The sequence below is a fragment of the Mirounga angustirostris genome, unplaced genomic scaffold (assembly GCF_029215605.1).
Source record: "Mirounga angustirostris isolate CCGP_5_RB_7025 unplaced genomic scaffold, mMirAng1.0.hap1 SCAF_14, whole genome shotgun sequence".
Classification (NCBI taxonomy): domain Eukaryota; kingdom Metazoa; phylum Chordata; class Mammalia; order Carnivora; family Phocidae; genus Mirounga; species Mirounga angustirostris.
Window position 1 is genome coordinate 73,826,160 of NW_026991722.1, and position 114,406 is coordinate 73,940,565.

A 114,406-nucleotide genomic window follows, 5' to 3' on the forward strand; every position below is an offset into this window, starting at 1 on the left:
TCCATATCAGCTGTTCCACGGCCCCGAATGGGACCCCAGTCGGGACATTTCGCACAAAGATTTCACAACACAAGATTTGGTGAATGAAAGGGAGCAGGCAGGATGCTATGCAGCAGAGAGAATCAGAATGACCCCAGGGTATTAAAAAGGAGGATGGCCTTTGTGCTAGCATGAATAAAATCCAAGAGAATGGAAGAGGGTGCAATGTTGGGAATGGGGGAAGAATGCGGGGAAGAGAGATGAAGATTAGCAAAAGCAGCTCATGTTACGGGTGCTTATTGTAAACCTGGCTTGCTTAATCCTTCAGCAACCCAGTGGGGTGGGTGTGATTTTTTTTTTTTTTAAGATTTTATTTATTTGAGAGAGAGAGCACAAGCAGGGGGGGAAAGCAAGCTCCCCGTTGAGCAGGGAGCCTGCTGTGGGACTCGATCCCAGGACCCTGGGATCATGACCTGAGCTGAAGGCAGACGCTTAAGTGACTGAGCCACCCAGGCGTCCCAGGGTGGGTGTGATTTTTATCCACGTTTTCTAGATGAGGACTTTCGGGCCCAGAAAGGTTGTCACTCGCCCAAGGCAGTCAGGACCCAGATGGTGAGGAGTTTGGATTTTATTCTAAATGCAACAGGAAGCCACTGGAAGTTTGAGCAGGGGAAGGACACAACGTGTCATACGTGTCTTTAATAAGGTCACTCCAGCTCTGTGAAGAATTGATAGCAAGAAGTGGAACTTGGAGAATATGGTGTGCCCTCCAGGCGGTGGCAGTGGGGGTGGGGTATGGACCTGTGATTATTCTGGAGGGATCGCTGACAGGCTTCACCGACAGATTAAAGGTGGGATGTGAAGGGACGGAAGAACCCGGGGGGACGTCTAAAGAATCCGCTTGAGCAATTGGGAGGCTGGCAACGCCAGGTAGCGAGATGCAGAACATTCGGGGATGAACAGACTCCGGGCAGGGGCAATTGAAAGTTAAAGAAATGGTGGTTAGAAGCAGAGAGACTTGAGGGCGCCTGGGTGGCTCAGTTGGTTAAGCGACTGCCTTCGGCTCAGGTCATGATCCTGGAGTCCCGGGATCGAGTCCCGCATCGGGCTCCCTGCTCGGCAGGGAGTCTGCTTCTCCCTCTCCCACTCCCCGTTTGTGTTCCCTCTCTCACTGTGTCTTTCTCTGTCAAATAAATAAATAAATAAAATCTTAAAAAAAAAAAAAAAAAGCAGAGAGACTTGAGGAAGAGAAACTGGTGCTTAGAGAGAAGTGAGTCAATTGGAAAAGGAGAAAATGGCGAGGCAGAAGAGATAAGGAGAAAAAGCCCCAGCGGGGAGAGGGGGAGGTGTCGGCCTCCTGTGGAGCCTGCTCTTCTTCCCTGAGGGTTCTGCCCCTTTGCCCAGCGAACTCTGCTTATCCCTCGGGCTCCTGGCTCAGGCACCACCTACCACGGGGACGTTCCCAGCGCCTCCCAGGACCGGTTCCTGGCACGCCTTCGTGACCTCATGGCACCCCGTGCTGACCCCCATCATTCAGTATCAAGACAGATTTTGTGGCACTGCGGTGTTCCCTGAGCAGAGTTCGAATTTGGCTTGTAGCACATGCTTCTTGATCAAAGACCGGAGGAAAGAAGGTGTAGTTGGGCAACCCCCAGGCAGGTGTGGGAGAAGAGGCACGGAACGCGAGCAGCTTACGCATATCCCGGTGGAGGTCATTCGGTGGCACTGATGGGTGGGCTGGGGACTCGGGATGCCAGACAGGTGAGGGGGCAGGTGGGAAGGACTGCTACCTCCTGCTCATGCAGGCCCCACTCCCCCCACAAGTCTGTAATGGAACCCAGCCAGCGCTGCTTGGTCTCGTCCCCCAGGAAAGAAAATCAGTCAGACTAGATCAGGAGATTAGATTGTTTGCTGCACCATACCCATTAAAGGCAGGAAAGTCGACTCTTATCTTAGAAAGCTCTTCCCTCTTTAAACAATAAGGGTTTTCTAGCTAATGATTCTGTGAAACAGAAAATCTGATCAATAAGAACTCCCCAGTCCTCAGATTTCTTACTAACTATGACTTTGTAGCTTTTGACAAAGCCTTCAGGAGGCTTTAAATGACCAACACCAAAGGCACATACGCACTTCTGTAAACGGTACTAAGAAGCACATTTACTATTAACAAATGAAACCCATATGGTGTCTGGGACTTGCTTCAGAACAATGGGGGCGGGGGTGAGGTACATACGAAATAAAACTGGCCCCGAGTTGGTAGTTGTTAACGTGGATGATGAGTAAGTGGGGGCTCCTTGTACTATCCCCTCTACTTCTGTGTATACTGGAGATTTTCTGAAATAAAAAGGTAAAAGGCACACTTACTGAAATTTAGGACAAGTGCAATCACACCATCCTACACAAGGCTAAATTCAGATCTTGACATATAAAAAAGAAGGTAAACTGTGTCCTAGAGAATAACCATATTCACATCTAAGATGAAAGGCTTTTAAATGCCAGTAAGAGATTGTTCTTATATCTACAACCTAAGTTACTAGAGTTGATGTTTTATATTAAACATGGAATCCCAGGGGTCAACCTTTTAACACTGGTCAACATCTATGCCAGCTTGACCTCTCCACCTGCTAGTTGCCCCTTCCCCTCTCCTGAATTCTTCTCACAGGTCCCTACACCCCACCTCTCTGACGCAGACGTGAGGAAGGGGCAGCTGGGCTGCTGGGATGGTATGGGCTGAGGGCTCTTTCAGCAGGTTACCTGTGCACCTGCCATGCGCCCGTTCCATGCTGGGCATGGCAGTGACCATCAGCACCAGATCCTTGTCCTGACGGGCCTCGGTACCTGGCGGGGAAGACAGATGACAATGACAAACACGACAGTCGTCCTGAGCAAACACAGGGTGCCCTGAGGCCTGACTCCATGCGTGTGTGTGCATCTCTGCATTGGGGGTGGGGTGGGGGGACATGAGGGCTGGTTTCTGAAGAACTGAGGTCCAAAGATTGGGACTGGAAGAAAGAATGGGAGCGAGCCGGGAGATGGCGAGAGGCTTGGGCAGAGGAAAGAGGACTTGGAAAAGCCCTAAGAGTGACATGGCACATAAAACACGGTTCGTTCAGAGAACAGGAAAGAGCAAAAATGAGGTTGGGAAGGCAAGCAGGGGCCAGATGGGCAACAGAGGGCGGCGGGGGGTTGACGGGGGAGAAATAGATCCTAGGACTTGGCCCTCATCTGGAAGGCCCTGGACGGACTGAGCACAAGAGTGACATGGCTGGACCTGGGCTTTTCCAAGCTCCCAGTGACTGTGACAGACACCACAAGACAGAGTGAGGGGGACACTGTTATGTGAACTGGTTGAGAAATAATGGCGACTTAGATTTGAAGACAGCACTGGTGATGGAGAGAAGTGAATCACGTATTTGGAAGAGATCTGGAAGACGAACTTGACCAGAGTTGGTGTTGGGAGAGGTGGCGGAGGGGAGGAGGACTGGTCAAGGATAATCCTCGCATTACGTTGGGTGGAGACGCCATTTACAACGTAAAACAAAACAAAAACAAAAACGACACTTTAGCCTTTTCTGATCCACATGGCCTTGATACTTTGGAAAGTACTTTGATTTCTTTCTCTAGGAAATGGGAATAGCCACACTGCCAGATTGAGAACTATCCAGGGGCGTCCATGTCCCTGAGGAGCCCGAAGCCTGATGTGGAGGGACAGTCTCCAGCGCCCTGGTCTTGCTCCCTCTGCTCTATCTCCCCCCTCCCAGTCTATCCAAACTCAACCCTCTTCTCTGAATTATGTCCCGAGCATCTTTTAAGATTCCATACATAACATGGAGCTGGGTTCGAAAACTTCAGAAGAGCAAAGCAGACATCTGTTGCTCAGTGGAAATCAAGCTTCTTCAGCCCAGAGGAGTCCGTGAATCACTTGCTTCTTTCTAGGGCCTCCTGTTTTTAGGACCCAAAATCTTGCTTTGTGTCATGGAGACTTTGTTTGGGGGAGGCATCGGGTTTGATCAGACAAGAGCCTGTCTATCAACCCACGGCATTTCAGTCCGAGATCTGGATCTGGGCAGTTGTTTGGTGAAACAAGCCAGCAGGGGCCAGGCTGCCTGCAGGAGGTAGCATGACTCAGCTCACTGTGTCCCCTCTCAAGCACCAGGAGCTGAGGTGGGGGAGATGGGGGGTGGTGGGTGCAGGAATAATGTATGGAAAAGAGAGAAGCTTCTAAATTGAACAGAAATCATCAAAATCTTCTCAGATCAACAAAGGGCATCTTGGCTGGTCAACTTGCCTGCCTTTTCCTACGGTTTTGGGTCCCCGGTTGGCAGGGAGACCCTGGCCTCCTGGGGCCATCACCTCGACTTAGAACACTTTCAGCACTGGGGTCAGTGTTAGCCATACTGACGAGAACCTACACTTTCTAAGTACAGTGTCTCATGGGTTACCGAGCCCACTGACAGGAGGATTTTATGTGAACCTCACAACCACCCTGTTCAAGTGTGCAGGGCAGGTGCGATCTGCCCGGGTTCCAGATGAGGACATGGCAGTTTGTACAAGCACCACGGAACTCTGTCCACCTGGGAAAGGCCTGGAGCACCAGGCCCTGGTGAATTCACAGTGAGAATCGGTGATTTGGGGCTTTTGACATGGGTCCTTCCATCAGCCTCTCTTCAAGACCCCCTACTCACCTGGGGCCTCTCTCCCCCAAGCCTTCACCCCAGGCTGAACCTACCGCCCAAGGTTGGAATGAGTAAGCCAGTCTGAGCATCACTTTGTTCCGATCTCCCAGTATCATCATTTCCACAGTCCAACAGGATAGCATTTAAGACCACACATCACAGGCTTTTCAAAAAAATACAGCTTTTTATTGTCTCGGATGCAAATATAGTTTTAAAACTGCATTGTAGTGTTGAATACAGCTGGTGGAAACGTGCTTCTCGACAGCAGAGCATGAAGGGTGGTGTTCTGGGTGGTGCAGGCCTGAGGGAGCCTCCGAGTAACAAGGCTCTTCTCGGGTTTTGCTGTTCGGACCACGAGGGGAAACTGCCTCCTAACGGAGCCCTGACGCAATCACCAAAGCTCACAACAGAAAAAACGAACCATTTATACGATGAACTGGAAGCTGGCAAAGGAAAAGAACGCCGTGGTAGCTCAGCCGTGATGTTACAAAATAAGTAGATGAACGAGGTTCCCTTTCGCGGGCCGTCTGAGAAGATTCGGGTAGAGAAACGGCAGGGCGTTGTCGGGGAGAGGCTGTGTTCAAGCTCCCTTGTGAGAAACACAGCCTAGGAATTGTGTGTCCCTGGGCTGAGCCCTTCATACCCTTCAACTGCAGGACAAACTCTACGGAAATGTATCCGTTTCTCCCAAGCCCTCCACGATCTCAAGCCTGGGGAGGAGCACACCTCTGTTTAGAAACCCAGAAGAGAATTCTTCAAATTAGTGACGCCCAGGGTTGACTGTGAAACCAAAAGTTTGACTGGGAGATGGAGGTGAATTCTGCTACATATTTGGGAAGGAATTTCACAAAAATAAAATTCCATTAAGTAAACAAACACAGGCGGGCTTGTGCAAGCACGTGCACATGCGTGCGCGTGCACACACACACACACACACACAGAATCAAAGCCAACACTTAACACGAAAAGTTCCCTTTTCTTTCTCAAAGGCTGATTTTCGCAAATCCCAACAAGGAGACAGCCCCCTGCGTGATGAGCCAGGAAAGCCAAGTCCTCAGAAGGAAAACAAAACGGGGCAGTTGCTGGAGGTACACAGTAGGTCCTAAGGCTTCTCCCTGCTCTCGCCGTCCCTCCGATCCCAGAGGGTCAAGGCCAAGGAGACTACTGAAAGTTACAAACAGGTGTTGAGCTTCCAAGCTCTTCCACCCTCCAACCCCCTCCTCCCCTTGTGCATGTGCAGACATGGTGAAAATCCTCAACATACACCGTATCAGGACTCGGCCGCGGCTGCCATGTTGCTCACACCAGGGCATCCCAGCTCTCTCCTCCAGTGAGCCCATGACTGAGGGAACACTTGGCAAAGCCAAGTTCCCACGAGCGGTGGGTGGGTTTCGTCACTGGCGAAGTGCGTAACAGGAAGCAGGCCATCTCTAGGGAAAGGCAACTTTCCACCAGAGAGAGAGGAGCGAGCGGACCAGCTTATCCACGGCGTGGGGGGTCCTGGGCATGGGGCAGGGAGCACTGAGGACAGCCCGGCGCCACGCCGTGTGCTTCAGCTAGACCGTGCCAGCTTGTAATCCTGCCAACAATGCACCTGCTCCTCGTTCCTCTCGTTCTCAGGTCCCTTGCCACCACACCCCTTCACCTGGGTAGAGACAAAGGGGGTTGATACCACCCTGGGGGGCCATGCTTGCTCAGTCTAAGTTTATATTTCTATCGGCCAGAGCAGGAAAACCTCCTGGCCCGTCAGGTCACAAGGGCAGGAAGCGGATGAAGCTGGGTGCCCAAGGACACATGGGCGACAACTGACCACCCCTCCTCCTGCAGAGGCTCCAGGAACAGGGTGGCGCTGGGGGTTCCCTGCCCCCCAGTCCTTCCTCCTGACAAGGGCTAGTGACGTCCGCTAGCACCTCATTAACTCTAACTTCTGATGCTGGGACGGCTGCTCTCGTGTGAGAAACTCTGGCTGGACAGCAGCGGGGGTGCTCGGGCTGGAGCCCCCCTGGGGGTGACTGCAGGTGTAACCCGCCTGAGATGGGAGGGGCGGGCCCGCCAACTTTTAGAAAGCCCCTTGGTGGCACCTGCCCTGTCCCTGCGTTTCCCACTCATCGTGAAAGAGCAGGCACAGTGTGAAGAGGGCTGATGGCACAGAAAGATTTCACAGAAATGCTTTTCAAAGATTTATGTGTCAGGCTTTTTTTTTTTTTCCTTTTCAGATTGATTTTTTTATTCTCCAAAGTGTCAGCATTTTAAAGCTTCTTTTATGGGAGCAGAGGCAGGAGCAGGGGTGAAAATGAGTGTAAACAAAGCACAGCCCTGTGGGCAGCATACCCTGCAGCCCTCTGGCAGGGTGGTCTCGCTGCCCCTGCGCCCCCACTGGGCCCCTCTGTCTGGCCAGATTCATCGGGCAAGATTCCAAAATAAGAAATTATTCTGGGACAAGAAATAGTCATGTCTGTGGTAAGAGATACAGCTTTGTGGCCCAACAGCCGTGGTAATTGTGAGCACCAAGAGAAATGGATTTAAGTAAATGTCTCAAAACAAAAACATGCATCTAGTTAACAGTCTGCTAGGACAGACACACACACACACACACACACAACCCTTCAAAGTCTCATGTGACCCAACAGCCTTAAATATTTAACAAAACAGAATCATGAACATTAATTCAGCAAAAGGAAGAGGAGAGGTAGGCCGAAGAAGCAAGAGGCCAATTTTATATCCCACAGAGTTAAAAAAAAAAAAAAAGAAAGAAAAAGACTCCCAGCACCGGGTGGGGAGAAGGCTGCTCATTTAGGAGAAGTCTTGGTGGGCCAAGCATTACGGCCATTCACGCGGTTTACAAAGGCACAGGAACTGGGGAAGGGACGGAGCTCATGACCCTCCACAAGCCCTCGTAGCTGGGGATGTCTCGTGTTTCTCCTTTTGACCCTAGTGAGTTCTTACCATGGTGGTCTTCCCCTTCTGAAGGGCAAATTCCGGTGTTTATCCTGGGGTGAAGGATGAGCTCTCTTACCACTTCCCAGTGGACATTAAGGATCAGCCCAGCCTTGTCTTGTGCTTGCCCCTCAGGGGAGTGATCTGGGAGGCTTGTAAACACGTTTTCTGGAGAGGCTGAGGGACGCCGCCAAGCTGCTCTTGTGCGGGGCTGAAGCACAGACAAGGGAGTAGGTGATGGTCGGTGACCTGCAGCGGAGATGGTGGCACGGCCGGCGGCAGGGAGACGTCACCCCTGCCATCCTCCATCAACGGAGGCCGAGGCAGGGCTGGCTGCCCCCTGAGCACCTTCAGCAGGCCTCCAGGAACCCACGGGAGCCTCCAAATGGGTCCAAGCTGCAGGAGGTTGCCCTCAGCAGCCCCCACTCAGAGCCTACCCAGCATTCCCGGCCTTGCCTAGCACTGCCCAGGCTCCATCTCTGGCAGGGAGGACAGAGATTGACTGGAAAGTCCACTGAGCCTCTGAACTTCACAGCAGGACGTTAAAAGCACATTCTTTCAACGAGGAGGTACCCTTGGCTGGGCTTCCTGAGCGTTAGAGAGAGCACCCGCCCTTCCATCTGCAGCTCCTCTTGCACATACAAGAGGATGGGCCCGGACACCCCGAATGCAATTCCACCTTCAGAAGCAGGCCGCTGCCCCCAGATATCCCTCCGCCTGGATCAAATATGAGTGTAACTCTTCACTGTATGATCTGGGAGATGCCCGGAGACTGAGGCTGGCTGCCTCAGAGGGCTGCCCGTCAACATTCAATCTCTTCCTCCAAACACAACACAGGACAGACTTTGGGTGTGGTGACATCTTTGGTCCGAGAACTGTTATGGTTTGGGGCTCCTGGCTGAACCATCCAGACAAGGCGACAGACCCATGGCAGCACCGTGGAGTCTGGCCTCTCAAATGCTGCGCTCTCAGGGCTGCGAGCATGCACCCTAGGCTGCGGCTTGGAGGAAGGTGCAGAACAAGGGCCATGCAGTGAGGTGGCGCCCAGTGAGGCCCCGCCTGAGTCCCCGCCATGGTTCTCAAGCCACCGACGACGGAGCGAGGCCGCCCGCGGCGCCACCCGAGGGGTCTCCGAGCCAGAGCAGCAGCTTCGCTTTGCTTGTGCGAACCTTCTCGCGCCGCGAGCATACACACCCACCGCTTCCGCACGCGGGTTCCGGGGTTCCCTGGCGGCCTGTGCGGTGGGAGCAGCTGTCCAAACCTACTTACGAGGTCAGAGTGTGAGGGAGGAAGGGAGGTGCCTTCCACCTGCCCCACGGGCGAGTCAGAGCGGCGCCATCCGAGTGCCCAGGGGTGACAGGAGCGAGCATCCAGAAGTCTGAGGACAGAACTGAAGAGGAACCCTTATGCCTCCCAGCTCCCAGGCGCAGGCCGTGCCCCTTTGTCCCCTCTACTCCCTGCTCAGGCACCAGGGGCCCGGCAGACCACCAGCAGGACGGGACTTTGTCTGGGTTGCCTGAGGGCAGGGGAGGTCACGACTGAGGTCAGTGAGTAAGAGTTCACAGCAAGGGGTTCCCAAAGACGGGCTACTGCTTTCGGCAGGCCCAGAACCTGCTTCAGCCCTGAGCGCAGTGTTGAGTGGCCCAGTGGGCCGGCGGAGCTGGAGGGGGCCCTGAGCTCTGCGTCAGGAGAGGCATGGGCCGCAGCCCCTCTCTGCGGGCAGGGAAGAGCCTCCGTGGCATCTTGCGCGGCCACGCGCCCGCCAGGCGCTGCTACGAGTCTCCCGGTCTCCTGCCGATGGCAGTGACGGCCTGTGCCGCCTGCTCCGGCAGCTGGGACGGGTCTGTCAGGACGGACGTGGTGGTGCTCAGCTGCCGGAGGCTGTGCAGCGCCGCTGGAAGGAAGGGGCGGGTTAGCCCAGGGACATGGGCCACGCGGCGCTTCGGGTGGCACCGCGGGCGGCACATGCGCTCGTGCGCACAAACCGTGCGCTAATTCTCATGTCCCCGAAGGAGCAGAGGCCCTGAGCGCCACCGAGGGACAGACGCCAGCAAAGCCCCTCTGCCCCTAGGACAACTGCAAATCCTGTCTCCTCTCCTGCAGACAAGCAGGGAACCCCCAGCTCCTCCTGTCTGTCCACCTCTATAACCTCAGTATAAGGGCACAGCCCTGTTAGTTCTAAGAATTAAATCAGAAAACATCTGAAAGCACAGGGCCTGGTGAACAGTAGGTGCTCAATAAACGCAAGGTGGACCTGAGCACACGGACGTGCGGGGATGACAGGAAGCAAAGGACAGGCGCTAGGGGCCATGCCCCTGTCCGGCAGCCGGCATCTCTGGCCGGGGCCCCCTGCTGACGCAGCTGCTCGTGGGGGCGCCTGGATCTGCCGTGGCACCGTCTGCAAAGGCCCTCCTGTCCCCGGGACTATCCTCAAGGGTGTGGCGAGCCCCCGTGATGCCGCGGCCCCTGCGTAGCCCCCGACTCACTTGGCCTGAGGACGGGCAGGGAGCAGTGCTGGTCCAGCCAGGACAGCGCCGTCCGGTGCAGCTCTTCCAGGCTGCTGGTGGACACCATCCCCTTGAAGGACTCAAACAGCGGCTTGATAATGATACTGAACTGCACGGCACGTGGGTTAAAGAAAAGATAAGCAAGGAGGAGGCCGGCGGACACGTAACCGGGGGTGAGGAGAATAAAGTCCAGCTACGGGCTTGCCCGTGACCAACTCCCCCTGGGACGACAAGTAACCATGTACGGTTGATGAGGGAGTGTGATCTAGATAAGATGCACCCTCACATTCCCCTGAAATCTTTCCATCTGACTCTAACTGAGAAACAGGTTAATGAGCACTGAGCAGGCCGGAGGCAAGGACACAGACGTTTCCTCGGTGTGGAACAGGTCCGAGCACCCTGACATGAAAGCCAGCGGTCTGTGGATACAAGAAGAAGCGGTCTGTGGTCTGCAAGAAGAGCAGAGGCACACAGCAGACCGCAAAGCAGAAGCTGTCTAGAGATGGAGGAGGTCTGTCTTTTGTGATAAACACACGCGCCGGCTCTTAGTCACATTCTGTGTGGGTCTCCCAAACCATCCTAGGCAAGCAAATATGCAAAAGCATGAGGTCCATTTTCTCCCTGATCTGAGCCACGGTTGTACCCATGGCCCCCCGAGCTGAGGCTGATGATGAAGAATGTGCCATTTTACCAAAGAGGTCCTGGCTCAGCCCAGCTGCCACCTCCATCAATGATAAGGGCCAGAGCCAGGCTGAGTAAGCCGGGCAAAGCAGAGGCAACAGAGCTGGCGTCTGGTCTGTCATCTGTCTCTTCAAAACCAGACATTAGAGTGCCAACAGATAAAATCCTCTGCTCCTAAACGGCTGTCTCTTGTCTGTCAGCAAGAAGGTGAAGACACATGGCCAACTTACCATGTGTGTAGATTGTCTGAGGCAGAGAGGTGGCCGAAAGGGGACTGACAAGGCAGGGGCTGTCCCCCAGAGGGGCCCTGCTGACAGCTGGAAGGCTGAGCGCAGGTGGGCCTTGGCCCCAGAGGCGGAGCCCAGCACGCAGATGTACGTGCCTCATAACAGCATCAAAGACCACGTGGCCCAAACGCAGACAACAACCTGCAGGGACCTGGTTTCAAATCCCAACTCTGCCACTTAGTGATTTATGAGCCCCGGTTCCCCATCTATCTCACGGGGCAGTACTCACCCCTCCCCGGAGATGGCCACCAGGATGTGTCGGATTAGATCCTACCTCCTTCCTACAGCATTGCCTCGGCAGGTGGCTCTGGCACCTTGCGATAAAGCATCTTTATTTCCCAAGCACGGAGAGCGCAAAGCTGATCGTTCTGCCTCCCCAGGAAGTCCCAAGCCTGGATGGTCACCAACAACAGCCCCCCTTCCCACCACGGGCCAGGCCAGGCCCCTGGACCGAGGCAGAAACCAGCACTGCCTGCTGGATGAACTCAACAGCAACCATTTGTTGGGGGTGGGAGAAGCAAAGAAAACCCAAAGATACAATCCAGAACTTCCAATTCTGTAGGGTCCGGCTCTTCACATACTCATCAAACATGTCCCTCATGTGATCGAATTGGTGCCGGGTGACGGGCACTCCCGTGGCAGGAAGCAGTTGCTGGCAGGAGCTGCAACGACAGGAAGAATCAGAGGAAGCTCAGAGCGGCCGGCGATGAAGCTGGACCCTGGGGCGCCAAGTGGGCAGGGCCAGCCGCCGCTGGTCACCGCAGGCCCAAGAGGAGAGGCCTCAGGAGGAGGAGGATGACAAAAGCCCAAAGGACCCTCCTGCCTCTGGGACATGCACTTGGGAGGATGAGGCACCAGCCCCGGGCCCCACCCCCCAGGCTCACATGATGGTGGCGTTGAGCTCCTCGATCTCCTCCCGCAGCCGCCGGGCTTCCTCCTGCATCTGGCCCCGCTCCTGCTGCAGCTTGGTGATGTACTCCACGGTCTTCTGCAGCGTGATGGCGTGGCTGGTCTGGGAGAGGGGCGGCAGGGTCAAACCACGGCAGCCACGGCAACCCTGCCTGGCTAGCTGGCGCCGAGGCCAACGCAGGGGCTCCCCACCCACCCGACACCACTCACCAGCTTGGAATTATTAGAGATCAAACTGTTGAGGGTGTCAAAGCCCATCTTGATGTTGAAGCGCCTTTTCTGCTCAGCTGAAATATGCTTCATCTGCCGGTTCTGTTGGGGAATCGAGCGGTCGCTGTGACACAGGGTGGACCAGAGGGCCACCACCCCTCCCTCCCAACCTGCGGCTCAGGGGCTAGAGAGTAAGTGGAAGGAGGGGCAACAGGAGCCGTGAGGGGGCAGGACAGGGGTACTAGAAAACCCTGCCTGCTGAATGGAGGCCCTCGGCAGGGGCTGTGACCACTGCTGATCAGCCTTTCCCAGTCACCCTCGGCCCACTCCTCCGCTGACCCAGTTCTTCCAGCCGCCACCTCCCTCGTGCTACAGGGTTCAGGCTGGTTCTGGGGCTCAGGGCCGGCTAGTAGGTGGGGGGATGGGAGGAGCCGGCCTTATCTCCAGATTAAGTAGCAAACGTCCAGGTTCCTGATGCTACCCTAGCCTGCTGGAGCACCAGGCGGGTCTGTGCTGCTCCTTTCCTGTGTGTCCTTAGTAAGGGACACAGCTGCCCCATCGGTCCCTTGATATTCTCCTCCTTGCCCTCCCCCCATCCCTCCAAGGAAATCAAGACCCAAGAGAGACCTGTGATACCTTTAAAGCAGCCACATTTTTGGGGTCTGCAGATTTCCCTGAGCAGTTGTTCTGGGGAGACTGGGGGCTGGGGCTCTGCTCTGAAGCACATGGAGAGGCCTGCCCTGAGTTTGGGCAATCTCGACCTGAGGAGAACAGAGACTCCTCTTAGGACATGGCTGGCTGCAGCAGCTGAAACAGTGCTCACCCAGGAAGAGAAGCCCCACAAGTCCCAAACCCTGGAGACCCATCCGGAACCTCCCACAGCAACCCCAGAGCAAACACTGGAGAAATCCTTGCCAACATCCCAAGGAGGGCTCTGTTAGGTGTGGACACGGCCTGATGAAGGCTGGCTGGACGTGGGGTAGGAACACGGCCTGAGCTTGGCCAGCCACAGGTCTTGGGGACACGGAGAGTTTTGACAGGAGGCCTGACTGCTAACCCAGCTTACTAACAAGCCACCTGGGGGCCACCTGTGGTTTCCGCAGCCTCTGTGAGGCTCTAGTTCTTACCCTGTGTGTCAAGTACACGTATCTGTTTATTTTTGTTCTTTCAACTCTACATATACATTTTCCTGTATTTTCAATCTCGCCCGCTCCCACGCCAGCCATGCCCTGGTCACTGGCATCTCTCAGGAGGCCCCCGGAACCCCTGGGGCTGCCCCACCTGCCTGCCTGGAGAGCCTCAGTGCATGCTTTCTGTGGCGCTGCCCACCGCCCCGCCCTGCTGCTCAGTTTCCCCAGGCAGCTCCGACACCCAGTGCTCGGCGCCTCAGCGGACAGGGAAACACTAGGCTACCTGAGCCCGAACTTACACCACCGTAGGGGCCTGACTTGTAACTAGTCTTCATCCTTAGCTTTCCAGACTGGAGGCCCTTATTCGTCCAGGCTCCTTGGACAAGTCCCTCTACTGTCTGATCTCTGTAGGCAGAGACCTTTCCTCCTCGGGTCTTCCTGACTGCTCAGGGAAGACAACCGTTCATCATAGAGCTCCAGGAGCAACCATGCCCAGGTTTTACTTGAGATAAGGCACCTTTGGTCTCCCTCCCCGATGAGGCATCTGAAAGGAGGAAGCCTGGGTTCTGGTTCTACCCCCACCGCCAGGGGCACACACAACCTTGGGCAAATCCTTTATCCCTGGCTTCATGGCTCTTCACTGGGCAAAATCAGTTCTCCCCCAACAGTCCTGCCAATGCAAGGCCCACGGTGTGGAAATGGGCTCAACAATGTGAGGTGCTTGAAAACTAAGGGATGACCACAGTGATGTGGAGACAAGCCTGGGTGGTTTCCGTTTTCTGGAAAGCGTTGACAGCCTCAATCCCTTGTCTGGATCAGAACTGGCAACTCAGAGCCAGGCCTTTCTGAAGGAGGTCAGAGTGGTGTTCCCCGAGTGCATTAGTTGCCTGCCCCGCACACGCTTGCCACTTTCCTGCTACTGTGGATGATCCGGCCCTACACTGAGCACGTCCCAGCGTGGGCCACTAGGCTTCTAAGACCTCACTGCACATCCCATAAGTCCAGCCCCAATCCCGGGGAACCCCACGGGCAGTCTCCCTGACCCAGGTGTGGGCATGCTCATTTCACTCACGAAGTCCCAACCATTCGGACTGGAGCGCACACTCACTGGAACCCGTGGCAGGGACCTGCTCGCCCTTCACCAGGGAGTCTTGCACAGCGCTTGGAGAGAAGAGCCGAGAGACAGGGGCCGGCTGGCTGCTCGTGGTGCGGCCAAGGTCTGTCACCAGGATGCCACTGTGGAACTCCGTGACTCCAGGAGCCTGAGGTGACACAGGAGACAGAGATCACCCCCGACCACAGTCATGTCAGGTGAGGACCACCAAGAGCAGGGCCATGCTGGGGTGATAAGGACACGAGGGTCTGCCTAGGGCACCCTCACCCGGGCAATGGCAGCAGGCGTGAGGACCACACCGGACTGCGACACGGTAGAAGCCAACATCCCTTCTCTCTTCAGAGGGCCTGATGTCATGATCACTGCTTGTGGTTGTCCTGAAAAGGCAGCTGCCAGAACAAGAAGGTGAGGGTGAGGCCCGGAGTCATGGGGGTCTGCTTCTGACACTACTGTTGCTGAGCCCAGGCACTGTGGGGCTCCCCAGGAGCAGCGCAGACCCCTCTCCTACTGCTCAGACATCGCCTTCCTCACCGCAGGGCACGGAGAGACAAAATCACCGGGGTACCTGACATTTGTTTTGCAACTTCTTGAAGGGGACAGATTATAGACCCAGGAAAGAGATCACCTGAACCATGCTTTTTCAAACTGGGTTGAGACTAACTTGAAAAGAAGACCACAGAGTAGACAACAGACTAGATCACACACATGTGGTAGATCGGAACCCTTTTGTTTCACGAGTGTGGGTGTGTCGCAAGTTTGCAAGCCTTGGGGACAGGGAAATATCCCTCGGGAAGGGGAGCTCAGACTCTGGCTTCCCTCCACCTGACTCACCTGGGGCAATGCAAGCATTCTTCAATACCACGGACACAGACTCTGGTTTGGGAGCAGGCACTATTTTGGGGGGCTGCTTGGGCCTCCCCCCAGTCAAAGAGACAGGTTTCGGGTGCACAAAAGTTAAACAGGGTTGGGGAGGTCCGGCAGTTGGCGGCCGGGTGACTGGAGGCAGCGCCAGGCCACAGGGGGACACTGAGGGCGTGGGATGGTGGGTTGTGATGACAAGGCCCTGGCTCTGGCTGAAGGTGGTGGCAGACGCGTCATGGGTGAGGGTGGCAGAGGCCGTGTGTGTGATGACGGAGGGCGACTTGCTGGCTCCAGCAAACTTCGGCGGTAGGAAGGTAGGTGGAGCCGAGGGGCTCAAGGCAGGGGCAGGGGGTGGTGGGGCTAGAGGCAGGGCAGGGGAAGCAGGTGCTGGGGCAGGGCTGGGAGACAGCAAGGGCATGGTGAACACAGGGAGGAAAGGCTGAGGGACATTCAGTGGTGGTGCAGGAGGACCGAAGTCTGTGGGCTGGATAAAGGGGTCTCCAGGCCGGGGAGCCCGTTCACAGCCCTGCCTATCCGTGGGGTCCAGGGTGGTGGCTGCAGGAGCTGCTATGAGGCCATCAGGGAGGCTCACGGTGGGGAGAGCGGTGGATGACAGGATGCTCTCCTAAGAAAGGAAGGACAAATGCTGGATCACACAACTTGCTGTCACTTCCTGGTACGACACACCAAAGTCCAACAACGTACGCTGGCCGCCTGAGCAGAACCTTCAGACAGAGGGACGAGGCGATGGCTCCCGCCCCCACTCCCGCTAATCTGGGGGGAATGGAGCTGTGTCTCTCCAGGCGTCCGCAGGGGTCCTGTTTCCACTAGGGACTAAATGGCAACACAGAGCTCAGACAAAGTGACTGTCTGCACACAGTTGGCTCTAGGCCTGGGAAGATCTCGTCTCTAGAGTCCAGCAGGGGTCCCCCCAAAGTCCCGGCCATCTTCCATTACACAGCACAGGCAGCCTGAAGCACAGCTGCTCAGAGGGCTTCCTCAGGACAGTTGCACGTATCAACTTCCAGGGGTCACCTCTTCCTAAAAGGGAAACACTCTAAGGAATCAGTTGCCAAGACCTCAGTCTCTATAGAAGAAATTCTTCCCAGAGCCAGATGGAAGATGGGGCCAGGTTTCTGGTGTCTGACTAGATATGGGTACCAGCCTGAGAGCCCCTAAGGGCAAAGAGCCGGGCCTCACCCAGCTCTGCAGCCCCAGCAGCTGAAAACCAACTTGTGCTAATTGTTACGTAAAAAGTAAAAGAAATACATGGAACTTTTTTTTAGTGATCCGTGTTTTCCTTTGCTGATCCTCTCTCAACTGGTTAGAACAGAGCTCGCCGCACACAGGTTACACGGAGCCTCAGGCAGGAGCACGGGCTTACCGACAGCTCCCACCTCTTGGAGATCTATGGCTCCTTTCAAGGAGGGCTAGAATAACGTCTTTATGCATTGTATGTGTGTTCAGCACTAGATCTAGCAAGCCCTAGCACTTTGCTTATGACTGCACAGTTATTCATTGGCCTAGCCCTGGCCACCTCTCCCCAGCTCCCTCTACCTGAGCAGGTGGACTGTTGGGATCTGGTGCAGGTGCTGAGACAGCAGCAGGCAGCATGGAACCAAAAATGGAGCGGCTGGAAGAGAAGAGGTCTGAAAGACAACATCGGGCGCTTCTGAGCAAGGTGTGCCCATCATATCCTTGAATTAAGATCCAAATAAATCGGGCACTGAACCCCATCTTACCCAGAAGAATGCCATGGCCAGAGAGCGTTCCCCCCTGAAGTAACTCTGCAGAAAGAGGCCCTCTGATTGGAACCGCTCATGCTGGCAACTAGTGTGGGGTCTGAAATACTCCCAGGCCTGGCGTTTGGCGGCTCTTACGAGCCCAGTTCTAACTGCAGGACACTGCGGGGAGGTGGCTGTGTTGCCAGCGCCCTCTGCTGCCTACAGGGAGAACTGCTTACGGTCCTGGGCAAACCTGAGGCTCTGAGACTGCAGGAGTGAGAGAACCCTGTGGCAGAGAAGCTTCCCAGATCTTGCAACTACTACCAGAAAAAAAAAAAAAAAGGTAGTTCTGGAAAAATTCTAAGTCCTCCCCCTTGCCCATTCTAACTCTAATGAAGGGAAGCACCAGTGTGCTTTAACCTGGGCAAAGGGAGATAGATCCAGGCAGCCATGCTCGCTCCCTGCCCCATGTCCTCACCCTGGAAGGGTTCAAAAGTGTCCATGAAGTCCAGGTTGGGCTGCAGAGGAATCAGCCCCGGCTGGATCATGTCTGCATTTCCCAGATGTGCTGTAAGAATCAGAAAGGAGACAGAGGAATCATTCTGTCTTCTCAAACAATGTTGCAGAAACACATAAAAGACCTGGAATGGATTCTCCTGGTCCTGTTCACATTCTAGATTCTTCCAAGGAGAAGTGCAGGCGGCTGGCTGGAATTTCTACCTTCTTGTGGGTTTGTGGCTATTCTCCACCCTCAGAAGGCAGGAAAGAAAGAAAGAGAGTTTTTATAAGAAAGGTGAAGTATCGGGGCGCCTGGGTGGCTCAGTCGGTTAAGCATCTGCCTTCAGCTCAGGTCATGATCCCGGGGTCCTGGGATCGAGCCCCGCATCGGGCTCCCCGCTCCGCGGGAAGCCTGCTTCTCCCTCTCCCACTCCCCCTGCTTGTGTTCCCTCTCTCGCTGTGTCAAATAAATAAATAAATAAATCTAAAAAAAAAAAGAAAAGAAAAGAAAGGTGAAGTATCAGGAAACAGACACTCCCAGGATGCTGAGATCCCCAGTTCTGTTAGTCTGTGGGCTCTTCCCTGAGGTGTTAACGGGATGCCTGAATGCGGCCAGGTAAAAGGTCATGCCCAGGAATGCTTCTAATTTTCTTCCCAGTCAAAGGCCCCATCACTTGGGGACAGTACCAGAAATGTGAAATTGATTCAGACCAAATCCCCAGTCTTCTCTCAGGGGCACCATGGGCCTGACAGCTGTCCAGGAAGGTCCATTTGCAGTCCCCACCCACTCAGTGCATGTGGCCCTCAGATGCCAGCGAGGTTGGCCAGTCCTGCCCTGGGGGGCCAGGTTGGGGAGGCGCTGGCAGAGAAGGAAACCTGTGTGTTCAAAGTCAAGGATCTAGAGGTGGGTTACCTATTTCCCGGGGGTTGGGCCAGGCCACTGGCTGGTGTGAGGAAAGTGTTGAGAAGAGGGTGTCGCTGAATTCCGACATGAGCATGTCTGTGTCCAGCAGTGGGTCCTCCTCCATGGGGACTGGGGTCTTCCATCCATCCCCACGTTTGTGCCAATAAAGCATGTCATCATCCTACCGCCAACAGAGGGGGGAGGCAAAATCAGAGGGGCACTAGTGAACTCAGAATTCCCAATCACATCATGCCAGGGAAGTATGTTACCCTACTGTATAGAGCTGCAAGGGCTGTTGTAAAAGAAGAGGGGAGTGAGTGGAGCAGGGAGAACTGGCCTGTTTCCTTAGTCTGCATGTCCTCCGTGTGAGGAGGGGGGGTGGCCCCTCCTGGAGCTGCAGGAAGGCAGGTGCGGCAGGCTTCACTGTCGGGCCACCCACGTCATTGTTGTTTCTTGTCAAAGGAGGGTTCCCGTGAGGGTCCTCCCAGCCCCTGAGCTCACTCACCTGGGCCAGGCTGGAAAGGTCCTCATCCTTGTGCTGCTGTAGCTGTGGAGAAAAAGGGGACACAAAGTGTCAGCCAGGGTCCTGGCAGGGGATGAGGCTCCTCCTGGAAGCATCTAGGCCTCTTCTCCCTGGAAAGCGTGGGAGGGATCCTGCTCTCTGCCATTCCCAGGCCCATGCTGGGCACAGAAGAGATTCTCAACCAGTGTTTGTAGAATAACTAGCAGCAGGAGAAACTGAGACCACAAAAAACACGGCCAAAGCAGGCCCATCACCTGGGCTGGGCTGGAACACTGGGTTCCACGGGGGCAGCGATGGACCCACAGCCTCGGGGGCCGGTGTCTGAACACAGACTTAGATCCTCCCTCCCCTGTGGGGCTTCCCGAACATGCTGTTCTTGGAGCCCAAGCCAGATACCCTTTTCTTGAAGTAGGTTCTCCACTTGTGATACTCCCGGATCACGATCTCAATGCGGCTCTTCCAGTACTTCCCTTCTGTGGTGATGGCCTGTGAAGAGAATGCGGGTCAGAATCAAAAAAGGGCAATCTAGTTTGACGGGTAGAACTCGACCTGAAAATAAAGATGCGTCTGACACTGGCAGTCAGCTCGGGCAATCCAGCTCAGAGGACCCTCCCACATGCATACAGCTTCATTCACAAAGTGCGTCCCACCTCTTCTGTGCTACAACTAGCCTCCACCCTAGAGATGGGCTTTTACTTCGTGACCTCAGATAACCAAGTGTGACTTTGGTGGCATGAGTCCCAAGGGTCTGGATTGGACACGGGTCAGAGAGTGCTCGGGCAGGGAAGAGGGAGAGGGTCCTCCACCCAGGCACTGAAAAAGCCCTACAGAGAGCCAGGGGTAGCACTAAATGCCCTTATCCAGAAGACTCTGCCACATTTTCAAAGGGTGAAAACAAATGGCCAATCACAGAAGTTTTAGGTGGAAAGTGACTTCCAAGAGTAGCTACTTCAACCTTTCCATCACGCAGAGAAGAACTCTGGTGACGGAAGAAGTCACGCCCTCCTCAGAGAGCCTGCCTCACTTTCAGGTTCCTTTTTGTTTATGGCTGGAGGATACAAAAGCCAGTCCCAGATATCATAAGGCCCATATAATTTCACCTACAAATACTGCATTGTGTATCTGACAGTAAAGAATCTCCACAGTGAACAATACAGTCTTATCACCAGACCCACAAAATGGTATTCCTTAATATTGTCCAATACCAGATCACATCCCACCACTCAAAAGGGTCTTTCACTGGGCTACTTTCTATTTGTTCCCCCTTTTATCCCAACAGTGAGGCATGCTTGGATAACATTAAAACAATGCAGAAGGGTATAAGGGTATCCACCTCACTCTAATCCCCTCCCCAGAGGTAGCCACCAATAAAGGATTTCTGTATATCGTTCTAGACTCCTCCTACACACACACAATCACACAGATACACACTTTAAAAAAAATTAACATAAAGTTACTGAAATACTGTTGCGCAACTTGCTTTTTTTTCCTCAGTTACTATTTCTTCAGCATCTTTCCATCTCATCATATAAAGATCTTGAGGTCATTCTTTAACCATTAAAGATATCTGCCTTGTAAGGAGCCCAGATCCCTCCCTACTGACTTCCAGAAAAATGCCAATGTTAAGGGAAAGTGGAAAGTAAGTCCCAATGGGAGAACCTCTCAGTGCTCGGGTCAGCCCAGCCTGAGAAGAGGGGAGCCTCTGTGGGCTGTCACAACCTCATCTTTGAGAGGTCACATGGTCCTCCCTACCCCACCCCCGCTGCTGCGGAATCCAACCCCTGCTCCCGGCCTTGGGAGAGTCGCTTCCTCCTGATGAGGGCAGATCCTTTCCAGCTACTGATGGTCACGAGCCAAGTACCTCTGGCCTGCGATGCTCATCTACTTCAACAGAGCCATCTAGTGGAGTGACAAAGTGGCACACGGGATTCTTGCGCTTCTCCAAATCTGGGCAGAGAAAGGATGAGACGTATCACTATGACCAAGACCCCTGAAAGAGTCCCTGCCCCCTCTGTCCACATCCCCCTCAGGGTGGGACCCTCCCAAGTGTTCTTCTCCTTCCCTTGAAAATGAGATTTCAGAGAATAAAGGAAAAGAATCTGTCAATAACTCATGGGTAAGAAAGGGAGTCTGGCTTATCAAAAGAAATGCCAGCCTAACCCAAGCATGCCCCAAGCACGCTGATCTCCTGCAAAGGTCACCAGATCTACCGGCATAAAGCCAGCTAGAGAATGAACAAGGCCTGGATCTGTATCTTCTTTGACCTGCTGAAAATGGGAACTGTTCCCTGACTCTTCAAATATCACCTCTCTGCTACAACCTCCTTGACTCCCCTGGAAAGAACTAAGCCCTCCCTCCTCTGCCTTTACAACGCTGGGCCCAAGCGTCTAACCTAATAGTGAGCACATTATGCTGTGAACCCTGGGCGAACACATCTGTCTCCTGCATATTATAGGCAACTACACGACACAGACCATGTGACTGGCCCCCTGTGCCTGACACCTGAGAAGTATCCAGCTCATTAGGATCTGGCTTGGTTTTCCTATTGCTGGACTGCCCAAGAGAGGCTTCCCTTTGAGGCATAATGTTTGAAAAGTGGGCTCTGGGCCCCAAGGTGCAGAGGCCTCCAGGTGGTAGAACCTGGAGGTCCTGCCCACCACAAGGCCTCAGGGCCCCTGCAGGCCCCTCCTACCGGAAGCCTGTGTACCACTCACACTGCATGTACCACGCCCGCCAGATGGCATTATTGAGCCGGATCTTGTCTCTCCACTGGAGCTTCAGGCCCTTGAAATTCTTCCACTTTGGAGACACCAACTTCCCACTGAAAGGTAAGACAAAGAAGGGAAACTTAGTGGTTTCTCTGAAAATGAAATGAAATCGAAAAGTGTCAGCCACTCACTCCAGGCCTGAAAATTCTGGATTAATCCATCACAAGCCAAAGGCTAGGCTTGACAGAAGGCACGAGTCACTTTGGGATTTCTTCCTAGTGATTGGCAGCAGGGAGGGGGGAGGTGGCGGTGGGGGTGGTGGCAGAGTCAGCACACGGAGGGGACAGGACTGGCCACGCATTGGTAGGTGTTGGCACATGGGTTCACTGTCTTAGTCTGTCGACGTTCACCTGTCTTTTAAATTTTCCATAATTAAAAGTTAAAAATCTTTTGATTTTTCAATGTATCAGATCATCACATTGTATACCTTACTTCAACTTACGCAATGTTGTATGTCAATTACAACCCAACAAAGTGAGGGGCAGGGAGGGAGGAAAGAAAGAAATCTGCTGGCAAATAAACGAAAGCCAAGCTCCTTTACCCTGGGCCACCTTCTTTGCCACCAGCCCCCAAGAGGCATTTACAACGCGGGCACACCAACGTCCCACTGGCCTCCGAGCCTGCGTGACCCTCTCCTGCCGCCAGACCTGTGCACACATGGTCCTCACTCTTCATGGACCTCCTTCTGCCCCCTGCTCCAACACCGTGTCCTCCGTGCTGGCACTGGCCTCCCACAGGCTGCTGATGACTCCTTCAGGGTTCCCTGAGCACCATTCAAACTCAAAGGTGGCACTCAGCCGGCCTCCACGGAGCAGCGTCCGCACCCAGAGCCGCACGCAGTACCCTGCGGCTTGCCAAGGGGAAGGCCCGTTAGGTGTCATCACCCTAAACACCTAGCACAGGCCACGGCACACAGCAGGGCCTGGGAATAATTCTCCGGATGAGTTAAGGAGCCCTCGGACCCCAGCTACCAGCCGGCGAGGAGCTCTCCCCAGTGGCACGGCCTTCTCAGAGTCCAGTTTGCCAAGTGCTGTGTCAGAAGCCACCTCTGGGCGGCTGACACAGGGTTCCCTTTTTCAGAAGGCTGGAGATGGACAAGGCATGATCTGTAGTCCACACTCTAGGGGGCTCTGGTGGTTCTACCTGGTTGTGAGCCACAGCCCTGCCTCTCCCGCGAAGCCACTCAGAGACCTCGTGAGGAAGAGCAACTGTTCTCCAAAGACTAGCACCCAAGCAGTAAACCCTACCTGAACCCGAGAACCTGGCTTAAAAAGCAAAGCCCCTGGCTGGGCACCTGGCAAGACCTCGTGCCTCTCACACCTATCCCAGCGAGCCAGGCTTTGGATCACATAGGCCAGAAGGCTGTGACCCCCAGAGAGAAAATGTCACAGCACGCCCTCGTAGAATCTGAGGGACAGACAGACAGCAGCAGTCTCAGCTCAAAGGGCTGGACGTTTCCAACCTGTCCGTCACCTTCCTTGCTGTCTCTGCCCAGTCCAAAGGTACTCCTAACCTACCTCCAAGCAGTCCGCTTTCACTCAGGCTCAGCAGCCAATGGCTAGGCCTCGAGCCCTGGCTTTTGCAGTCAGGTAGCTTGTCTGACATCCAGTTTCCTGGGTAAACTCAGGATAATACCATCTCCTCCTGAGTGTTTTAATAAGGACTAAATGAGAGACAGTGTGTATGTATGTACATACACATATACACCTAGACACATATAACTGGTAAACCCTACAGCAAAATATAAATTTAAGGTATTCATAACCATCTCAATTATCTGGACTTAAGTTATTACTGAAAGGCCTGAATTTTAACACCTCCTGACTTGCAAAGTCCTTTCTTTTGTGTTTGCCACTGTCATGTGGCCCTTCCTCCTCCAGGGGAGGAAAAAGCTGACACCCACGGTCCCACCCACGGTCCCACCCTCGATACACCAGTGAACAAAGGCCGCGGCAGAGGGCAGCCCTGTCTAAGTGCTTTGAAGGCAGGGACTGGGTCTCATCCACACATTCGACAAGGGACGGGCGCTACAAGGGAGGAAAGAACAGATGGGGCACACGAGGGTCACAAAGAAGAGCCCAGGGCTGTGGGAGTGCAGAGGTGCGTAACCAACCCAGTCTCAGTAGTCAGGGGAGGCTTTCTGGAGGAGGTGCCATCTCAGCTACCGCCTGGAGGATGAGGAAATGGGCTCAACCCTGAGCCAGGGAGGGGCCCCTGCTGCTCTTCTGCCTGCCTGTGGGGGCCCTGAGGTGAGCAACCACACGCCTGGTCAAGAGCCCCTGCATGAGGCCGGGGGGAGGCGTGCGGCTGCAGAGCAGGGCGCACGGCAGAGTAGATTAGGTCCCACAACCTGGCAAAACCAACCCTCTTTCCCCTCCTCTGTAAGACCTTCCAGCAACTTGGTATCTAGCTGGGCAGGTGGTTCCAGGAAACAAAACAAAACAAAACAGAAAACTGTCCCTGTTTTTCTATTTCCTTAAAGGGAAAAAAGACACTCTCTGTAATTGACAGTTTCCTCATGCTGAAGCCAGGATTCAAAGGCCACCCTTCTGTGAGGAGTCCTGCCGGGGTGTCTGCCGCCTCCACAGATGGCTGTGGAGGACGGACGCAGAAGGGCTGCCATGTGAATGAGGACTCCAGGGAAGAAAACCACCTCTGATGTCCTGCAATGTTCTGTTAAGAACTAACCACTGCGCTTACCTACAGACCGAACCTCAGCCCCGCTTTGAGAAAAAGTGGCGGACGCGAGCATCTTCTCAAAGGCGTCAGATCATGCGGGCAACTTCAATTACTCACAATGAAGAGGTGGGAAGATGCAAAGAGAGCTCAAACCCTGTGGGCTAGAAGCCAAATTGGACAGGGGGGCAGTCTGGGGTTCTGCTCGCCTTCCTCCTCGCTTGCTGGAATGGTTCACTTTTCCTTGATGTTTGTGTCAAATTTGGTCAAACCTCAGTACAAATATGTAGGGGTTCAGAATATACAACTGGTATCACATCCCTGTCCCAGATTTCTGTAATATCTCAACAGTCAACAGGTGGTGCTCAACCAACACAAGGAGGTGAGTCCAAAACCAAAACCTAAGACACCCACAGAAGCACAGACAGTAAAAGAGCAACTAGGATGTTTTTTATGGTGACTGACCACCCTTTGCCCACAGAAATTTCAAGACAAGATCTGAAGAAGCAGCATGCACAGTTCTATATATAAGGTACTACAGAGAAAAAAGGAATCCACAGACACGTTTTTAGAAAAATGTGGGGATAAATTTTTTTTTTTTTTTTAAGATTTATTTATTTGACAGAGAGACAGTGAGAGAGGGAACACAAGCAGGGGGAGTGGGAGAGGGGGAGGCAGGCTTCCCGCTGAGCAGGGAGCCCGATGTGGGGCTCGATCCCAGGACCCTGGGACCATGACCTGAGCTGAAGGCAGACACTTAATGACTGAGCCACCCAGGCGCCCCCAAAGGGGGTTATTTTTTATGACAATAGAAAGGGTGCTTGTTATAAAATGTTTAGAAAAAATTTTATTTTTTTTTTAAAGATTTTATTTATTTATTTGACAGAGAGAGACACAGCGAGAGAGGGAGCACAAGCAGGCGGAGTGGGAGAGGGAGAAGCAGGCTTCCCGCTGAGCAGGGAGCCCAATGCAGGGCTCGATCCCAGGACCCTGGGATCATGACCTGAACCGAAAGCAAATGCTCAACCAACTGGGCCACCCAGGCGCCCCCAAAGGGGGTTATTTTTTATGACAATAGAAAGGGTGCTTATTATAAAATGTTTAGAAAAAATTTTATTATTTTTTTTAAGATTTTATTTATTTATTTGACAGAGAGAGACACAGCGAGAGCAGGAACACAAGCAGGGGGAGTGGGAGAGGGAGAAGCAGGCCTCCCACGGAGCAGGGAGCCTGACGCAGGGCTCGATCCCAGGACCCCGGGATCATGACCTGAGCTGAAGGCAGACGCTTAACGACTGAGCCGCCCAGGCGCCCCTGTCCTGTTGTAATTTAAGTATATTAACACATTTAATCTTTACAACAATCTTAAGACATAGGCAACAGCATTTTTGTAAAAGATTTTATTATTGAGAATGAGAGAGCACATGAGCAGGGATTGGGGGAGAGGGGCAGAGGGAGCGGGAGAAGCAGGGTCTCCACTGAACAGGGAGCCCGATGTGGGGCTCGATCCCAGGACCCTGTGATCATGGCCTGAGCCGAAGGCAGATGCTTCACGGACTGAGCCACCCAGGTGCCCCACCACATTCCTTCTTTAAAGCTTAACCAGAGGGGTGCCTGGGTGGCTCAGTCAGTTAAGCATCTGCCTTTGGCTCAGGTCATGATCTGAGGGTCCTGGAATCGAGCCCCGCGTTGGGCTCTCTGCTCAGCAGGGAACCTGCTTCTCCTCCCTCTGCCTGCTTCTTCGCCTACTGGTGCTCTCTCTGTCAAATAAATAAAATCTAAAAAAAAAAAAAAGCATAACCAGAAACACATTACAAAGATTTTTAAGACCGCTGGCTTCCCCTCAATAATCAAAGCCCTCCTTTGGCCTCACCTCCCAAAACTGCCCTCCTACATGCCCCATGGGCTTTCCTGTCAGAACAATGACCCCAGTTTCTCCCCAAGCGACAGGAAGGCCAAGGTCTAGGGCTGACTCATGCCAGCACAATGCCAGGCACATGGGAGGCACCTTTAAGTACAGAGCTACTAAGTGAGTGTTAACCTTTTCCATAATGAAAAATCTTCACACTGTCCTGCCATGGACATTCTCCTAGAAGACAGGCTCACAACCTGAAACAGGAAATTCAGAGTACAAAAAAGGTCTATCAAAACTGTTGGTTGAGCAGCAGACTCTTGGTTTTGGCTCAAGTCACGATCTCAGGGTCATGGACCAAGCCTTGCATTGGGCTCTGCATTCAGTGGGGAGTCTGCTTGAGATTCTCTCTCTCCCCCTCTACCCCTCCCCCCTCCAAAATAAAGAAAGAAATCCTTAAAAAAAGACTGTGTTGGATAGACTAGCAAACTCTGAATTCTTCAGAGGTCTGGCAAGAGACTGCTTTGGAATGGAAATTAAAAGCGCAAGCTTTGCACAGAGAGGAGCTGAAATTAAGAAGAACAGGGGTGGGCGGGACCAAGAGGAGATTTTTGGATTCTGTCCATCCCACGTAGGATTAGCTCCTAACTCCTAGTCGGACCATTCTCTCCAAAAGAAAGCAGGCAGAGGCTCAAGGATCTGTCACTACAGGCCCCAGAAGAGTGGTGGGCCCATTCATTTGTTCACTGAACCATACTTGCTTGTTATGGGGCAGTATTTCTTCACCATTCCTCGAAATGCTTCCTGGATGCCCACTAGCAAGACCTCCCCTAGCTTTATTCCCACCCAGCTGGGTAGAGTGGGTATGTTAGCAGTGAGTGTAGGAGGAGGAACTGGAGTGGGTGGTCCAGGCCCTTCCCTGCCTCTCCTCTTGGGAGCAAGCTGCCATTCCCCTTGCTCTGCTCCTATAGAGCGGGGGGGGGGGGGGGGGGGCGGCGGCAGCGGCGGGCTGTCCTAGTCCAGGACTGTCTACACCACCTGGAAAGGCAGCCTGTGGTTCACCTGTAAGCCATACCCTCAGGCTCATCAACAATAAAGGTAATATTCTGGCTACCACCTATTGACTCTTTTTTATTGTGGTTAAGTACATATAACATAAAATTTACCATTTCAACCATTTTAAAGCATACGATTCAGTGGCTTTAAGCAATCTGCAATGCTCCGTGCCCATCGCTGTTACCTAGCTTCAGAACAGTTTTCATCATCCCAAAAGGAAGCCCTGAACCCACGGAGCAGTCACTCCCCGTTTCCTCCTCCCCCTGCCCTGACAACCACTAATCCACTTTGTCTCTCTGGGTTTGTTTCTTCTGGACACTTCATATAAACAGAATGATAAACTACGTGGCCATTTGTGTGTGGCTTCTTTCACGAAGCACACTAGTTTCAAGGGTCATCCATGTTGTAACCTGGGCCAGTCCTTCATTGCTTTCCATGGCTGAATCCTATCCCGCTGGAGGGACAGACCACATTCGTTTCTTCTTTCACCTGCCGATGGACATTGGTTGTTTCACCTTTTGGCTGCCGTGAATAGTGCTGCTGTGGACCAAGTCCTCCGTGTCCTTTTCCCAACAGTTCAGCGCTCCGGCAGGGAGAGGTCTGATCAGTAAGCTGACACTGGGGACACAACCATGGGCAAAACCAACTTTGCTGGGGGGCCAGCGGACAACTGTCAACATTTTCGACGCACACCCCTTTGACTCCCAATCCCACTGGGAGGCACTTCGCCCCGAGCACACGTGCAGAAGGACACGCGTGAAAGACATCAAGCAGCCGCACTGACGTGGCAGCAAAAGGCTGGAAAGAACTTACACGCCCATCAAAGGCAACTGGCTTGAAAACTGTGCTGTACCCACACAGAGGGACACTATGGGGCAGCATACATTTCACGTGCTGAGACGCAGGCAAGAGCTACAAGCTGCATGTAGCGAGAAGGAAACTAAGGGGCAAGATGAAGAGCACGGCCGCCGTGTGTATTTATAACAGGGAGCTGCGCACACAAGACACACAGGCTGGGCCGGGGGTGGGGGAGGAGACAGCCGGTCAGTCAAGCTCAGAAAGATACATGAGAGGGCGCAGGGTGGCTCAGTCGTTGAGCGTCTGCCTTCAGCTCAGGTCATGATCCCAAGGTCCTGGGATCGAGCCCCGCATCGGGCTCCCTGATCAGCGGGAGGCCTGCTTCTCCCTCTCCCACTCCCCCTGCTTGTGTTCCTGCTCTCACTATCTCTCTCTCTGTCAAATAAATAAAATCTTCAAAAAAAAAAAAAAGAAGAAAGAAAGATACATGAGAAACACGCAACAGGGAAACAGGGATTTCCCTTTAGAGAGCTAAACTGGAGAATTAAGGGGGTTAGTTGGAGACTTAGTTTTCACTGTTTACTGTTTTATACTGCTGAAACATAATACAAGAATGTTTTTTTTTTTTCAAAATAAATAAGGCAAAAAGACCAGGTACCATCTAAGACCTTATAATAAATAGGGCTTTGGGTTAATTGGGGAAGGCAATTAATCACATAAGCAGATACAAAATTTATGTGCAAGTCAATTTTGTGAACTAGACCCAAATATGAGGATAATGCTTATTAAGTGATTTCTTTAATAAGTGAGTGGATTAATAATGCTCAGACTGGTCTCTCTTCCAGGATTCTCTTTTTCTTCAAAAGAGCGGTCTCTATGGGCTTTCCTGGGATCTGGGCCTGGTTCCACAGGCTGCTAGGAGCCAAAACTAACAGGCTCCAGACGGACAAAGGTTCACTGAGGAGCCAAGACGTGGGGAGCAGGCACAGCGAGAGGCATGGCAGAAGGAGGGCGGTGTGTTTAACGGAATTGCCTGAGCTGTGGGCCTCCGCCCTGGGCCTCCTGCCCAAGCAGAGCCTCCTCCCAGAGGAAACTCATGAGGTTGTCAGGTCCTGCTCCCATGCCTAAACCCGCAATCCATCCTCCTCGTGGGTCGCTTGGTGTTTACTTTACTTTTTTATATTCAAAGAAAGTCCTGTTGGAGAAGCAGATTCTGAGGGCAATGACAGCAAGGCAGGAACATGGCCTCCTGAGGTCCTCGTCCCTGGTCTGCCCTATGACAAGGTGAGCGAGTGTGTGTTGTGTGCATGTGTGTTGTGGATGTGGTGTGTGGGTGCATGTGTGACTGAGAGCACACTGGGTACATGCGTGTGTTAGTGTGGCCTGTCTAGGTGTGCATCTGTCCTCATGTGTGAGCACGTTTATGAGGGCCTATGTTTGTTTTGTGTAAAGAGCAGGGAGTAATCATTTCTTTTTTTTTTTTTTTTTAAGATTTTATTTATTTATTTTAGAGAGAGAGAGAAAAGAGAGCACGAGCAGAGGGGAAGGGCAGAGGGAGAGGGAGAAGCAAAGGAGCCAGACACGAGGCTCGATCCCAGGATCCTGGAATCATGACCTGAGCCGAAGGCAGATGCTTAACCGACTGAGCCACCCAGGTGCCCAGGGAGTAATCATTTCTATAACCTTCAAAAATTAAAGCAACTTGAAGGAGTTGAAACCAGGCAAAATCAGAGTAGCTGCAGTGGTGACCTCCCCTTCACCCTGTCTGTGAACTCTGGTGACCTGTGTCCTTGCTGGGAGCACTCTCTCCTGTGTTCTGGCTTTCCACGAGGGGACAGACACTGCCATGCTTGTACCACTTCCAAGCCAACAGGTAAAGGAGAGTGGTTTCCATTTCTGGACAAGTGACATGAACTGTCCAAGCCCCATCTTCTATAAAATGGTGATATGTCCACCCCACCGGGAGAATTACAGGTGAGGTATAAAAGGACAGAGGGAGTACCAGCCGATGCTAGGGCACGCTGCTGAATAGCAGTCAGTTCTGGGGCATGTTGCTGAGTTTTAAAGCTTGGAGTTTCTGGTCAGATTCTAGCCATAACTGGACTTCCAGGCAGGAGCAGGGATGCTGGGCAGGGCACCATATAAAGCCAGATTCATGTTTATTTGCCAGGAAAATAAACTTGAATCCAGAACCCAGGGTGTTCAGACTCCTTTGGACTGGGTACGGGACTAGACTTCAAACAAGAAAAGGCGGTATGTCACTTCAGTTTGCATCATTTGTTAATAAATTTTAATACTTAAAAAAAAATATGTGCATTAGCCATGTGTCTCTTTTACTGTATGAGCTGTCTGCGCCCCTTTGTCTTTTAGAAAACTTTTTGTTTTGAAATAATTATAGACTCACGGGAAGTTGCAAAAAATAGCACAAAGAGTCCCCAGCCTTCCCCAGGGCTGCATCCTCCGTAGCTGCGAGCACAATCTCCCCACTAGGAAACGACTCTGACATGTTATCGTTAACTAGACTACAGATCTCACTCAGTTTTCACCATCCATTAAAATGTTTGCTGTTTTTCTCTTGCTATTTTATGTTGGTAATGCCATAATATTAATTTGTGATGTTTCTGCAAATGTTTCCCTTAAGTTTTGGAGTTTTAATTCTTTATATAGCGTATCTTCGAATAAGCAGAGTATACATTTGTGCAGTCATATCTACCAGTCTCCCTCTATCATTTCTTTTATTACTTCGCTGCCCGCCCGTCTACCCCATGAGATTGTTTCCATTAATCTCTTTTTTAGCGTTTTTAGTCTTATTGATTTTAAATTATACACGCACACTGAAAGAAAATTCAAACAACACAAAATAGTACAAACAAAAGCAAAGTCCCCAGCAATTACACTGTCTAAAAATAACCATTATTTGAATTTTGGTGATAATATTATGTAGTGAAGAAATGAAATAACCTTATCCAAAGAGAGTCTGGCCTCTGCCCTCTGCTCCTGGGAGGACCTCTATGCCCCTGGAATGTCCTGCCTGACAGGAGTGTCTTTGTTTGCCTAGGGGCTTTGGTCTTAGGAGAATCTCACAATCTGATTCACTAGAGGGGCTTTGGACTACATGGTATCAGTTCCAATCTCCAGAGGAACTGGTAACTAAAGGTATCAGCCAGATCTCTAGGAGGGGCTGGGGACCAGAAGGTGGCCACACAGGCAGTATGTGATCGAGCCCCATAAAAACTGAACACCAAAGACTCAGGTGAGCTTCCCTGGTTGGCAAAGCTCCGCGTGCATCGTCACACGCTGTGGTGGGAAGGAGGTAACTCCACCAGAAGCACTGCATTTGAAGGCCTCTTCAACTCTGCCCTAGGCACCCCTTCCCTTGGCTGATTCAGTTAGAAGCTTTTCCCTGTAATAATCCCGTAATGAAGAATATAAGTTTCCAGTGAGTTCCGTGAGTCCTTCTAGAGAATTGTTCAACTCGAAGTTGGTTTCGGGAATTCCTCTAATTTATAAACTGGTGTTAGAAGTGAGGACGGTCTTGTGGACTATTCTCCCTAACTTTGTAGTTGGCCCTTAAGTCCTTGTAATATACATATATATACTTATATATATGAATAAACAAAATACTTAAATATGTTGGATCATAATTCTGTTTTATAACCCATTTTCATTTACATGTTATAGGTATCTTATTATGCCAATAAGTATAGTTTTATGTATTTTTTTAAAGATTTTATTTATTTATGGGGCACCTGGGTGGCTCAGTCATTAGACGTCTGCCTTCAGCTCAGGCATGATCCTGGGGTCCTGGGATCGAGCCCTGTGTCGGGCTCCCTGCTCCATGAGAAGCCTGCTTCTCCCTCTCCCACTCAACCTGCTTGTGTTCCCTCTCTTGTTGTGTCTTTCTCTGTCAAATAAATAAATTAAAAAAAAAAAAGATTTTATTTATTTATTTGACAGAGAGACAGAGAGAGAGAGAGAGAGCACACAAGCAGAAGGAGTGGCAGACAGAGAGGAAAAGGAGGCTCCCTGATGAGCAGGGAGCCTGATGTGGGGCTTGATCCCAGGACCCCAGGATCATGACCGGAGCCGAAGGCCGATGCTTAACTGATTGAGCAACCCAGGCGCCCCAGTTTTATATTATTTTTATTGGCTGTATATATTTATCACAATCTACTTAACTGTTTCTCCATAAACACATTCATTTATGCTAAAGGACACGTTGTTTCTGTTTTTCACTATTATAAACAATGCTGTGATGAACATCCTGCTACTTACATTTTTGTGCAATTACATGACTTTCTGGGAGATAAGTTCCTAGAAATAGAAACTGAATCGGAGGGTATGTGTATATTTATAATTTTGTTACAAAGAATCAAAGTTTATACTAATTTACACTTCCAACAGCAGTGATTAGTGCCTATTTCCCCAAACCAGTACTTACATTAGTTATTATTAATGTTTGTGAAGCCGACAAGCAAAAAATCAGTTGATTTTTTTGGTTCCTACTTTTATCTTTTTATGTTTATTAGCTGTTGGAATTTGTATGTTAATTATCCGCATATCTTCTTGTTTTGTGTTGTGTGAGAGTTCTTAATGTGGTGGGAATGACTGCAACACATAATGACAGTTATTGGGCCTGTCTTGACCATCCACCTCTGCCTTGCCCATTTATGGAGTGCTTTTGTTTTGGTTTTAGCTCTACTCTACTTTTTGTATGTATTGTGGGCTTTTGTTGTTATTTTTAGTAGAAACTTTTCATTAATGTAGTCAAAATTTTAAAGTCTTTTCTTTAATGTTTCTATTTTTTTGGCCATACTTAAAAAGGCTTTTTCTATGCCAAGACTGGGAAAACTGGACCTTCTTCCAGTGTTCTCACAGCTCCACATTTTATAGTCAAGTCTTGGCGCCAATGGAATTCATTTTGCTTAATGAGTGTTAATGGGATCCTGCTTTAGTCAATGGTTCCTACTTAATTACTAAATAATCCAACTTTCCCCTGTTGGGATTAAAATACCATCTTTATCATACACTATGTGTCCATATATATATTTGGGACTATTCCTGAACATCCTATTTCTTTTTTTTTTTTAAGATTTTATTTATTTATTTGAGAGAGAGAATGAGAGAGAGAGCATGAGAGGGGGGAGGGACAGAGGGAGAAGCAGACTCCCTGCTGAGCAGGGAGCCTGATGCGGGACTCGGTCCTGGAACTCCAGGATCATGACCTGAGACGGAGGCAGACGCTTAACAACTGAGCCACCCAGGCGCCCTCCCATCATTTTTTTTTAAAATCTTAGAATCCTTGCCTAGTTACTCTTCCCTGTTCCAACTTTACAATCACATTGTCAAATCTCAAAAGACAACTATTCTGGTATTTTGATTAGAGTGGCACTTAATAAATTAATGTGGGCAGGGATGACCATTCCATTCGGGTCATCTCCATTCCTAGATCAGTGTACATTTCTCCACTTATTCAAGCCACTTACCCTACTTAAAATATCAGAGGAATCTGAAGCTGTCTAGTATTCTATAATTTACTTCATCTATGTCCTTCACATTTTTCACCATATACTTCTTTAAAAAAAAAAAAGATTTTATTTATTTGAGAGACAGAGAGCATAAGCAGGGGGGAAGGGCAGAGGGAAAGGGAGAAGCAGGCTCCCCACTGAGCAGGGAGCCTGATGTGAGGCTTGATTCCAGGACCCTGGGATCATGAACTGAGCAGAAGGCAGAAGCCACCCAGGTGTCCCTAATCATATACTTCTATTAATGTTTTAAAATAATGTAAAAAGAAAATTTAGAAAGCTAAACCAGCAAAATCAGTTACACACCCAAACACAAACACTGTCTACATTTTACAGTATTCAACTTAGCACACCCCTGCCCCCCAGTAGCTAGTATGGTAACCGCCACCCTTATCCTGTTCAAAGTGGTCAAGCCACAGACATTCTGACACAAGTTAGAAGCTTCTATCGAATCAGTACTAGGAGTAACTACCCTCAAAAAATCCAGCCGTTCCCTAGCACTTTTTTTTTTAAAGGTTTATTTATTTATTTGACACAGAGAGAGAGAGAGAGCAAAGCCGGGGGAGAAGCAGAGGGAGAGGGAGAAGCAGACTCCCCACTGAGCAGGAAGCCTGATTCAGGGCTTGATCCCAGGACCCTGAGATCATGACCTGAGCTGAAGGCAGATGCTTCACCGACTGAGCCCCCCAGGTGCCTCTTCCCTAGCACTTTTATCCACCTACGCAAAAAGGTAATTAGTAGGTTCAAATATTCACCAAGGTTAAGATTTTTATGTAAAGGATGAAAAACTCCACCCATTACAGACATCTGGCTTAAAGAGGGAGTAAATTAACAAAGGTCTCCTGCCAGAGTACACAAGTGCAGTCAGGACTCTAGAAACTGTCTACCAGAGAGGTAATAGAAATAGATCAGCAGATGTTTCTGAGTTCCTATGAAGACTGGCAAGAAACAAATTTGTTATTATTACCATTTTTAGTCATTTTCAAGGCAATGCCAGCTACCCAACCCACTTAAAAGGCAGAGAAATCTGAAGCTGTCTGATGCATTTCAAAGGATAAGGTAACACTCTCCAGGTAGCCAAGACCTATAAATAGGTTTAAAAACATTGGCTCCTTTTCTTTTTCTTTTTTTTTTAAAGATTTTATTTATTTATTTGACAGAGAGAGACACAGCGAGAGAGAGAACACAAGCAGGGGGAGTGGGAGAGGCAGAAACAGGCTTCCTGCGGAACAGGGAGCTCGACGCGGGGCTCGATCCCAGGACCCTGGGACCATGACCTGAGCCGAAGGCAGACGGTTAACGAATGAGCCACCCAGGCGCCCCTGATTAGCTCCTTTTCTAAAAGTCAGCTTTGACAATTAAAGAAAACCCATGAAATCTGTTCTCCACTGAATCTGAAACCCCAAACCTTGACTTTGACAGTAACAAGGGTCACAGTGACAGTAGGGTAAGTAGGTATGGGTACATCTATCAAATCCTAACTTTTCTGGGGGTAGCAGCCAGAGCTAGTAGGTTAAGTCTATGCAGCAGCTACCACAATGCCCTGTGTAAAATGGTGCTTAACGAAACAAATGAGTCGATGCTAAGAATGAGAACGCTTTCAGGTTGCATGTGGGCTCTACAGCATGAATACTGTAGCCAGGTTAATTTGGCAGAGACACCACTTTCTTCATGACACTAGCCTGATTCACTTAACATTGTTCTAGCTGCTAGTGAGACAGCAGCAAACAAAACAACCTCCCTAGCCCAGTGGAGCTTGCATTTATGGGGAAAGACAGAGAACCGAGTATGTGCTATGTCGGGAGCACTCAGCGGTATGGAGCAAAAGCAAGGTGGAGAGGGAGCTGGGAGGCGCTATTTCTGCAGGGTGAGGTGTGAAAGTGGAAGGTGGGTGGTGCGGACACCGACAGATCCTGGCTTCTGCCGCTACACTATCAAATCAGTCACCGTCAGACCTCACCTGACAGCTGCCCACAACATCTGCCCCTACCCCAGCCCATGCCCTCGCCCACTGGGCAGCCTGTCCTATGCCGGGCTGCTCTCCCCTTCGTCAGCTTTTCCTCCGCCTTCCCTCAATCCAGGGGCTTATCCTGAACCCTACTCGCACGCCAGGATGACCTCAACAACTGTGTCTGCTCACACCTCTCCCCTGCTGAAACTCCTGCAGGGGTTCTCACAGCTTATGAGGTAGGACAGAGTCCCTACATACTCACTCATTAAGGTAGAGTCCCCCAGCTGACACACCTAGCATAAACAAGCACCTCACTCACCCAGCTAACTCCGTCCCCGCGCAGATATCAGCTTCCCGCAGGAGCCCTCCTGGACCACTCTCAGGGTAAATTATTAGCTAAGTCCTCTCCCAACACCCTGGACCCACCACAGTCTGCCATTACCTACTGGTGTGTATGCTGACGGTCTCTACAACCAGACTGCACTTTCCATGACGGAGTAACCGTGTCTATTCCATTCACCAATACCTGTCTCGTCCCAGCACAGCGCCACCACGCAATAGGCCCTTGAGTATGTGCTGTGTGACCTCCAGAGTGAAAACACCAGTGTGTACCCACAGCCCACAGAGCCCCACTGCAGACTAGGACAGCCGCTGGCCTTGCCCCACTTGTTCTGCACTCTGCACTCCTCTGGGCTCCGTACCGGGCCCCCTCTGCAAGGAGTCCTCTGTTTCAGTCTACACTCTGCTCTCCTTGGTGGGAACTCTAGGCGCTCGTGCAGATGCGTTACTGTCCATTTGTTCTTGGTTTGTGGGTCCCCCCATTCTACCTCCCTTCTCCCCCGGCCATTTAAAATCAGGTAACACAGCTATGTAAATTAACAATTATAGCCTTTGGGGCGCCTGGGTGGCTCAGTCGTTAAGTGTCTGCCTTCGGCTCAGGTCATGATCCCAGGATCCTGGGATCGAGCCCCCCGTTGGGCTCGCTGCTCAGCAGGAAGCCTGCTTCTCCCTCTCCCACTCCCCCTGCTTGTGTTCCCACTCTCGCTGTGTCTCTCTCTGTCAAATAAATAAAATCTTTAAAAAAAAAAAAAAAAAAAACAATTATAGCCTTTTCTGGGTCTGCTTCATTTTAGAGACCTCACCTAGATGAGAAGGAACAGTATGTTACAAATTGAACAAAACTAAACCAGGAGTTGGGACCCAGCACTGCTGTCAGTTCTGATGCTAAACACCAGTGTGACTTTAAGTGGGATACCATCTCTGTCCAACTCAGTTCTCCTGGCCTCAGTTTCCCTTTTTGTGATGAGAGAGAACTGAATTAGCTTATGCCAACTTCCTGGCAGTTCTATGAGTCTAGAACTGTACCCCTCCTCAGAAAGGGAGATGCTGCCCCTGAAGAGTATAAATGAGAGGTACCCAGGGCAGGGATGTACTGGGGAAACACCAGCTACTGCTAGGCAAAAGAAAGAGTAGAAGGATCTGTAACACCCCCACAACCACACACCTCCGCCGTATCTCTGAGGAGGATTTTAAAAAGTACAAACATGGGGGGTGGGGGAATGGGTGAACTAGGTGGTGGGGAGTGAAGAGCGCACTTGTTGTGATGAGCACTGGGTGTTGTACGAAGGGATGAATCACTCTACTGTACCCCTGACACTGGTATCATGCTGCATGTTAAATGGAATTTAAATAAAAACTTAAAAAAAATAAAAAATAAAAAATAAAAAGCACGGACAAACAACACAAGAAACACCAGGTGTTGGTGAGGATGTGGAATAAAAGGAAGCCTGGTGCACGGCTGGCGGGACCGTAACCTGGCGCAGCGACTGCGCAAGACAGTATAGACATTCTTCAAAAAGTTACAGATAGGGCGCCTGGGTGGCTCAGTCGGTTGGGCGACTGCCTTCGGCTCAGGTCATGATCCCGGAGTCCTGGGATCGAGTCCCACGTCGGGCTCCCGGCTCGGCGGGGAGCCTGCTTCTCCCTCTGACCCTATCCCCTCTCATGCTGTTTCTCTCTCTCTCTCAAATAAATAAATAAATAAATAAATAAATAAATAAATAAATAAAATCTTTTTAAAAAATAATTAATTAATTAATTAAAAAAAAAAAAGTTACGGATAGAACCGCCCTAAGACCCAGCATCACACTACTGGGTATTTACCCAAAGATAATACAAGAACACTAATTCAAAAAGATACATTTACCCCATGTTTACAGCAGCATTATTTACAATAGCCAAGATATGGAAGCAGCCCGAGTGTCCGCTGATACATGAATGGATAAAGATGTGGAATATATATACAATGGACTATTATTCAGCTATAGGAAAGAATGAAATCTTGCCATTTGCAATGACAGGGATGGAGCTAGAGAGTAGAACGCTAAGTGAAATAAGTTGGTTAGAAAGACAGATACCGTATGATTTCACGCACATGTGGAATTCAAAAAACAAAGCAAACAAGCAACAGGAAATGAGAGAGAGAGAGAGAGAGAAAACCAAGAAACAGACTCTTAACTATAGAGAACAAACTGATGGTCACCAGAGGGGAGGGCTGGGCAGATGGGGGAACTAGGTGATGGGGATGAAGGAGCGCACTTGTCCCAATGAGCACTGGGTGATGTATGGAGGTGTTGAATCACTGTATCATACACCTGAAAGTAATACAACACTGTTAACTATACTGGAATTAAAATAAAAACTTAATTAAAAAAAATAAACACCACAAACAAAATAACTTTGCATGGCCCTCCTCACATAATAGAAATTTCCAAAATGAAATGTTTTACCTTTGCCTGCTAAAGACAATCTCCCTTCCATCTGCTACTGAGAATCAGCTGTCACCCTAAATCTCTCCCTCTTCTTATTCCCCTCCCATGCATGCATTTTCATCAACTTGTCAGGCACCCAAGTAAGAAGTCTGGGGTGGGGAGGAGAGCTGGGGCTCACTCACTGAAACGAAGGCAAGCGAGATAATCTCAGGCTAGTGTCTATTTCAGAAACACTGTAAATCTCTGCACCGCCCCAGCTGCACTACGCAGCCCTTCTGCTGACCATCTCCTGAGACGTGTGTACATATTTCGTCTTTACTGGCACTAAAAATACCTACATTTTTGTCTTCATGATAGGCTCATTTTCACTCGGGTCTTTCTGTCAAAAGCAACAATTTGTTATTCATGAAATCAAACTTGAGGGACACCTGGGTGGCTCAGTTGGTTAAATATCTGCCTTTGGCTCAGGTCATGATCCCAGGGTCCTGGGATCGAGTCCTGCATCAGGCTGCTTAATCAGCAGGGAGCCTGCTTCTCCCTCTGCCTGCCGCTCCCCCTGCTTGTGCTCTCTCTCTGACAAATAAATAAAATCTTTAAAAAAAAAAGAAATCAAACTTGAAAATAGTGGTAAGAAGATGAGGTTTCAGTTCATTAGCAAATCCCAGTTTTAACCTCAGAACTTTATACAGTATGAAACCTACTCCATGGGCATTTCCCATCTTAACTACTGTTGCAAATGCTTAAAAAAAAAGTGTGTCTTTATAGCTCCATGGAAGGATAAACACACCTTAGTTATGACAGTGCTATAAAAATCAAGGTCAGGGTAAACTTATCTCTCTTTCATTTACCCCTGCTTCAAGGCCTCCTGGGAAAACAGACAAAAATAAAATGAACATATCTAAGGCACAAATTATTTAACAAACTACACAGCAGGAAAAAAGTCAAAAGAAAAAGTGATGGACATTTATTTTCTCAAAACCAAAGTCCTTGATATGCTGATTTTTTTCTTCCCCTTCATATTCACAAACGAAGCCAACAAATGAGCCAGGCAGGAGGGGCTTGTGGTATGAAAGACTGAACCAAATGGCAAGGAGATTTTGTTTTCTCATCCTGCAGGGCTCTGGGAACCGGTGTGCGTTTGGGAAGAGAAGAAGGAAAAGAGTAGGGAGAGAAGTCCCAATGAACGAAACTTGAAATTGATTTTTTAACTGTAAAATTTCAGGGTCTTCATATAATTGCAAGAGCCCAATCCACATCCCTGGTATAAGGAAGATGAATAACCTCTGATTCTTCTTAAGTCAAAATCCCAGATTTTACTGAGGAAATCCCATCCTGTCCACTGTGCCACAGTGATAAATGCATGTCACAAAAAGTCATCTACCAAGAGAATCTCAGGCCAGGCCACTCTCTTCAGGTGGAAACCCAGTGTGGCTCCCACTATGGGCTGACGCTCAAGAACAAGAGCAGCCCTTCTTTCATTATCACCTGTTACCTGCCACTGGCCACAGGAGTGGGGAGAGAGACTGTGTCCCCACCTTCCTGCCCGCTGCACAGCCTTGGGTAAACATCTGGCCTTTCTGAACTTCACTTTCTTGGGGCGGAGGGAGGAACCAACCTACTTTACAGAGCTATGGTAAGAATTTTTTTTTTTTTAAAGATTTTATTTATTTATTTGAGAGACAGAGAGTGAGAGAGAGTGCACGAGAGGGGGTAGGGTCAGAGGGAGAAGCAGACTCCCCACTGAGCAGGGAGTCTGATGCGGGACTCAATCCCGGGACTCCAGGATCATGACCTGAGCCCAAGGCAGTCGCCCAACTAACAGAGCCACCCAGGCGCCCTATGGTAAGAATTAAATGAAGTAAGGTATTTAGATGGACTGACCGTCTAGAACACAAGCGGTAGCCAATACAATGGATTCATGACTTCAGCTGACGTTCCCTATGACGTTGAGAGCTGCTCTGACTCTGTGTGCTGTGATTAAAGCACAATTAAAGGCTTCTTGGCCACAGCAGCCAAGCCTCCCAGCAACTGGACTCAGGCACACAGAGAGAGCATGACTGTTAGGGTGGGTGATGAGCAAAGGTCTTGAGAGTGGGAGGGAACTGCCATTTAGAGATTAGATACGCAGTTCTTCAACGAAACACAATCGAATCCCACCAGTGCCCTCGCACAGACACAACGTCTTTATTAGCATCGGTTCACTCTCCGCCCCAAAGGAGTGTCTACATGGTAGCAAGGTCTAATAGCCCTTCAACAAGAACTGCAGTTGGGGGCCTCCACGGCCTCCCATTACTGGCACATACACCCCCAGCAGCTCCTTCAGCAAGGAAGTACCCCCTGGGGGCTGATGACTCGCCTTCAACATCAGCTCTGGGGCACACTTCACAACAGTGTCCCTTACCAGGCACCACTCAGGCTAGAGAGCGGAATGATGTTCTGAGCACTGCAGTGCTCCAGGAGAAAGTGGGCAGCCTGTGGATCTGTATATTTGGTGGTGTAGCTGAATGGTAAGCCTGTTTCAGCTCAAAGTCCACAATTCTATAGGTCTACAAGAATAAAGAAGAAAGGTACCGAGTGAGAAACAACTACCCTAGAATGTGGAGAAGCCGGCTTTAAGGCTGGTGGCACAATTAAAGAGGCGGTGGCCAAGGAGTTCTAATTCCTCAGTTATTTATACGGTACAGATAAATGTGTCTTTTGATCAAAAAGAACCTGCGATTCCATCTTCCTTTCACGACCAGGAAGCAGATGCATGTGGCAGAGGTCATCTGCAAGCCAGGAGAGGTAACATCCCAGCAACATGTACCAAGAACCTGCGATGTGACAGGCTCTGCACTGAGAACTGGGTGACAGTGACGTCAGCACGTCACAAGCTAATGGGAAAGACAGCTTCAAGGGAGCTAAGGCACGTGTGCAGTGTATGGAAACCCACAAAAGAGCGTTCAATGTCGTAAGCGGGTCCAGAACGTCTTCCTCAGGTAGGATGCCTGAGCTGAAGCCCGCAAGGATGGGCAGGAATGAACCAGGGAAAGAGGATGTAGAGAAAAGGGTTGCAAGCAGGAGGAATAAAGAGGTCTTCCCCAAAATATTAGCAGTTTGGCTTCTGGTCCCCTCTCTTCTCCATCCTTCGCTTTGATGGGTGAAGAAGAAGTGAAGGTAAGAACACTGATTGTCTGCAGCCTTCAGGATCCAAGTCTCCCCCTTGCCAGTGGGATGGGGTTTGGCACAGCAGTGAAGTCCCTGGATAAAGTCAGTTTGTCTGTATCTACATTGAGGATCAGTGCAATTTCCTAAATCTGTCATGCAAAAAAGATGACAGAATGGGAGAAAGAGCTAGGCTGTCACACCCGTTTCTGAAGTAAAGCAGGAGGAGAAAGGGGGGAGAAAAGAGAGAGGAAGAGGAAGGGGAGAGGAGGGTTGAGAAAAGGGAAGTTTGGGAAAGATATGTCTTCTACTATTGATGGTTTTACTTTAAAAAGTGAAAAATCTCTCCTAAACCAAAAATCAATAAGCAAGGTAGAAGGTAAGTACCAAATGGAGGGAGAGATCGTGAAAAAACGTTACTAAGTAGTTTTACAAAATCAGTTAAGCTCCCCAACTACTTACTAATTGCAGAGAGAAAAACATATCTTTACAATGAAAAGACCTGGAAGTTATCCTAACCAAATGATCAATTTAGCATCATTAACAGTGGGACAACCTGACATTATGTACCTTTGATGTGACTATCTGTGAAGCACACCCAGTCGTTGGGCATCTGCCTTCGGCTCAGGTCATGATCCCGGGGTCCTGGGATTGAGCCCTGCATCGGGCTCTCCCCTCAACGGGAAGCCTGCTTCTCCCTCTCCCTCTCCCCCTGCTTGTGTTCCCTCTCTCGCGGTCTGTCAAATAAATAAAATCTTTAAAAAAAAAAAAAAATCCTGAACCTAAATGTAATCAAGCCTTTTAGGCCCAACATGGTTTACAGGAAACACAGGGGACAGAGGAACACGTTAATTAACCACCACAACAAGAAAACAAATACAGAATGTGGGACATTCTTCAATACAACTGGACCCATCACTTCAAAAAGTCAATGCCAGGGGGAAAAGGTGGAAGGATTATTCACTTTGGCATGAAAATGACATAATGGTCATGAAAGGGAATATCTTTATTTTTAGGAATACAAGGTCATGATGTCTCCCATTTTTTCTCTGAACCATATGAAAGTAAGAGACACAGGTATGTAAGCAAGTATGGCCGAAGTTAACAAACGTCTACTGCAGGTGGTAGCTATGAAGGGGACGGCTGCACCATTGTTTCAAATTTTCTCTAAGATTTTTTATAATACAAATGTTGGAGGAAAAAAACTGGAAAAAGAAAAACCTGGGGCACCTGGGTGGCTCAGTTAAGCATCTGCCTTCGGCTCAGGTCATGATCCCGGACTCCAGGATCGAGCCCCATATCCGGCTCCCTGCTCAGTGGGGAGTCTGCTTCTCCCTCTGCCCACCCCCACCCCCCACTCATGCTCTCTCTCACTCTCTCTCTCAAATAAATTCTTTAAAAAACAAAAAGAGCAAAAGAGAAGAACTAAAAGGAAATTCACAAATATAAAATAAATGGTCAAATTCAGGGAACAATACATCCACTAGAGATCAAAAAAATGAAAATTTAAATACCCAAGATACTATGTTTTGCCTAGCGGATTAATGATTTTTAAAAGCACAGTAATAATGGTACATGATTTTTTAAAAATGTACAGTCATTTTGGAAAACAATTTGGCAGTTTCTTATGATGTGAAACATCTCCTTACCTATGACCCAGCATTTACACAAGAGAAATGAAAACATGTCCACATCAAGACTTGTACATTAACAGTCATAGCAGCTTCATTCATAATGAAGCTGAAAACAATAAAACGAAAACAAGCCAAATGTCTATCAACAGGGGAATGGATAAAACAAACTGGTATATCCAAGGAATAGAATATTAACTATTGATCATATAGCAACACAGATGAATCTTAAAAACATGCTGAGCAAAAGAAATCAAGCAAAAAGAGTACATACCGTATGATTCCATTTATACAAAACACAAGGAAAGACCAATCTAATCTACAGTGAGAGAGCAGATGGGGGACGGGTGAATGCCTGGAAAGAGTACAAAGGAACCTTCCGGGCTGCTGGAAATGTTCTGTATCTTGGCTATAGTGGTTACACATGTGTATACATTTGTCAAAACTATTGAAATGTACATTTAAAAGGGTGAATTTTATTGTTTCCATGTTAAACCCCAACAGAGCTGAATTAAATTTTCAAATTACAGTAATGCACCCAGAGTTGGGGAGAATGTGGGAGAATAGGGTCTCTTATACACTGCTATTGGGAATACGGACTGGTGCAACTTTTCTTTTTTTTTTTTTTTTTGCTAACAGCTTTATTGGAATGTAATTCACATACCACACAATTCACGCATTTAAAGTGTACAATTCAATGGTTTTTAGTCTAATCACAGAGTTGTGCAACTATCACCACAGTCAATTTTACCACATTCCCATTACCTCAAAAAGACATGCCATACCCCTCAGTCATCACCTCCCAATCCTAAGCAACTACTAATCTACTTTCTATCTCTACATGTGTGTCCACTCTGGACATTTCATATTAGTGGAATCATGTAATATGTGGTTTTGTGACTGGTTTCAACTTAGCATAATGTTTTCAAGGTTCATTCATGTGATAGCGAATATTTAGTTCCCTTTTATGGCTGAACAATATTCCATTATATGGATGCAACACATTTTGTTTATTTACTTATTCGTTGATGGGCATTTGGGTTGTTTCCACCTTTGGGCTATTTTGAATAATGCTGCTATGAACATTTGTGCACAAGTTTTGTCCACACATATGCTTTCATTTCTCTTGCGTAGACACCCAGGAATGCCAACTCCTGGGGCAAATGGTACGTCTATGTTTATTTTTATTTTTATTTTTTTTTAAAGATTTTATTTATTTATTTGACAGAGAGAGACACAGTGAGAGAGGGAACACAAGCAGGGGGAGCGGGAGAGGGAGAAGCAGGACCCCGCCGAGCAGGGATCCCAATGCGGGGCTCCATCCCAGGACCACAACCTGAGCCGAAGGCAGATGCTTAATGACTGAGCTACCCAGGCGCCCCAGGTACATCTGTATTTAACTTTTTGAAGAGCTACTAGAGTGGTTTCCACAGTGGCTGCACCATTTTACATTCCTACCAGCAGTGCAGAGTTCCAGTCTCTCCACATCCTCGCCAGCACTTGTCACAACCTAGTGGATGTAAAGCAATATTTCTGTGGTCTTGATTTTCATTTCCCTAATGATTAATGGTGTTGAACATTTTTTCATGTGTTTATTGGTCATCCATATATCTTTGAAGAAATACGATTCAAGTCCTTTGCCTACTGTTTAATTAGGTTGTCTTTTTATTTCTGAGTTGTACTTTTTTATATATTCTATATAACATATCCATTATTAGATTCATGATTTGCAAATATTTTCTCCCATTCTGGGGGTTTCTAAGTGGTACAACTTTTAAAATCAAGTCTGCCAACATATATCAAAGATTTCAGTGTGAATACTCTTTTATCTTATAGAGTTACTTCTAAGAATTTATCCTAAAAGAATAATTAAATAAGTGGAATGAGGAGAGCTAATAATGAAAACATTCCACGCAATACTATTTAAACTGGATCTCAATCCTTTCCTCATACATAAATAAAAATTAACTCCAAATGGATCGCTGTCCTGCATGTAAGACTCAAAACTATAAAACTTCTTGAAGAAAATATAGGAAAACTTTAGAGACCTTGGGTTTGGGGTTTCTTAAATAGGACACAAAAAGCATGAACTACAAAAAAAAAAATAGATATACTGGACTTCATCAAAATTTAAAACTTTTGCTCTTCAAAAGATGACTGAAAATGATAGTGCAGGTCTATTTTTATCTACAAAGGTACAGAAAAAAAATAAAAAGGACGTAGTGACAAAATAACAGGGTATATACTCCACAAAGAGTGTTTCAGAGGATTCTGCTCTTTTCTTCCTGTCTTTCTGAAATGTCTGAGTTCTCCATTTGACAATGACTACCCATTTCTATATAATGAGGAGAGTTGGAGAGGAACCTCCACAAAACTATTTCCATTTTGAAAAAGGGAAAAAGTGAATTTCCATCTCATAATTAATAGAAAGTAATATTCACAGTTTACCATGTTGATCTGGAATTTTGTGGGGGGTTTTTTTGGCCACATTTCAAAAATAAGAATACATTGTAATATTCTTAAGAGTGTATTATCTTTGCCCTTTTTTTGCAGATAATTTTATCATATACACAAGTTAACATATCAACAAATTTCAGTGATATAAATGGATAATAATGGCTTAAGATTATTCTGTAAAAGAAGTTTATATGTACAGCATTATCTCACAACTCTCTCTGGCTTAGTTATACAGAAGTAAAAATAATTCAAGATAGATAATAAAAGTCTGTGCACTTGACTCAGAGGAGAGTCTCTAAACCCTCACTAAGTTAATTACTCTAATTTTACACTCACTTTAACAAGTTATGCAAACCAACAGAATACGGAAGCACTAGACCGACAGGGAGGGGAAGTGGCAAACTCACTGCACAAGTGGCAGCCAAGAGCCTGGAGGAGACAGTCATTAGAGATACGAAAACCCACGCACAAGAGAGCCTGAGACGGGTGAGCAGAGAAGCAAATATACATACCTTTATGGTGCAAAGATATCAAGAAATGCCACAATAAATAATATTCAGAAATAGGTGGCTAGTTAATCAAGTTATATCAATACATTCAAGAAAGCAGTGAAGATTATGATGTATTTGAGAGAGATTTCCACTTTTCATTAAAAATGTCTAATTTCAGGGGCCTGGGTGGCTGAGTCATTAAGTGTCTGCCTTCGGCTCAGGTCATGATCCCAGGGTCCTGGGATCGAGCCCCGCATCGGGCTCCCTGCTCGGCGGGATGCCTGCTTCTCCCTCTCCCACTCCCCCTGCTTGTGTTCCCTCTCTCGCTATGTCTCTCTGTCACATAAATAAATAAATCTTAAAAAAAATGGTTAATTTTATTAAAGAGATGATTAACAAAATGAGCCATGGAGATCTGGGAGGAAGGAAGCTCTCTATTCATTAAGAGAGGGGCAAATAACTAAGGTATTTTTGTAAATGTATTTTAACAGCTACCCAATTTTAATGTCACTCAAAGGACTGAACTAAAGACATAATTTAGATACACTGGCAGATTCTTCTATGCTCCTCAGATCTCACCATGTAGGTGGTTCCCAAGTCCAGCTCTGAGTAAGAACTAACCCTGTGGACAAGATCACTTTTGTGTGTGTGGGTGGGGGGGCAGCAAAGCAAGGTTTATTGAGCAACAGCTTAAGTGATAGTACAAAGCTCCGGAGGAGGAGGGGACCCAAGAGGGCTGCCACAAGATCACTTTCTATTACTACCCTTCCATCATTTGGATAGCTACCAGTTCATATGCAGAAAAACTAAGTTCCTGACTTGGTAAGGAAATGGAGTCTGATCTTCTCACTGCTTATGTGAGCTACCTCCACCCCCACGTGAGTTCCTGCTGTCTGCACCCGTGAGGCTGGCATTTCCACAAAGACAGCTGGATGTGACTAATCTGACCACACAAATATGAAACTAAAGGAGGGGTGGAAGCCAGTGCCACTTAAGTCAGCAGCAGAAAGAACCCAAACGCTGAGTTCCTGCTCCCCCAGGCTGGAGGGACTGTGTTTGGGACTCCAACCAGAGGAATTATTCGCTCTTCAGATTAACTTTGTAGCTCGAAGCATCATATGCATGATAGGGGCAGATGCCAGGCGAAAAGGTCAGCATGAAGTCAGCCAGGCCACAGGACAGCAGGTGGGGAACCTGGCCAGAGAAGGTGGTCTCCCGTATGAGGCAGGAGAGTGCCAAGTGAGGCTGAGGCCACAGGCAAGCAGCCCGATTCCTGGAGGCTCTATGCCAGGAGGCCAGGATAGCTGTGACCCAGCTGGGGTCCAGGAGTGGCCTGAGATGGCCACTGACCAGGAGGCAGCTGTCTATTCTGGAATGGTTAACAAGCCCAAGATACTACTGAGCCAAGAGGGCAAAGGAAAGCAGGTTCTTCCCTCTGGACTGGGCAGCCCTCCTCCCACCTCCCCACAGGAACGCCTCCCCCCAGGAACGTGGCCGAGGTGGGAGAAAAGCAGCCACTGAACTGATTCAAACTGAACCAACTGGTGCTTTACTCAAAACAATGATGGCTTTGTCAGGAGACTGCAACAGGCCAATAAGAGCCGGTTGAAGAACCTCCCCTCCCCTCCTGATTTCTGCCCCCTAGTCCCCATGACTTTAAGATATCACACAAAAAAGAGGGGGGAAAAGTACACATTTAAACCAACATCAGCCAACCCATGTGATGCAAGAGAGGCAGGCCAGCTGCCATTCAGAGATGACACATCACTGGAGCCGGCTGTTTTGCTGCCATGGATCTCCTACCCAGGAGCTGGAACTCCCAGGACATATTTGAGTCTCACTTACTGATATATTTCCAGTGATCCCAGCCAACAGAGAACGAAGGGCTGAAACATCAAGTTTTTCTACAGTGCTGCTGGGTCAATGTTCCAGTCAATTTGGGAGGGCAGCATACCCCAGACCTCAATTAGAGCTGGCAAGCTGGGGTGGCTGCCCCTAGCTTTACAAGCGCCTGAAAGCTGCTACCCCAGGACCCTCTAGAGCAGGACAAAGAAATTCTCTCTGCAGGAAAGAACCTGGAGGGAGCTGGGGTGGGGGAACCTGCAGATTACAGTATTTCTCACACCACACCCAGCCCTGCTCACTTCATCCATATTTTACCAATCAGCAGCAATCACCTCAAGCACTGTACAAACACACCCAGAACTCTACGGAGCCAGCAACAAGCACAAACACAGAGATAAACAAAATTATGGGGCAAAAAGCAGCTGGCTACCTACTGGCCAAGCCAGCTCAACTATAATCAAGAGGTCTCTGGTAGGCTGCTCGGAGAAGCAGCTACAGGGGGCCGTGCATGCCACAGGGGAGTTTCTCTAGCACCACCTGCCTGCTGGCCCTCAGGTACCGCACAAGGACAGTGCCAAGGACAAGCCAGGGGCTGATAACTGGGTTCTTTGCTTTCGTCAGAAGGCTTCTATTCCATGGGAAAAAGCCTTCTGACAAGGTCTCTCATGGGGAAAAAAAAATCATGAATTCCAAAGCTAAAGAGAAACAGAGACTTGTCTAATACATAGAAGACCAGCCTGAGAAAGAGCTAGGAGGCTGGGGGGCCTGGCTCTGGAGCCCCGAGCTGGAACGTGGCGGGTGGATGTGGTCGCCACAAGGGACAGCCTAACCCTCCACTGAACCAAGGAGTCCTACAACTAACGCCGTTTTTCAAACATAACCAAGGTGCTTGTGTCTCCAACCAGCCCCTCCACCACACATTCTGCCAGCAGTGTGGGGGTGTACTAGATGGAACCAAAGAAACCCCATAACTGACCAAACTGATGAGTAAGGCTGCCAAAGCCAGAGGTCAACATCTCTGGACTTGATGTGACAGAGATTGTTTTCTAGTGAACTGAATTAGCTCTTCCTTCCACACACCAAGTCATACCAGCATTTTGTTTTATAATTCAAAGGAAATGCATCCACACAGCTCCCCATCACATGTGGTGTGGATTTACACAGTTGGAATTACAACCTTTCATGACACTCAATGCTCTCCCTGCCTCTGGAACAACAGAAAGCCAAGGGACTGCATTCACCTGTTCACATCATCACGAAGCCCTCGGCCTCAGGGGTCTGTCAGCCAGCAGGACACAGGACAGACGTGCAAGCTCAGGCCTCAGTCCAGGCGTGCAAGCTGCTGTCGGGCATGGCAAACACCATCCATCGTGTTCCCCGCCCTTCTGCAGGCTGTAGGGACACACATAAAAACACGGGGAGCTTTCCTATCAGCAGCCGAGGGCAGAGAACAAAGGGTGCTTTCCCGCTGCGTACCTGCTCACCTCCTCCCTCCACAAACACCTTATCGATGAGGGCTGGGAGGGTGTGACAAGGCAGGTGGGGTGGCTAATGTGGCAATCCCAACTGCCGCCTGTTTCCAAGAGTCTGCTGAAAGATTCTCAGGGTCGAGGGTTATTTCTGTCAGGGAGAAGGAGGTGGCAGAGGGACATTTCCAGAGTAAGTAGCCACCTTGCAGTACGGTAACAGAGAAGAATAGAACAAGGGCCCAGAAACACCTTAAAGTTACTTGTACAAAAATACTATGAAATATTCTCAATAACCGTGAGAGGAATTAAACAAATAGTACATCCATTCACACAGTGAAATATCATTCAGTCACTAAAAAACATTGCAGATGAATATTTTAGGGCTTTGAAAGGTGTTCATAATCTATTAAACAGAAAAAAAATACACTCATCATGACAAAAAAAGAAAAACAAACAAAAACCCCACAAGGCCTGGAAGGATAAACACTAGGGAACTGACAGTAGTTATCTCTGGGTGTGGGATTTTTTTTTTTTTTCCTGGAAGGAGGCCTGGAAATACAGTCAAATTTCAAAAAGCAAGGTGTTAAGCCTAAAAAAATAACTCCCCAACTTTTCAGGGAACATACCTCAGCAGAAAGCACTGCACCTCTAAGAAATACAAATTCTAGGGCGCCTGGGTGGCTCAGTTGGTTAAGCGACTGCCTTCGGCTCAGGTCATGATCCTGGAGTCCCGGGATCAAGTCCTGCATCAGGCTCCCTGCTTGGCAGGGAGTCTGCTTCTCTCTCTGACCCTCCTCCTCTCATGCTCTCTGTCTCTCATTCTCTCTCTCTCTCAAATAAATAAATAAAATCTTTAAGAAATACAAATTCTATTTCACTCTGGCTTAGAAGCAGAAGTTACTGGCATTTAAGAACCATAAAGCTAATCTGCCCACATCTTTATAGATCAGATCAAATATAGATAGACATCCGAGAGCAGGAACATGCCCAAGGTGGCTGCACGAACCGTACTTTTATGTGGGAATGTGTGTGTTAGGCTGAGGGTTCTAAAGCAGCGCATCTATTCTTAACTGCCACACACACACACACACACACACACTCTCTCTCTCTCTCTCTCTCTCTCCCCCCCCTCTCTCTCAAACTGGGGAAGAAAAGCCAGAGGCATGTAATATAATGTTAAACGTGTAGATTAGAAACCTTAAACAAGAGCCCAGAGACAGGCCTCCTCAGTCTAACAGTTATAATTTTGTTTCAACTCCAACCAAATCAACTGTTTGGAGTTCAAATTATTATCCCTTTCCTCCACCCCAGAATCCGCCTATGAAAACAGCCCCACCCCAGCCAACTATGGTGAAGTTAAGGGGTATAGTCTGAGACAGACTATAAAGTTAAGAGTAACTTCTAGTCCAAGAAATTCACAAAAATGGAGAATGGACCCTCCATTTTCCAAGATAAGATCATTTAAAATAATTGCCCAAGCTCCTCCTAACTCAAAGTAACTGTCTACTACTAGGTGCATATATGCCTCTGGGATTTACCAGGCAATCCTAGATTTTATATTCATAAGATTATGGCCCCATGACTTTAAATACAGCACAGGGCAGAAGGTACACATTAAGAGCTAGTACACCTAAAAATATTTCCTTGTGCCAGAAGCTGGCCTGTGGCAAACAGCACAACACATTCCTCCATCTCTTTGGCCAAGACTCACTTCTAAACTAGATTTAACCTAGCCCAAACTCATTTCCCCAGAATAACTAATACTTGGAGTCAGACATTAAACTGTAAATTGAAGCAAAATTTAAAAGTGGAGTTCACATATTAATTCAGATTTCTTCCAACTTTTCAAATATGCCAAATCTCGTAACACTGGGCTCACATTCCCAAACAGCAAGAATCACCTGAAGCTGAGTGATGGCTGCCCCCTTTAAACCAGGCAAACATTCTTTAATTCACCACGCACCCCACCACTCCCTATTGCCTTTCCATCCATCACTGAGGCCAAGTCAATTGCAGCTTATGCTTACATGAGTTTTCACAATAAAAAATTTCTCTGTAACCATGACTTTATCAAAAGGAGGAAAATACATGATAGAAAAGGTCCTCTTTTCCTCACAGATCGCTCACATCACCTGGCCCTTGTGGGCATTTGTATTTGTAATCCCTGACTCATACAACGTTAAGAGGGAAAAAGGTCTTAATGGGATAACCTCAGAGAGAGTGATTTGGCAAGCTTCGGGCAAGTTGGAGAGGCAGGTCATTTTCCCAACCATTCTCTCGTTTACTATACACAGAAGAGACAGGGAGATATCGAATTATGAAATTTCTAGACACTGACATATTTAAGATCTTGAAGATCATATGGTCCAGTGCTTCTCAAGTCAGACTTCCTAATGTTGAAAACCTGAAATGTCTTAAATATTTTTTAAATAACAGTTCTATTGAGACACAATTTCCATGTCATGAAATTTTCCCTTAAGAAATGTTCATTGGTGGGCACCTGGGTGGCTCAGATGGTTAAGCGTCTGCCTTTGGCTCAGGTCATGATCCCGGGGTTCTGGGATCGAGTCCCGCATCAGGCTCCCTGCTCAGCTGGGAGCCTGCTTCTCCCTTTGCCTCTGCCTCTCTCTCTCTCTGTCTCTCATGAATAAATAAAATCTTAAAAAAAAAAAAGTTCATTGGTATTTAGTACATTCACAGAGTTGCGTGATCTTCACCATTCTGTTTTTAGAATATGTTCATCACTCCTTTAAAAACCCCACACCCATTAGCTGTGCTGACTCATTCTTCCATCCCCATGGCAACTGCTACTCCACTTTCTGTTTTATGAGTTGCCTAATCTGGACATCTCATATAAATGGGATCACGACAGGTGGGCCTTTGTGTCTGGCTTCTCAGCATAATGTTTTCAAGGCTCCTCCATGTTGTCAGTACTTCATTCCAAAGGTTGTCTTCAGTATCATTAAAAGTATTTATTTGCCTGTGATAAAGCCATGGTGGTCATTCTTTATATAAATGCATTTTTCTCATTTTGCTAACAATGTGAAGATTTTCAAATATACAGAAAAATTGAAAAAATTATATGGTGCAAACCCATGTACCCACAACCTGGATGCTACAATTAATACTTTGATATATTTACTTTATCAAAAGTTGATCTATCCATCCATCCATCTTATTTATTTTTGAGCAGTGGTTCTCAAAGTGATCTGGAGACCCCTGGGGGTCCTTGAGGCCCTTCTGGGAGGTCCATGATATCAAAAACTATTTTCAAAATAATACTAAGAGGCTTTTTTCTTTTTTCACTCTCATCCTCTCAAGAGTATACAGTGAAGTTTTCCAGGAATGTGATACTGCAACAGATGAATGTAGATATGAGCATCCAGCTGTCTTCCAACCAAACATTAGCTGAACATTAAAGAGATCTGCTCGTCTTTTCAGAGAACAGTTATTTTCCACAAAACTGTTATTTAGGTTAACACGTAATGGGTTTATTATTTTTTTAAACGCTTTAACAAATATTTTTACATTTTCTGTTTTCATTTCTAATATGGTAAACATCAACAGATATAATCCACACAAACAAAAGCTCTTTGGGGTTTTTGATATTTAAGAGCACAAAGGGGTCCTGAGACCAAAAGGTTTGAGCACCACTATTTTCAAGCACTTCAGAGTAAGATGCAGACGTCTGTATACTGCATCCTTAACACAGCAGCACGCATAACATCAGCCAGAGTTCAATATTTGTCAATGGTTCCTGTTGCTTTTGGTAGGAATTACAGGAAAAAAAAATGTACAAATTTTAAGTGTGCTATTCTCTTTCAATGAGTTCTGACAAATATATAATGCTCTACCAAGATTACCACCATACTAGGAAGTTCTCTTGTGTCTCTTTCCAGTCAGTCCCCTCTCCAACCTCCCTCAGAGGCAAGTACTGGTGTGATTTTTCTTCACCTTAGTTTCACCTACTCTAGAAATTCATATAAATGAAATTGTATATACTCTTCAGAGTAAGGCTTATTTCACTCAGCATAATGTTTCTGAGGTTCGTCATGTTGCACAGACCAGTAGCTTGATCTTTTTTATTGCTGAATGCACATTGTTCCTAAGGCAATCTCTCTCAAAAACATCAGGCCCACTGAAGATAAATAAGGTTGGTAACCATGGTCCTAGTCTAAGCTCTTCCCCCAGCCCTTGCCTTTTCCCCCCCAGTTAGAGACACAATGACTTAGAGGGGCCGTGATATGTCACTAACCAGTGGCACCCAAACCAATCATCTTTCTACCATATGCACTGCTGTTTCCTAGCCTCACCTTAGAAGAAAGTTCCCATCTCAATCTGTACAAGAATTTTATTACAGGGAATGGAAAATCAATACCCAAATGATGAAGGTACTAGGCTTCCCTCAAAAACATGTCTGTCATGAATGGATAAACAAATGTGCTATGCTAATACACAGAATACTATGCAGCAACCACAAGGAATAAAATACAGACACATCTTTTATTATAAATAAAATAAACAACATGGATGAACCTTGAAAACAGGATGCTAAGCTAGACGTAAATGGTTCCATTTATATGAAATGTCCAGAAAAGGCAAATCTATAGACACAGAAGGCAGATCAGAGTGCGTCTGGGGCTAAGGTGGGAACTAGGATCAAACATAAAAGGGCAGGATTTCAGTGGGGTGATGGGATCCAGTTCTAGAACTGGATTGGAATAATGACTGCACAACTACCAATCAATGAACGGTATACTTCAGATGAGTGTGTTTTGGGGCACTGGGGTGGCTCAGTCAGTTAGGCGTCCGACTCTTCATATTGGCTCAGGTCTTGGCTCAGGTCAGATCTCAGCGTTATGGAACTGAGCCCCACCTCAGACTCCCCACCCAGCAGGGAGCCTGCTTGCTCAGCAGGGAGTCTGCCTGTCCCTCTCCCTTTGTTCCTCCCCCCCCCCATCACACTCTGTCTCTCTCCTCTTTTTCTAATAAATAAAAATAAAAATCTTTAAAAAAAAAAAAGATGAGTGTGTTTTATGGCATATAAATTATACTTCAGTAACGTTGCTAAAAAACAACAACAAAAACTTGTCTGTGCAAGTGGCTAAAAGAGTCCTGCTCCAAGGCAGAGAAAGACATGTTTGATAATTTAAAGAACAAAGAAGGCATTTTAAAAGACCCTGTTTGCTACTCAACTAGAAAAGAGTTGTTTATAATAGCAAACAAATACAATCATATGTTGTTTTAAGAATTCATTCAAAGTGTTTCTTTTTAATAAATAAAAGGGATTTATAAATTAACTTCCTCTAAAAAGCTCAGTATCAAGCTATCAGGGCAGGTCCCAGCTGCCCATCATGAGACGGGGTAGTCCATGGGCAAACGGGTCAGTTATCATGTGAGCACAGGATAAAGTTCTTCAGAGTGTTCTTTCAGAAACTTGATTATTGGGTAAATATCTAGAAACTAAGTTAATCCCCCTACTTTTTACATAAGAAGCTGTTTTTTGTTTTGATGACCAAGTTTGTCCCCTGGTGACAAACCAAAAGAGGCCACCTTCTTCCCTATGCCCACAAGCCACAGTGGGAAGGAACTGTAACTAGCGTTCAGAACAGATCCTCCTACTCCCAGAAAATTCCTCAACAGCAAAGCTATGCTACCTAAATCCTAATGGTTTCTCGCTCCATTGCAACTAAAACTCCCTAACCTGTTCCTACCAGTAGCCTAGTTCTCCTTGCTGTCTCCTTATGGGCTCTTACTTCTTAGCTTTGCTCTTCGTTGTTAGATTCTTTATCTTCATTCCGAGACTCAAGAGTGAAGGGCAAGGAATCCTGTTTCTGGAATTGTTTTTCCAGCTCTTGGACGCCTTCCTAGAGCTCCCCTTCTACACTGCCTCCTTTCAGACGATTTTTCTGGTGATGCAGTCCAACCCCAAATACATTAAGAATGCTAGATTTGGAGAAGTTTTTTTAGAGCATTTAACATCAGGCAATATTCCTCTACCACAACCAGACCCAGCTGAGCAAAAATATCTTTTGGGATATATGATAGTATATATTTCACAAGAAAAGACACTACCTTCCGAACGCCAGCTCAAAAGTCCAAAACCCCCCGTCTGCAGCCGGCCCCCTCAAGAGGCACAGAAGAGGTTTGGGAGGCAAGATGGAACAGCGTGGACAGAAGACTGGTCAAGGCTATGTGAGGACTGCTCCAGCGAGAGTGAGGACCTCACTGAACAACCGAAGGGCCCCCTACATTGACAGCCCCCTGTCAGCTTCCTCTTGGGGAAGCTGCCCCTCCCACAGCGCCAGTCGCAGGGCACCCACATCAGACAAGTTCAGGGCACAGCACAGCGTATCCTGCCACCGTAGCTGACTGGGCCTTCCTCAGCTTCCTCATTTCAGTAAGAGTCCCCACGGCTCACGCCAAAACCTCCCAGTCATTGTAGATGCTGGTCTTTCTTTAATCCTCCGTGTCCAATCCCTTGGCAAATCCAAAACCCACCTTGAATCCATCCAGTTCTCCTCACCTCCACGGCTGCCATCCTAGTCTGAGAAAGGCTCCACAGCCTCCCAAGTGGTACCCCTGCTTCTACTCTTGCCTCCTATTGACTAGTCTCCACAGAGCAGCCTCAACAAGCCTTATGCCCCAGTGCAGTGAGCTCAAGATCCTAACTTCTCACCATGCAACAAGGCCCCTTGCCTCTTGAGTCTTATCTCCTACCACTCACCCTGTCCTCAACATTCTAGCCATGTTGGCCTTCTTTCTAACCCCACAATGTGCCAAGTTCATTCCACCTTGGGCCTTCGCCTCGGGCTCTTCTACAGCCTGGGATGCCTATCCATGCCTGGCTCCTACTCACCATTCAGGTTTCGGTTCAACCTGAAATGTCACCTCCTCATAAGACTTTTTTTTTTTTTTTTAAGATTTTATTTATTTTTTTGACAGAGAGAGACACAGCGAGAGAGGGAACACAAGCAGGGGGAGTGGCAGAGGGAGAAGCAGGCTTCCCGCGGAGCAAGGAGCCCAATGCGGGACTCAATCCCAGGACCCCGGGATCATGACCTGAGCCGAAGGCAGACGCTTAACCGACTGAGTCACTCAGGCGCCCCATCCTCATAAAACTTCTCTGACCAGTGAGATGAAGTATCTGCTCACCCTCCCCTTGCCTCCTATCACTTTCCTTCTTTCATTTTGTTTTATGTTCTTCACTGCACTAACAACATACATCTGATTTGCTTACCGATTCCCCTTACTAGAATATAAACTCCATGACAGGAAATGACTAATTTTCCTCATTTACTACTGTATCACCAAGGCTAGAGTTGTGCCTAGCACCCAACAGAGGCATGATTAATAACTTCTAGAATGGGGGCATCTGGGTGGCTCAAGCGTTAAGCGTCTGCCTTCGGCTCAGGTCATGATCCCAGAGTCCTGGGATCCAGCCCCACATCGGGCTCCCTGCTCCGTGGGAAGCCTGCTTCTCTCTCTCCCACTCCCCCTGCTTGTGTTCCTGCTCTCGCTATGTCTCTCTCTGTCAAATAAATAAATAAAATCTTAAAAAAAAAAAAAAAACTTCTAGAAGGAAAGAGCAGCCAGTCCAAAGACCACGGCCAGACTCATGCTGTGGGGCTTGTGAGGTGCTGCTCAGAGAGGGAGGGGGACAGCTAGTCTCCCCCTCAAACAGTTTAACTGGAGGCTACGGGGCTTAGCTAGGCATTTGGCAAAGGGCACTGGCGGTAATAGGAAGCTCTACGCAAGGGCTGGATCTGAAACACAGGCCACGGGCAAGCTCTAGTCAGGCAGATGCGAAAGCCCCGCTAAGCAGAAGCTCTGACGCCGAGAAGAGACAGGGCCGCAGGTAAGTGAGCCAGCTGGCACTGGGATAAGCAAGACTGCGAAGAAAAGCAGAGCCTGAGAAGAGCCGAGTCACTTCACAGGGGTGAAGCAGGAAAGGACAAACTCTCCGTGCCAAAGACCCAGAGCCGCCTGGAACCTGGCTCCAGTCTGCACTGAAGTCAGGCAGTCCTAGGAATCCTTGGAATCATCTTGAGATTACCAGCACCTTTCCTGACCCTTGCAATAAACCCCCATTACACAGGCGAGCACAGGAGGGTCTCTGATCCTTGATCCTGATCCCAAGAGCTCTGTCTAAATAAAATACAACTCCTGTGACCTGGATTTCTAGCTACAGACAGAATCTCAACAAGAGATGGAAAATATCACCTAAGATATTTGCTGTCTGAACTGGATATATTATACCCAAGAGAATGGGAGCTCACACTGAATTTTTCACCATTGTACGAATCTTTAAAAATAAGTAAAGTTAACTTTCTACAATACCCTATTCTAGGGATTGTACTGGGAACTAAGGGTAAGACCCATTTTACAGGCTTGTCCTTATATAACTGGGCCCTCCTCTCACTAGATCCCCTGAACTGGTGCCTACCACACCCTGTAACTTGACAGAACTCCACGGCAGGTTGCTATGCTCTCCTGCGGCTGAAGAAGAGCTGAAAATGCTTTATATAAGCTGGGTTACATGCTTAAAAACATGACCTCGAGGAACATTTCAAACTAGGCTGTATTAGTTTCCTATGACTGCTATAATAAATGACCACAAAATGAGTGGCTTAGAACACCACCTATTTATTATCTTATAGTTCTGGGAGTCAGAAGTCTGACGTGGGTCTCACTGGGCTAAAAGTCAAGATGTCACCAGGGCTGGGTTCCCTCTAAAGCTCTAGGAGAGAATATGTTTTCCTGCCTTTTACAGCATTTGGAGGCACCCACATTCCTTAGCACACAGCCCCACCTCTGTCTTCAGGGCCAGCAACATCAGGCCAGGCCTTCTGCAGCTCTCTCTGCTTCTCTCTGATTTCCTCTCCTGTTTTTAAGGACTTTGTGATTACAACGGGCCCACCCGGATAATCCAAAATAATCTCTCCATTTTTTAATTTTTTTAAAGATTTTATTTATTTATTTATTTGTCAGAAAGAGAGAGCACACAAGCCGGGGGAGCGGCAGGCAGAGGGAGAAGCACTCCCACTGAGCAAGGAGCCCCATGCGGGGTTCGATCCCAGGACCCCGGGATCATGACCTGAGTCAAAGGCGGACACTTAACCGACCGAGCCACCCAGGCGTTCCGAATCTCTCCATTATCCTAAAGAGAGCTGATTAGCAACCTTGATTCTATGTAACCTAACATATTCACAAGTTCTGAGGATTACAACATGGATATTTGGGGGGGGGGGGGAGGTGTCATTAATCTGCTGCAACAGTCCACGTGGGCCACAATACAAACACCAGCCAACGAAAGCACTCAGCCTGTTGTCCCACCCCACGCCAACATCCTCTAAAGCACTGCTCCACAGAGTTTGTGTTTGTCTTTGCACAGGTGAAGATAAACAAGGCTCGCCAAGGGCAAGTTTATGATGTTGGTTTCCAGGTCCCTGAGCTTCCGTTTTCAATCTCACAAGTACTTCTTAATCACCTAGTATGTGCCAGACACTGTTAGGCTCTATGGGAAAGTCAAAGGTGAAGACAGCGTGAATGGTGCCAGGTCAGGTCTCCGTAACATTACGAGGCAGAATCAACAAGGATCATGGATCTAGAGAGCAATGTGGTGTACCCGCCCTTTGCAAAGCCTTACTAGGACAACAGTGCTTGAGCTGAGTCTTGAAGGACGGGGAGGATTTCATCGGTGGGGAAGGGCAGCACAGCACATGGAAGGGCACAGAGCAGCCCAAAGGCATTCCTTTCCCCCATCTTGGTTTCCCCGTGCCTTGCTTTAGAGGGACTGGCACTCTCACCTCCTAACAGGACTGCAGACTTTGTGGAGCAGATGAGAGAGGCAACTTTTCAGCTCCAGAGATGCTGCCTTGGACAAGCTGCCTCACCTCAGCAACAGGGCAAATTAACTTCTAAACTTGGGGAGAGGGGGTGTTTTGTTTTGTTTTGTTTTGAGGGGGTGTTTTTTTAATATGAAAAATGACAACTCCACTACCACCCACCTGAGAAGGCTATCGTGAGAGTTGCTTAAGATCACATAAAGAGAGGGGCGCCTGGGTGGCTCAGTCAATTAAGTGTCTGCCTTCGGCTCAGGTCATGATTCCAGGACCCTGGGATACAGTCCCATGTCGTTGTCCTCAGGCTCACTGCTCAGAGGGGAGTCCACTTCTCCCTCTGCCCCTCCCCACCTCTTGTGCTCACTCTCTCTCTCTCAAATAAATAAATAAAATCTTAAAAAAAAAAAATCACGTAAAGAGAATCCAGGACACAGGAGTGCTCAGTTAGTGTGAATCCTCATCCCTTCTTCCACCCTTGCAAATAAACTCTCTCCACCTCCTCCTCTAACCTCTTTTCCCAGGCTCTTCCCAATATTATCGCTTTTCTTCGCCCTTCCATCAGGATGACCATTAGCCAATCAGACTCTATGTGAAAAGGAAATCTGCTCCCACTCTACTAAAGGGAAGAAGATAGAGAAAAGGAACACTGGGCCTTCCTGCTGGGGAATATGGTCCATAATTGTGGACAGTTAACATGGGGAAGGGGAGGTAAGTATTAAACCCTGATGTCAGGGGAAACCATCCACACTGATAGCAATTACGTAAACACACACACACTCAATCTCAGTACTGCTGGCAGAGCTGGCTCACATTTTTTATCACAGCCCTTGCTAATTATTCTACCACTGTCTATCTGTCCCCCACCCCCTGGTTTGTGAGCTCCTCAAGGACAGAGACTGTCTTTCTCATCTCTGTAGCCCTCATTCCCACCTCATTCCCGCCCCTCAGTGCATACTATATAATGATCAAATACTGAAAAAAGTGCAAAAGAAAACTTGCTTATCTTTGGCATGGCTGCAGAAGAGTAAATTTCGTCATTTGTGTGCACGGTTCCCATTTACAACTAGTTACCATGCCTAGCATTAGAAAGTACCTCTACTGATAACCTAAAATCTGGAGGCTATTGTGCACCAAACCTTTAATCCTGTCAATTCCTTAAGTCTGGCAGAGATTCTCGCCTTGGGTCAGGGGCACAGGGTTACTATACAGAGCATAAGTATACAGGGGTAGATTTTGGAAATTTGTATCCCAAAGCTATCTTACAGGTCCAAGTTAAAAGATACCACTTAAGCAGAAACCCATTGTCCAGAAAGCTACTGCTTATCCCTAAATACATAAAAAGACCATCTCTTGCCCTCCGGAAACATTCACACCTAGGCTTCCTAATAAAGAGTTGCATAAAAAGGTAGAGAAGTGAAACCAATGGGACGCCTGGGTGGCTCAGTCGGTTAAGCGTCTGCCTTCGGCTCAGGTCATGATCCCAAGGTCCTGGGATCGAGTCCCGCATCGGGCTCCCTGCTCCACGGGGAGCCTGCTTCTCCCTCTGCCTCTGTCTCTCTCTCTGTCTCTCATGAATAAATAAATAAAATCTTAAAAAAAAAAAAAAAAAAAAAAGAAGTGAAACCAAAACCAACCACAAAAAAACTATCTACTAGATGTAATCAGAATCTGTGTGGGTGAGTTACATGTGTGACATTCCTTAAAATGGTAAGAGGGCAAGAACCATGAACTATGTTCTAGAGTACATAGCTCCATTGTGGAGCTTGGAAAGCATGGGCAAAGCAAGAATGAATCTATTTAGTACTTGTCAAGCAGGCATTTGAAAGTCACACTAGAAGACCCCAGTCAGACACGTTATTTCCTTCAGCTTACAGATGAGGAATCTTGGTCCTCCTGAATGTCAGCTGGGTGAAGACAGAGAATTGGATTCAGCCTGTGAAGCCCCCCTCTTGCCTGCCAGGTACAAGACACATTTACAGACATTATATCAGTTAATCCTCACATCCACCCTGAGGGGCAGTTTTATCCTCCCCATTTTACAGTGGCAGACAGGAAGGCTTTGAAAAGGTAAACCATGGGCTTTTCCCCCACCATCTACCACCTAATCTTTGCCCTGGAGAAAGGCAACTTCTTCCCCTCCAGAACATCCCAGTAATTGAGCACACGTTGTAGGACCAAATCAAGATGTTTTGCTATGGGGCTACTTAGCATCACAGAGCGGGAAGGACACGGATTCTAAGGCCAGATATGGAGCTGGAATCTCCTCGGCACTGTTACTTACCCAGGCGGGCCACTGGGCGCACTCACACGCAGTCCCCATTTCTCAAACACCCTATTCCCCCACCCAAAGTCAGTCCTGCCAAAAACCCTTTAGGAGTTTAAGACTTTGCATGTTCAGGAAGATCATATTCAGAATCCCTGGACCACTTCACGGGACTGGAGAAAAAAGAACCACAACTTCCCTTGCATTTAGTTCCTCCCCCAAAGAGCTGTTGAACCTCATCTGGAAACAGCTGGGAGACAGCAGTTTAACAGGAAACCAAACAAACAAAAAAAGGCACAGAGTGTACCAGGGAGAATTAGGCAGCTAGAACCAAGAGACCAGGGGACAGACAGGAAGCTGAGGTTAGAAAGAGCCGAGGCCAGAAACAGTCAGGCAGAAGAGAAGGCCCCGTTGGCCTTCCTCTAGGCCCAAGGAGAAGGAGAAAACCTGGAAAACAGTGGTGTGAAGGCTCGAATCCCATGGAAAGGGAAGTCAGACCACCACTGAGATCAAGTCCACTTCCCTCCCTGCCCCCATCTCAGCCCTCCTTCTCGGACAGCCAGCTAGTGGTCATGATAGGACAGCTGAGGTCAGAAACTCACTTCTGTTCTGCTGCTTTCTGTGCCAGAGGCGACAGCCCAGACAACTGGTTTTGAGTCATTCCTCTGTCAGTCTGTACCACAGTTCCACACTGCCAACTAAATTCGGGGACAGTCAAATCAGCCTCACACGGAGAGACAAAGAGTGTCTTCATGAGAAATTACTAGGCAGATACCCACTGGGGACCTGCAGAGTGGCAGGACTTGTGCACAGGGACCTACAGCAAAGCTCCAGTGGAGCTGGAGGTCTTGAAGAGCAAGGTAAGGGTGCATGTTGCAATCCAGAAACTTAATTGAGCAATGGCCAGTTGCCAAGATATTTTTGAAAGAAGTGGGGGGAAAAATGCCATTACTAAAATTCTTTGGTGTTCTTTAATAACAAGCCTTTAGGTTATCCACACCTAAAAGGGCAAAGGGAAGACTGGTTTATTTTTCCTTTAGCAGAGCTTAGGTAAGAGCTTTCTACTCATGCCTCCTGCTACTTAATCATCCCTTCTCTCCCAGCACACGAAGAAGTTTATATTAAAAGAAAGAAAAGGATTAAGTCCTCTTAATAAAGCACATTCCTGTCTTTCACCTATAGTTTTGTTGGAAAAGGCTTTGTGGCATGTGCTATAATCTAGGTGGGTTTGATTCCAAGGAAGTGCTCAAAATTCGAGACTGAGTAAGCAGGGCTAAAAGAGCGCAAAAGACTGCAATCTCAATACCATTAAAAAAAGAGAGAGAACATCTTCATAGGCTCAGTGCCAGCTCAAACTGGCAAGACCAGAGAATCAGAGCAGAGCTTAACCAGTGTGCCACGCAAGGGGGATGGGAAGAGAGCTCTGGGTAATGCACTGCAGCCATGTGGCAAACAAACCACCAGGGAAACCTTCAAGAGAGGAAATGGGGTGGGGGTGGGAAGGCTCGTTTCAGAAACAAAACAAAGGAACAAGTTGACTAATCATTTATTCCAGAGAGGGAAAATGACACCCTGAGCCATGTTTTAACTTCAGGTAAATGTGTAATGTTTTAACTTGGATCTATCTGGGTTTAAAGGCTCTCCAAAAAAAAGGGGTGGTAGGGGGGAACGTACCTACTTTTCTTTACTCTGTTTCTGGAGTCTCCCAGGAAACTTTCCCTGTGCCGCCTGCACAGCAGACCTAAGACAGCCTGGGCCAGTGCAGTTGCAAATGCAATAACCCCCACTCAGCAGAGATCCTATCGTGAGCTTCCTGCAGGACTGGACTGCTCTGCACTGCAGCTGAGGCAGAAGTCACCTGGCACAAATACCTAACACGCACTCGGAAGGAGGAGAGGGTGGAAAGACACTTTAACTCGTGAGGGCCAGGCAGATCTGTGACTTAGAAAAAAAAGGGATTTCGGCCCAGAGCTGCATCCACGTGTCAATGTGTCTGGGATGCCTGCCCTCAACAAGACCATCTCCATATAATGTTTCAGGGCTGACCAGAGAACCTTCCAGCTTGTCAGGGGGGCAGACTGCACCTCCAACAGCTGTGGCTCTGGATGTCTACCTAGGAGGCACCCAGGGTGGCCACTAAGGTGGGAGATGGTCTCCCAATAAAGTAGATGTGCGGACACCCAGGCTCTCTCTGCTGGGGCAAAAAGAAAAGCAGCTAACATTTATAGAGCATCTAACTATGTGTCGTTCCACCCCCAAAACGGCCAATGGAGGCTTCCTACTGTCACCCCCTCTTCATAAAAGAGGAAGCAGGCTCCGAGATTTGACACAACCATTAAATACTGGAACCAGCACTGAAGCCACCCCTGGACAGGTGCTCTGACCCATTACTCGGTACTCCTGGAAACACACAAAGCGTTTGGGGGCAGGGGTGGAGAGTCGAGCAACACAAGGAGCAGCCTGTATTTACACCTCTTTCGCGTCCAAAGTCGGTGGCCTCGGGACACTGGAGGGGAGGGCCTGGATGGAGGACGTGAAGCCGGAAGAACCCAAGCACTGCCAGCAGGGGAGGAGGCCAGGACACGGACCCCTCCGGCCTCCACTGAGGATCCCAGACCCGTAAACCCTCCCAAAGGGGCAAGAGCCAATGGGAATGCGTGCAGCCCAGGGGTCCTCGGGCGGTCGAGCCCTCCGCGCCGGTTCTGGCAAAGCAGGAAGCTCCTCTGGAGAGGTGGGGCCGGCCCGGGGTCGCCGGGTCCCTACCTGTAGGCCAGGGTCATGCACTCGAAGAGTTTGGTGAGCGAGGCGTCGATGGACAGGTGGCAGGAGCTGGTCTTGCCGAAGCTGTAGGTCTGGCACGTCTGCTTGTTGACCGTGTCGAAATCGTAGCCCTTCTTGGGCGGGTGCTCGCGGTGTGGCGACGACACCATGAAGTGGCCGCTGTGGATGATCTGCTGGCGGCGCGGAGGCTCCTCGCGGCCCGGCCCGGCCCTGGGCGGCGGCGGCGCGGCGCTCGCGTGGGCCCGGGCCGGGGTGGCCGAAGCGCAGGCGGGCGGCGGGGACGGTTCATCGGTGTCCGAGTCGTCGTCGTCCTCAGGCACCTGAGGCTTGAGCAGCACCGGGCGGCCCCGACTGCGGGGCCGGCGCGGGGAGCACATGAAGACGTCGGCGGCCATAGGGGGTGCCGGCCGGGAGCATCCCCCGGGGCTCCGGGCGACGCGGGCGAGCGAGGCTAACGGGGCGCCGGCCCGGCCCGGCCCGGCCCGCGCGCGGACTGTCCGCGAGCGCGCCGCGGGGCGGGAGGGGTAGGGCGCGGGCCGAGAGGGCCGCCTCGGCGCCGGCCCCGGTGTGACGTCACCGGCGCGTATCGGCCAATCGGCTGCCCGCGTCGGCCTCTTAAAGGCGCAGGGGAGCCTTTCCGTATCTAGGCGGACAAAAAAAGCGGGGGGAGGAAGGTCGCGGGAGGCCCCGCCTTGAGGCCCCGCCCCTCGCTGCCCCCCTCCGCTCCCGGCTGCGGGGGATGCTGCGGGCCGCGGTGGCCAGGTGGTGCCGCTCGCAAGTGTCGCGGCCTTGGAGAGGCGTCGGCCGAGCGGTGCCGTGCCGACCCCGCCCCGCACTCCCGGGAATCGCGCTGCGGGCGGGGCGGGCGCTCCACGTGGTGGGTGGAGGTGGGGCTCCTTCCCCCTCCCAGGCTCCGCTTTCTCTGGCTGGGCCTGGAACTGTGTCCTAACAGCTGGTGCTTCGCGTAGCTGAGCACAGTGGTTATGATCTCCATCTTATTGATGAAAAGACTGAGTCTCTGAATACCAAAGGGATTTTTCTAACGCGGAAACAAGATCAAGAACACTTCTCACTGAGACTTCACATGCACAGAGGTGGAAACTGGCTCTGCCAAGTTAAGGCACTCTCCAAGGGGCGTCACAATTAGTACGTGCCAGAGCCACCAGCTCCTTTAACTACAACCCCAAATACTGTCGTTTTTGTTAAGATCTTAAATTTGGAGGGTGAGCCAGCCCCCAAGCAATTCTGAAAGGGGAAATTCTGAGCCATAGTTTTCTTCTCTTTCAAATTAGGGAGCAATTCTGTCTCAGAAAGTTGTGACGGTTAAAAATGATGATAAATTGCTTAGCACAGTGCCCTAGCTCGGAATGAGTGCTAAAGAAATGTTCTACAGACCGAAATAATGGAACCAACCAGACCAGAGTTACCTAGAAATTGCCAGTACTCAACCACTTTGGACCTACAGAAACAGCAATTTCATATGGTTCAACCTAATAGTCAAAACTTCTAGAAAGCTGTCAAGGTTTCAGGGACTCAAAGTCAGCCTGGGGTGGGGGCCATGTTGGGAAGATGGGGGATGACAGGGCATCAAGAGGGGGAAAGAGGGCGCCTGGGTGGCTCAGTTGGTTAAGCGACTGCCTTCGGCTCAGGTCATGATCCTGGAGTCCCGGGATCGAGTCCCGCATCGGGCTCCCTGCTCTGCAGGGAGTCTGCTTCTCCCTCTGACTCTCCCCCCTCTCATGCTCTCTCTCTATCTCATTGTCTCTCTCAAATAAATAAATTAAAAAAAAAAATCTTTAAAAAAAAAAAAAAAGAAGAGGGGGAAAGAGACACTTGGCCAAGAGCACCCACTCTAGTCCCTTGAGAGTCCTCCACAGCTTCTGTGCTCTGCTTTGAAAACAGTTTCACTTCCAGATTTGGGTGGACACTGAATACCCTGCCCCACCCTCCTCCTCACAAGGGCCTCCGGAAGGACAGTGCTCAGAGAGAAAATGAAAAAGGGCTCTTACAAAATGGGCATGCATCCTCCTTCCCCAGATGTCTCCAAGGAGGGATAAGCCAAAGGGACTGGCAGCTTCAGGTGTGAGTTTGAGGTCCACCCCCTTGCCCAAAGCAGCGCTCCCAACGCTGGTTGCAGATGTCCAAAAGGCCACCCTTTGACTTGCCTTCCTTCATCTGAAGACCTCTCTCCTTGGGAAACTCTTAAATGCCCAGCTGCATTTGATGCAGGAATTCCACTTTAGAATTTGATCCTAAGACTGTAGCATCACTTATCAAGAGTGAACATTAGAAACAATGTAATGGGGACACCTGGGTGGCTCAGTCGGTTAAGCAGCTGCCTTCGGCCCAGGTCATGATCCCAGGGTCCTGGGATCGAGTCCCACATCAGGCTCCTTGCTCAGCAGGGAACCTGCTTCTCCCTCTCTCTCCGTCTGCTTGTGCTCTCTCTGTCAAATAAATAAAATCTTTAAAAAAAAAAAAAAAAAGAAACAATGTAATGTCTGACAAGAGGGAATTCACTGAATATATTATGGCCCCAAATGGAATGAAACACTACATTTTTTTAGAGAGGGGGGTGGGGCAGAGAGAGAGGGAGAGAGAGAGAATCTCAAGCAGACTCCCCACTGAGTGCAGAGCCCCGACAGAGGGCTCAGTCTCACAACCCTGAGAACATGACATGAGCTGAAATCAAGAGTGGGTCACTCAACGGACTGAGCCACCCAGGAACTCCTGAAACATGACCTGTTAAATGAAGCAAATATTACTGGTGTGGAAAAATGCCCATGATACAATGTTAGGTGGAAAACCAACTTTTAAAAAAGTTATCAGTAGTTTGGTATCAATTTCAAACAAATACTAACAAAGTCATATATTTATGTGTGTGTGTGTGTGTCAGAAAATGCACCATAATGTTCACACCGGTTATCTCCGGGTGGAGCGATTCTTATTTTCTTCTTTATGCTTATCTGTATTTTCTAATTTCCAAAAGAAACAATTCTTACTTGTATACATTTTTTTTTTTTTTTTTAGTGTACTCTTTATTTCTCCTTGGTCTCTTAGCACAAAAGACATCCTTGTGGGAGGATGTATACTTTTTTTTTTTTTTTTAATTTAAAAAAGCAAACATCAGTTCCCTAGGAGGACAGAACCTCTCTAAAGGCTGATGTTGCAAACTGGCAACCCATGGGCCATATGCAGGGCACAGACATGCTTTGTTTAATCCACACCACAGATTCTTAAAGATTATATTAGAGGAAAAAAAAAAAAAAAACGAGACTGGAGGAAACCCCAGTTTAAAAGGCGGGAAGCAGAGAATTACCAAGAGTGAGATCTGGAGGGTGCAAAAAGCAATCAATGGCTAGAGGGAGAAGGTCTTGGGGGCAGTTTACCAGGATATGTGGAAATGATTGCAGAGAATCTAGCATGAGGGGCCCCACCTTCCTTCCTGCAGAGTAAGGAGCAGTGTAACAGTCACGTGCACAGAGGGACATGCAGGGCAGTGCTCCAGGGGAGCTAACAACTCCCACGAAGGACAGAGAGCTCCTACACCCAGCAAACCACAAGAACACAGAACCTCATAAGGACAGCCATCTCTTCTCAAAAAATCAGAAGCACTCCATTATAATTAAATCAACAATCAGGCAAATAGGAATTCCCAAATGCAGAGTATTACAGACCAGCAAAAGTCAGTCAGCAAGCATTTAAGGAAAGCTAGCAATCTGGAAGAAAGCTACCTGAGAACTAACAAGTAAGGGGGAAGTTAGAACAAACAGAAGGCTTTAAAAATAAAAAATAAATAAAAATAATTAATAGCTCTAGAAAAAATGTGGAAGCTTCTGTGCCCATCAAGCAAAAACTTATTTTAGCTTCTTTGTTAAAAGAAGCAAATAGAGGTCTTGGAAAATAAATATAAATATATGATTTTGAAAAGCTGAGTTGATAGCAAAATGAATATGGCTGGACAACACAGTAGTAAGCTAAAAGATTAAAACAGAATTTCTCCTAGAAATTCTAAAAGGACAAAGAGAAGGTAAATGACATGGAAGATACATTCAAAAGTTCCAGCACCTGCCTAATAGTTCCAGAGAGAAAGAAGAAAGTGAAAGAGAGAGGGAAAAATAGAGAGAGGTAATAATTAAAGCAGCAATAAAGGAAAAAGTTCCAGTGCTTAAATACACAAGCCTTCTCTATGGATCAGTATAGGTTGATCGTGCTGTCATAACAAACCACATCCAAATCTCAATGGCTTAAAACCACAAAGGTGTGTTTTCTGCCTCTTGCTAACTATCTATTGGCTACGTGTCCATCACAGGTCAGCAGTGGGCTCTGCTGGTTGTAGTCACTCTAAGACTCAGGCTGGCAGAGCAACCACCGTCTGGAATGTTGCCCATCACTGTGGCAGAAAGGAAGAGAAAGCTCAATGGGTCTCACATTAACAGTTCAATGGTCCAGCCCAGAAGTGATACGTACTCACCACTCATTGCCTAGAACTAATCACATGGCCTCACCCAAACACGAAGGAGCCAGGAAGTATAATCCAAGCATATGACTGGAACTATTTAGTGAATAGCACTGATGAGTAATGATCAATTATACCTTTGGTTTCCATTAATTTGATACCATGGATGAATCTCAAAAGCATTATGCTGGGTAAAAGAATTCAGACTTAAAAGGCCATATATTGTTTGATTCCATTTATTTATATGACATCTGTAAAAGGCAAAATGATAGGGATCGAAAAACCAGATCAGTGGTTGCCAGGAGCTTGTGGGGAGGAAACTAACTGCAAAAAGGAACAAGAGAACTATTTGTGGTAATGCAAATACTCTCTCTTGATTATGGTGGTGTTTGTATGACTGTGTAAGTTTCTCAAAAGTCATAGAAATGTATGCCTGAAAAGAGTGAATTTTACTGTATGTAATTCTACCTCAGTAAATCTTGGAGGATAAAAGGTTAAATAAATGGCTTTTTCCACCCATAGGATATTTGAAAGAATTACTGGAGGTTGTTCTTTAGCAAAACAAAAATTAAATTCAAGTAAATAGAGTACACAAGAAACAGCATAGAGCAAAACAAATAAAACTTAAACTTGAATTTTAAAAATTATGATTTTATAAGATTTTTATAAAAATGAAATAAAAGGGGGCGCCTGGGTGGCTCAGTTGGTTAAGCAACTGCCTTCGGCTCAGGTCATGATCCTGGAGTCCCAGGATTGAGTCCCGCATCGGGCTCCCTGCTCAGCAGGGAGTCTGCTTCTCCCTCTGACCCTCCCCCCTCTCATGCTCTCTCTAGCTCATTCTCTCTCAAATAAATGAATAAAATCTTTAAAAAAAATAAAAATAAATAAATAAATAAAAATGAAATTAAAAAATAGAGTTTTTAAGAATAAATCATGGGCGCCTGGGTGGCTCATTTGGTTAAGCGACTGCCTTCAGCTCAGGTCATGGTCCCAGGGTCCTGGGATCGAGTCCCGCATCGGGCTCCCTGCTCTGCGGGGAGCCTGCTTCTCCCTCTCCCACTCCCCCTGCTTGTGTTCCTGCTCTTGCTGTGTCTCTCTCTGTCAAATAAATAAATAAAATCTTTAAAAAAAAAAAAAAGAATAAATCATGTTAGAAGGCTTGTAATTAAAAATAGCAGTCCCCTATCTGGACCCCCCACACCCATGCCGTGCCCCTTAGTAACTGATAGCGCCACCCACCTCCTCCCAGAGGTAAACCCTTTTGAAATTTTTAGTTATTACTTCTAGTATATATCTCCAAATTAAAAAAAAAAAAAGCCTCTCTTGCTATATATATATATTCTAAAATCATCAACTTCAGACATCATCTATTGACTTATTATGTTAAAACGATTTTACTTGGGGCGCCTGGGTGGCTCAGTCGGTTAAGCATTTGCCTTCAGCTCAGGTCATGATCCCAGGGTCCTAGGATCAAGCCCCGAGTTGGGCTGCCCGCTCAGTGAGGAGTCTGTTTCTCCCTCTGCCTCTGCCCCTCCCTCTGACTCGTGCTTGTGTGCACATGCTCTCTCTGTCTCAAATAAATAATTAACTAAAAAATTAAAATATTAAAAAAAGAATGGTTTTACTTTATTTTGTTATACACCTCTTTCCTCCCCTTTTTTACTAATATAGTTAAATTATATTGTGTTTAATTCATATTCAATGTTTTTATTATTTTGGCTACAAAATTATTTTATTTTATTTATTTTATTTTATTTTGTTTTATTTTATTTTTTTAGAGGGAGAGAGAAGGAGAATGTGCACATGTGCACGCAAGTAGGGGGAGAGGGGCAGAGGGAGAGGGAGAGAGAGAATCTTAAGCAGGTTCCACACCCAGGGCAGAGCCCTACTTGGGGCTTGATCTCATGGCCCTGGGATCATGATCTGGGTCAAAATCAAGAGTTGGATGCTTAACCAACTGAGCCACCCAGGCGCCCCAGCCACAAAATTATTGTGCACTATAATTTCTTTTCCTTGTTTCTTTGAACAAAAAATTATTCAAATTTTTGTTTTTCCTGGAGTTAACAATTGCCTCACATTTTCCCCCATTTGTTTAGCTTTCTTTGAACCCATGTAAGTCTTCCCATACCATCCAATAGTTTTGTTAAATATATCTCAATACAACTTTGACAGAGTCAACCCTATCAGATCTTATCAGCCTCAATTTTTCCCACTGAAGTCCTTTGTCCTAACAATAGGGATTGATTGTTGTCTAGGCTTACTGCATAGCTATCGTCCTGGGACCTCCCTTTATCATCCTGGAAATTTACTTCATTGATCTTGTGTCAAATATACTATTTCCTAAGCTCTGTATGGTGCTTTGGATCCCCTTTCATTGGTTTTTAAAATTACTTGTCAGACCCCAGCCACCAAAATGGTGAAGCAGATCGAGAGCAAGTGTGCTTTTCAGGAAGACTTAAACAGTGCAGGAGATAAACTTTTAGCAGTTGACTTTCATTCACATGCTGTGGGCCTTGCAAAATGATCAAGCCTTTCTTCATTCCTTCTCTGAAAAGTGTTCCAACATGATGTTCCTTGAAGCAGATGTGAATGACGTCAGGATGTTGCTTTAGAGTGTGAGGTGAAATGCATGCCAACCTTCTAATTTTTTTTAAAAAGGACAAAAGGTGGGTGGATTTTCTGGAGTTAACAAAGAAAATCTTGAAGAATGAATTAATCTAATCATATTTGCTGAAGCATAACCAGCCATTGCCTGTTTAAAACTTATAATTTGGGGGCAGGGGAAGCCTGGGTGGCTCAGTCAGTTAAGTGTCAGCCTTCAACTTGGGTTGTGATCCCAGGGTCCTGGGATCAAGCCCCATATTGAGCTCCCTGCTCAGTGCAGTGTCTGTTTCTCCCTCTGCCCCTCCCCTCCACTCATGCTCTCTCTCTGGCTCTCTCTCTCCCTCAAATAAATAAATAAAAAATTTAAAAAAATTTTTATAATTGTTTTATTTATGAAGAGGAAAGATCAAGCATGAAGACTATATACCCAACTACCCTCTGATTATAAGTGACAATAAAATATTAATTCTACCTTTTAAAAAAAGAAACACACACCCCTTGTCTTTGTCTTTCTTGGTGTACTTTCTTGTTTCATAGGAGTACATCTTCCAGTAGCCTCTGCAGAAAGGTCATGGGAAGCAGAATTTTGGGGGCTTTGCACATCTAAAAGTGATTTTATTTTACCTGCATGTTTGTTTGATAGTTTGGCTGGGTAGAAAAATGTAGGCTGAAAATCATTTGCCCTCTGAATTTGAGAGATATTGTTCCACTATCTTGTAGCTTCTGATATTGCTTTTGAGACATCCAATGTCATTCTTTTTTGTTTGTTTGTTTAAGATTTATTTATTTATTTGAGAGAGAGAGAAAGAGAGAGTGAGTGGGGAAGGGGCAGAGGGAGAAGGAGAGAGAAAATCTCAAGCAGACTCCCCACTGAGCACGGAGCCCAACACAGGACTAGATCTCACAACCCTGAGATCCTGACCTGAGCTGAAATCAAGAGTCAGACACTTAACTGACTGAGCCACAGGCACCCCTCCAATGCCAATCCTATACTGGTTTGGTTTTTTGTTTGTTTGTTTTCCTGTGATGTGTTTTTCTCTCTGGGAGCCTTAGAATCTTCTGTCATTAGTGTTCTGAATTTTATGATCATGTGTCTTAGTGTGGGTCTCCTTAAAATTAATGAGGTTGGGCACTCTGTGGGCTCTTTTATTTTTTTAAGATTTTATTTATTCATTTGAGAGAGAGAGAGAGCATGTAAGCAGGGAAGGAGCAGAGGGAGAGGGAAAGAAAGCATCTGACATAGATTCTGTGCTGGGTGTGAAGCCTGACTCAGGGTTTGAGTCATGACCTGAGCTGAAACTGAGAGTTGGATGCTCAACTGATTGAGTCCCCCAGGTGCCCCTCTGTGGGCACTTTTAACCTGAAGGTTCATGTCCTCGTGTGAGGGATATTTTGTTATATTATGTAATTGATTATTTTCTCCTTTCATTTTTCCTGTTCTCTCTTTCTGGAACTTCTATTAGATATTGGACCCGTTGGATCAATTCTCTAATTTTATTATATTTTTTTTATTTTTGTCTCCCTGACCTACTTTTAGGGGAATTTTACCAAAATTTTAACTTATGCCACATTAAAAAAATTTTTTAGAGGTCTTTCTTATTTTTGGAGTGTTATTTCTTTATAGAGAGAGCATCCAGTTCCTGTTTCATAGATGCAATCTCATTTTATCTCTCTAAGAATACTACTTTGAGTTTATTTGAAATTATCTTTTGCTCCCTGAATTGTTTATGTTTCTTTTTCTTCTTTTTTTCCATTAGTTTGTTTTGAACTCTCTCGTCATGTGGGAAGCTTTCCTCAAAAGTCTGGATGTCCATTAGAATGACCGTTAGGATCAGCACGCATGGCAGGAACTTGGCTCATCAAGTGGTGAGTCAGTGGGTTGCCAGGGAGCTTTTAGGTTAGAGACTCCTATATGTCAGAATCTGGAGGTCTTTTCTCTGAGTGGTTCAGATTGCGCAAATGAGCTCCAGTTGCCTTCTGGGAAAGGATAAGCCTGGCTACAGACTCTTTGCGGCAAGGCCAGGGAAGGGGGCAGCGGTCTTGCTGTTCATCTGCCCACTGTCACCAAACTCTCTGCCTGCAGCTAAGGGGCAGCTCATTCCCTGCACTCCTCCATGCTACCGTCCATGAGTCTGGAGCCTCTCTGATGTAATTTCTCCAGATGCTACACCTCCTGTCTCCAGAGGAAGGGAGAGAAGGCAGTTAGCTGAGACTGAGCAGGATGAGGGTGGCAACCTAGAGGTCTGTTTCATATACAGACTTTCAACCAAGCCCCGTTTCAGTCTCCTGCTTTCTGCAGTAGCTGAGGCATCCAATTCCTGAGATTTTCTGGGATTGTGGGAGAGGACTGGTTTGCCTCTCACTAGATTCTCCTTTTCCAGCACTTGGGTCTGATCTTTCTCCATCTTGCAGGGCTCATTTGCATTCTTCATCCTCCTTTCCACTTTGTATATTACAGTTTGGGACCACAGATGTTACCTTATTTCACTAAATATGGATTTGCCACTTCTGCTTCTTGTTTTCTTGTACTTTGGGGGTGATTTTGGTGGAAAAGAAAGGGGTGAACATGCGATTATTATACAATAATAAAAACATATCTAAACAGTTTTTTTCCTTAATTTGGCTGATTTGCTGATGTTTAAAAAATCATGACATCTCATATAAACAAGAGAATGTTATAATTTTCTTGAACTATCAGAAGGTCTGACAACACTGGGCCTTTATCATTTCCCCCCTGGTAGCAGCTGGAGCTCGGGAGCAACTGTCCCCTTTAAACACAGCATGGATGTTCCCATTTCCGCAGTCCCCACCACTCCCAATTGTCTCAGTGTGCTTTTGCTTCTTTACATTACCTGCCTGGCTCCTGTAGGCATTTGAGTTTGCATTCCCTGCCAATGCCTCTCAGGGGAACAAGTTAGTGGGAACTCTTCCTACTATGGCTGTGGGAAGAAGACAGCCACGGGAGAGGTGAGGCCTGCAGAAGGAAGAGTATGCTAGGGGTCAGACCAAAGTGGGGAGGAAACTGAAGAAGGTGAGAGAGCTCTGGGGACAAAACTTTCACAATTTAGGATAATTAGTGCCCACTTCCTGGGGTTGTTGTGAGGATTGAGAGAGTCAATATGTGGGAAGTACTTCAAATGGTGCCTGGCACCTAGTATGTGGTGCCATGTTGGTTTATTATTATTTGTTTTGTTTGGTTGGGTATAATTTACATACAGGAAAGCTCTGTCTTTAGTGTATGGTTCCATGGGTTTTGACAAACATATAGTTATGTAATCACAACCACAATCAAGATGTGGAATATTTCCGGTACCCACTCCACACACACACAGAAGCTTCCCTCATACCCCTTCCTTCCACCCCAGCCCCTGGCAACCACAGATACGCTTCTTGTCCCTACTGTTTTGCTCTTTCCAGAATTCCATACAAATGGAATCTTTCAGTACGTAGCCTTGAGTCTGGCTTCTTTCATTCAGCATAATGTATCTGAGATTCTTCCCTATTCTTCAGTGTCTCTGTAGTTCATGCCTGTTTATTCTTTTCTTTTTTAAAAAAAAGATTTTATATATCTATTTGAGAGAAAGAGAGAAAGTGAGAGAGAGAGAGAGAGAGAGCACAAAGTGGGGGGGAGGGTCAGAGGGAGAAGCAGAATCCCCGCTGAGTGGGGAGTCAGATGCGGGGCTCGATCCTGGGACTCTGGGATCACGACCCCAGCCAAAGGCAAAGGCTTAACCAACTGAACCACCCAGGCGCCCCTGTTTAAAAAAAAAAAGATTTATTTAGGGGTACCTGGTGGCTCAGTAGGTTAAGTGTCTGCCTTCAGCTGGGGTCATGGCACGATCCCAGGGTCCTGGGATCGAGCTGTGCGTTGGGCTCCCTGCTAGGTGGGGAGTCTGCTTCTCCCTCTCCCTCTGGCCCTTCACATGTGCTCTCTCTCTCTCTCTCTCTCTCACTCACTCTGTCTCTCAAATAAACTAAAAAATTTTTTAAAGATTTATTTACTTATTTTAGAGACAGAGAGCTCGATCACAGGGGGGCGCAGAGGGGGAGGGAGAGAGAGAGAGAACCCTCAAGCAGACTCCCCACTGAGCGCAGAGCCCAACACGGGGCTCAATCCCAGGGCCCTGAGATCATGACCCAAGCCAAAATCAAGTCAGCCGCTTAACCGACTGAGCCACTCAGGCGCCCCTTTTCCTGTTTATTTCTGAGTAGGATTTCGTTGTATGATGTACCACAGTTTGTTCATTCACTCGGCAATTGAAGGTCATTTTAGTTGTTTCCAGCTTGGGGTGATTATATAGATAAGGCCACTATAAACATTTATGCACAGGCTTTTGGACATTTTAATTTCTCTTAGATAAATACATGTAGGAGTGGGATTTCTGGGTTGTTTGGTACATTGATGTTTAACTTTATAAGAATCTGCCAAACTGTTTTCCAAATGGCTGTACCATTTAGCTCCCCAGCAGCAGATGAGTGTCGGAGGGGTGGGAGGGGTCTGGTTGCGCTGCATCATCCCTGGCGCTTGGCGTGGTCTATCTTCTCAACTATTCCAGTGGGAGTGTCCTGGCGTCTCACTGTGCTTTGAACTTGCATTTCCCTAATTACTAATGATGTTCAGCATCTTTCATGTGCTCATTTGCTTGCCATATATTTTCTTTGATGAAATATCTATGCCAATATTTTGCTAGGTTTTCTTTTTTTTTTTTTTTTTTTGGCAGGGGTGTTTGCTTTCTTGTTATTCACTCTTTTTTTTTTTTAAGATTTTTATTTATTTATTTGAGAGAGAATGAGAGACAGAGAGCACGAGAGGGAAGAGAGTCAGAGGGAGAAGCAGACTCCCTGCCGAGCAGGAAGCCCGATGCGGGACTTGATCCTGGGACTCCAGGATCATGACCTGAGCCGAAGGCAGTTGCTTAACCAACTGAGCCACCCAGGCGCCCTCTTGTTATTCACTCTTGAGAGTTCTTTATATATTCTAGATACAAGTCTTTCATCAGATATGTGTTTGGCCAAGATTGTCTGCCAGTCTGTGGTTTGTCTTTTTATCTCCTAACAGTGTCTTTAGCAGAGCAGAAGTGTTGAATTTTGATGAAGTCCAATTTTATTAACTTTTTCGTTCATAGTTAGCGCTTTGATGTCATGTTTAAAAAAGCTCTGCCTAGGGCGCCTGAGTGGCTCAGATGGTTAAGCGTCTGCCTTCGGCTCAGGTCATGATCCCAGGGTCCTGGGATCGAGTCCCGCATCGGGCTCCCTGCTCCTTGGGAGCCTGCTTCTCCCTCTGCCTTTCTCTCTCGCTCTGTCTCTCATGAATAAAAAAAAAAAAAAAAAAAAAAGCTCTGCCTAACCCCAGTCACAAAGATTTTCTCCTGTTTTCTTCTAGAATTTTTAGAGTTACATTTGGGTCTATGAGCCATTTTGAGTGAATCTGGCTATAAGGCACAGGGATGGACTGAGGTTCATTCCTTTTGCAGGTGGATGTCCAATTGTCCCAGCATCAACTGTTACATATTTGCAGTGAGTATCAACACTATCAGGATCCCCAGCGCTCGGGGGGCTGGCCGTCAGCAAGAGGGCATCCTGGCCCCACGTGTCCCTCAAATCTAACAGCCGGGGGCCCTGTTGCAGTTCTTTGCTGGCAGAGGAATTGGTTTCGGGGTACTTTACCTCCTCTCTCTCTTCCTGCATAAAACAAACCATGAAAGGGCAGGGGTGGCTTAGCGGTCTGGCAACGTCCCTTTGAAAATAAACAAGTGCAGAAACTGAAAGCCAGTGGCCATCTCTGGGGACTACTTGGAGAAACAGTTTGGGGCCGGTGCATCCGCTGCGCGTGGCTCTCCTGCCCCCGCCAGCGGCAGGTCGGATGCAGCAAAGCCAAACAGGATCCTGATCGTTTCAGATGTCAGCTCTGGCCAGGGAGACCACCCCCACCTCCAGGCCTTTGCAGAGAGAGGCCACGCTGGTGCGCAGTGTCTAATCGTGGGGGAAGCCGGAAGAGGTCCAGGCTAAACGGCCCTCAACTGTTTGCACAATCGGCCCCATGCACCTACGGAGCGGCGACCTCTCTTTTATAGATGGGGAAACTGAGGCAGGGGGAGCTGTGTGTGTGGGTGTGGGTGTGTGTTTGTGCACGCGCGCGCACACACAAAGAAATAGATGAGTGTGAATTTGGGATTTTGGGGGGACAGCTTTATCGAGGTATAACTTACATCCCATAAAATTTCACCCACTTGGAAGCATACAACTCCGTGAGCGTTAAAGAAATTCACACAGTTGTGTGATCCTGCCCACAATCCAGTGTTAGAATATTTCCATCACCTCCTGTCCTTTTGCAGTCCATCCTTGCTGCTCCCAGTCCCTGACAACCCAGGCTTTACCTTCAGTCACCAGAGTTTTGCTTTTTCTAGAAAGTTCATGTAAATGGAATCATGCAGTGTGTAGTCACAGTGGGATTTCAAGCCAGAATCTAACAAGGAAGCCAGAGAGCTAGGACTACAAGCACACAGTTACCAAAGGTTTTCCCCACCTGCCGTGTCTCCAAACCTGCACATCTTCCAAATGAGCTATACATGGGTCCCCTTCTCAGGGTTGAGGCCAGGCTGAGACGAGATAAAGGGGGTCCAATATCTTGCAGAGTCATCATACTCCATGGAAACTGGAAACAGACCGAATGGCCAGCAGCAGGAGAATGGGTAAGTACCTTGTTGTGTCTCTGCCCTGTAGAATCTTCTTTAGCGAGGAGAATGGACTCCAACGACGTGCAACCATATCGATAAAGCTCACAAACATCACACTGAGTGAAAGAAGCCAGATACAAAAGAGCACATCCTGTGATTCCATGAACAGAAAGGTCAAAACCAGGCAAAACACACCTGTGCAAAGAGAAGTAGGGAGAACGGTTGCCCTTTGGGGAGTAGCGACTGGAAGGGACAGCGGGGGGGCCATGCAGGCATATTCAATGTGTGCAAGGTCATTGAGCTACACCTTTACATGGTGATGAACACTTCAGAAAAGTCTTGCGTGGTGCCTGGCACATAGTAGGCGATTATTATTCTTGTTCTTTCATCTGCACAGTGTTTCCATGGGAAAGTGTGGTCACTGCAGGGGCTGGCAAGCTTTCTCTGTAAAGGGCTAGATATGAAATGTTTTTGACTCTGCAAACCATACAGCCTCTGTAGCAACGATTCACCTTTGCTGTTGTATTGTGAAGGCGCCTAGGGATGATATGCGAATGAACAAGCATGGCTGTGTTCCAATAACACATTGTTTACAAGAACAGGCAGTGGGCTGGGTTTGCTGACCCCTCATCTAGTGAAAGGCTGAATCCCAAAGCCTCCTTCACTGAGTCCCTGTTCAGTCCCTTCCTTGGCCCCGGTTTTCCTATCTGTATAATGGGGAGGCTGGTCTCTGCTCTAAACTACCATCCCAGGGGGTACAGAGGTCAAACGAGCTCATAACCGAGGGAGCCGTGAGGGAGAAAAGAGTAGGAATTAAGAGTCTCTTGAGATTCGGGGCGCCTGGGTGGCTCAGTCGTTAAGCGTCTGCCTTCGGCTCAGGTCATGATCCCAGGGTCCTGGAATCGAGCCCTGCATTGGGCTCCCTGCTCCGTGGGAGGCCTGCTTCTCCCTCTCCCACTCCCCCTGCTTGTGTTCCCTCTCTCGCTGTCTCTCTCTCTGTCAAATAAATAAATAAAATCTTAAAAAAAAAAAAAAAAAGAGTCTCTTGAGATTCTTTGGTGCAAAGCAAATTGTTATTTCTGCCAAGTTCTGAAGAGAGAAAGCCATTGGCCCCAAGTCACCCAGTGCATACATGGACACCAGTGTCCCAGGGGTATCCTGGAGGGAGTCAGGACCCACAAGCCTGGCACCACATCTTGGTCCTTGCACCCCAGAGGCTTTTCTCTCAAGAGCCTGTGGAGGAAGAACAGTGGTGAAGAAGGAAGGCTGGAAAACTGAGTCCCCAGTGGGCTGTTCCTCTGAAACCCAGGGCCCCAAAGCTCCCCACTTGGGCCTGCTTTACTGAACAGCCAGTGAGTACAACAGGGATGTGTCCTCAAATCTCCTCAGCCAGGAGTGTCTTCCCTTCTTCCTGTTTCCTGGCAGGCTTCTACTCATCCCACAAGGCATCATTTAGGCTATTGACCACTCTGGGTGGATTAGCCCAGGGTCAATCATTTGGGGTAGAGGCCGGTCTTCAGAGAGGAAAATATAACTCAGAAGGCAAGCCCAAAGCAGCCGGGGGGTGGACAAGTCTTGCCTTTCCCTGTGCCTCATTCTCTAGGAGTGGGACTTCTGGAGTCTAGACGTGATTGAAGATAGTAACTATAATAGTAATAATAGTAGCAGGCAACAGTTACTGAGATTTACTACATGCCAGGACCTGTCCCAAGCACTTCAAGTGTATTAATTCATTTAATCCTTGCAACAACCCAAGTAAGCACTATTATTCTTCCCATGTTATAGATGAGGAAACGGGCCCAGAGAGGTTAAGACTCTTACCTGAGGTGACACAGCTCTGAAGTGCTGGAGCTCTGAGGATGATAGAAGTGGCTGTTTCAGAAGTCCAAAATGGGTCCATGTTATCTTGTTTATATCCCTTTTCTCAACTCTGAGTCATCTAAGTCCTTGTCACATGGGAGCATTAAAAGGGGAAGTTGGGAAGGAGAGAGAGAGACTCTCTCCAAGAGAATGACTCCCAGTCAGGAGTCAGAGCTACCATATGGGCAACCACCCCTCCTTCTGGATTCATCCAGGAGACACTCCAAGCCCTGGGACAGACGACTGGGGGCTCACGTGGGAAAAGGCCCAGGGAAAACAGACCTAAATCATCGAGGGCATTTATTGACTCATAGGATTGAGAAGTTCAGGAGGAGGGCTGGCTTCAGGGCCGGCTGGGGCCCAGTGTTCAAATGCAGCTCTCAGGAAGCTCGAACTCGCCGTCTTTCAACTCGTTCTTGTGTTCACTTCGTTCTCAAGCAGGACTCTCCCAACGTTGCTGCAAAGGCGGCCCCCTAGGGAATTCCCTAGTGAATACTTTAGTAGGCCTCTTTCCCAGCAGTTCCCACAGAAATCCCAGGGCTGACTCTCACTGGGCCACGCTGGCTCATGTGACCATCCCTGAACCAGCCGTGGCCAGGGGAGGGACCCTGCCTATGGTACCAGCTTGCATCACCTGGCTGCCCCCGGGACTGAGTGGGCAGGGGTGACCCCTACCGGCAGGAGAGGGAAATGCAACCGGCAAACAGCAAGGTGTCTATTACGAGCCTCTGGAGGGAAATAAAGCATTCCCCACCCAGAGAAGGCGGATGATTAGACTTGGCCTTTAAGGTCTGCAATCCCTCCTTGTCTTGACTGTGGACCTCCATGAGCCCTGTTGGCTTAGTCTGGGCTAAGACCTGGACCTGAGTTTCTCTACCTGCCTCTCGCGGCCCACCTGACTCCACCCACCAGGCTGCGGTACTGATTGTCTGGGAGCACTCGGCCTTCTGCCAACTCCTGACCTCCTGCTTGGCCTATTGCCCCGGTTCCCTAGTTGCTTTGCCCCCATCTCTAGTCTGGCTTTTTCCAACCCATGCCATTCCCCGGAAATACTATCCCCAGTCCAGCAGAGTCCTGGCTCAGAAACCTCCAGCCTTCTCCTTAGCATCAGCAAGGAAAAACGAGCTTCTTAGCCCCATGCCTGGGCTCCCTCCGCCTAGAAGCCTCCCTGACGCCGCCTCCTCATCAAAATGCACCTCCCCTAATTCCTAACTGTGTTGGCCATCCTGGCACACTGGCTCATTTCTTTGCCTAGAGGGAAAGGCTCAAGCTTGAGTCACTGCTGCCCAGGGCCCAGCACACCCATGATGCTCACAGGAATACCCACAAAGCCTACATTTCCAGCTATTGGCATGACCACTCCTCCATTAATGGGCATGAGCGGAAGTCAGCTCCACAGATGGACAGTTAACTGAAAGCAACAGAGAAGCCAAGAGAGACACAGAGAGTGAGAGAATGACTGAGAAACATAATTGGGGGGGGAGGGGTTGGAGGCGGTGGATCCAGGGAGACAAGTCTGGAAGGAACTTCATCCAGGACAGAGATGTAGACACACAAGGAAGACATCAAAGGAGGGAGCCAAAGGATGTGAGCTGAAGCATATTTTTGGTTGAGCAAACAAGGCTCCTGTGATTTGTTTTGTCAAGTTGAACTTTATCAGGAGTTCAGGAGTTTATTTCGCTGAGCAATCAATCCTGGGAAAAACACTAGAACATGTTAAAAAGGAAGGGGGGTGGGGAGGAGAGGCAGACAAAACAAAGGAGAGAACATTTGCCTCCAGGTGGGTCAGCACGGTGAGTCTCGGCAGGCCTGGTTAAAACAATAATCTCACCCCCTCACCCCCCCACCCCGCCTTGCAGGTGGCTCAGCCAAGTTCAGGTTTCAGGTGGAAGACGACGCAGTGAGACAGGCCAGAGAAAAAGAAACTAGTCAACTCTGGAGAGGGAGTCTGAGCTGAGGGAGAGAAGCGCCCCAGCTGCTGGGAGGGGAAAGGGCCCTGGGAAGGCTCTGGTTCTGGCCTGGCCACAAGTCACTTAATTAAGACAAGACAAAGTTACACTCTACCTCTGGGCTGACCCTTCAGAATCCCGGCCATGAGTCACAGCCTCCCAAAGTCAGGGACATGGCAAGCTGGTGCCCTTGACCAGGGAGCAGGCGTGGCCTTTCCAGGAGGGCTCTGCCTCGCTGTCTCTAGGGCTGTGTTCTCACCTCAACAGGGTGGTCCCACATCACCTGCCCACAGTACCTGGCCAGTGCCTCATGACGGCAGCTAACGTGACCATGGGAGTCCCCGCCTGCAAGGAGCTCAGTGTCCTACACAAAGTCAGGGCTACGCAGCCATGTAGGAGAGGCCAGACGCGCTGGCGCAGGACCTTCTCACCATCCATCAGATTCACTCTCATTATAATGCTACAAAATCACATGGTGTTCATGATTTGAATTTTTTTTATTTTCTGAAATGGAACCATTGTACATTGTACAAACCATATCTACTTGATGGAATAAATAAGTGAAAAATTATACTGCTGTACAACACACCAAAAAAAAAAAAAACAACAAAAAACTAAACAAAAACCCAAACGTCAGAGGAAAAAAAAAATTAGGTAACGGTGAAAAAAAGGTCTTTATACCTCTAACCGGGTCCTTGGCGATAATGAACATTCCAAACCATGACATTGTTGGTAATGGGAGGTCACCACCCTATAAACGGGTCCACCGCCTTCCGGGTTCCGGGTGTAAGTGCCAGCACTTTGTGGAATGTGTAGCCGAAGCTCCCCCTTCACGTGTGGCGGGGAGCAAGGTTGCCCTGGGAGCCCTTTAGGCCATGTGGTGGCCACGGAAGGCATTTGCTGAGCGTCCCCCCCCCCCCCCCCGCCCTGCCCCTGGCTCGGCCGCTGAAAGGTCTTAGATTCTGTGGTGGGAGGGGGGCGAGGGGCACAGGGTGGGTGGGGGACAGTGGCTCCGAGGAGCGGACTGCGTCGGGGAAGGAAGCACATCTGGATTTTTGCAGTCTCACTGTCCCGCGTGGAAGGCCTTCCCGGCCAGCGATGAGTACAGGGCCGCTGGTGCTTTGTCTGGCGTGGCCTCAGCAGCTGGGGGGGGCCCAGTCGGTCCCGGCCACAGGCCCCTTCCTACCTTCAGGCACTTCAGAGAAAAACAAATGACAGCCTCAGTGTCGCAGATGTAGTCTTCATCCTCAACCGCGTTGACTCCCCTTGCCTGTCCAGAGAGGCCACCGCAACCGGAAGGGGCCCCCAGGGTGGCGGGGGGTGGGGAACCCCCGGCCGACGTGCCGTTTCTGTGGATGCGTGTGATTCTCCTTCAGCTGTCTTGGTTCTAACCTCTCATTTCCCAAAAAGAAAGGAAATAAATATCCAAATTCATCTTTCATCAAAATGGAGTTTCGCTGCAAAGAAAAAAAGTTACTCTAGCTCTAGAGGATCTGGAGGTAAAGCCGCCTTGAGATACGCTGAGAGGTAACGCAGAACACAGTTCTGCACAGAGCTGACTGCCTGAGGGGCAAAATTGATAAGGACTTTTTTTTTTTAAGACAGAAACCTTTCGGCATTGCGAACTTCAACATTAAGATTTTCAAAGTTTGTTTTTTGTTTTTTTCCCTTATTTCAGGAGACATTTTTGCATGAGGTATTTGAAATTCAGGAACATTTTGATTCTTCTTGAAGTGCAGGAAATAGATTGGCTCCCTTAAAAACAAGTAAGAGCCTCGCCCTCAGAAACTTAGAAACTGGCAGACACTTTCCATGGTGGTCAGGAGAGAGATCCACACGTCAAAGGTATCAAAGGTGGTACCTGAATATGCACCAATCAGCAAAACAAAAACGAAAACAAAACAAAACAAAAAAACCACAAAACAAAACAACCCCCTCCCCCCAACCCGCCCACCCTCACTCAACTCAAAGGGAGTTGGAACTCCAGTGCAGTAAAGAAAGCTCAGGAAAAGGGTTAAGGTCCGAGGAGTCCATCTAGGAATTAAGAGCAAACCAGGCCTCAGAACCAATCAGGCAGTTCGTCCAAGGGGGTATCTCCATTTTAGTGAGAGGAAGGTGTCCCAGCACACAGGCAGAGGATGGAGGCGAGGAGAGAGGACTCGATCACCCCTTCCTGGAGGAGTGTAGGGCGTCCCACTCCTTGGTGCCTTGCTTCTGGCCTTTGAGGCCCAATCCTCGGGTCTGCTCCCCCATGGGGACCGTGAGTGCATCCTGGGAGCGAGAGGCCATCGGACTGTTGGCTCTGAGCATCAGAACACTTTGCAATCTTGCCTCTCCCCGGGCAGCAGGGGGGTGGGAGGGAGGTTGCCGAGTTGGGGGGGAGGCAGAGGGTAGCAGGTTACTGCGGATTTGAAATCCAGGCAACATCGCATGACAGCAAGTTCAGCACCAGCTCTTCCTGCCATCTGCTCCTAGCCTCCTCAGCCCTTTTGTCGTCCTAAGGAGACAATCCTGCAGTCAGCCACAGAAGCCGCTTCGTCCTCGGAGGTGTGGGAGAAAGCCGTGTGGTGGGGGCAGGCTGCAAGTGCCAGAGCAATCGAAGGGTTCTGTGCGTCCGTCTGGGCCACCACGGTGGCCTTGGAAATACCAGCCCCAGATGCCCCGAGGAAGTGAGAGAGCACATCCGGAGGCCAGCCCTCGGCGGCAGTGCCCCGACATCCGAGGCTCCTCGGACCTTGGACCCAGGGCCCAGGGCTTGCCCGACGCCCCTGCAGCTGCAGATCAGGCGGCCAAGGAGGTCCTGCTCTTGAGAGGCCTCGGGTCCCCCTCCTCCCTGCCTGTTCCGCTCCAGCTGAAGTCCCGGGTTAGGGAGGAGAGAGGTGTGAGGACGGGGCACCAGCTGCCTGGACAAAACCGAGGGCACTTTGCAAAGGGAGATGCAAAACAACCAGGAAAACATGCCAGAGGTCACCTCAAGGGCACAAGGCACAAAAAAAGAAAGCGGAAGGAATCGGGCGAACAGTGAAAAGCCCCGACGAAAACCGATTCCCTGATCGGTACCACCCTCGAATAGCTTATATCGTTAAATAGAGAAGTGGGGGGGGGGGGGGGACACAAAACAATACAGCAGCAACACAAATGTAATCTTGGCTTCAGAGACAGTGTGCAGACACTCCTGAGCTGTCGACCCCGCCTTCCCAAGGACAGTCCCTTCAACACTTGAGTGTTTTGCTTCACAGCAGAAAGTTCTTCAGTGTCTGAGAAGTTACGCTGTTCTGGGTTTTCTTGGATTTGCACTTGGTAAACTTGGAAAGTTAGTAGTCCTGTCTGCACCCGAGAGGAACTGCTCAGGTGAAGTTGTTCTAGGATTCAGCCTGCAGATGGATCTCCCCTGAAACATGGACAGCAGGACTGAACGTACTGTCTACATCTCTTCAGAGTTCTGTTGCGAGGCCTCCAGTTTCATCTTCTTCGAGGGCGGCACTCCTTCCAAATCCTTGGGGGAAGAAGAAAAGAGGACACAGGTTACCACACCAGGAAGGCAGTTTAGGCCAGCCGTGAGGTTGAAGGTCAACCCAGGAAGAAACAGAGGACCGGCCTCTGTGGTTCAAGCCCGCAGTTCTGACCCCGCGGCCCACGTTCACCAAGCCCCATGTCACCTGGGCCCCGCCTGTCCCCGCCACGGTGGTTTCCCTCCGGGTCTCCCAAGCACACTGCCCCCTGTGCTTCTGAGCTCCCCCGTCCCCTGCCCCACACCAGCCAGGGAGGGTCTCCCCATTATCAGCCTTCCGATCTGTCATTAATCGCCAGGGTAATCATTTGTGCACAACCTCCACGTCGACCTCTCCAAGCTCAAAGACCTCGTCCGACCTTGCCATGTGGTCAATGGCTCCTCCTGATACTCAGAGTTTGCTGAACGCACATGTGTGTTATTCTGGGGAAAAGGGCCGTAGTTGTGACCACATTCCCAAGTCCCACGGCGCAGAAAGGTCCGGCATTCACCCCCCCACTCTGACTTTCCCACTCAGGCATCTCCAACCTGACCCATCGCCCGAGACCAGCTGATGACTACCCACCTTGCCCGGCCCCCCAAGTCTGTCGACACCACACCTGCTCAGGATCAAGCTCACACCCCACCTATTAGTCCCACCAACTCCATCTCCAAATACCCCTGGGCCTGCCCACCTCTCCCCTCCACCCGCTGCCACGCTCACACAGTCTGCACCTGCACCCATCACCTGCCCAGACAAAGCGGCATCCTGCTCCGCGGTCTCCCTACGCAGCCTTCCACACAGTCCAAGAAATCCCAAAACAGCAATCACACACAGGACATAAAACCTGCTGATACTTTCCCACTGACTCCAGAGCAAGATCCCGACTCCCTACCAGGCTGAGAAGGCCCAGCACCCAGCCCAGGCCCACCTGTGCCTCGTCTGGCTGTTCTCTTCCTTGTCCGCTAGGCCCCAGCCACCATGGCCTCCCCTTTTGTTCCTCAGGCTCACTCCTGTCTCCAGGCCCAGCCCAGAAAGCCTGCGCTCGTGGCCCTAGTTTCTCAGCCTTCAAATTCCCGCTCACCGCCCGTTTCTCTGCCTACGCCAGAGTCCAAAGAATGCTCTACCGTCAGGTCTCCTTGCAGCCCCGTTCGGGTTCTTCTGCAGCACGCGCTGTGACCTTGTAATCCGGTCGTGCCTGAGGTGCCCTGTGTCATGGTGAGTCCCCTGCGGGCAGGGAGGGACCCCATCTCCAGCTCACTCTGGGTCCCTAGTATCTGACAGAGCACCCGGTCCACAGTGGGTGCACAACGTATGTTGAATGGAGCCCCCAGGCCCTGAGGTGGGCTGTGTGGGAGTTTCACGTGGCAGACCCTGAGAGCGCGCACCGCAGGGAGGCCGAAAGAGCTGCCTCTGTGTTCCCCCTGGTTCTCATTCTGAAAGCAATAAAAGCCCGATACAGACATAACCAGAAAAAGCAGGTACTGTGCCTTCAGAGGATCCCCTGGGTCCCCTTGGGGAGAAGGTTCTTTGGTTCTGCAGAACAGTTGGATGGGAGGACAGCATGTGAGCTTGGGAGTGGACGAGAAAGGGAAAAGGGAGCAAAAGAGAGGAGCCACAAGCTAAGGATAGCCGAACAGGGGAGAAGAGTCAAAGTACTGCTCCTGTCGGGAGGTTGGGGAAGCTTTTTTTTTTTTTTAAACACAGGAACGGCCAAATGTCCGTGTCTGGTTGCTTGCTTAATTGTAATGCATCCTCCACCTTGCTCACAAACCTCGGAGCTCTGTGGATGAGTCTGTGTCCGTGTGTGCCTGAGAACAGTGGAAGAGGCCTCATTCCAGGTCTGGGTCCCCTGGAAATGGCAGTGGAGGTGGGGGGCTTGTGAGAATGGAAGACCCCTGCACCTTTCAGACATCTGGGTGGGGGGAGGGGCGGGAGGGAGAAGAGCACTAGATGCCCCCAGGGTACGGATCAAAGGTTCAAGCTAACCTTTCCTCCACTGAGTTCAGAAGGCCAGGAGACCCCAGCAGACATTCTGGTTTTACACACTGTTCAGGAGGCTTTGATTTTTAATCTAATGGGCTCCAGCTATGCCTGAGGTTCTAGGTCTTGCTTTTCTCATTTCACATCGGGAGGATATTTCTTTCTGTCTGTACCTGGATCAGCCACACTCTTTTTAACAGCTCCATACCAGTCTGTCTTATCCATGACCTCCGATTAATTGAACCAGTCCCCTTTCGGCAAACTTAGGTCATGGCTCACATCTCCCATCAACACTCCTTCTGTGTCTTTGGGCATTCGGAGGTGTGTTCTGCAGGAGGAGGGGGCTGCAGATCCAAGGGGATATAGACATTAGAGTCCAGGAGGCACTTCCCCTTGGGGGAGGCCTGGCTTACGGCCCTGCAAAGCGCAGACCAAGTGCTGCTGCACCCTGGCCCCGTCCGATCTTTCTGCTGCTACTTCCTCCAGAGGTACTGGAGAGTAGTTTTATTAGTTCAAGTTCTGATACCTCGGAGTCCCCACTCAGCTTAGGTGGGCACAGAGGGTTGACAGTGAAAAATCACAGTGACGGCATCTGAGGCATTCCCGTGTCCAGCTCCACACCGAGTGTGTTCGCCACATTCTCTCATCCCATCTGCGCCCTGGCCCCAAGACACTTCTGTGATCCCATTCTGGTAGCTGCGGACAAGGAGGCTCGGTTACGCTAAGCGAAGGAGCGGGGATTCGAACCCAGGATGTTTGTTCCTAGCCACTGGCCACCTGCTCCTGCACGGATTCGGACCAGATGCTGACAAACAGGGATGACCCCGAACAGGGTCCAAGCAAGGGGGCAGTGTGGTCAGCTGCAAAATTCCAAAGGATGATTCATCCGGCATTTCGGATCCTGAAGACTTATCGTCCCCGCACTAAAGGAAGTTGGCTTGGGGTCACTAGAGCAGGCAAGGCTTTTGTGGACCTGAGTAAACAAAGTGACAAAGCCGAGACTGGGATAAAGGCCGCCTCCTCTTCCTACACCCTCCTCCCTGAGGGCTGGGCCCCAGGACACTCACGACTCCCGCTCAGTGAATGCAGGGAAGTGCCAATCTTCCGAGGAGAAGACCACAAAACAAAGTAACGAAACCCCTTTCAACGTACCCCCGACACCCCAACGGGCTCCCGGCTGATCTGGCTGCCCCTCTGAGACCTCGATCGAGGTACCTGAGAGATTGCGGATATCTCTGCAGCTAGACCCGCGTCTCCAGATGGCTGCCGTTCACCTTTCTCTGAACTGTTCATCGAGTTTTCCATTGAAGACTGCGAATTCTGCTCGTCAGAAGCATCTGAGGGAAAGCAAGATGACAGAAGCTGTTTTCAGACACGTGAGATGTGGAGCCAGATGGACCCATTACTAAAAATACCTGGAACTGGGGAGTTTTGCGGCCAGGCGGTCTGTCGGGCCTGCAGTGAGTTGGGGCGCTTGGGAAGCCTCTTAGTTTTTCGTCAGCTTGTCTGAAGCGGCCAGGCCCCACGCTGGCCCCGGGGCCTCCAACCCTTGCCTGCACACCCGCTACCTGCCATGTGCCCTAAGAGGACATCTTAGGGAATGCTACACGCTTTGTGCCGCGTGCACCTGGCGCCCTCTGGTGGGCACAACGCGCCCCAACCATCATGGCTGCTGACTCCTCCCTTTTCCATTCCAGAGCCTGCGTTCTCCACCTGGGGAGCCGGCCGAGGGAACTGCCCCTTTGTAGACATTTCTCTTAATAATGTGGGTGTTTTCCTGACCATCAGAGCAATGACTGATGATTGCACAGAAACAGAAAATACGGGAAAAAATAAAGTCAGAATCACTGATTACCTCACCCCACCCACAACTACCAACCCACTAACATTTCAGAGGATTTATTTTCATCTCTCCAGATGTTCCCCCCCCTTCATGCATATAATTCTCTGCTCTCCCCAAAAAGAGATCACACAGAATTTTGGAAAAATTTTTCATGTCTTTAAAAATTCTCTGAATACAAGAGTGTACAAGATGGCTGCACGGCTTCCATCCAGCAATCACTTATTTATGAATCCTGTTTTGCCAATGATTTGGGCTGTTTCTTGTGCACAGGTCTCCCTGCTCCCCTCCCCAGCGCAGTCCTTTAGCAGAAGGGGGTTGCAGGCCGTAGCCGGCTGCACGAGGCGAGGCGGTGCGGCTGTGGGAGAGGAGGTTATTTTGGGCACCGAGCCACAGGGCTCACAGTGGGAGCAGCATCTTGCCCAGGGCCCCACTCGGCTTGCACTCAAGGCCCCAACAACAACCGTCACCCTGATTTTTTCAAAGGGCACTAGAAGACTCAAGAATGCCACCCTTTCTGGGGTTTCTGAGGCAGAAAAGAAAAAAAAAAAAAAAAAATATATATATATCCAGGCTTAAGTTTTAAAGCGAGCACGCAAGTCGGCAGCACTCCATGGCCTGAAGCCAGTGGGGAGCAGAGGGCTGGGGAGCAGGGCAGGAAGGAGGTGGAAGACCCCCTCTCCCAAGGAGCCTGTCCTCCCAGCATGTCCATCCCAGGTGAGCTGCTCTTAACACCTACTCTGCCTCCCCAAACCAGCAGCCCGGATATCCTGAGGGCAGCACCCGGAGACCCACCACCCTGCCAGGGCCTGAGCTTGGGTGTTCCTGCTGCCGCGGGGAGGCTCAGGGGTCCGCCCTCTCCAGGGCTGGGCTCTGCCTACAACCTGGTACCTGGGAGGACCCAGGGTCTAGAAATAGACCTGAGTTCCCATCATGCCTCTGCCACTTGTTTCCTCTGGGAGCCCTAAAAGTCATCCCGGCTGACAATAGCCACGCTGTGGAGTCTCGGTGAGGACTTAAAGGGACAGGGGAAAGCGCAGGGGAAGTACTCAAGTAACAAAATAACCCCAGGGGGGAGAAACTACCAGGGCATAGGACCACACTCCCCATCAACCTGCCAGTTCTTTAATATTTTGTTGTACTTTTTAAAAAATTTTATTTAAGTAATTTCTACACCCAATGTGGGATTCCAACTCACGACCAAGAGTCACACGCTCTACCGACCAACGGATCCAGCCAGGAGCCTCTGTTATGTTAAGTCAAACACGGAATCCCTGTACTACCCAGTTCCTCCACCACTAGGTAGAGACCCAAAGGAAGAGGAAATAGGTCCTCAAACTGGTATGTGTACATGAATGTTCACGGCAGTACTATTCCTAACAGCCAAAAGATGGAAACAGCCCAAATGTAAATTAACAAATGAATCAAACGACAAAACGTGGTGCATCCACGCAATCCACACAGCAAAGTATTACTGAGTCACAGATAGGAGGAGAGGAATGGCACCTGCTATCAGGTGGAGGAACCTCGAAAACATGATCCCGAGTGAAAGAAACCAGACACAAAAGGCCACATATTACACGCCACTTATATGAAACATCCAGAACAGGTGAATCCATACAGACAGAAATCAGACTGGCAGCTGCCAGGGGTTAGGGTGAGGGGGAAGGGGGGAGTGACAGTTTATGGGTACAGAGTTTCCTTTGGGGGCGATGGAAATGTTTTGGAACTGGACAAAGGTGAATTTCATCTCAGTTGTTTAAAAAGGGAAGAAATCCACGTTAATGTTATGTTCTAGTTCGTAACAGACGTTTGCTTTAGCAAACTTTGAATTGTTATTGCCCTCCTCTGGCCTCCCCTGGCCTCCCCTCTCTGCCCTAAACACTGAGCTCTGCAGACTGGACAGGGAGGTTCAGAAATCATGGCCAGCCACCCCGAGAGTCATGCTGACCCCCTGCCCGGCCTGAGAGCTCAGCGGGAACTGGCCTTAAAGCTCACAGAGCGTGCAAGGACTCGGTGCAGCGGCCTGATTCTCCTAGTGCTGGTGCTGGAACTCACCCAGGGGAAATTATTTTCCTAGGGCCTAAATTTAGTCCAGTGAGTTTGGACATTATGTCATTCCCTGAACTCACTCAGCAGTAAACAAGTTCAAAGCAAGGTCAACAGCTGGTGACTAACCCACCCCGACCCGCAGGCTGCACGGACCCACCTGGGAGGCCTTCATGCCTTTCCCATGGGGGCTCCCCCAACAGCGGCAGGCACCCCCTCCCTCGAGCAATGCTGGGCAACTGTGCGGGCCCAGTGGCCTGGGGTCGTCAGAAGAGGACCCCGGTGTAGTTCCCGCCTGGACGGGTAAAGCTTTTGGTGGTAGTGGGGGGAGGGAGGGGAGGGGGGTGTCGTAGTTGCCAATTCTGGAAGCAACAACCCAAGAAGCAGTTTCTGCAACTGAGCTTTAACTGGCTTGTAGGGCAAAGGAGATGCAGCCCCCAGACATGGGAGACACGAGGGAGAAAGCACGCAGGATGGGAAAGAAGCCAGGATGCGTGTACACCTGGCCCAGCAGGCGTGCGTGACCTCCCCTCGCTCACGTCAGGCTCAGGCCCGGGTGAGCACTTTTGCTTCCTTTCCGCCCCACTCCTTTCGGGGACTGGATGAGGGAGGCAGCTTTCATCGGTCTCACTTTATAAATAAGGAAACAGAAAGGCTCGCAGGAGGGGACGCTGACAGCCCAAGGCCACACGGCTAGCGAGTGTCAGCCCAGACGTGACGGCTCATCCTGTCCCTGGTCCCAGCCCCCTGGTCCCGCCATCCACTGCCCGCAGAGCCCCGGGAGCGGGACGGTGCTGGGGGCCGCCGTGGGGAGAAGCCAGGGAGGCCTCTCAACATCCCACCACACACAGGATGGCCCTGCAGGCGAGACGCGTCTGGCCCCAAATGCCAGCCGTGCTGAGGTTGACAAGCCTTGCCTACCACGTCTCTGGAGGAAAATGGTGGGATCTCCCCCAGTTTTAAATGCCCGCACCTCTGACTAAATACACAGTCCCTCCATCCTTCAGATAAAGATGTGCGGACAAGACTCTCTGCAGGATCGTGTGTGGGGAAAAAACCTGTATGATTATCAACGTGGGGACTATTTAAATAAATGATGACATGTTCGTACCACTGAACAGTACAAAGCTGGTAAAGAGAATGAAACAAACCTGTACGTCCTAACATGGAACAATCTCCATGGTGATTGTTAAGGGAAGTATTCTAAAAAAAGGAGATTATAATCTCATCTAGATTCTTCTAGGGCCACCACACTAGACTCAACAGTGGTCCTCCTGGGGCGGGGAGGACACTCGAGGCTCTGGCTGGGGGGCGTCCAGTCTTCGTCCTGACGCCTGTGTTATTCCCCGTGTGTGGGGTCACCTGCCCCCCCGCCCCGCCCACAGGCCTACCTGGCATGAGTGCCTTCGCATCCGGCTCAGAAAGGGGATGCCACACTGAGCACCTGAGAACCGCATGCCTGGCTGGCTCACCCCATCCCCCACACGTCCCCAGGCCCTGCCCCTGGTCCCTTCTGCTTGCACTGCTCATTTCCCTCCTATCCCCACTCAGCCTTCGAACCCACGTCAGACAGCAGGAAGCCTTTCCTGAGGCCCCTGGGCTCCTTTTTCCTACTAACACAGCACTGATCACGAACTCAAAAGCCCCCTGAAGGGCCAGGCAGTGCCGTGAATGAGTCGTGGGGGCTGTTCAACTCAGACACAGGTAAGGAAATAAAAAATCTGAAGGAATATTCTTCTGTTCCTCAAAAAAATACAGATTCTCCCAACCTCTCAGACTTTTACTTTTCCACTTCCGATAGAGAAATAGGTTAAAAAAAACAACGTAGTTTTTCCTTTAAATGAGTAATAAAGAAAGCAACAGTGATCATGGAGGGATATGGGGCCATGACTCTTGGGCCTCAGTGTCAGGAAGACAATAGGGAGTGGCGGGGAGTGTGGAACTAGCAAATGCAGGCTCACCCACCCTCCCTGGAAGGGCAACCACATCTCTGCTTTAACTGGTTGCTGCTCCATGGAAAAGTGGACCCAGTATTGCCCAATCTTCTGATTTTCTCAAGAGAAGGTGGAAATCAATCTTGTTTAAGTGAAATTGTTTAATTTTAAAATTCTGACATCCAATTCGGGGCGCCTGGGTGGCTCAGTCGTTAAGTGTCTGCCTTTGGCTCAGGTCATGATCCCAGGGTTCTGGGATCGAGCCCCGCATCGGGCTCCCTGCTCGGCGGGAAGCCTGCTTCTCCCTCTCCCACTCCCCCTGCTTGTGTTCCCTCTCTCACTGTGCCTCTCTCTGTCAAATAAATAAATAAAAAATCTTTAAAAAAAAAAATTATAAAAAAAAAATAAATAAAATTCTGATATCCAATTCAAATTAAAAGTAAAAACAGCACCCGGCCCGTGGCCACATCCACACGCCCCACGCTGGATCTAGTCTGACTGTGACCTCTGCAGAGTCTCATTCTCAGTTTTGGTGTCCGTCCCCCACTGCTTCCCTCTGAGTGCTTGGGGGGCAGGAAGCAGCCTCGCACAGGGCAGGTGTGGCAAAGCGTGTCAAAGGAAATGGAAAGGGGTTCAAAGTGATGCCACAGCAAAGAGAGGCCTTCCTCCCAAGAAGACCCGATCCAGTCCCTCCCCAAGCACAGGGAAGCCTGGCCTCCACCCCGGGCCAGCCCTCTTCCTCCTCTCCTCCCTTCACAAATGCCGGCCAGGCCATCCCCTCAGGTGCCAGGGGTCACCCTCCAGTCCCCGCTCAGCCCAGGTACCACCTGTCAACACATACTCCCTCTTGGACCTTCAAAATACACCTCGATATCAGACAAGCAAGAGCTACAGACCCATCTTTTTAAGTGTAATGACACAGTACCTGTGATCAGGTAAGAAAACATTCTAATTTTTAAGAGATGTGTGCTGAAGGGTTCAGGGAAGAAATGCTGTAAGATTTGTAAGTTACCTTCAAATGCCCTCCCCCCCAAATACTTACAGACAAAGCAAAACAAACCAACAACTGCCGAATTCAGCTGACATATATGGGAGAGTACCCTATTTATTTTTCTGTATGTTTCAAAATTTTCTGCTGCAAGAATCCAGAGATCTTGGGATGCCTGGGTGGCTCAGTCGTTAAGTGTCTGCCTTCGGCTCAGGTCATGGTGCCAGGGTCCTGGGATCGAGCCCTGCGTCGGGCTCCCTGCTCAGTGAGAAGCCTGCTTCTCCCTCTCCCACTCCCCCTGCTTGTGTTCCCTCTCTCACTGTCTCTCCCTCTCTCCATCAAAATAAATAAATAAAACGTTAAAAAAAAAAAAAAAGAATCCAGAGATCTCACAATAGACAAAAATAAGCCAACATATACATAGCCACGTACATATATGTCCTCCACAATCAGACTGCTGCTTACCACCTCGTCTGCTCCCACTCTGGTCACACCAGTCGCCACCCTCTTCCATCTGGATGACTGCCTTAGTCCTGCTATCTGTTCTCAATCACAGCAACCAAAGTGACCCTCCAGACCATGGCACTCAGTCCCAATGGCTCCTGTCTCCCTTGGCACAGAAGCAAGGGTCTGTTTACTGGCCTAAGAGCCCCCCACACTCAAGGTCCTGCCCCTTCTGACCTCATCTCACTTTGTGAACCCCTCATCCGCCCTTCCCCAGCCACTAAGCACACTCCTGCCTCAGGGCCTTTGTGCTGCCCGTTCCCTCTGCCCACAGTGCTTTTCTCCCCCTTTCCCAAAGGGTTTGCTCCCTTACCTAATTTTAGCCTAATCTGCTCTAATGTCACCTTCTCAGTGAGGCCTTCCCTGGCCACCCTATTTAAAATGGAAAATTCCCCATAATTCACCAAGACTCGCCATTCCTCTTTCTTATTATAGTTTTCCACGGAACTTACCTTCCCAAAACCAGACTGTAGGATTTTTAAATTGCCCCACAAGAAGATGAGCTAGTCTAGGCATTACCTTTCTTCTACTGTGACCTTCTAGGGGTTGACATGTGGCTGGACCTCCTAGAGACCTGTCAACCGACTGCACGAAGGCCCAGCCCCTGCGGGCACATACCTTCCACCCCAGGGAGCTCCTTCCCGTCGGTCTGGGCCTCGTCCACCTTGGCGTCAGTGCCTTCGCCGGGCACTGCTGAGTTGGGCTCCGGAGCAGGGCTTGAGTTACTGCTGTTCTCCTGTTTGATCGGGGAGGCATCCGCTATGGAGCTCTGGTTGCTGTTATCATCTGCACAGGGGGGAAGAGAACCACAGGGTGAAATCCCCCAGCTACTGAGGAAAGGCAGGTTGGGGGCTCGGCCTCCCCAAGCCTCTCTGCCGGCAGCCCCACAGGACACTCTCTCAGGGAAGGAGACACTTTCCTGCCCTCAAGACCTTGGAGATGAGCCACCTGGGGCCGTTCCATATGTCCTGCAAGGAGAAGGCTTCCGTGAGCCTGCCTGAACATCCCCCTCTGGCTCCATCCTGTGGGGGTGGGGGGCAGCCAGTGACACACGGTGGCCTCTCACGTTTCAAGTCTTTGGGGGGGATCTGAGGCCTCATTCTGGGTGAAGAGGCCAGATTTGTGCACCTGGCTCTGGGGCAACACGAGGGCTGAAGCATGGTCCATGAGGCAGCACTGCCAAAAATGTCCCACTGATCTCATCAAGTGTCTAGACCAACTTCCACTTGATACAAAATAAAGGGGAGAGAACATGTAAATGGAAAGTAGGATATTCCACAGGACAATCGGCCCAGGCTCTTCAAGTCAGAACCATTAAAGAAGAGAGCGAGAGAGGGAGAGAGAGGGAGTGGGAGGGAGAGAGAGGGAGAGAGAAGCAGGGAAAATTATTGTAAAGAAATTTAAGAGAATTAACAGCTAAATTAAGGACATGTGAAAATTATTTAGATTCTGTTTTGAATGTGCCAGCTCGTAAGGGACATTTTGGAACAACTGGGGAATTTGAATATAGTCTGGGATTTAGAAGATACGACGGAGTAACAGTTACTTATGTTAGGAGTGAAAACAGCACGGCAGGCATATAGAAATGTTATTAGTGACGCGTGCTGAAGGGTTTAGCCGCGGACTTAAAACACAACGCAGGGAAACTTCAGTTCAGCACAGGCTGCCTACGACTGTCAGAATTCCCTGAACTGAACACTCGAGAGCTGTGCAGTTTTTCTATGTAAATTGCATTTCAATTAAAAAGCTTAATATATTAAAAAAAAAAAAGAAGATGAGGCAAACATGGCATGTGAGTGAAAACCTAGGTGACAGGTGTATGAAGTTCATCACACTAGTCTTCCTACTGTTCTCAATTATGAAATTTTTCATAATACAGAGAAAAAAAGAGAAGTAATTTGAGCACTGCATTCATCGTTGAGCTGGTGGCAGGGCTGGGGGTCCGGGGGCACGTATCCCCTGGCGCTAGACCCCGTCTTAGGTGCAGAGAATCATGTTACGTTGCAGATATCCAAGTGGTGATTTCAAAACTATCACCGCACTGCTTTTCTGGGCCATGCTGTGCACTTGGGACCAAGGCCACTTTTGTGAAACACAGAGCAAGGAAGAGACACGGAGAAGTACATCCACACATCCTGGGCCCTACTGCATGCTGACACCTGGGCAAAAACACTTACAGTCACTTGTTCCATCCTCCCGACAACCTGCCCGGTAGGTGCTGTTACCTCCCTCGTTTCCAGAGGGGGAAACTGAGGCTCTGAGCGGCAGAACCCCTTGCTCAAGCTGCTCCACCCAACTCCAAACTCAACCTGCCAAGGAAGCGCCAGGCAGTCACACGGTCCCGGCCAGGTAAACTGCATCTTATTCTAAGTGTACTAATTACACAAAGATCCTCTTGTGAATTCTGGGACTTAAAAAAAAAAAAAAAGCGCACTCTCCTGATTTGCCTTTTAAGAGAATCTAAACCTCCTTCCTACACCAAGCTATGTGTGCGTATGTGTAAAAGGCAGAGGCCTGACCCACAAGTCCCAGCACGGAGTTATGTTAATTAATGACAACAAGTACTAATGTTTAACGAGTTAGTTGCCAGAGCCTAACCTGGTCACCTGGTAACGACGTGACCCTGACATTCGAATCAATGTTGATAGAATCTCAGACTCGAAAGAGGTGGCTGCAGATGCCCGCTATCCCACTGGGAGTCTTGCAGATAATCCTGTCCAGGCCCACATCTTTCCTTGCGTTTGCACACATCTATGCCCTGCGGCTGGAGGAGGGTCTCAGCTGCACATGTGCTAAAATGGAAAGGATACTGAGAAGGTGAGCGAGGCTCCTGGGCTGGTGGCCACACACTTAGATTCTGCCTCCAAAGGACCTCAAGGCCAGCACTGGCATCCGTGAGCTTCCTAACCTGGGGTGCCACCTCCCCGAGGCCTCATTTCCTAATCTGCACAATGGGGCTTATTTTTAGGATGAATGAAGTAAGGCATGAAATGGGCTTAACTAGATGCTTTGGCGCATTGTGACAGCCTTAAACGTGAGCTACTAGCATGCCAAGGGCTTTGAGGGGGTTATCTTATTTAATACTCACAAGGACCTTATGAAGTGGGCATTACCATTCCCACTGGGCAGACTGAAAACAGATCTGATGGTTACATGTTAAGGAACTAGCCGAGGATCACACAGCTGGTTGGGGGGGAGGTCCTAGGGAGCCAGATGTGAACCCAGGTGGGATCTCATCCTCTGCTCTAAAAGGCTCTCACCTGTGAGCCAGGCAGGGGCCTTCTCAAATCCCAAGAGAGTGGGGATCTAAGCAATGCCAGGGGGGCAGGTCACGTCCCAGCTCCAATACCTGGTTCATTTGTGTTCCATGTTCAGTGTTCAACTGCGATTGTATGGCCAGTGAGGGGCTTTCCTGACGTGTCAGCTGTCAGCAAAACCCCTCCGTGCTTTCTGAAGCCAGCCCAGCAATAAGCAAGACCCCCTGCCCTGAGAGCTTGTGACTGTGTTTTCCAGACTGGTCAGTTTGGGCAAATGCGAAAGTTCACTGGCACTCCTTCCCCAGAGCAGGACAGCCCTGGAACCAGAGGAGTCCAGTCCAATATATCCAATACCACCATGCTGTACAAAAGGCCTGGGTGGTCAAAAGGACAAAGATGTTGAAACTGGGATCAAGAGATGGGAAAACGCAAGTGGTACCAGCTCTGCTAGTGGCAGCCCAGGCAGGTGGCCCCGGAGTGACCACAGTCTCCTGCAGGAACAGCTATGGCTGCCTTGAGGGGAACACACTCCCCGAGTTTCTGGGTCTGATTTCCCAAAGTATGGCATAAATGCAGATTTCCTAGTTTATAAACATCGGAAACTCGATGTTGCAGAAATTTCACGTTTGAATCTCTCAGGTCAGAAGTCCTTGGAGGGGTGGGGATAACCGGGAGGGGACACCAGGGGGATGGCCAGGCACGTTTCCGTCTTGACCTGGGCCGGCTGTATGGCTGTATGGAACCTCTATACCGATCATGAAGCCACACCCTGATGACGTGTGCCTTTCCTATCCATTAACGAGGTAAAATGGGAACTCAGCGCGAGCAATGTCAAAACCGCAGACTGGCTAATGCAGGTCTCCAGCCTGGATTCCATCAGGGGGACACTGGTTGTAACTTTTGAAGTAAGACAGCAAAGGAAGGTAGGATGTCATTGTGGAACGCAGGTCCCCGGGTCCCAGAGTGATTAACGGGATGTGGAAATCCAGTCTGGAGTTTCCCAGCAGCCAAAGAGAAATAGGAAATGGAAAACGGCGTCAATTTTACGGTAGGTCAGGCCTAGGAGGGGAAAAGATCGTAGACCCACAAAAAGTTCCTGAGCGCACACAGGGCTGACAGGTCGCACCCAACCCCCCCGTCCCCCGTAAGGTTTGTGTCACTGGGCTCAAGAAGGTCTTGTTTTATGTCTCTGGCTTGTTTCTTGTTTTACGTTTCTTGGCTCTGTGCTGGGAAGAGGAGTTTCTCCTCTGCTGAGGCTTCTCCTGGGCACCAAGGCCTCCTGGTGCTGCCCAGCCCTCCTACCCTTGCCTGGAATGTGAACAAACCTGCTGGTGAGAACAAAAGCTGAGTGCTCTGCCGCAGCCCAGGACCCGGCAGGAGAGCTCACCGTGCATGTCCATCATCCCCGGGGAGGAGCTGTTCTCCGGCGTGGTCACCTCAGAGCCACACTTCTCATCTTTACCCTTTTTCTTGTTCTTGTTCTTCTGGAAGAGAAAATGGAGCAGACACCGAGTCACCACATTGTGTGTGCATGCGTGAGCAAGCCCCCGGGGGGTGATATGAATATTTTATTTGGCCGGTTCATCTTGGAGCCTGCAAGTCTCCGGAGGGCTCTCCTTGGCCTGCATTTGAACACGTCCCATTAGGGGCCTCACCTGCCGAAGGGAGGATTCTGGGGCTGGGCATAATCCTGCCTTGTGTGGGGGGCCAGCAGCAGCAGGCATGCCAACAGGAACAGTGATGCCGGGTGAGGGACAGAGAAGACACAGATCACCCCCACTATCTGTAGGCCCCATGGCTGCCTACAGCAGTCAGCTGACTCCCGGCAAAATACTAGAAGGCCAGGTGAGGAGGGAGATCCCAAGGAGGAGGGATGGTGAAGGGGATGCTCTTTGTGTGCAGTTCCATTCGGTTTTTTTTTTTTACAAATGGAATAGGATCATGTTGGAAATGACCTGTGTCCACTGGTAAGAGTTGTTAAATTACAGCACATTCTTTCCACGTAACATAATGCAATAATTACTGAGAATAAGACAGCTCTTCATATACTAACGTGGAATGATCTACAGAAATATCAGCATATTAGAATATCTCAGTCATCTCCAGGATGCATAAAAGGAAGGTGCAGAACATGGGAAGGGAAGGCCACTATTCACGGAAAGAAAAGGACACGCGAATGTCTATCCACACGTGTGTTTGTGGGCACTGTCTCTGGAAGGATAAACAAATGCTGGTCGCCTCCAGCCAAAGGAGCTGGGTGGCGTGGGGGCGTACACAGGGACAGGAAGCAGATTTACAAAAAGATATATATATATATTTGAAAAAAGCAGCATTTGAAGAATATGCACACCTCTAGAGATGGAAAGTTGATTGGTGGATTCCAGGACCGTGAAGCCAGTGGGGGAGTGACGGCTAACAGGTGTGAGCTTTCTTTTTGGGGTAACGAAAATGTTCTGGAATTACAGCAGTGATGGCTAGATGACAGTGAATACACTAACACTAACTTGTATACCTTGAAAGAGTGAATTTTATGGCATGTGAGTTGTCTTCATGGAAAAAAAAAATGTTTTGTAATACTTGAATTCTGTAAATTGGTTTCCCTATTTAAAAGGAAAAAACTTGCTAGAGTTCCAAAGGGGCGGGGGAAATGGTGCAACATGTTGTAATTGGGTGTTTAGAAAAATAAAAAGCTACCCCTCCACAATACGGATTCCTGGCCACAACCACCAGAGATTCCGACTCAGCTGTCTGGGGTGGGGCCCAGGGACCTGCATTTCTCCATGGTTCCCAGGGGATTGGATGCTCAGCCAGGGGTGGGGCCCACAGCCCTAGAGGGAAAGGGGATGGGGGAAACATCATACTGTACTGTACATCATGGCTCAGAGACAATGGCAAATTAGCATTTTCGAGCACCGTCTGCACAGCCGTGCTGGGTTAAGTTCTCTCTGTTTGATATACCGCCTTTACTCTGCTGCAGAAACCCCAGGAGCTGCCTATTGTTACCCCACTGCACGGAAGAGGGCACGAGGGCCCAGCAAGTTAGGGTCACCTGTCTGACATCATAGGTTAACGGCGGCGGCGGGGAGGCACCTGTCCTCTACCTCTTTGCCCAGCCTGCAGCTGCCCTGTCCTTCCTGGCAGCCCATATATTACACTTTCTCCTTGATCCCAATCCATTTTGGCACTTCCCTGATGTCTGTTTCATGCTATTCTATAATTATCTTTCCCAACGAGATTATAAATTCCTTGAGAGCAGGGACCATGTCTTCTCAAATGCAACCGGCGTTTACACAACACCTAATGATGTGCAAGGCACAGACGTGGGCCGGGGCCAGCAGCTGCCTTCCAGGACCCGGCTGCACCCTGCTCTCCCCTCCAGGGACAGCCAGCACCAACGGCTGCGATGGGCTAGGTCCTGGGGCCTCGAGGAACGCAACCCTGGGGGCTCCAGGAGCCCAGGCCAGAACCAGAAAGGGTGACACACACCGACGTTCTCCGTCCAGCACCAACCTGCCCAGAGACGAGCTTGTGATCACAGGGTCAAGAATGGAGCCTCAGCCATGCCTGGACACCTGGGACAGGTAACTGAAGACAGCTGCGGGGAGGCTTAGCCTCGCCTTTATGGCCCCCTAGGAACCCAGCAATCATGACCACGACCCCCCAGAAGCAAATGGAGCCATCCATCCATGTGGCTCAGCGTGAGCCATCTTCCTGGGGGGGAGGATTGTTCGCATGAATAGGGAAGGTACCCCGGGCAGGACAGTCCATGCCAAGGTCTGTAGGGGGGAGCATTCTGGATGCTGACTGGAAATAAGAGTAGCTGACCTGGCGTCTTTGGGGGTAAACTTGCCCAGGAGCCGCGAAGCTGAAAAACTACCCACGATGTGGGGCAGCAGCTTCCGCAGCCCCTCCCCCACACCAGGCAGGGCTGCTGACGCTCCCTCTAGTGGCTGGAGCCCCCCCCGCCCCCCACCCCAGGGCCCCAGCCGTGGCTGTGTTCCCATGTACCAAGCCCTCTCGCTCTGGCGTCGCTCTGGGGTGGCCCGCAGCTCCAACCACCAGAAGGCTCTCCAACAGCAAAGAGAGCATGTGTTCTGGAGTCAAACAGACCCGGCACTTGCTGTGTGATTCCGGGGAAGTGGCTTCACCTCTCTGAGCCTGTGTCCTCACTTGTACAAAGGGGATAAAGGGTCAACTCGACAGACCTGGCAGATGGTCGGGGGCTCCGGAGCAGTGACAACGATGGGGGAGGGTCTGCTTGTCCGGGCGTATGCTACACCCAAACCGGGGTGCCCAGGGCCCCAGGGAGGGGACAGCTCTGCACTAAGGCATGTCCCCACTGGCAAACTATAGGGCTCTCAGCCCAGAAGAGATGACTTGCAGGGGACACTTCCCAGCTCCCGGAGGGCCAAACTCTGGGGCTGGACTATGAGTGAGGAGGAGGACCCAGGTGCAGCAGCCTCTCCAGCCATAAGTTGGGTCCTTCTGCTTCCCAGGTGGCCTTGGCCCCAGGGTCGCACACTGGTGGGCAGTGGTGGACAGCACCTTCTACCTGCAGTGCGGGGAGCACGGATGGATGGCCCCACCCCAGGGGTTTGGCCCACATACTCACATCGTCCACCTTTGGCTCTGTCACAGGGACCCACTTGTAGATTCGCAGGGATGTGTCACCCACAGTCACCCACTTCTTCTCCCTGCAGAAGATGAGGAAGAGCTCGTTACCAGGGGGTTTCTGGGGCAGAACCCTGCGCACCCCTCGTGGGGGACATGGGCCTTGCAGTAGCTGGGACACAGGGGCTGCTCAGCTTGGGGTCAAGGGAAGGAGCTCCAGATCACTCCAGATCTAGTGGCTGGGGGCTGCTGGGCAAGTCATTCACCAATCTACACCTCTGTTTCCCCGTCTGTTAGACCACACAGGGTCATCAGTCTCTGGGCTGTCATGAGGATTACATGAGACAGCATGTGTGAAAAGCTTCCCCATGCCTTGAAGGATGTGCCTGGTGAGACTGGGCGGACAGAGGGCCTGCCGTTAAAGAGGACTGCTCTGGATGAAGAGAACTGTGCCCCAGGGTCCTCCAGCTTTTGTGCCTCCCAACGCTGCCATCTCCACGGAGCCAGCGAACTGGGCCACCCCAACCCCTTCGGCAGCAGGGAGGGCTTGAGGCCAGCAGGGCATTTCCTCCCCAGGGGTTGAGGGGGGCTTCACCAAGGGCACCCACAGACTCACCCTGTCCTCCCCGCAATGCCTCTGAGGTCAGAGGAAGGAAGGCAGGAGAAGACAGCGTGAATAACCAACCACCCAGTGCTCTTCGGGGCAAACGCCATTTGGAGTAGCCGGGGGGGGGGGCGGGGAGGGGAACAAGGGCAAACCTGGATGCCTAGTGGCCTTGGCCCCAAGGGTGGTCCCCAGGCCTCAACAGGGAAGCACAGCCTGGACAGCAGCCAGCCAGAAGGATGCCCTGAGACCCCACATCCCAGCTCCAAGACGGGCATGTGTTTCTGGGTCTTCCCTCCTAATACCCACATCTGCACACTGTCCCTGCCCCCGCCCCCACCACAGCCTAAGCTCCTTGGGGGACCGCATCCGGGGACCCCCGCTACTAGAAGCAGGTTTATGGGTAAGGACAAAAATCACAAGCCAGGAGAAGGAAACGGGGTGACTGGTTTTCATTAAGGATAATAATTAACACCCTCTCCTCCACACCACTGTGTTCCAAGCCACCATCATTCCCTAGATTCCTGCCACAGCCTCCAAACTTTGGTCCCTGACCCCTGCAGTCTACAGGTCAGGTCAAGTCACTTCTTGCCCCTAACACTGGGAATGAGAGCCAGAGGCTGTGCACCTGACAATATCGAGGCTCGGAGGAATCACCCGGAAAGAAAGCTGGGACTCCAAACCAAGCAGTTTGGACTCTAGGGTCCCCATTCCTGGCACCAGGCTCTGCCATCTCAGGAGAAGTGGGAGGTCACAAAGGATCTCTCTCGGCTGCTTAATTCAAGGAACCCACCGTGGGATGTCGGGCCCAGATGCACACCTAGGACAGGTGACAGAGCTGCCAGAAGCCGCCAGCAAGTTTAGTGACAAGAGTTCCACCAGAACCAAAGTTTATGTGTGGCAAGAGCACCTCTGTTTGTGAGCTAGCAGGTACCTGACCAGCCTTCCCTCCATGGGGGGTGGCCTTCAGGGGCTGGTGGGACACGTTACAGCCACCTGGCACTCAATTGCCACAGAGGGTTCGGGGCACCTGAGCACACTCAAAACCAGCTAACCCAAACCACAGAAATCTCCATTCCCCAAACTGTGCCTGTTCAGGTCCTACAGATTCCCTGCTGGAGGAAGCCACAGTCTGGCTTTTACTTATTTTAGGACTATTTCTAGTGTCTTCAATGTGCTAAGCTCCCATACACATTTGCTCTAATCTTCCCATAACCTTGTGTGGCAGGAACAGTCACCCTCCCCATTTGACAGATAAAGAAACTGAGGCATGAGAAGGTGAAGTCTGTCTCTCCGGGGCCAGTATTCAAAGCCACACTGCTTTAGGAGCAGCTTCTCCCACCCCCATTCCTGCCCCCTTTTAGCCCAGAAAGAATAAAATGAAGGCACATATCTAAGTCACCACCCACCCATCTCCTACATCTTGGAGGCAGAATGGACAGCCCATAATCCGTGTCCTTCCCCACCTCCATTCTGAATAATCAGAAGGTACCTGGAAGGGACGGGGCATTCCAAGGAACAACCTTGGTGACAAAGCAACAATAGTAATAGTCATTGTGTGCTGAAGCTTACATCTGCCAAGTGCTTTATTTACAATCAAGCCCCCTCCCCCAAAGACTGCCCAATAAGCCTAGGAGAGGGGAGCCACTGTCACTCCATTTTATGGGTGGGAAACAAGAGGTCCAGAGAGGTTACATAACTAGTTCATGGTCACACAGCTAGCCCAAGGCAGAGCGAGGACTGGACACAGGCTCCGACTACAGCCCACTCTGCTATTCTGTCTCCTGTGAAAAACTAAGAAATCATTCCACAGAGCACATCGGTTACAGAAGCTGGACACAGAAACACAAACTGCTAGCATCCCACGCAAATGGCCAAAGGCGCTCACTACTCACAGCCCCTCAACCGGCTTCCTCGCCAGGGCCCCAGTAGGTCAGCAAATCCAAGGTTTGGTTGTGTTAAAAACAAAAACAAAAACAAAAGTAACTGACGTGCAAAACACAGGACGTGTCTCAAGGCAGAAAGCGTGTCAGGTCTGGGCTTTGCAGCCTGCATGCCGGCCAAGATGGACCCTCAAGTTGCACGTGCCTCCCAGAGTGGTTGAGGGCCCTGCAACCTACGGGCAGACTGCAGCCAGGTTCTCGTACCCCCCTTTGCCCCAGTTGGTGACCCCTTGGCCTGAGTCCCCTCCAACTCACCCCAAGGATTAGAAACCTTTCTTCGGTTGCACTTCTACCGGACACTGAGGGGCTCTAGGACATAGGGCAAAGCATTAAGAACCCAACCTCGGGAATGGACCTCAGGACTGCCCTCTGCCCAGGAGCCCCGCAGGGAGACGAGGCCCTGGAACGCGGGTAATGAGGCAGAGCAAGCACCAGGGAGGACAGGAAGCGATTTCACAGACATGACCAGTGGGCTCTGGGTGTCTCCTCAAGCCGGCAGCTCCTTGGAAGACAACACACGGGCTCAGGGAAACGATGGAGCTCCCCAAACCATCACCCCAGAACACGCAGCCCCGGCCCTCAGTGAGGGAATCAAGCTGTACTTACTACTTTATAGTTGGGGTGGCAAACAAGTGGCCAACAGGCATGTTTTGTCTGGCCTGCCTATTAGTTTTTAAAATTTGAATCAATTGCCAAACTTTAAGAAGAAAAAAGTGAAACACCACATAAAAATCCAGATTCCTGATGACTCTCACAAAGGCGGTGACGTGGCCACGAGGGGCCCACGTGCATGAGGAGCCAGGGCTCTGTCAGAGCCCCCAGCACTCACCCCCCACCCCACTGGAGGCACTGGGCCCAGATTCACCACAGCCAGCGGGCACACCCCCACCTTGCCACAAAGCTGCCTGTGGGCCCCCCGGTAACCAGCCAGGCTCAAGTACTGCTCTCTGCCCCTCAAGACTTGGGCTCCTGGACAAAATGGCAAATGGGGTCCCAGCTATAGCAATAAAGCCCCAAACACTCCCCCGCCCCCAGCATAGGTTCCCATATAAACCACAAGCACCCGCCACAGATTTTCAAGGCTATGGTCAATTTTTAATGTTTTCCTGGGTCCAGGTCCAAGGGCTAGCCAAGATGTTGGGGTCACTGCCCAAGGGGGACCCTGCTGACTCCCTCAAAGAGACTGCAAATCCCTCACTTTGTATCACTTCCCAGGGTTAGTCCTTGACACCTGAGAAGGCCTTGTCTACGGCTGGTGTCTTCCTAACTAGGCCCAGGCTCACCTGACCTGCCCTGCACCTGGCAAGAGGGTAACCCCAAAGGTAAAGAGGTGTGGCCCTAAAGATGGGTGGGTGGGATGTGTGGGACGTCTCCAGGGAACAGGCCTCTCTCCTTCAATAAGTCACTGAGGGACCCTTCAGACCAAGGGCTCAGGGGTTCCAGGCCTAAGCCTATTTTGGGGCTCAAGCCTTTGTCTCCCACCCAGTGACCCTCCTCCCTTGCTATTCTCCACCCACACTGGGCCCCTAACCCTGGCCCAGTTTCCCAAAAAGGGGCCCACCATTTTGTTCTTCTTCCAGCCATCTTGTGGCAGCCTCACAGCCTACCAGCCTGCCTTGCTGGGACACCAGACGAGGGAGGGAAAATGGCTGGCAGCTAGGGATGGGGTGGTCACGGCTGACTGCTGGCTCTTTCTGGGGACGAGGGAAGGGAAGGGTTGGCAGAGGGGGGATTTTTAGGGATCACCAGGGCTGAGAAGAAATACCACCCTACACTCACAGGATAAATGGTATGCCAGACACCTCTGTTCTCTGGATAAAATATGAGATGCTGAATTAAATTTGAATTTCAGATATGTTAACAGTTTAGTATAAGTATGTCCCAAGTACTGCATGGGACATACTTACACTAAAATTTATACACATATATCGCTTATTTTTAAAAAGTTATTTCATTGTTTATCTGAAATTCAAATTTAACTGGGTGTCCTGTAATTTTATTTGCTAAATCTGGCAACCCGATGTCCCAGACACTAGTGAAAGGCATGGTTGGTGGCCACGCAGTTAATAAACAACCCAAAGCCTCAAGGACTGACTGGAAGGCCTATTCTAAAAGTACAGCGAAGGTGAGATTTGGCTTCTCGGGGCTGGGGAAACCCTGAAAATAAGGCGAAGTCTTTTTTGCTTAAAACGGGCAGAAAGAAAAAAAAAAAAAAAAAAAGAAAATCAGCAAAACACATACTTTATGGCGTCCACCTTACAATAAGGACACCGTTAGTGGCTGCTTCTGTTTGCAGGAATAGGTGCTTTTGGAGACATGATCTCGTTCTAGGAGGGAGAAAGCAGCACCAGACCCGTGGCTGCCATGGTTAAAGAAGTTCCGCAGTTTGCCCAAGGTCACGGCAAGGAAGTGAACTGGAAGCCCAGCCAGGAGATCCTGAAGCCTGAGGTCTTTATCATGACCTGTTTCCCGAAACACAGGGAGGGAGGGAGACCCGTTCTTCTTCCCTTCCCCCAAACACAGGCCAGGCCAGAGGGGGGCCCCAGGCTGCCTGTTCTGCCACCCCCCGGGGGTAGAAAGCCCTATAGGTCCATCTGCCCTCCCTGCAGAGCACTGGCAGACTGGCTCCACAGAAGCATCTGTCAGGGTACCGAGCCTCTGTCCTGCTGGGAACCTGGAGCAGAAGGCCCCACCACGCCTCCTGGAACAGAGAAAGGCAGCTTGCCCCCAGCCCCTTTCTCACCTCCAGGCCTTGACAGAAGGGAATCAAGGCCAGACACCGGTTCTTTCTTTGCCCCGGGAATAAGGCAGAGGACAACCCCAGCCTTCCCTCTGGGAATCCCACAGGAGAGGGGACTGTGGGCTTGTTTTCCCGTGTGTGTTTTGGCCTGAAGCTGTTTCTGCCATTTTTAAATGGCTCCAGTTGGGCACTGGGCACCCTGCGTGCCCCGGGGAAGCTCCCACAGCACCGAAAACTCGGATCTCAACTTTGGAAGGCCTCCCCTTCTCACGGTTCTGAAAATTCTTTGTCCCACTGGAGCCAAACCCAGCCCTTGGCCGGGCATCCGGCCATCCGCAGACAGCCCTTTCCATAGGAGGCCCGGGAGCACGTGGACTTTATTGATTTTCCTCTTGCCTTTTTTGTTGGGTTTGACTCAGAAAGGACAGCTAACTTGTGACACGGCTAGGCTGGAGGCTCACCCCCAGTGGTTTTTAGAGACCAAGGCATTACTCAAGAAATGACACCCCTAAACATAAACATATCCCACCAGGGGCCTGCCCAGTTTTTAGTCTTTAAATAAAAAGGGTCAGGACGAGCCCGCGGGGGCTGACACTCGAGATCGTCGCGGCTGCTCCTCTCCCTCCCTGACCCTGGTGAAGCCGTGGGAAAAAAATAATAAAGTTGAAATCAAGGAGCTGGGAGTTTTCAACAAGTCTGCCCCAACCTGGGGAGGTGCTTGCGCCTGGGGCCTGGCCCGCGGGCCGATTGGGAGCCAGACCCCGCTGAGGCGGCGAACGCGTTCAGTCGTATTAATTACAACAAGGCCACGCCGGACAGACTCCAACGTGAGCTCGAAGAACACGCACGGCCAGCACCGAATCTCCTCTCCCCCGCGCGGAGAACAAAAACAACGGCTCCCTCGGCAAAACAAACACGAGCCGCTGCTTTGGGAAAGGCAGACTCGGCCGAGGACCGGTTTCTGGCCAAGAAGATTCGCCCGCCGACCCCCGCGCGCGGGCGCCTGCCGGCCAGGGCGGGCTGGGCGGGGGAGCCGGGCGCCCCGGGCCCGCGGCCGCCCCGGCGCTTCCTCCTCGCGCTCGCCCCCATCTTTCTTCCTCGCCGAGAGCCCTCGCTCCAGGCAGCCCAAAGCGCTAAATTTAAACGGCTCGCGCTCTGCAAACTCCGCAGACTCGAGGGCGCCGGGCCTGGGAGGCGGGGAGCGAGCGAGCCAGCCAGCCGGGGAGGGAGGCGGGAGGGAGGCCCGGCGCGGGCAGGGGCGCGGGGGGCCGGCGCTGCGCCGCCCGGGGCGCGCGGGGACGAGACGGAGACGGCGGCGGCCCGCTCGGTGCCTGCACAATGGAGCTCGCGCTCTCCCCTCCGCCGCCGGCATCGCGGCCCCGGCGCGCGGGAAGCCGCTTTCATGTGACTTGCACAAAACGAAATGGCTTCTGGGGCCGGCCCCGAGCCCCCCTCCCGGGAGCCGAGCGCCGCGGCGGGGCCGGCCCGCCGCTACCCCGCCCGGCCCCGGGGCGCCCCGCTGCCTCCAGGCTGCCGCCGCCGCCGCCGCCGCCGCCGCGCCAGGTGGGCGACAGGCGCGAGCGCACCTGGGCAGCGGCCGCGGCCCCCGCCTCGCGCAGGTGACCCGGCTCGCGCGCCGCCCGCCGCTCCAACTCCGGGCCCGCGGCCGGCCCGCGGCGCGGCGCCCGCCGGCTTTTTGTATGCGCTCCGGGGGTCTGGGGCGGCCGCGGCGCCGGGCGGGCGGGCGGGCGGGCGAGCAGGCGCCTCCGCTTACCATTTGCGCACTTTCTCGATAGCCGCCATGACCCTCTTGATATCATCTTTGGCGCGGCTCCTGGTCTCGGCTCGAACCGACCTGCCCGACATGGTTCTGGCGGGGAGAGAGAGGCTGGGGGAGCGCGCCCGCCGGGTCCTCCTCGCGCTCCGCGGCGGCCACACTCGCGCCCGCCCGCCCGCTCACTCACTCACACACACACACACACACTCTCTCACACACTCACACACACACACACAAAGCCGGAGCCGCCGCGCGCCCGGGGCCCAGTGCGCAAGCGCCGGGCGCCAGCTGCACCGAGCAGGGGGAGCAGCGCCGCCGCGGCCGCCAGCAGTGCGGCCTCCGGGCGCCGCCGCCGCCGCCGGCCAGCGCCGCGAGCCGCGCCCGGCCCTCCAGCGAGGCGCCCGCGACCCCCCGCTCCCCGGGGAGGCGGCCGGGGGCGGCCGGCGACCCCCGGCGACCCCCGGCTCCCGGCGCGCGGAGGGTGGGGGGGGGTGGGCGGCGAGGCGCGGGGACACTCGGAGGCCGCAGGTGCCGCGGGGTCCCCCGGGGAGGGCGCGCCGGCGGGGCGGGGCGGGCGGCCGTGGAGGGGGCGCATTCCTGGGGAGCCAGCTCGGCGGCTGGTCCGCTGCCCCGGGTGTGTGGCAGCGGGTGCAATAATGCAAGTTTCCTGTGGGGCTCCCGACTTCTCAGAGTTGAAGGCGGCGATTCGGGATGCGAGGTGCTCTTGGAAAGAGTTGGGAAGCACGGATCTCTGCTGGCCCTCTGCCCTGTGCAAACACGCGAGCTAGGACGTCGCTTGCCTTTCCCTCGTCCTTTTGGAAAACTAGAATCGGAGGAAAGGTGCCAGGGGCGAGGCGACCACGAGACATTCGACCTTGCCTGTTAAATACTTGCCGCGAAGGAACAGTCAACGATTATCAGCCTTTCATCTGGGGCTCTTCCTTTCCCTCTGGGGCTGCTGTCGGAGAAGCACGATTTAAATTGAAGCCATTCCTGACCGGAGTCCCAGGCTCAGACCAGGTGCTGCTACCGTGCAGATGGCCCTAGCAGGTGAAATGGGCTGGCCGGCCTACCAGGGGGACTTCTGCGGTGGTTTCTTCTCCATCGTGCCTCAGGACAGCTCTAGCTCTGTGGAAGAATCTGCAATTATCAGGATAACCCAGGTGGCCACATGTTTGGGTTCAGCTGCCGATAAACCGACTTGACCAAAGCTAATTCATTACCAGACGGGGGCTAGAGCAAGTGAGGGTGACCCTGTTAGCAAACCCAGTGTCTTGGAGACAGTCCAACACCATTTTATCCATGGGGAAACTGAGTTCCAGGGAAGCTCAAGGTCACAGCCATAAGCTAGACCCCAGACTCCCATTTATTCTGGAACCAAGCAGTTTCCCCTGAGATTTTGGATTTGGGGAGAAAAGCTACTGGGGAAATGGGATGCCTAATACAAAAAATAAGATAGTACCTCAGTGAGTCATTCTGAACATTATATAAGAAGATATGTCACAGCAGGTTATAAAACAGCGGTCTCTACTGTTGGCCCTCTGATGGCTTAGGGCCACAAAGAACTTCTGAATACATATGTCTGAAAAAATAGGAAGATATCTGGGGCACCTGGTTGGCTCGGTAGGAGGAGCATGCAACTCTTGATCTCCAGGTAGTGAGTTCGAGTCCCATATTGGGTCTAGAGATTACTTAAATAAATAAAACTTTAAAAAAATAAAATAGGAAGATATCAAAAATTCAAATATCAACTGATGAATGGATAAATGTGTATATCCACACAATAGAATGTTATTTGGGTATTAAGAAGGAATGAGGTACTGACACATGGCACAACATAGATGAACTTTGAAAAACATGGTAAGTAAAATAGGCCAGTCACAAAAGGACAAATATTGTATGATTCCACCTACATGAGATATCTAGACAGGGCAAATCCATAGAGACAAAGCAGATTGGTGGTTGCCAGTGGGTGGGGGTGGGGAATAGAGAGTGACTTCCAAGGGGGTGGGGTTTCTTTTTGGAGTGATGAGAAAGTTCTGGAACTAGATAATGGTGATTATCATACGTATCATGAATGTACGTAATGCCACTGAACTGTACACCTTAAAATGGTTACAGTGGTCAGTTTTATGTGTATTTTACCACGATAAGAAGAAATCCAAATATCTAGCTTCTCCAGAAAAAGCAGAAGATCTACAGACTGGTACCCCGGTGCCACGCGGTAACAATCAGTTGGAGGTGAGGAGCCCTGTGCCCCTCAGACAAAGCTTTCCAGGTCACCAGTGTATCACCAGGTCACTTAACTCATTCGTATTACCAGATTGCCCCTGAAGGTATTTGTGTACTTTTTTTTTTTAATTTAATTTTATTTTTTTTTAAGATTTTATTTATTTATTTGACAGAGAGAGACACAGCGAGAGAGGGAACACAAGCAGGGGGAGTGGGAGAGGGAGAAGCAGGCTTCCTGCAGAGCAGGGAGCCCGATGCGGGGCTCGATCCCAGGACCCTGAGATCATGACCTGAGCCGAAGGCAGACGCTTAACGACTGAGCCACCCAGGCGCCCCGGTATTTGTGTTCTTGATCTCTGATTAAACTATAAAGCTTTCTACAAATGTCCTTTATAAATCTAGCATGTCACTTTTCCTAGTTCCCTGTCCCCTGCAGATATTTTTAACCTTTCTCTCAACAAAGCATGGTTGTTTTACAGTCTGTGTCTGATAATTCTAATATTTGAAGTATCTGAGGGTCTGTTTCTCCTAGTTCTTGCTCATGGTGTCCTATTTCCTTGTGATCTACCTGGTTCTCTTCAGCCAGGCTGGACACTGTATTTGAAAATTTATTTATAGGGATAATTTGAGGCTTAGGATGAAGTTACCTTCCTCCAGAGATGATTTACATTTGCTTCTGCCAGGCTCCTGAGGGCACTGCTATTCCAGGACTATCTATATCCAAATTCAGGGCTTATGGGTCCCTGGACCACCCAGGTGATACAAATACAGGCCACCCTATTGAGCTAGTCTGGTTTGCTTATTGTACCCTCTGGAGGCGGGGTGGGGTGGGGGGGTATCAATGATGTGAGCAACTGGCTGACAGGCGTGCACTTCCCAACTCTGTGTATAGTGACCCCTTGTTGATGTTTGAAATCAACTGTAGCAGGAGTATTTACATTATGGAAATTGGCAAATGCTATACATCAGGACCCTCTCCCCAACCTCACCCGGAGCTGGTTGGCAAACATTTACCAGCATACCAACAGGGTCTCAAATTATCGTGGGGGCAAGTCTCATCTCCCACCTGGACTTTTATTTCTGGCCTCTTGCCTCAAAAAACCATTCATGCTAGAGTTCAAATGTTCTAGATTTGACAGATATCTGCCGGGTTAAGATGGCTTCTTTGCTGGATTATCTTTCAGGGTTCTCGTTTTCCTTCCATTTCAGCTATTCCTTCTTATTTTGTCAGCATGTGGTGGCTTTTAGAATGTTTTGATACTTTTTCTACCATTTTTAGTTGCTTTTAGCTTGAGAGTTCCTCTGGATCCCTGGTTACCAGAAACTGGGAAGTCGGGCTCTCTCTGAATGTTATTATTCTAGATATGTTAAAAAGGTTACAGAAGTGAGTTATTTAGTTATGGCTTGTGGCTTAACCTCTCTGGGCCTCATCTGTAAAATGGGATGGAAAGAACACCTGCCTCACGGAGCTAGCATGAGAATTAAACACAGTATTTGTCAAGGACTGAGAACAGTGCTTGGCACATAGTAAGTGCTAGAGACCAGAAAATATTTGTTAAAATAAAGGATCTGGTGATCCCTTGCATCATTATGACCCACACAAGGTCAACTGCCTCTCTTTCCTGGGCTGCTGAATTCAACACTTAATCCACTGTGACACGGGGAGAGGGCTGGTGAGGCGGTCTGCCCCTCTGGAGTGTGATACATAATTGTGAAGAAGCTCAGGCCCAGCTCCTGCTTCTAGGCAGCCTTGGTCCTCACCTAGCAACTTGCAGCGGCTAGCTGTTTTCATAAACAGTGGTGCTTTGGTGTTTGGGGAGCAGGCCATTAGCAGAGGGAGAGTACTGAAGAGAACGCTCCAACCACAGAATGAAATATAGTCCCCTCCTTGGAGACAGGAGCCAAAGGGTGTGCCGCAAGGTATGAAACCCCCCTCCTGTGCGGAAAAGGACAATAAAATGCAAGAGTCACGCAGCCAGCTAGCAGACTTCTGGCCAGAACCCTGCTCTCCTGTTGTGGTCTCCAGGATTCCCCCCTCCACATCCATCATAAGGTTGGAAATCAGCATGGTGGGAATGTTGACACTCTGGAAGCTGGCAAGTGCTATTCATCAGGAGCCTCCTGGCCCTCCTCCACCCAGAGCTGGTTGGTAAACATTTACAAGCATACCACTGGTGGAGCTTAATGGGGTCCCAAACAATTGTGAGGGACATCTCCCCAGAAGTGTGGGCCTTATAATAGACTGGGGAGGTCTTGAAAAAAGAGGGTTTTTCGACAAACCAGATATTGCAATCTGCCTGTCCATATCTTTCTCGCCTAAAACTTAGAAATGGTTACCAGCTCAAATACCAGTAAACTGGCAATTTGCATATCCATCCATGCAACCATTGGCTTGCCCAGAAATTGGGCCACTTGAGGTTATATAAAAATAAAGAGATAGTAGACATGAAGTGCTTTGAAATACTGAGGCATTCAAAGGTGAATCAGTGTAATCCAGAAGCTCTTCTAACAATGAATGATTAAACACAGGGTGTCTGCTCAGGACCCAGTGACTTGGAGCAAAGTTAGAGACCTGTCCACAAACAGGCTTGGTGAGTTCTCCAGTTAGGAATCTAGAAGGCTGCCCAAATGCCTTCTGCCT

At 49.8% G+C, this 114,406-nt stretch overlaps 2 protein-coding genes, 1 long non-coding RNA gene and 1 pseudogene across 8 annotated transcripts; 1 reads left to right on the plus strand and 3 right to left on the minus strand.

The window, feature by feature from the left end:
* Positions 1 to 4,816: 4,816 nt before the first annotated feature.
* MLXIP (MLX interacting protein) lies at positions 4,817 to 64,787 on the minus strand. 4 transcript variants are annotated; one of them, XM_045887726.3, is made up of 17 exons: positions 64,246 to 64,787; positions 21,655 to 21,761; positions 20,802 to 20,887; positions 19,337 to 19,426; positions 18,755 to 18,964; positions 18,427 to 18,598; positions 17,494 to 17,583; positions 16,849 to 16,940; positions 15,262 to 15,916; positions 14,698 to 14,819; positions 14,389 to 14,578; positions 12,823 to 12,947; positions 12,187 to 12,288; positions 11,952 to 12,079; positions 11,606 to 11,729; positions 10,079 to 10,208; positions 4,817 to 9,486 (listed from the first exon to the last, which is right to left on the minus strand). In XM_045887726.3, the coding sequence occupies exons 1-17, from the start codon at positions 64,656 to 64,658 to the stop codon at positions 9,365 to 9,367; spliced, it is 2,958 nt and encodes a 985-aa protein (XP_045743682.2). In that variant the 5' UTR covers positions 64,659 to 64,787; the 3' UTR covers positions 4,817 to 9,364. The 4 variants fall into 4 exon arrangements, with proteins under 4 accessions (XP_045743682.2, XP_045743679.2, XP_045743680.2 ...); XM_045887723.3 differs by having other exon boundaries at positions 14,425 to 14,578; positions 64,246 to 64,785; XM_045887724.3 differs by having other exon boundaries at positions 18,923 to 18,964; positions 64,246 to 64,784.
* A 6,110-nt stretch (positions 64,788 to 70,897) lies between these two features.
* Positions 70,898 to 71,463, plus strand: LOC123852455 (thioredoxin-like; annotated as a pseudogene).
* A 6,274-nt stretch (positions 71,464 to 77,737) lies between these two features.
* On the minus strand, positions 77,738 to 80,408 carry LOC135362447 (uncharacterized). The gene is made up of 2 exons (XR_010407156.1): positions 79,825 to 80,408; positions 77,738 to 78,119 (listed from the first exon to the last, which is right to left on the minus strand). It is a non-coding gene; the product is annotated as an uncharacterized LOC135362447 (long non-coding RNA).
* A 1,882-nt stretch (positions 80,409 to 82,290) lies between these two features.
* BCL7A (BAF chromatin remodeling complex subunit BCL7A) lies at positions 82,291 to 109,782 on the minus strand. Of its 3 annotated transcripts, XM_045887720.3 has the most exons (7): positions 109,531 to 109,782; positions 102,471 to 102,552; positions 99,246 to 99,342; positions 95,220 to 95,387; positions 88,502 to 88,623; positions 87,813 to 87,982; positions 82,291 to 85,308 (listed from the first exon to the last, which is right to left on the minus strand). In XM_045887720.3, exons 1-6 carry the CDS (start codon positions 109,620 to 109,622, stop codon positions 87,827 to 87,829), a joined length of 717 nt encoding a protein of 238 aa, XP_045743676.1. In that variant the 5' UTR covers positions 109,623 to 109,782; the 3' UTR covers positions 82,291 to 85,308; positions 87,813 to 87,826. The 3 variants fall into 3 exon arrangements, with proteins under 3 accessions (XP_045743676.1, XP_045743677.1, XP_045743678.1); XM_045887721.3 differs by lacking the exon at positions 87,813 to 87,982 and having other exon boundaries at positions 88,439 to 88,623; XM_045887722.3 differs by lacking the exon at positions 87,813 to 87,982 and having other exon boundaries at positions 109,531 to 109,780.
* Positions 109,783 to 114,406: the final 4,624 nt, after the last annotated feature.

Excerpts from the sequence above, each read along its gene's own strand:
- BCL7A (XM_045887720.3), bottom strand. The coding sequence starts at position 109,622 with ATGTCGGGCAGGTCGGTTCGAGCCGAGACCAGGAGCCGCGCCAAAGAT. Across the intron at positions 95,388-99,245 it reads GGGGATGATGGACATGCACG|ATGATAACAGCAACCAGAGC; the intron begins GTGAGCTCTCCT and ends CCCCCTGTGCAG. Across the intron at positions 88,624-95,219 it reads GGAGCTCCCTGGGGTGGAAG|ATGCTTCTGACGAGCAGAAT; the intron begins GTATGTGCCCGC and ends GCTTTCCCTCAG.
- MLXIP (XM_045887726.3), bottom strand. The coding sequence starts at position 64,658 with ATGGCCGCCGACGTCTTCATGTGCTCCCCGCGCCGGCCCCGCAGTCGG. Across the intron at positions 14,820-15,261 it reads GAATGCTTGCATTGCCCCAG|CTGCCTTTTCAGGACAACCA; the intron begins GTGAGTCAGGTG and ends TTGTTCTGGCAG. Across the intron at positions 11,730-11,951 it reads GAGCTCAACGCCACCATCAT|CTCCTGCCAGCAACTGCTTC; the intron begins GTGAGCCTGGGG and ends CTGTCGTTGCAG.